General features: G+C 43.0%; 3 protein-coding genes across 6 annotated transcripts; 2 read left to right on the top strand and 1 right to left on the bottom strand.

Annotated features, from left to right (window-relative positions):
• Positions 1-4512: 4512 nt before the first annotated feature.
• On the bottom strand, positions 4513-21452 carry UTP18 (UTP18 small subunit processome component). Of its 3 annotated transcripts, none has more exons than XM_069951502.1 (15): positions 21217-21452; positions 18038-18273; positions 15701-15822; positions 15126-15221; positions 14495-14565; positions 14034-14140; positions 13291-13416; positions 11112-11286; positions 10802-10902; positions 9313-9403; positions 7298-7421; positions 6928-7102; positions 6574-6719; positions 6418-6458; positions 4513-4694 (listed from the first exon to the last, which is right to left on the bottom strand). In XM_069951502.1, exons 2-14 carry the CDS (start codon positions 18257-18259, stop codon positions 6434-6436), a joined length of 1581 nt encoding a protein of 526 aa, XP_069807603.1. In that variant the 5' UTR covers positions 18260-18273; positions 21217-21452; the 3' UTR covers positions 4513-4694; positions 6418-6433. The 3 variants fall into 3 exon arrangements, with proteins under 3 accessions (XP_069807603.1, XP_069807604.1, XP_069807602.1); XM_069951503.1 differs by lacking the exon at positions 21217-21452 and adding an exon at positions 21176-21198; XM_069951501.1 differs by lacking the exon at positions 21217-21452 and adding an exon at positions 21055-21138.
• Positions 21453-21499: 47 nt separating this feature from the next.
• MBTD1 (mbt domain containing 1) lies at positions 21500-87049 on the top strand. Of its 2 annotated transcripts, none has more exons than XM_069951498.1 (16): positions 21500-21670; positions 30567-30768; positions 36406-36539; positions 37199-37313; positions 37433-37515; positions 38651-38768; positions 39468-39602; positions 41198-41286; positions 41766-42000; positions 42162-42217; positions 47137-47241; positions 48164-48311; positions 53136-53218; positions 57396-57630; positions 58742-58819; positions 83545-87049. In XM_069951498.1, the coding sequence occupies exons 1-16, from the start codon at positions 21650-21652 to the stop codon at positions 83661-83663; spliced, it is 1956 nt and encodes a 651-aa protein (XP_069807599.1). In that variant the 5' UTR covers positions 21500-21649; the 3' UTR covers positions 83664-87049. The 2 variants fall into 2 exon arrangements, with proteins under 2 accessions (XP_069807599.1, XP_069807601.1); XM_069951500.1 differs by lacking the exon at positions 83545-87049 and adding an exon at positions 70052-70128.
• Positions 87050-114657: 27608 nt separating this feature from the next.
• Positions 114658-120167, top strand: TRAPPC5 (trafficking protein particle complex subunit 5). Its single transcript, XM_069952643.1, has 2 exons — positions 114658-114769; positions 119369-120167. The coding sequence occupies exon 2, from the start codon at positions 119372-119374 to the stop codon at positions 119936-119938; it is 567 nt and encodes a 188-aa protein (XP_069808744.1). The 5' UTR covers positions 114658-114769; positions 119369-119371; the 3' UTR covers positions 119939-120167.
• The last annotated feature ends 1729 nt before the right edge of the window (positions 120168-121896 follow it).

The following is a 121896-nucleotide window of genomic DNA, read 5'->3' as shown; positions in this document are numbered from 1 at the left end:
CGCTATGGAGATTTATGTAGAGGCGGACTGCCTCCACCTGAAAGGTGGAGTAGGTTTTCGGCGTATCTTTGCGCTGAAAAAATTATAAATCGCGCAGACTCTGAGTCCGCGCCCCCCATAACGCCCCCTCCCCGACCCCCCCGCGTAAAGTGCCGATATGTGAATATTTTATTCGCAAATCGGCCATTTGCGAATAAAATCATTTGCATATCTGCACTTTACGCCAAAAATCATCAGTACGCCGGATGATGCATCTCCCCCTTAGTGTTGGTTGATCCTTGGTTTACTTTTTGTTTGAACACTATTTTTTAATGCCCCTCATTATATGAACGTTCTATACAAATTCCATTGTACAATTTTACATTGGGTTAGTTTTAGCAGTGATAGCATTTGTACTATATTCCCTGTGGTCTAGAGTGGTTTTGTGATTGATACCCAATATCTCTGGTGGACTAAGATGAAGAAGGGAACTTCATATACTGTACACTATACATGGTGGTTAAAGGTTAAAACAAGATGCAAACTGTGAGCCAGTATGCCAGCTAAAGATGATCTACATAGCTCCTTAAATTCAAATCAAGACTTCCTTCTCATTTCTCACTAGTACCTATAATGTTCTGGCCAGCTCCCTCTTGTGTAAATACCAGTGTATCTACTGCTGTATCTCATCTCATTACTGCCCATAAGAACCCTAACTCTACCCTGTAAAACGCCTTATCTTCGACAGGATGGAGCAGGTGCGCTTGCATCCGAATTAATCAGAAATAAAGATCTTCCGGCCGGCACTGAATGATCTGTGACTAGATCCTGAAGATCCCTGGAGTGGCCATGGCTTTATGGTACTAACTGTAACGCATGAGGGGCAGTACCAAACAGAGACAGTTGATAGAATTAGTCTTAGAGAATGCATCTTCTTGTGTTCTTTAGTCTGTAGAACCCAAGGATTTGATCTTACATTCTGCCAATTGTGATGGAATTGGAGAAGCTTTCCCCTAACCAAAGGTCCATTGTGCTTTAAAGTGCTGCCCTGGAGAGAGCTCTGGTTAGAGTTTGAATGAAGAGGTACCTTCACCGTCCTGATTTGCCTTTCTCCTTAAAATCCTTTATGGAGAATCAAGGTTTATTAAAGGGTTGCAATTTTTTTTTTTCAAGACTCTTCTTAGAAAATAGAAACCTTGTCTGCCCTTTCCAAAGCTTTGTCCAGTCCTAGGCTGGGTTCACACTATGTATATTTGAGGCTGTATTTGGTCCTCATAGCAACCAAAACCAGGAGTGGATTGAAAACACAGAAAGGATCTGTTCACACAATGTTGAAATTGAGTGGATGGCCGTCATATAACGGTAAATAACTGCCATTATTTCAATATAACAGCCGTTGTTTTAAAATAACAGCAAATATTTGCCATTAAATGACGGCCATCCACTCAATTACAACATTATGTGAACAGATCCTTTCTGTGTTTTCAAACCACTCCTTGTTTTGGTTGCTATACAGCCTCAAACATACAGCCTCAAATATACGTAGTGTGAACCCAGCCCTAAAGTGAACACATACTGACACAATGGACATTAATTACAAAATAATTTATTTTCAGACAAGGTGTATTCCCCGATCAAGTTTGAGGCCACGTTCACACAACGTATGACACCAGCCATGTCACAGGAAGGCTGGTGTCAGTGAAGTTTATTAACTTCATTTCTATTGAATAGGGATGTGGACGCATCCCAATTCCTTATTGCACACAATGGCGGCTGCGGGCAGAGCTGCACTCACCATTTTGAGAACTGACAACTTTTGGCAGCCGCTATTCAATGAATAGCGGTCGCACAAAACTGACATTGTCAGATCGTCCGGGTAGCCTCTCCTGTTGCGCCGAGCGTCGGCAGCAGTTTGTTGCCATGCTGATTGGTAGCATTTCAGCATGTTGAAAGACAACGATCAGCCAACAACGTGCATGTCGGCTGATCATTGTCTTCTATTATGCTGCGTTTACATGGAGCGATAATTCGCCCGATCGTACGATTAACGATTTCGAAGTAACAATTTTTACGTGTCTAGACGGAATGATATATTGTACGGAAAATTCGTTTTGCGATCGCTTAAGCCTATCTCGCACATAGGTAAAATCGGTGAACGACTGTTTACACGTAACGATCTGCGAATTTTTTGCGAACGTCGATTTAAGAACATGTTCAAAGATCAAAATTAATGCTAGTTCGCTGCGTTTACACGTACGATTATCGGTCGAATTCGATCATTATCGTGCAAATTCGCACGATAATCGTTCCTTGTAAACGCAGCATTACACAAAGCGATTATCAGCCGTAATGGCCGATAATTGCTTCATGCAATAGGGCCTCAAGGGGGAATTTATGATCTGTGCAATCTTTTTGCACAGGTGTCAATTGATACATAGTTGTTCACTGTTGAATATGGTGGTGTACTTGGTCTTCAAATTTCCCAGATAATCTATATCTGTGGGAAATGCTATAAAAGCAAGTCATATCCATGGTATACCATACAGTTCATTCTTGACTGACTAAGAACACAAAGTGGGTTTGTGTACAAGGGCAGGTACCTGAATATATTCTCTCTCTAGCCATGAACTTCAAAGTGCCATTAATAACATAAAAGAGTATATGCCCTGTCTAGTAGATGCCAAGTAGAAAAAAAAAACTTGCAGATTATTAAATTTAACATTTTTTACACCCTGATACAACAGTGCCATCTAGTGGAGACATTTTTAAAGGCAAGAATCAATCTTTAAAACGTTTGTCGTCTTTATAGAGCAGCAAGGTAACAATATGAGGATGTCAACAAAATGTAACATTATGTGGGGAAGGTTGCATAGGCAAAAAATACTAAAGAACGTCCATTCGGGTGGCTGCTTAGTATTAGAAATGCACACAGATAAGGCATCAATTGCACAGTTATGAGTAGTGTCCCAGAGCTCATGGATCACACTCATACAATAGTCTCACTCCATGTATGTTGATGTTATTTGATTGTTTTTAGAGTAGCATCTCACAGAATAAGGCACACAACGTAAGTTCCGTACTAATCACGGCCATTGTTGCAATGGCTGTGATTTCTGCTGTACTTACGTAGTGCTGCAGGCTAAGGGAATCCTGGCTGGAGTGTATACACATAGTATACACTCCGGCCGGGATCCCTAGCAGCGTTGCAAGAAACTGACCTGTCAGTTCACAATTGGCCTTAGGCTAGGTATATTATTGCAAATTCAACTAAACTGGCCTGAGCTACAATATCAGTACACAACCCATGCAAGAATGGTACTCGTACTTACTGTCCCTTCCCTGTGCCCCTGGCAGCCTTAGGCCATGTTCACACGTTTCATGAGACCGGACAGGTCACAGAACAGCCGGTCTCAGAAAAGATGTAGTACTGTACTGTATTGTATTGTAGTACCGGCCAGATGATCTTTAGCACTGCTGAATTCTGATGCGGGCACAACCGTGCGTGCCCGCTTCAGAACTCCCCACTGCTTACGTCTGCAGCCGGTGATTGCCTCAGCAGGCTGGTCCTGTTCCATCGTGGCATCCTGGAAGAGTGGGGGAACAGAAGTCACCAGATGGGGAATTGGGGTAGTCCTGTTTATTACCCAGCAATTTATGTAAAACATTTAAATCCCAGAATATTCCTTTAGGGTAGCGTCACACGTACAGGATCCACAGCAGATTTGACTAAATAATTGAACACAGCACCAAATCTGCTGCGGATCCTGTACGTGTGAACGTACCCTTCACATGGATTTATGGTCAAGAACAAAAAAAATCTATGTGGAGAACAGGCTATATACCACAAAAAAATAGGTTGTGGGAATTTTCCTATTTAGATAATATGATCTTTTTAAGTGTTTTTGGCTTCTGTATAATGGACGTCATGACACTAGTGGTGCTCAGCCTTACAGATGGGTCTAGCCTGTACTTTCTGTAGCCATTTTATCAGCTAAGGATCAATTAATTCTGCCCCAGATTCCTGAAAGGAATCAATAAACGCTTTCCAACCTGTTGCTTTCTCGGTTCAAAGCAGCTGAATAGTGTCTTCTCTATGATCACTTTATGGTCCAAAATTAAAGATGAGTGAACCTGGAGCATGCTCGAGTCCATCCAAACCCGTACTTTCGGCATTTGATTAGCGGTGGCTGCTGAACTTGGATAAAGCCCTAAGGCTATGTGGAAATCATGGATATAGTCATTGGCTGTATCCATGTTTTCCAGACAACCTTAGAGCTTTATCAAAGTTCAGCAGCCCCCGCTAATCAAATACCTAACGTTCGAGTTCGGATCGACTTGAACCCGGTTTGCTCATCTCTATCCAAAATAAGAATCAATAACTGGAACTAAGGCCACACCTCCTTCCCGCCCATTAGGCGAGCGGGGCATACGGCAGATGTAACCCAGGGAGAAGGGGGAAATCTGCTCATTCTCCCTAGTGTACGCCTGGGCGCATTACTTATAAATGTCCTCCAAAATGTTATGCCAGTAAAGTAACAATAATAGAAATGTTTATTCTGCACAGTCCTCTGAACAGTACAGGGATACTATGATACAAAAGGAGGCCACTGGATTTTACGGAGAATGTACAAGCTCTTCTTTAAACGTTATGTAACATATTGCAGAAAAAAGAATGTCAAACTGTTAGAAGAAAGGTCTTCGGCTTTCCAACAAACCTAGTAAAAATAGAAAAGATTTAAAAAAAGATTATCAGCGAGGAAGATGTGTATGATAAAAGATGTATTGCTCTTTTTAGTATAGCAGCATATAATAAAATTCATAAGTCTGAGTTTCTCTTATGCCTATTTTTTTTTCAAGCTGACCTGCAGTACTGAGCTATAAACACTAGGGGTGGGGCGGAGATTTATTAAAACTGGTCTCACATGCGGGTTTAAAATAATCCCCTATTAGCGCATGGGCACATTGGCTTTGTGAAGAAGTGCACGCCTCTACATAAATCCCAATGCATTGGAGCTGTCGATGTGCTCTCATTGTGTACAGGTGAAAATTGTGGTAAATAAAGCACCAGTAGCTGTGCCCACCATCCCACCCCCTCTCCGCTCCCTTGGCATGAGCAATGCAGGCAGCAAAGAGATGCATATTTTTGTGCAAACCTGTAATTTTGCCATCTGCTCCTACTGCACAGCATGAAATATCCCCCATTCATGTCCCTATTGTATTACTAAGCCAATAAATGGCTAAGTAGTATCATTGAGCTAATCTGCAAAAAAGAATGTATGGCCCCTTTAGGCAATAGAGGAGCACAGGGGTTTTCCCACTAGGCTACTAGTGGGCCACACATATAAATCCATATAAAAATGAGATTGTCAACTAAAACCTTTACTTATTGTGAGAACAGGGTCCCCCTTTGCTGAGATACTGGGATAAACAGGTAAGTAATGCGTTATGCTTCTGCAGAAGTTTCATTTTATTTTTAACCTCTACCTGGAGTTCCCCATTTACTTTAATGGAACCAAGTTTGAAACCCCACCCAATCTGGAGACAAGAGAGGGGGAAAAGAGGCATGTTTTTGTAGTGATGGATAACCTCTTTAAAACCCTCTGCAGTTCAGGGGCTTGGTAAGGGTCCTATCAGACGGGCCGACCAATACAGTAAACAAGTGCGGATCTGCTAAATGGCTCAATTATCGTTTAGCAAGAGCTGCACGGACATTGTTAGTGAGGTCACTGCAGCCCTTGCCCTAACCTGTTAATACGTTACCTGTCTACACCCCCGGTCTCCTCCTGCCTTCTGCTTGCTTCCCAACACTGCAGCTTCTCCGAGCTGACAGGCCGCTTAGCCAATCACTGGCTGCAGTGTCCGGGCTACTGATTAGCTGAGCGGCCTGTCAGCTCGGAAAAGCTGCAGAGTGCGGTGTCGGGAAGCAAGCAGAAGGCAGGCAGAGACCTAGAGCGTAGACAGGTAATGTATGAACAGTTTATTCCATAATTAGCCATCGGCCGCGCATCGATATTACACTTACCGATGCGCAGTCGGCAGACGATGATTTAAGGTCTTGACCTAAAGAAACAAATCAGCCAATTCATCTGCTGATTGTTGTCTCTATTACACGGAGCGACAATCAGCCAGATTCGGACGATTATCGCTCTGTGTAATAGCGCACCAAGGGTCCTATTAGACTAAGCGATTTTTAAAGATTAATCAAACAAACGCAAACAACAGCTACCTGAAATTCTTCACCATATTACACAGATCTATAGAGGTTACTTTTAAACATTACTCCATCTGATCCCAGCAAATAAATGAACGATGTGGAATTACACTAAAAGGTTCGTGAACAATTACCGAACAAATGTGGAATTACAGCGAACGATTAACAATGATTTTAGGTTCAGATCAAAAGATGCGAACAACCATACATGAATGATTTTTCCTTACCGCTTATTCTCCTTCATTAGAAATCTGAATAGTGTTTTAACCTATAAAGAAAACCAAGAGAATGAAAGTAAAAATTTTTTGTATATAGCGTTATTACACTTCTGCACTCATTATGTTATCTACTGGCATCAGTGACAAGCCCTTACAGCTACTTACCTGTACAGTAAAGCTTCACCTCTGTTGTTTGCTATTGAAAAGAAGCCGCTATGAGGAGAGAAATCCATTGCATTGGTCAAGTGAATTCTTTTCCTCTTGCCTTGTGTTGGAAAGTTTGAAAAAACTGTAAATGAAGGAATATGAACCTGTAGAAACAATGGTAGAAGGTTATTTCGAAAAAACATACTTTAGTGGAGGATGAAGAGGCATAGCTTTGAAACAAATGTTTCCCTTTATGGTTTGTTACTGTGCACATAAGTGTGGCTGTATCGGGTTCTGCAGCTCGCCTTGTTCACTTGAATGGGCTTAGCTGCAGAAAAAAAAAGGTAAAAAATAAAAGAATGTGTCTCTTACCAACTTAACAGCATCGTCTGTGGTCTTGGAAGCGACTGCCAAAATTTGCGTACATGAATTGAATACTTGTGATGAAGCAGTTGTTACCAGGTTCATTATAGATTTAAGAGGTTTTGGAGTTGAACTCTGCAGACAGTCATCAAAATTATATACATTCACCACTCCGGAGTCTGACCTGAAATATCAATGTGCCAATCACTACAATGTTACATCAATAAAGATCAAGAAAATAAGCTGTGGTGGCCTGGGCAGTGAACGTCTTAGTCTATTATACTGTAAAGATAAAGTACCTGAAATATAGCAAATATGTTGAAAAATATTATTAATTCAAAAATAACCAGAATGAAAGGCAAGGCAACGGTACACTTACCCACATGACACATATCGACCATCTTTTGATACAGCAAGAGAAGACCCACGTAAACTTCCGTCATCAATAAATCTGTTCAGACACCTCCTGCTCTTTACATCCCAAACATACACATCACCAGCATCTAAAGGAGGTAATGCAGGTATAAAAGTGAGAAGACACCTCAACAGATAATATACAAGATATTTTAAGCAAACGTACCATCAAAGAAAGGAAATTTATGTTATTACATTACCCGGTCAGCACCTGCGTGGGGATACGAGTGGCGTGGTCTTTTCAAAACGCTGCGCGGTTACTGCGCCGTTTTGTTCTTGTGCCCCGGCCTGGCTCTATGCACTGGAGGTGGGCCTGGCGCCCCCATCGTGACGATATCCCCTCCCCTCAGTGATGTAGCCCTGATGATTCTAATGGAGGTGCGTCACCGAGGGGAGGGGATATCGTCACACTGGGGGCACCGAACCAGTCTCCAGTGCATAGAGTTGGGCTAGTGCACAACAAGGAAACAGCAAGGGAACCAGGCGGCGTTTTAAAAATTGGACCACACCAGTGCAGACCAGGTAATGTTAAGAAGAAAAAAAAAAATAGTTTTCACTATTGGCACATTTGCTTTAACCTTAATCAATACTGTTAGCTAACGGTTAAAGGGGTAGCGCGGTGTAAACAATTTTTTTTCACTAAATAAAACACATTACAAAGTTATACAACATTGTCATGTGTGTTATTTATGTGAATGGCCCCCTTCCCCATGTTTCCACCCCCCCATTGCTAGACCTGGAAGTGTAATTCTGCATACTCACAGAATTACTGTCAACCCCTTCAGTGATGGCCGCCATGTTGGGACAAATACGTCACTCTTCAGGAAGAAACAACATGGGCAAGGAGGCCATTCACATAAATAACACACATTACAGTGTTGTATAACTTTGTAACTTGTGTTATTTAGCGGAAAAAACTTTAACACCGCACTACCCCTTTAAAGTGATATTATCACCCCCTTTCCACATAAGAAATTCTCAGCACCATTCTTAAGCTTATATTGTGGACATTTCCTATCTTACCGATAAAGGATTTCTTGGTGGTCTCTCACTTCAAAAATGCATGTTATTGTTGGTGGACAGTGCTGTACAGGTGGGGCTTAACGGTCAAAGTGCCCCCATATCTCCGCCCACATCTGGTGTAGGCCCCACCGCCTGCACAGCCATTGGAATGGACCGACCTAGAGGCCTATGAGGCATATGATGATGATGTGGGCGGAGATATGGGGCACAACAAGTTTTAAGTCTGCATCCAGCTTTTCCAGGCACCTAAAGTGGAGTCCAAAGGCAGCTGGCTGTCAAACAGACAGCCGAGCATACATAGTGAAGCGCTTTGCTAACACTGTAGATTTTCTAATCTCTATTTATATCCATCATGAAGATAGATCGTGCAACATAGGTCATCAAAACTATTGTATACACATAATAGTAGGAAAATTCTTAAATTGGATATGTAGGACTTAAAATACATAGCTATTTTCTTACAAAAACTGCATCAGATGTCTCCTTTGGTTTTGTGTAGTGTTTCAAGTGCTCCATTCACTTCAAAGGCAATGAGCTGCAATACCAAACACATACTGAAGACAAAAAGCAGCTCTAACCCTTTAACACTGACTTGTTGTAAAGCTACTTCATTTATTCCATTAGATGCAGTGTAGTAACAAAAGACAGCATGACCTTTAATGTAACAACTTCCTAACTTCTCCTATGTTCAATAAGATATGTGCTATGAATGTACTGGTGGGATGCGGACATGAGGAGCTTTGGGAGGATTGGTGTACGGAGAGATAAGGTTGGGCGACTGACTGCAATAAACTAATGTCCCCCCTAACAAGTGAAGCCAAAGGGACAAAAAGTATTTTCATAAGATTTCTAGGACACATGAATTTGTGCCAATGCAGTAATCTTACTTTAATGTTCTTTTAGCACCATCCCCTAAGCAGTATTAAAATAAACTCATTTCATCCACAAACCCATTACCGGAAGTAGAGAAGATTTTACTGCAATCTGGAGAAAACACAGCTCGTACACAATCCGCATTCATCTTCATGCTTCCAATTAACTCCTTGGTCTATTGAAAAAAAATAAAAAAAATGTAAAAATAAATATAATAATAATAACAAATATATATATATATATATATATATATATATATATATATATATATATATATGATATATACACACACACAGTGGTACCTTGGCTTAAGAGTAACTCGGATTATGAGCACTTTGCAAGAAGAGCTCACAGTTTTTCAAAATTGTAACTTGGTTTAAGAGCATTGCTTTGGTTTAACAGCTCCCTGTACTCGGTGGGAAGGGAAGTGGAGGAGGTGCATGGTCTGCATAGCGGGGTCTACAGCACTGTACTCTGACCCAGGAGGTCTCCCTCACCTTCTAAATCATGTCAATCCACTTCAAGCTAAGGCTAACATCAGGGGACAGGACTGTGGAGGTAATCTCTTCATAGCTGTAACCCCATTCTCCCCAGACAGAGAGTGCTGCTATACTGTGCCCACATCTGCCCTGCTCATTCCTTCCTGCAGTCTCTGTCAGCCCTTGTGCTTCCCATCCTCTCCGTTTCTGCTATATTGTGCCTGCACTCACACTCAGCTATACACTGCTGCTATAATGTGCCTACACTCAGCCATTCCCACTACTGTATAGAAAGGTTTCTGTCACTGTCCTCCTGCACAGCTCTGCGATTCTCACTTCCTGATCCTACTCCATAGTGCTATACTGTACAGTAACTTACAATATGACATATCCAGCTTTCTAAATGCTTGTTTCAATTGTTTTACAGGTTACTCAGAATTAAAAAAAAAACACTATTTTTGGGGTGTGGAACCAATTGCCTGCATATCAGTGATTTCTTATGGGAAAACTGCTTTGGTTCAAGAGTTAGTTGGATTACAAGCACAGTCCTAGAATGAAATATGCTCATAATCCAAGGCACCACTGTATGTGTGTGTGTGTGTGTGTGTGTGTGTGTGTATTATATATATATATATATTTATAATAAAAAAAACCATGAAGTTTTCTCTCTCTCTCTCTCTCTCTATATATATATATATATATATATATATATATATATATATATATATATATATAGCTTTTACAATGCTGACTCACAACCTCTTTTATTTGACAAACATTTGTAAAAAGGCTACCACTGGGGAAAGCCAGTACTTGAAAGCCCTAGACAGTCTTGTTTTGTTAGAAAGATTCTAAATGATAAGTGGATTACAGGGCATTTGCACTACTGGCACCACATGTGTAACCTGCACAGAAAACAAAGCCAAGTGCCAGCTCCTAAAAAGTGAGAAATGGCCTTTGTAAAAGGAAGACTCATCTGAAATTAAGTTTTCCAAACCCAACAATTCCTTTAAAAAGAGATTATGAACTGCTCATAGAAATAATGCAGCCCAACACCAGAAAATAAATTTATGTTGCTTTAAATAAAAACGCACCTTCATGGAAAGCATATGTAAGTATCCAGAGGATCCATTGAGCAAGAGGAATGACCCATCTGGAGACACTTCAAATCTTTTAATACACATTTCTTCTAGCCCTGCAAGATTAATATAGAAAAAAAAAAAGCTAAAAACAAGACAATTGTCTCCCAGCATCTTGCCATGTATGTTGGTGGGGGAATAAAATGTTATGTTGGGGGAGAACAAGCCAGTTGAGGAATAAACCCTGTGGGCATACATGCATGGTGTGTGTTATAGACAGTAATGGTAATCCATAAAAAGAATTAACATGGAGTGTCGCCCCCACCTCTTATTCTGGGAATAGGAATGATGTTTCCGCTCATCATATCGTACACGTAGAATATTCTATGCCGAACTCCTGTGGCCACCACCTGTTCTCCATCAGCACTGAACTGGGCTTTATACACTGGAAACTTTTCTAGATAGATGCTCTGGATTTTTGGATTTAATTTGCCGTCAACCTAAAAGAAAGCGGAAGGAAAGATGGAATACAGGCAGATCTAAACAAGTATGAGACGTAAGATGGGACGATTATCGTTCAGATAATCGTGAAATCGTTCAGTTGAAAAGCAGTTATCGATTAGACGACGAACGAGAAATCGCTGATCGCTTAATGAGACCTGGACCTATTTTTACCATTGCTTGTTCGCAAATCGTTTGCATGGAATAAGATGTAACGACGAACGCAATAGCGACGACAAGATGATCGCAAGAATGATCATAAGTAACAATCTGTCCTTGTTATGTGACAAACACGTGACTTTCTCCAGGGTGGGGCACTCAGAACCCCATTTCTCATTCTGTCCATTTCAGGGGTTGGGACCAGAGATTTGCTGGCTTTAGGAAAAGAGAGATTGTATACACACATTGCAGGATAAAAGTGCACTAGACTTTAATTGTCTACTTATAAACCTGCTCATTATTAAGTGATAGTCGGGTAATAATGAAATTTTAATCACCCAACCCATACACCCAAGTCCCGATACTAAATGTTGGCTGAACATGCTTCTGTGTGTGTGGCGCCAATCAGAGACTACACCAACAGGTGTCGTGCATGATGGAATGTCACTACCTGATCCTTTTGTTCTCAGAGAAATAAGCCGCCGCCTGAGCTGCTTATTAATGTTTATCTGTATGGGGAGGTCGGGAAACATAACTGTAGGCCGAACTGTCAGTGACGATGTATAGCTGCCTTTACTCTTAAAATGTCTTTTATTAAATCACTATTAAAACAGAGTTACCTGTGTTCTCACCAATAGTAACCTTTACATTTAAAGGAAATTAAGGAACACTTTTGAAACTGTGTTTTCATTGCTACCCTTTAAAATATTCTACTATTTGGTGTAGACAATTCCAGGGCAAAGCTATAGGTCTTCACCATTACAGACTACAACAAAACCTGCGTGTAGTATAAACATACAGTCATGTGTTATTTCCATCTGCCCTCTGTTCATACCTATCATACTGTCCTCAAAGCAAAACCCAATCTGCTTAACGCAGTGGGTTCATTTGTTAAAGCCCCCAGCACCAGCTATTTATGCTATGGTAAGCTGTATGTAAATGCATAGGCAATCATGTAATACTATAGGGGTTTCCGAGCAGATGATCCCCCCCTTATATGTAGCTTGTATGCTCTGCCCCTATAGCTTTATGTAATTTAGGCTTTAAAGGGTTGTATTATTTAGAGTCCTCTAAGAGCTTTGCATGTAAGTCTTCTTGCTCCACACTACAATGCTATTCTATACTTCATTTATGCTGTATGCTGATCACACCCTTTGTAGTGTACGTCAGGAACTTTGGGGAAACACACAGTCCGAACCCAACCTTACACAGAAAAACAGTGTTAAAATGTTGCATTTCCACCAGCTGAGAATCTACAGATCCTACAACAGGGGGTATGACCCTAACTCTCCAACACATTTTTCGTAGACTACCTGTTATGCTGGGTTCACACTATGTTTTTGCAATGCGTTTTTGCAAAAAAAACTGATGAAAAAACGGATGCAACTGTGTGCATCCGTTTTGTTCCGTTTTTCCATTGACTTTCATTATAAAAAAAAACAGATCAAAACGGATCAGTTTTTTTAGCATACACAAAAACGTGGTCGACCTCATTTTTGTGTCCGTTAAAAAAAAGGATCCTTTTTTTTTTTACAATGGAACTTGGATCAAAATGGATACACACAATTGTATCTGTTTTTTCGCATTGCTAAAACGTAGTGTGAACCCAGCCTTAAAAGAATTGAAAGCGCTGCCTATGGGAATCAGTTGGTGGCTGTACTGATATATTCCTTCTGGCCTTATTGCATGCTTTGCCTATACTGAGATCTTAACCTATTTACGACCACAGACGTCACTGTACGTCCATTTTTGCTGTTTTTTTCCATTCACAGAAAAAGTGTTATTAAAGAACAACTTAAACTGATTGTCTAAGTTTAGAAAGGAAGTCAAAACACCAAACAAACCTGAAATAATGATATGGATCGATCAACACCTGCAGTCATGACAACCTGAGCCAAAGGGTGGAACTGAACTGTAGAGAGAGGAGCATTGGACGGCCTCTCCTGATTGGCATTCAAGCAAGGTTTTATCTACAAATCAAAGGGAAAACATTAAATCAAAGTCACATGAAATTAAAAAACCTAAATCAGGCAGGGGTGTGTGGGATCATAATAAAGAATGTATACTATGTGTCATCCATGGAAGCCATGAGGTGGAGTACCCCCACGTGTGGCTGCTTTATTACAGTGCTGTGAATATTCAAAGACTTTTTGTTCAAAATAATAAATCACATTTACTGATACTTTTATATTCTGTGTCTAATAAAACTGATTTAACATAAATCACATTTACACGCCTGGCTCCAGCGCCTCCGCTGTCTTACGGACCTAACACGCTGTTCAGCTGCTTCTCGGTCCTGAGGCGATGCAGGTGTGTGCTTTATTATTTTAAAACAAACCACCCCTGGGCATATGTAAAAAAAAGAAAATCTCTTGCCCATAGTAACCCTATAAAAAGGTACCTAAAAACTTAAAAAGGTGGTGCACGCCATGTAATCCAAGTTTTTGGCACAAATTGCACCAGACTTTTGGCGCAGGCAGTTTGAATTGCCTCCCCCAACAAATTTATGGTAGAGATGTTCTGCAGCATCTCTGCCTCAAGCATTCATGCCCTTTTTGTTGTAATACAACAGACAATGGAAGCTAACCTGTAATATTCCCTTAGGTAGATAAGTGGATTCTGTTAGCATATTTCCAGTTCTACTTAACAAGTTATCTTCACTGTCTTCTTCATCATCATCGTCGTCATCATCATCTACAAAAGTAATTTTTCATTCATGTAAAATTCAAAACTGCCTAAATGCACAATATAATTTCACTGAAATTCACCTTTTTGTACAATAGGGCTTCTTTCCTTCAATCAGGACTCTTATTTCCATCTGTCGCTCCAGCGCTGAGATATAGGAAGTTTTATGTAATGTAGGTCATAAAGCCCATGGGATGTTCCTCTGGGCTGTGGAAGCCCAGCAACATTAAGCCCCTTCTCCTATAAACAACTCCCCTAACTCCTGGGATTTATCTCCCAATTTGTGTAAAATTTGTGAAGCTTATATCTCAGCGCTGGAGAGATGGATTGCAAAAAGCTGCAAACAGGTATATATTTGCTCACCTTCTTTAGAAAGTCTTTTCTTGGGATGTCTTGAAGCCCAAGATGGAACCCCACCCATTGCTTTCTGAAATCTAGAAGAAGGTTAGATCAGTGAATCAAATTGTAATTTTTTTATTTTAAGGAGTGGTGTCACGAAGCAAAGAGATATGTACAACCTACATATATGTAAAGGACAACAATTGTGCTGTTTTTAGTAAAGAAGCTCATATTGCTTTCTTCCTAGTTTGCTCTCCGAATTCAGATCACGTGACTGGGACTGAACTTAGCATGATCGTCCCAAGAAATCGGATGCCTGGCTGACCATTACCAAGAGCAGGAGGTTATGAAACTACGTTCGGGACTAGTGAGTCTATATCTCTCAAACGATACATTTTAAGGAATGCTTGTAAATTTGGAATGTTTTATTTAACATATTGCATCACTATAGACCTAGTTTCTTCAGGACACCGTCTTAAGTTTAACATTTTAATTTAGATACAGAGACTTCAATATAATGGGAAAAGTTCACAGGAAGGAACTTATGTCCCAACACAGTGCATTCCTGTATATAGTCCAATGCTCATAATTCTCTACTAAAAGAAGACGAGTTACACCCTAGCTATAGGCTCAGAGACATGAATCTACCACTTACTCGTGCTGTAGTCTGATCTGAAGTTTTTCCTTGCTTAGAGTCTTCTCCGCCTTACTTTTCATCACATCTTTCCTATAACGATGGGTCATTTCAACGCTGCAAAAGACAAAGATTGATGGTCACAGACAAACTCATTTACATCCAAAGACCCTCAAAAATAACATATCACTGAATTGCTTATTTTGCTCATCGTGAAAGCACAATGTAATGTTAGAAGTTGTGATAAATGACTAAACTCTGAGGCAAAACTATCAACAATTTTTATCAAGGGAGGAACCTGCCCGCTACTGTGTGCTTCTCCTTGACTACTACATGGACTCTATTCATATCAGTAGGTGTCTGTATAATACATGGTCATACAGAGACAACCAAAGAGACAGATGCTTGCTATAGGCTCCCCATCCAGTAGTGTTGAACACCTAAATAGCTTTTTCTCTACTGTTTATCTCATAGTATACCACAACCAACAATGGCCATGACGAACCAAATATTAAATATATATCTAAATATGGAAAATAAATCTCTATCTATCTATATAATAAAAATCACAAACTTGTCATAATCTCATATCATACCTTTCATCAATCCCATCATCTTCATCAACCCAAACTGGTTTCTTGCTGGTGGCAGCGGTGTCCTTCTCGACGTCACCATCAGAGTCACTCTCTAAGAGATCTGCGCTGGGATCAACTCTGATCTACAACACAGAGAATACAGCACTGCTACACAAGCACAACGCTGTTATATGCAAGACTTGCCAAAATGCTCCGTAGTCATCTGTTCAAACTTCTTCCCGCCCTGGATTGTAACAATACATTGCTGTAAAGGTGCTGTTCCCACGAATGCCAACACTGTTACAGTAATGTGATAATGTAGGCATTGAAAGTGTGCCCACAAAATCAGCAGCAGATGCCAGCTTTAACAAACAGCCTTCTCTCTGCAAAGTCCAGATCTGGGCTGGACTATTAGTGGAAGCAACGTACATATAGTCAATATATTATATTAATTGGTCCTGGGACGACCACTGAATGTTGAGTCCATATCGCTATAGAAAACTGTTAATTGGTTCTAAAACCTGCATAATAAGAAAAGACTAAAGGAGAACTATCAGCAGGTTAGACGAATTTAACCTGCTGATAGCCCCCTATGGCACAGGGGGCGCCAAGGAGGAGGGTATATCGTCCCTTCCTCCTCGGCACTGTCCCTGTGATGTTAGCAGTCTACTCCTTAGCCTGGAGCATCGTTAGAAGCACTGCACCGCCCCATCACACAAGCCAGCCCACTCCTTGTAATCAATGAGCAGACGGATTGGCACTCTGGGGGCAGAGCAGAGCACCTAAGGGTGGTATTACACGGGCCGATGGGGGCCCGTTAATACCTGTAAACGAGCAGCAACCTGCTAGATCGTCGCTCTTTTACTGGACCTAATACACGGCCCGATAATCGTTAAACAAGGGCTGCAGGGACATCGTTACCGATGTCCTTGCAGCCCTTGCTTAACTATATACATTACCTATTCACGTTCCAGGGCTGCTGCTGCGGTCTTCTTCTCCACAGGTCCTGCGCGCTCTAACTTCAGTAGCCTGTCAGCTGTCACAGGCCGGGACCGCCGCGGCCTGTGATTGGCCAGATGGCCTGTCAGCTGACAGGTCACTCTGAAGCTAGAGCGCGCAGGACCCTAGGAGAAGAAGACCGCAGCAGCAGCCCTGGAACGTGGATAGGTAATGTATATCGTCAGTCGCCGGTCGCGCACCGCTATTACACGTAGCAGTGTGCAGTCGGCGCCCGACGAAAATAGGTCCAAATATAATATATCAACGATCAGCCGATGATCGTTGTCATCGGCTGATCGTTGTATTTATTACATGGAGCGATATCGTTCCGTGTAATAGTACCCTAATGGTGCTCCAGACCAAGGATTACACTGCTAACAGCTTGTGTACAGTGCCGAGGAGGAAGATAAGAAACACATCTTCCTCCTCGGTGCCCTGTGCGCAATAAGGAGCTATCAGTAGGTTACATTTGTCTAACCTGCAGAGGGTTCCCCTTTACAAATGAACAAATGATACAAATGAACAAAAATAAGCACGAAAAATGGTGTTTTCACTAATAGGAGAGGTGGTAAATGTATGATCACTGGGTGTCTGACCACAGGGACCACCATTTATTAAAAAAACAAAAAACAAAACACTGGTCTGTAAATGAAGCAGTAGTACATCTGCACGGCCACTTCTCCCATCACTGTGTATGGCACGGATGCTAAAAGCTAAACACTTTGGCTCTGACACAGTGAATGGAGAGGTGTTCACATATGTGTGCACTTGGCGTACAGCATGACATGATAGCACTTGGGGTACAGCATAATGACCCCTGACCTCACCCCCCCCCCCCCCAGTATATAGATTTCTGGTGAGGAGCAGTTTTATACTGTACAGGTGTAGATGAGATCATATTCATCTCACCTAAGCAAAACATGGCGGAGGAGAAGCTGAGGAGGCTGGAGACGTCACAGAGCTCACATAGGAGGGTCCATGACTGAATATTCAACCATCGGCAGGTGCTGAGAAGTCTGGGAATGTTAGGGCAGGAACAGAAAGGCCTGGCCATACATTGTCTGAAGCTCTAGTACGGAGCTCGGCAGCAGCTGTAGCAAGCAGCTCTGCCAGGAGGCAAAGTTACCGGCTATCGGCTGTGAAGGACAACAGCTGGGGACAGCAGCAAAGAGATTGACAGGTCCACTATGCAGCCCAGCAGTAGTTGTGGTAAGCAGCTCTGCCGACACCAGACATACTCATCATATATTACATCAGTATTCAACTTATGATAGCCTATGAAAAGCCACAGTAAGTTGAATAAATCGGATGTCAGGGACATCATATGTTGAGGGGCTACTGTATAAAGAATTAAAATACCTTGGAATCACCGAGAAGCTTCTCCACAAATTCATCCTCACCACCAAGGACCAACATTTCAATACATTTCTCTTCATCTGATACGTCACCCAGCATCTGTAAGTTTTTAGCTCTTAGCGCCTCCTCTTGTTTTTTGGTATCTTGTGGCTTTGACCAACTCTGCTTTCTCTTTGTGCGAGCTGGGACATGACCCCCAGGGCTCTTACGCTTTGTCGACGGCATTTCTCTTCTGACAGCTGCAACAAAAGAAATGAAATGTAACACTAGAGGTTCACCACAACGAATACGTGGAATCTGTCTCACTTCAAAAACAGGTTCTGCAGTAGCTAAACTGTATATTATAAAGAATAAAGTGCATCCTACTATAAATAGTAAAGATTATTGTAGATTCTGTTTTGTTATACGTCATACTAGTATGGGGACAGGCCACTCTTGTCTAATAAAGAGCCTAAAGACTCACAGATATAGGTCTGCCCTACTGAGGGGAAAAGTGCCCCGCCAGTGACTGGCAGGTGTCCATGTTTTTAATAAAGTTATATTACTTTGTAATATAGCTTCACTAAAACAAATGCATAGTTGTATTTCCATAGCCACTTATGTCGCATGGCAGCGGTAAGGGGCAACACACACCCCTCCTCTGCCAACAACGTTTGTGTCGGGAACTGCAGGTCTGTCTAAGGGTATGTTCACACTATGGAATACGCAGCGGAATTTCAAGCGGACTCCCATAGACAATGATATACTCAAACGAAATCCGCCTTCGGCCCAAAGAATTGACATGTCAATGTCGGCCTCAGCTTGAAATTCCGCCGCATATTCCATAGTGCCATAAGCCCTGCAGTTCCTGATTCCCTGCTCTGATCGAGGGAGGCTGGACAGAACTATACAGAGAAGGATCCTGTCCCCTGTATACAGTACCCAATGGGGTGGGGGAAGCTGCCTGTCGCTATAGCACAGGGTGGCAGCCTCTCCATGGTCACTTTGCTAGAACCGCAGAGTAAGTAGCAATTCAGTAGTGAGACAGCAAAAATGGAGTTGCTGTATGAAGGACCTACTTATAAAATGGAAAGTGTGTGTGAAAATCATGAATCTCCATGGTGCAACTTCATTCTAGTCAGCTCAGCAGTGAGACAGCTGGACTGTAGTTGCTATATGGAAGTTATTGGCAGTTGGTATAAGAAGATCCACCAAACAATATAGAAGTCTAAGGCTGGGTTCAAACTACGTGTTTGCGATGCGTTTATTTCATCCGTTTTTTTTTGCAAAAAAACTGATGAAAAACTGATGAAAAAACTGATGCAATGGTTAGTCAATGGAAAAATGGATCAAAATGGATGCACACAATTGCATCCCTTTTTTTATCAGTTTTTCATCCATTTTTTGCAAAAAACGCATAGCAAAAATGTAGTTTGAACCCAGCCTTGCTGCTAATCTGCCTGGACTGGAGTTGCTGTACAGAGGCCCTGCTTTTAACAACTAGAGTTGTATGGTATCTGCACAGGGTGAATATGCGGCAGACTTCTTAATGGTGCGTTTACACGCAACGATTATCGTTCGAATTTGCACGATAATGATCGAATTCAAACGATAATCGTACGTATAAACGCAGCGAACGATCAAACGACGAGCGAGAAATCGTTCATTTTGATCTTATAACATGTCCTTAACATGTCGTTCTGTGTAAACAGTCGTTCACCGATTTAACCTATGTGCGAGATGGGCTTAAGCGATCGCAAAATGATCGGGCGAGTTATCGCTCCGTGTAAACGCAGCATAAGAATGTTATATTACACACCGATCTTTGGTAAACTCCTACTGTGGTAAGATTTATTAGATCTGAGAGATGATGTCAGTTCACTAGCGTAAACAAGACAAGTGCATAGAGATGAGTGAACCTTGAGCATGCTCGAGTCCATCCAAACCCGAACTTTCGGCATTTGATTAGCGGTGGCTGCTGAACTTGGATAAAGCCCTAAGGCTATGTGGAAATCATGGATATAGTTATTGGCTGTATCCATGTTTTCCAGACAACCTTAGATCTTTATCCAAGTTCAGCAGCCACCGCTAATCAAATGCTGAACGATCGGGTTCGGATGGACTCTAATCCGAACCCGGTTCGCTCATCTCTACAAGTGCACCATCTACACCCCAGTATATACCACATAAGATGAAAGTGCTCCACTAGAAATGAGCGAACCGGGTTTGGGTTCTAGTCCATCCGAACCCGAACTTTCGGCATTTGATTAGCGGGGGCTGCTGAACTTGGATAAAGCCCTAAGGTTGTCTGGAAAACATGGATACAGCCAATGACTATATCCATGATTTCTACATAGCCTTAGGGCTTTATCCAAGTTCAGCAGCCACCGCTAATCAAATGCCGAAAGTTCGGGTTCGGATGGACTGGAGCACGCTCGAGATTCGCTCATCTCTATGCTCCACGTTTATTTCTTTGTAAATTGATCATCAGTAATAACTATTATGCCGTATTTACACGGAGCGAAAATTCGCCCAATCTAACGATTACCGATTTTGAAGTAATGTGTTTTTTATAACGATCAGCATTTAGACGGAATATCTCGTTTTGAAAAACTGTTATTGCGATCGTTTTAGCCTAAATCGGTGAAAGACTGTTTCACCAAGCGATCTGTGACTTTTTAGCGAACGACCAGCGACGATTTGAGAACATGTTGAAAGATCACAATGAACGATTTCCCGCTCGTCGCTTGATCATTCACTGTGCTTACACGAGCCGATTATCGCTCAAATGCGATCGTTATTGAGAAATTTCAACCGATAATGGTTCCGTGTAAATGCAGCATTAATGTTCCTAATGATCGGTGTTGATCAGGCTCCTGGCATCTGTACAGAGACCACTATGATGGCATTTCTCTGGGCGGATAGAGTGGCTGCATTCTGGTCCATTCAGCGCCCATAATGCAGTGTGTTCTAGCAGGTCCTCCCTACAGCTGCTGGGCACTATGCAATGGGCTGTCTCCTGCTGGATCCTACGTTCTTACAAGCTTCTTCCTGGACTGATAGGAATAGAGTTGCTATAGAATCTACCAGGAGGCCCTCCATTCTAGAGGTAACCATGGCTACACCACGTGCAGCAGACCCGCCATCCACATCAGTACATACACTGACACTTGTAGCCATCACATTCATCCGCAGTCACTTACCTCCTTAAAAGCACGTGGAGCTTCCTGTGACCTCTGAACCCCAAACCGGAACCCCTCCCCTAGCGACAAGGATGCAGCGACTCCGCCCTCCCCTGCAGCCTAAACGCTCAGCCCCGCTTCTGGCTCTGCACCCAGTCTTCAGCACTGAGGCAATGGACGCCGTAAAGCCATCGAGGCGTCAGTGCCTAGTAAGCCCCGCCCACACACTAGGTTTCTACGGAACGCACTGCCAGTCTTCCGCCGGAAGTGGGAGTGGCCGTGAAAACAACAACCTATGAGAAGCTTGCGTGCGCGCAGGCGCAGTGGAGGCGTGCTGCTGGTTTTGTTGATGTTGTGCTGGAGTTCATTGTTTTTGAGCTGAGGTTGGATCACGTTTATCTGTCTGGTTTCCGCGGCGCTGGGAACTCACACACGGGAGCTCCATGAGGGGCTGATGGAAAAGGCTAAGGAGCTGGTGAGTGGCGCGGGGCTCCGGCAGGGCAATACTCAGCCTGTGCCCCCTTTGTTGTCATTCCTGTGCTGCAGTGAGGCCTGATTGGAGCTTAGCCCCCATGCCAGCGCCTGCTGGGCAGCAATCCCTGAGCCGGTGGCAGCTGTGTGTGCAGATGGCATGCTGGGTACTGCTCCTAGACATGGTGTGCCTGGCTGTATGGCAGCCCCTGTCACTTGTGCTGCACGTGGAGCTGAAGCCCTTCTCCATGTCCCACACAGAGCTATATATATATATATATATACTGTACGCTGTGTATATCCAGAGATCATGTACATGTCAATGCATTGTATTACTGATCCTGCTGTGTTATACTCTACAGCAGGGATTGGAAACCTTCCCCCCCTCCAGCTGTTGCAAAACTACAATTCCCATCATGCCTGGGCCTGGAGTCACTGCATTGTGTATCTACATTACATTGCTTCTCCTGTTCTGGTATAGAGTTACAGCCTGCATTATACTCGAGCTGTACTCACCATTTTACTGGTGGAGTTACTCTGTACATACTTATCCTGTACTGATTCTATGTACTCCAGAGCTGCACTCACAAGGCTGCTGGCCACAGAGTTGACCTATTGCTGCATTCTTTATTGGTTTTAGTGATTTGCTTTCTGAGACGTATCATTTTCAGTAGATCCTGTACAGTTATGTGGTAATTAAGTCAATGCTGTTTCTGATACCAGTCAGTAGACTGTGAGGGTATGTGCACACTGATTAAACTGATGAAGAACATTTCCCTGCTGAAATACTTGTTGAAATCCTCACGCTGCTTTATGTCAGAGGGTTTGTCCGGCAGTCTGACAACAGTGCTGGAGCACATAAAACCATAAATGTTATTCTTACCTGTCCACACTCCCTCCGTGTCCCCCGAGCCCTGACTTCTGACACAAACTCATCTTGGGAGTGACAGCCTGCTCAGCCAATCACTGGCCACAGGACTCTCCTGTCTCCATCAGTGATTGGCTGAACAGGCTGTTACTCCTGATACAAATTTATCACAGAAACCCAGGCTCAGCAGACAGTGTGGTCAGGTAAGTATAACATGTTTTATTGTTGTATATGCACCAGAGCAATATATTAAAGGGGAACTCCAGGTAGAGGTACAAAAAAATAAACCTGCTACAGAAGCATATAGCATTACTTACCTATCTATCCCAGTTTTGAAACTACCAAAAATCCATTTGTTTTGGGGGTCTTCGTTCTGTATTGTGTGGCTGTACTTCCTGGTTGAGCAGTTGTACAGAGTACTACAGGTTCCAGAGTGCAATGCTTTCCCTCAATGCAATGCTTTCATCACAGCCCCCCACCCTGCCCATTCCCCGCTCAAAGCTGTTGCAGAACATCTAGGCTGTGTTCACACATTGCAGTTTCATTGTGTTACTGAATTATTTGCAGTACTTTATCATTTCATTGTGGTTCCACCCACACAGCACACTGTATTCTCTAGCTGTAACACCACACAGCATGCTGTATTCTCTACCTGTAACAGCACACTGTATTCTCTACCTGTAACACCACACAGCACGCTGTATTCTCTACCTGTAACACCACACAGCACGCTGTATTCTCTACCTGTAACACCACACAGCACGCTGTATTCTCTACCTGTAACACCACACAGCACGCTGTATTCTCTACCTGTAACACCACACAGCACGCTGTATTCTCTACCTGTAACACCACACAGCACGCTGTATTCTCTACCTGTAACACCACACAGCGCTGTATTCTCTAGTTGTAACACCACACAGCACGCTGTATTCTCTACCTGTAACAGCACACAGCACGCTGTATTCTCTACCTGTAACACCACACAGCACGCTGTATTCTCTACCTGTAACACCACACAGCACGCTGTATTCTCTACCTGTAACACCACACAGCACGCTGTATTCTCTACCTGTAACACCACACAGCACGCTGTATTCTCTACCTGTAACACCACACAGCACGCTGTATTCTCTACCTGTAACACCACACAGCACGCTGTATTCTCTACCTGTAACACCACACAGAACGCTGTATTCTCTACCTGTAACACCACACAGAACGCTGTATTCTCTACCTGTAACACCACACAGAACGCTGTATTCTCTACCTGTAACACCACACAGCACGCTGTATTCTCTACCTGTAACACCACACAGCACGCTGTATTCTCTACCTGTAACACCACACATCACGCTGTATTCTCTACCTGTAACACCACACAGCACACTGTATTCTCTACCTGTAACACCACACAGCACTCTGTATTCTCTACCTGTAACACCACACAGCACGCTGTATTCTCTACCTGTAACACCACACAGCACACTGTTACTACATGTAACGCTGACATTGGAATACAGTAAAGAACTTTTTGAATTCATTAAAAAATATATATATTTTCATCTCCACAAACGTATTATGATAGAACATCTTTTATCTTTGAAGTTGAGCCTCACAATAAGGACTTCATCCCATATTATCTTACATGGGATATACTGTTTATGCCTCGCTTTATGTCCAGGTGGGATTGGCAGTGCCGGCTCTGATCCTCTATGCCGTTTTTAAGATCATTTAATTGTGTTACTGCATCATTTTTGTGAAGATGCTGCAGGACTGCAATGAAACTCCAACATGTGTAAACATAACCTTGATTTCACTGCAGACTTTTGCACAATCTGTAAAGTTGTAGCAGCTGCTTTTGGCTGGTCAGAGATGGTAGATCACTCAGGGGATTGGGGGATCCAGCCAAACCTCCTGTGACATCACTTCCTGCCCCCTGTCTCCATCATCAGCCTGTGCTCAGCAAACACACACAATGTGATACAGAGGCATGGAATCTGTCTCCTAAGGTGGGAGAGCAGAAGGAGCAGGAGACAATGTGGATTGGCACAGAGGCCATTTTTCTACACTTCCTGGATGTCAATCAGCTACCAGTGTGGCAGAACTGCACAGATATAGTAATACATTATATAGACACATCTATATAACTTTTAATGTGTTTTTAATCAAATACAAGTTTTCCTTATCTGGAGTTTCCCTTTAAGAAAGACAGACCGACAGAGAACCCCTTTAAAGTTAAGCAGATTTTAGAGCAGAATATGAATCTCACTGACAGAGTGCAAATTACTCTGTGAGGGTCTGTGCACACTGAGGAAAAGGCGAGGAATAAGGTGAGGAATTTCAGCTTGAAATTCCTCATGTAAAATATGTACAGCGCAAAGTCCCATTGTGTTCAATGGGTTTTCTGCTCTGTTATTCACACTGCAGAATTTCCGAGCAGAATTTTCTGCTGTAGATCTACTAGAGGAATCCTATAGAAGTCAGTGGGGGGCTTAAATTCTGCTTGAATTCTGCCTGAAAACTTTCTGCTTCAATTCCTCGATGATTGCTCAGTGAGAATCATCTCAGTGAGAACAGATTTGCGGAAATATCCTAAAATTCAATTGTATGTTTATTTATGGTGGAATTCATGTGAAACCGCTTGATTCCATCTAAAATGACTCCATGTGCCCTCGGCCTCCGACTGTCACTCTGCGTCAGACGAGTAAAGTTATGTCTATTATAAAGTTACTCAATAACCATCTAGAAATTGTAAATTTATGTTCAAAGGTTAAAGGTATCTTGATGTTGTAGAGTGACACCAGCACATCACTTCCTTAGTCTTCAAGCTAGATCGGTTTAAATCTGTTGCATTTATTTAGTGGTTGACTCTCAATAAAAGATGAGGTTGCTTTTTAGTTCCCCAATAAAACTGCTGCCTCGAATTCACCATATGTATACTGCTTCTCTTCACTTTTATAGGATGGGATTCCAAAGAGTCATGTTTATTAAAGGGGTTGGTCACTTTATAGTAAAAATGTTCAGTGTACAGTATGTGTAAGTGTACTCACTGTATATACTGACAGCAGCTCCCCGTGTACCCCACATAGCTAAAATCAGGCTCCCCTCCTCCAGGCTTTGCTGTCCTGCTCTATGGTGAGTCTGTCCATAAGATGGCCGACATGGAGCAGTATGTGACCATGCCTCGCCCCCAAGTGTCTAACATTGAGCCTGTATATGCCTATGGTGGACACTTGGGGGGGGGGGGAGACATGGTCCCATTCTTCTCCATGTCAGCCATCTTATGGACAGACTCACCACAGAGCAGCACAGCCTGCAGAATGGGAGATTAGCTTTATGAGGTACACAGTGAGCTGCTGTCAGTATATACTTTGAGTATACTTATACTGACACTAAACAATTTTCCTATAAAGTGGCCAACCCCTTTAAGTAATATTAAACAGAGCTTCTCTTTCTTTAGTAAGGTAGGGGTAAGCATTGCTCCAGTTCATGTTAAGTAAAAGAAACAAGTTTATTTAGCAAATAGTATTGAATTTTAAGGGGGAGCTATCAGCAGGTTAGACAAATCCTGTGCAATTGTATTGTAGTCCTGTAAGATCCTTTGGAACCCTTTAAAATATAAATTCCATATGGGGTCTGCAGAGCTGTGAGTTTCAACAGATGAAGCCTTGTGTCATCACATGCGACACTCCCTCTCCCTATTTGTTGCTAATGTACAAACAGATACAATTGAAGCTCCTATATTGGTGACTGGTCTAGTGAAAAGGGTAGTCCCATCACCTAAAGTTTTGTTAGGTGATAGGGTATGCAAAAGATAGCAATCTTGCAAAATTGCTTACTTTGTAATGGAAATCTGTCACTAGGTTTATGCCTCCTTAAATGAGGGCAGCATGATTTTACTTACATCATTCTGTTCAGCCGTTCTCCTAATATGCAGGAGAATAGGATTCTTGCCACAACCACCCCCCGCCCACCAGATGCTGATTGACAGCCTATACACAACAGGGATAGATAACTGCCAATCAGCAGCTGGTGGGCGGAGTTTTCTGCTTCTCATGAGCAATGAGGACTATAGAGCTCATGCACATAATGGAGAGGACTACTTATTGTCCATGTTATTCAGGAGGAGATCTATGGATCAGCTGCACAGAACAATGTAAGTGATACATCATTCTGTTCAGCTTCCCTGTCACTAGTTTATGCCACCCTGAGCTAGCACACCATAAACCTACTGACAGTCTCTTTAAGTTTGTCTCCTTGGTGTCTCTGTAGTGTTGATAGTTGTAGACTTAGGTTAGTATACTGTTACTGCCTCTTTCCCACTGTGAGGTAAACTGATCTGCGCAGCATTACAGCGACATGTGACACCAGTAGATAGATGGCATTAGTGTAAGACAATAGCAGCTCCATGTGGAATGACCTCTTCAAAGGTCACATAGTATGCTCAGTAATGTTTCACATTGATCTCGAGGGGACAGACTCTGTCTATTGTCGTCTATGTCCTTGAGTCTTGCTGTAAAGCATGTCACTAAATGCTATTAGAAACAGCTCAGGCGAGATGGCAGTAAAATAAAATCCAGGTGTAACATCCCTTTAAAAAGGGGTTTTATCATAAAAGAAGGTTTACAACATAGGTACTGCTTTTCTCTCCCATGTGTCTAACCCTGTCCTGGTTCCCTCTCTGAACTATGACCCTGTTGTTACCATGCAATAATGCAGACACTTTTCTACAATCGCCCTTGCTTGAATGTGAAGTAAACTTAGCGGACTTAGTGGATGGTCAGTGGGCCGTAACCAAGGGCAACAGGTTATCAAAACAAAGGAGGCACATGGGGATTAGTCTATATCTTTCAAATAATTTATTTTAAGAAATGCTTCTACATTTCTAATATGTTTAATTTAAAGGGGCATTTCACTCACACAACTTTTCATATGTTGCTGCCCATGGTAAGACTAACAATTCATTCCATACTTGTTATCTATTCAGTCTCCTTCTCCTTGTTCTGAGCTGCTGCTTTCTGCTGAAGATAAACAAAATGTGTGTAAGCTTTTCTCTCTGTCTCCCCTTCTTCCATCCTCCCTTCCTGAGACAGCTGATGTAAACAAGTCCCTGGCAGGCTGTATCTGCAACTTCATAGCTTCTTTGTAATGTTGTGAGTGTTAGGTCTTATTCCCATGTTTCGTGTTTCACAAACAACACAGAGGTGGAGGACCTGTAGCGGAATTCCCCCCCCCCCTCTCACAGCAGCATCTCCAATATGATGTCGGGAGTGGGGAAACGGTATAAATATGCATGGCGCTGTAATGAAATAGCCGCACGCCTGCTTCATTACAGTTTTACCGCTCCCAGAGGGGATCCCACTACAGGCCTTCCACGTCTGTGTCATCCGGGAAACACAGAACATTGGTATAAGGACTTAGTCAAGTTGCTGATGAACCCACTATGATTAATTCTTAAAGGGCTATTCCCCCCCCAAATAATTTTTGCATTAATATGTTGCCCAACCGTAGCTTTCCATCTTTCAAATATAAATGTATTAAGGATTCTGCACAGTTTTGCTGTTATCCATCTGCATTCACCCCCTACAGATTGCAGAGAATCATCAGCTCTCAGTCCAACCCGCCACGCTCCCTGCTCCTGGCCCCCACCCTCCGAGACAGCATCACGTGTCCTCAGTCGCAGCACAGTGAAGTGACTGAGAACACTGAGTGGGTGGCTGCTGTTAGAGAGGGAGACGTGATCAGCGCAGCTGTGACTGTCTCCCTCTCGAACAGCAGCCACCCGGTCACCCCCAGCCCAGAGCTCACCCCCTGTGTCCAGAGCCTCCGGGCACCTCCAGTACTAACCCGCAGCTCACAGCCCCCCGCCCCACAACCAACCGCCCCCCCCCCATCACCCGTGGCATCCCTCACTCATTCGCGGCCCCCCCGCAAGCTCCGCCCCCCGCGATCGCCCGTGGCAAGCTCCGACCCCCCTCCCCCCGCGATCGCCCGCGGCAAGGTGCCCCCCCAACCCCCCCCCCCCGCGATCTCCCGCGGCAAGCTCCGCCCCCACGATAGCAAGCGGCAAGCTCCCGTCCCCCCCAACTCAGCTCTGCTACACTGCCCCCCCCAACTCAGCTCTGCTACACTGCCCCCCCCAACTCAACTCTGCTACACTGCCCCCCCCAACTCAGCTCTGCTACACTGCCCCCCCCAACTCAGCTCTGCTACACTGCCCCCGCCAACTCAGCTCTGCTACACTGCCCCCGCCAACTCAGCTCTGCTACACTGTCCCCGCCAACTCAGCTCTGCTACACTGTCCCCGCCAACTCAGCTCTGCTACACTGTCCCCGCCAACTCAGCTCTGCTACACTGTCCCCGCCAACTCAGCTCTGCTACACTGTCCCCGCCAACTCAGCTCTGCTACACTGTCCCCGCCAACTCAGCTCTGCTACACTGTCCCCGCCAACTCAGCTCTGCTACACTGTCCCCGCCAACTCAGCTCTGCTACACTGTCCCCGCCAACTCAGCTCTGCTACACTGTCCCCGCCAACTCAGCTCTGCTACACTGTCCCCGCCAACTCAGCTCTGCTACAGGGAAATGTAGTTTCCTATCTTGGATATAGATTGGCTTTTAGAAAAACTTGTAACTCAGGAACGGCAGCAGCTAAAAAGATGGGAGATGTCTCAAAATAGTCAGGGGGACTTGGTGAGTAAGGCCAGCTAGGTTCGGGAGCATTACATTTTTTTAGCTCTTGGCGGGAGTACCCCTTTAAGGCATTACAAATTGCTACAAAGTTTCAGCTAGGGACTTGTTTACATCAGCCGTCTCAGAAGGGAGAAGGGAGAGACGAGAGAAAAGCTCAGTCAGTTTTTTGTGCCTTCAGCAGAAAAAAAGGGAAAATTGGCCGCACATCTATGACTCTATGACAGACAAAAAAAAAAAAAACTGCAGCAGCAACCCACAGGTGCAAGGGCTTACTGTATATACTCCTCCCAGCGTACACACGGTAAACATCTGCTCTGCCTTCAGCAGAAAGCAGCAGCTCAGAACTGGGAGAAGGAGACTGAATAGATAATAACAAGTATGGAAGGAACTATTAGTCTCGCCATGGGCAGCAACATATGAAAAGTTATGTTTGAGTTTGTTTGGTTTTGAATATGCCTTTAACATATTGCATCACAGATTAGCTTGCCTTTTAATTACCTGCTGTTAATTACAGTTTGGATTTACTTGGCACCCAGTCCTACCACTCCCTTATGTGTGAAGTTTCAGTGGTTAAATTGACAACTTTGCAGCTCTGCTCCTGACTGTCTATTGTTTCTCCAGTCTGTGGCTGTGTAAGATGCTGTGCAGACTTCCAGTTTTCAGCTCTTTAGTGCGACATTCTTCACTCCTGTCTCACAATGTCTCATCCCTTCACATGGTCACTCCGTGTGATAACGTATGAGATTTGTAACAGTGTCTGCTTTTGTCTTCTGCTGCATGCTCGTCCTCCTCTTTCCCTCCCCGTAAACCTCTATTAGTAGCATAACGTGATCTCTCAGTGAAGTTGAAGGTCTTTGTCATCTGTGGTCTTTAGATTACCCTTAGTGATAAACATATTAGATTGCAGGGGGGTAGGGTGAGGGTCAACACCAAATAGAGACAGATAGTGGAGTGAATGCACAAAGTGAAGAAGTTCAGGCTTTCTCTCTCTCCTGCACATAACACATGGAAAAGCCTGCCCTCACTTCCTGTATTTGGTCCTGGTCTGTTGGTTACTAGAGACAGACTTCCCCTGTCTACTAGTGGCGGGCAGCAAAATCCGTGAAACACCTAGTGGCCAAGACTTTAGAGCTGTTTTTTTCTGGGTTAAGGAGTCAGTGTTTGATTACTGAAATAATTTACAAATATGTTAGGAATCACATAGCAATCAAATGTAGAGAAGTTGTTCAAAGCCACAGTGACCATTGTAATATGGGCAGCAAATAGCCCCTGGGTTGTCAGTCATCTAAGTGTAATGTCTTATAGGATTTCTTATTGGTTCTTGATATGTGTTTTTAGGCTGACCTTTCTTCACACTGTGTGCGGAAAAGACGGGACTCATTCGGAATGTTTGACGGGTATGATAGCTGTAGTGAGGACACCAGCAGCAGCTCCAGCTCTGACGAGAGTGAAGAGGAGGTGGCCCCATTACAGTCCAGTCTCCCCATTATAAAGAACAATGGGCAGGTGTACACTTATCCAGACGGCAAATCTGGCATGGGTAAGTAGAAGGTCCTATAATTTCTAAATAGCACAGATGTCCACAAATTTAGAAATGGTCCTTTTCATTTACCTTTCTCCAGCTGACCATAGATGTACTACTGTATTTGTCATTGAATCCCACTGTGGGATCAACCAGCAATCTATGGTTTGTGGGGAAAGTCAGACTGTCTCACTGCTTGCTCAGTAATATTGGTTGCATTTTTATCAGTCCTTTGTTTCTTAAAGGAGAAGTCCTATAAAATTGAAATAAAAAAATTGAAAGAAGGCCAGGGGGGGGGGGGGTGTGCAGGAAAATAATAAAGTAAACTCGCCCCTCCCTTTGCCTCCGTAGTGCACATAAATGCTGCAGCTAATACTGGCATGGGGATCACATCTGGTTTGGCATCCTGCATCCAGAAACCTCACCTCAAGCCAGTCGTTCTTAATGCCCAGGTTGGAAAAACGTTGTTCCTGTCATTCTAACACGTCGGAGTCTGCAGGAGGGGGGAGCAGAATGCCATGGAAAGATGAGCTTCAGATCCTACTAGTGGAAAATGCATCTGCCTTTTGTTAGTTTGCAAGTTATTTAAGGGTACGTCGAACGTGCCGTATCTGCAGCGGATTTTATGCTGCGAGTTTGCAGCGAAATCCACTGCGGATACCTTCCCATTCACTTCAATGGCTCCTGGCGTCTTGCGGTGCTCAGCCAATCAGTGTGCCACAGCGCACTGATTGGCTGAGCGCCGGGAGCACCCAAAGTAGGCCGGAGTAGGGACCCGATAAAGTATGTACCTGGGCTACGGGGTTAAGGACGCGGACTTTGACATACTCGCAGCGTGATGACAATTAGCTGTGAGTATGTCATCCCATTGAAGTGAATGGGCAGGTACCTTCAGAGGATTTTGCTGCGAACTCGCAGCGTTAAAACCGCTGCGGATGTGGTACGTGTGAACCCAGTAAGGTTGTCCAGTAAGGTAAAATATGTTGAATCATCCCCCTTTCTGGAGACTAACAATTCATACATGTGTTTACCTTTTCTGTCTCCTTCCCTCAGTTCTGAGCATGCTGCTGTCTGCTTAAGACATAGAAAACTGTATCTGAGCTGTTTAGTCCATCTCTGCTGTCAACCCCCTCCACCCTTCTAAGGTCCCTATCTGCAACTTTGTAACAACTTAGTAATGCTGGGAGAGAGAATCACCGTGAGCTCATCAACAACTTGACCTCAGAGTAACCCTCCCAGCATTACAAAGAAGCTACAAAGTTGCAGATACAGCCTACCAGAGACTCGGGGAAAAGGGAGATTTTTTTTTTTTTGTGTCTTCAGCAGAAAGCAGTAACTCAGAACATAGGGGAAGGAGACTAAATAGATAATAACAAGTATGGAATGAATTGTTAGTCTCCAGGAGGGGGATGATTCAACATATAGTTTACCTAACTGGATAACCCCTTTAAGGGAGTGGTACCACATAGTACTTTAAAAGGTCCTGACACCACAACCTAGCATGTTTTGAGCATAACAACGCTTTTTCTCAAAGGGCTCATGGTATGTGATGCACCCTTCCAAGTTGGAAGTTTACAAGATTAAGGCCTCATTCCCACATTCAGTGTTTCACGGACGTGGAAGCCCTATAGTGGAATGCCCAATGCAATGGATAAGAAAAGATAATACTGATTGTTAAAATATAGGGGGTTAGGTTCAAAATGTCCATAGTTTGATTATCTACTTTTTCTTGCATTGGTCAGTGGTCCTATAATAGTTTCCTCTTGTGATCTTTGTTTTTTTTTTTTTTTGTTGAAGATGATTTGGATTTATTTATAACATGATTTTTTTTCTGACTTTATTTATAAGGTTTTTTTGTGTATTAGACTTTTTGGATAAAACATGTGTCGTGATTTTTTTTTTATTTTTTTTTTTTGCAGAAATCAATAGTCCAGGCGATTTTAAGAAACTTTGTAATTGGGTTTATTAGCCAAAAATGCATTTTTATAATGAAAAAGCAGTTTGAAGCTCTTCCCCGTCTTCATAGTTCTCCTATGAAGAGAGCTAAATAAAAGACCAAAACAGGACAACAAAGAGTTAATCTACAACTACCTCACCCTTTATCTCCTCTGACAGTCACCACTGACCTCTCTGAGCTCTGATTACAGCGATCACCCAGCTCTGTGCCTGTAATCCTCTGTTATCAGCTTTCTGCTGTTGGCTAACTCCCTTCTCCCCCCTCCCCTCTCCCTAGAACAGACTGGGTACGTCTGATGCAAGTCACAATTTCCTGATTTTTTTGCAGTGGATGGAAAAGAGGAGGGAGGGGGGACATTGGAAAAGGCTTTTTAAATGGCACATTTTTGCAGAAATCAATAGCCAAGGCGATTTTAAGAAACTTTGTAATTGGGTTTATTAGCCAAATATGCCATTATCTGCATTTAAAAAGCCTTTTTTCAGGTCCCCCCCCTCCCTCCTCTTTTCCATCCACTGCAAAAAATCAGGAAATTGTGACTTGTTGCATCAGGCGTACCCAGTCTGGTCTATAGAGGGGGGAGAAGGTAGTTAGCCAACAGCAGAAAGCAGGTAACAGAGGATTACAGGCAGGGCTGTGGAGTCGGTAAGCCGCAGCTCCAACTCCAACTCCTGAATTTTATCAGGACCGACTCGGACTCCTGCTCCTTCATAAATAGCCAGTCAGATACCAGGAGAGTTATTTATCCCACTGGCTCAGCAGCTTCTCCCTAATGTCCTACATGATCCTGGGCTGGCTTCTGAGGGAATAAGGAAAGATATATAAAGCAGCTTCTCCTGTGTGTGCAGTGGATGCAGCCAGTCTCCAGCCTCCATGTCCTGAACAACTCAGAACTAGACTAGATGGACAGTTGCTGCTGACAGTCTTCTATGTTTCTAACTAAATATTCACCATACAAGAAACACTGCTAACAATGCCAGATACATGTGATATAGAGGTCAGCCATAGTGATATAGAGAGGGGTCACACATAGAGCTATAGAGAGGGGTCACACAGTAATATAGAAGGTCGCTGTGGGGGCACGCAATAGCACACACACACACACACACAGCCTGCTGCAGCCATAGCATATACACACAGCCTGCTGCGGCTATAGCACACACACACACACACACACACAGCCTGCTGCAGCCATAGCAGACACATAAGGCCTGCTGCAGCAATAGCACACACACAGCTTGCTGCAGCCATAGCGCGCAACACACACACACACACAGCCTGTTGTGACCATAGCACACATACACACAGCCTGCTGCAGCCATAGTGTGCACACACAGCTTGCTGCAGCTGTAGCACACACACACAGCCTGCTGTAGTCATAGCACACACACAGCCTACTGCTGCCATAGCACGCACGTGCACACACACACACACACACACACACACACACAGCTGCAGCCATAGAACACGGAAGAAAAACACAATATTCTCCCAGAGAGAAAACGCCACACTGAGGACAGAGGTTACAGCTACACTACTTATGTCTTCTTCTTCTCCTCCTCCTCCTCCTCCTCCTCCTCCTCCTCTTCTATATTACACAGGATATCTTCATATTACACTGCTGCTCATATACAGTCATCCAGCATTCAGGAAGAGAACAGCACAGATCTCCCCCCACACAATGGAATCTTCCAGCTCAGAAACAAACTGCCAAATAGTGACTGACAACTTTTCCCTGACTCCCCTTATGTAATAGGGCCAGTGTCCTATTAGATTGTTGCTCATAATATATATTCATGAGCAAAACTTGTAAAGTTCATATTAAAATTCAATTCTCTATTTTTTAAAGCTGGAGTCGGTACATTTTTTTACCGACTCCAACTCAGACTCCGACTCCAGCCAAAGCTAGCTCAGACTCCGACTTCACGACTCGGACTCCACAGCCCTGATTACAGGCACTGAGCTGGGTGAATGCTGTAATCAGAGCTTAGAGAGGTCAGTGGTGACTGTCAGAGGAGATTAAGAGTGAGGTATTAGTAGATTAACTCTTTGTTGTCCTGTTTTGGTCTTTTATTTAGCTCTCTCCATAGGAGAACAATGAAGACAGGGGGGAGAGCTTCATACTGCTTTTTCATGATAAAAATGCTTTTTTCGGCTAATAAACCTAATTACAAAGTTTCTTAAAATTGCCTGTACTATTGATTTCTGCAAAAAAAATAAAAAATAAAATAAAAATCTTGACAGTGATACTTTAATAAATCTTCCTCATTGTCCTAGGGTTCCCTGGACTCTAGTGCATTATACCGTATGCCTTTCCATTTACATATCTGGCAACAAGCACTGTGCATACAGCATAGTGAGGTATATACTGGCAGTGTTAGGACCCAACCTAGGCCCTGCCTCCTTAACATTATAGCCTGAATAAAAAATTTTATGAAGATAAAAACATAGACATAGGCAACAATTATGTGTTCTAAATGCTTTTATTGATGCCTATCCAGCGGTTCCTCCAACTCAGTATGTAGTCACTTAGTGACATGTTGACTTTAAAGGACAACTCCGGCGGGGACCCCCCCAAAAAAAACCACAGACACCATACTCGCCATCCCTCCGGTGACGATCGCCACTCCATTCGCCCACCGTCCGCCTCACCGTCACCTGCGTCCGCCGTCCAGCGATGTCTCTTACTTCCGGGGTGTCGGAAAGTGGGGGAAGGGGGCCAGACCGGGTATTTAACCACATTACAAAGTTATATAACTTTGTAATGTGTGTTAAATAAGCCAAAAATTTTTTTCGTGGGAGTTGTCCTTTAAGGCTTATTCCAGTGTCCTAAAAATTATTTTGCTGCTGGCAACTCTCCTACCCAGGTCACCTGCATCTCACATTTGTTTCTTCTGGCACCCCACCCTTCACCACTTGTCGCTACCTCTAAGATGAGGTCCTACCTGTTTCTCCTATCACTGATTGAGGTGAGACCCCGCTTCAGCCAGTGAGTGGCTGATTAGAGAGATTCTGCTATTTTTACTGCAACGTCATGACCCTGAACCCGGAAGCAGCCGCACAGCAGCGTCAGAGTGCCAGTTAGGTGAACACTTGCTTATTTTAATTTTGTTTTTTTAAATCCCCTGATCTTTGGGTTCTCCTGCCCAGACACACTCATTGGTGTATGTATATAGACTTCAGATAGTTAAAGGGAATTTTTTTTCCCCTAGTAATTGAAACACATTGCAAAGTTATATAACTTTGTAATATGCTTCAATCATCTATCTGCCCCCCCTTCCCTATCTTTTCCCCCCTCGACCACCCACCAGGAAGTGAAGTAAACTCATTCTTACCTAATTACTGCTGACCCCAGGCTGCTCTGTGGAAGCCATTTTGTGACAATGACATCATCAAGAGGGAGGCGGGTCTAAGCCCAGTTAGGCTAGCTTCCCTTTGTCAGATGACTCGGGTTGCTCAGCTCTGATTGGCTGAATAAGCTGTAAGCCAACTAATAGTTTTGCAGAGTCAGTTAGACATCATAGGAGACAAAGTGCATCATGGGAAAGCCCAAACCAGGAAGTGAAGAAAAAGACACCAACTGGAGTTTCAGATCAGGTTTTTTTTTTAAATCAGGGCCGGAGTTGTCCTTTAATACTATCCAATATATTTTATTTACTCATTTTAAATTTTGCTTAGTTTTTTTTTTTTTTTACTTTTAGCTACATGTGAAATGTGTGGAATGGTCGGGGTTCGGGATGCTTTCTACTCTAAAACAAAGAGGTTTTGCAGTGTCTCTTGCTCGCGAAGTTATTCTTCAAATTCTAAGAAGGCAAGCATCCTGGCAAGACTACAGGTACTGTCCAGCGAGTCCTTATCTTTACTATTGGATATTGAGTTGTGTGGGTTTTTTTTCAATCACATTTGTTTCTGTTTACCTTTCTGCTGTCATTGGCAACGAGAATATAGCAGCCTGTTATGTCATTCTCACCATAAGAAATGCTGACTCTGATGTGATGTGACTTTTATTTCCCAATCTGCTTTATAAGAAGACTGAAGACTGCTGTAATTTATTAGTAGCACTCTTCTCAGGCTTTACGCATGCTTTTAAAGGAACGATAAGCCTTCAATATGAGACCAGTGGGTGAGGGTCTTGGAAACACCTGTTTACCTCCCCCGATGTGTTTACACAGAGAGATTTATCTGACAGAATTTTGAAGCCAAAGCCAGCAATGGATTTGAGAAAAGGAGAATTCTCAGTCTTTCCTTTATGACCCGTTCTCTGCTTATACTCTGTTCCTGGCTTTGGCTTGAAAAATCTGTCATATAAATCTCTTTGTAAACGCACTATTAAACCAGGAAGTATACTACATGGAAATACTTGAAAGATTATACTCAATGAAATTGGCCAGCAATTTTAGAAAAAGAATTGACGTGTCCTTAGGTAGGGCATAACTATATCTGCTCTGGTAAATTTTTGTTTTATTTTAAATGGTTTTTTTTTTTCCAATTAAGGGTAAACCTCCTGCTAAAAAAGCAAAGGTTCTCCAAAAACAGCCATTAGTTGCTAAGTTGGCGGCTTATGCACAATATCAAGCTACCTTGAAGAATCAGTCATTAAGTAAAACTGGTAAGAACCATCTGCACTTATTTTACTCCACAGTCTAATACTTGTATTATTATTATTATTATTATTATTATTATTATTATTATTATTATTATTATTATTTCTATTTTTTTGTCTCATAGCCATAACAGCAGAAGGTTTTAACTGGGGCAACTACATCACTAGCAATAATTTGGTGGCTGCTCCTGTGACTTGCTTTAAACACGTAAGTATTTGCCTTTAGCATGTGTTTTTTTTATCATGGTGGGAAAGTCTTAGGGGAAAAAAAACTTTTACTTTTATTTTTACCCATAGACTAAACACATATGACTGGTCCATATTTATCTCTACAACGAGATGCTTATGAATGTTAACTGCAGCGTAAGGGATCATATTGCTATAGGGAAGGAGATATGGCCATAGCATAGCTCTCTAAGTCTAGTCATAGACTTCTGCATAAATATGTCCTCTGTGCTAAAGAAGTAAGAGAGATGACCATAGCTTGTGGACACATTAAGTGACAATCAAATCTCTGGAGCTCAAGGTATCAGGTTTAAATCTAACCTGTCCAGTCTTCCTTCTGTCTGACAGTGTGCTATATGGTAGACATCATAGGCGTTATGATATCTGCCATCAAGTCGCATTTGTGTGGAGAAGGCATGGCAGAAAGAGTGTGTGCCAGTCAATCGCGCCAACCGCAAGCTCTACTTAAATAAGAAGGTATATTCAACAGCACTCCCGATAAGATGCATAAAAATTTTGCAAGTGCAGCACAGCAAAATAAGCTACACTGACCTATTTTGCTGTGCTGCACTGCACTGAAGTTTTTTGCATCTTATCGGAAGTGCTGTTGAACATTATCTATCTATCTATCACACACTGCCACTTTATATATAATGCACAATACTGCTGATGTGCTCCAGAAGCTTATGACATACTACAATAAAAAAAAAAGAAAGAAAATAAAATATTAATGTGAAAATGCACAATAATGTGCATCTCTCCTTATACAGTTGATCAGTTAAAATATTTATTCTTTAACCCTATATGTAGGATTAGGATTTCGTTACAGATTTCTTGCAATAGAGCTCTAAGTATTTGATGTTCAGAATTAGAAAGACATGGCTATGCTTTTCCAGAATCTGCACCACACGTGCTTAATAGTTGCGGCTAGTATTGCAACTAGGCTCCATTGAGGTGCATAGATGTGTGCTGTAATATAAAACCCAATTGTTACTTCTGGACAACCCCTCCGATGTTACATATAGTTTTCTGAAGTTACTTGGATATGCTTGGTTGACTCTGTTTTGACTTTATCCATTATGTGTGAATTATTTTGAAATCATTTACTACTTTTACAGGCACCAATAGGGACGTGCTGGGGGGACATTTCTGAAGGCGTAAGAGTAGAAGTTCTCAACACTGACAACAATCTCTCTCAGAAAGTCTTTTGGATTGCTGTTGTTGTAAAATTAGCAGGTTAGTGACCTTTCCAAGCTTATTGCATAACTCATTGATGCTATTCACCATATACTTACACTGGCACCTGGTCTCTAAGGCCAGCTGCCTACATGTTATGGTGCTATGATGGGGTTGGATCAGGAGCTGAACTCGTGCCATATTCATCAGCAGACCGCTGCTATGGTAAAGATTGGAAATCACTTTGATTCCAGTTGTTCACCCCTAAGCAGTAGGGCCCTATTCCACGGGACGATTATTGTTCGCATAATCGTTAACAATAAATGATCCAAACGACCGCTATTGCAAAAGACCTGAAATCGTTCACCCATTTACATGTAACGATAATCGTTACTTATAATCGTTCTTGTGGACGTCTTGTCGTCGCTATTGCGTTATTCACTACTGCGAACGACATCTTTTTCAATGCGAACGAGCAACGATAAAAATAGGTCCAGGTCTCGTTCGGTCATTAATCGTTAACTGCTATTCAACCGAATGATTATCGTTTAGATTCGAACGATTTAACGATACTCTGAACGATAATCGTCTCGTGGAATAGGGCCCTAAGGGTAGGTACACACAAGTACAGATAGTGTGGGGCACATAACTTACCAGTTAAAGTAACCCCCTTATTTCAAGATATGGAGATGTCTTTCAGATTTATGTACGTTAACAATAGAGCTTTATTTGCATGTTTTTTTTTCTTCTTCTTTTCAGGCTACAATGCTTTGCTAAGGTATGAAGGCTTTGAAAATGATGCCAGCCTGGACTTCTGGTGTAACATCTGCAGTAGTGACGTCCATCCAGTGGGTTGGTGTGCTAGCAGTGGAAAGCCCCTTGTCCCTCCACAAAGTATGTGTGCACAATTTTGGGTTAATTCACAAATTTTTTTTTTATATAATAAATATATATATATATATTTCTCACACTTAAAGGGGTGTTCCACTCAAACATGACTTTTCATATGTTGCTGCCCATGGTGAGATTAACAATTCCTTCCATACTTTATCAATACGTTATTTATTCAGTCTCCTTCCCCAGTTCTGAGCCGCTGCTTTCTGCTGAAAACACAAAAAACTGTCAGAGCTGCTCTCCATCTCCCCCCTCCTCCCCCTCCCTTCAGAGATTGCTGATGTAAACAATTTCCTGGCAGGCTTTATCTGCAACTTTGTAGCTTCTTTGTAATGCTGAACTCCCTGTGATTATCCCTCCCAGCATTAGAGTTCCCACGAAGTTGAAGGGAATGTGTCACCTAAATTTTCTTTTACTGATTAGAATCAGATAGAAGAAAAATGTTTTTATTCTAATCTGTTTCTATTTTCTGACTGCAATTCTTTTTTTTTTATTTTACTTTTTGTATATTGTTATGGGGGCTGCCTTATTGCCTGGGCTGTTCCTAACAGCATTTATTGACATGCTTTCCAGCAAGCCTTATGGAAATAAACTGCAATAGACAGACAAGGTTAAAGGTATTGTACAAGGTTTAGAAAAACATAGCTGCTTACTTCCAAAAAAACAGCAACTCCATTGTGTCAATGGTTTGTGCCTGGTATTGTAGCTGTAGTGAATGGGTTGTGAGCCGCGATACCACACACAAGCTGTGGACAGGTGTGGTGCTGTTTTTAAAAAACTCCGGGGGCACAGGGAGAGAGGTAAGTAGCACTGGTTTTTATGGACTGTCTTGCCTCCTGGAAATTTTTCATTTTCCCCAGACTTCTCCTTTAAAGGGGTAGTGTGGCGCTTAGAAATTATTCACAGAATAACACACATTACAAAGTTATACAAGTTTGTAATGTATGTTATGTCTGTGAATCGCCCCCTTCCCTGTGCCCCCCACCCCCGCACGTGTACCGTGGAAGTGTGGTGCATTATACATACCTGTCACGTGCCGACCCCCTTCCCTGATCTTCTGTGCCACGACGTCATCTTCGGCCAGCCGGCCAAAGCTCTCCGATCGTCCCTAGTGCCGGCCGCCCTCTGCCGCGTCATCAGATGCTCAGCCGCAATTGGCTGAGCACAGTTATGCCGAAGATGACATTGTGGCACAAGATGGCGGACGGGCGTGACACGGATCAGGTAATGTATAATGCACCAACACTTCCAGGTACACGTGCGGGGGGTGGTGGGACACGGGAAGGGGCCGATTCACAGACATAACATACATTACAAAGTTGTATAACTTTGTAATGTGTGTTCTGTGAATAATTTCTTAGCGCCGCACTACCCCTTTAAAGTTTATCTTTTTTTTTTTTTCTTCTTCTACTTTGTCCCCTGAGATTCACACCTACAAGTCATTAGCTATAACAAGGCAATTTAACCTGCTGTTTTTTTTTTGTTTGTTTTTTTAGCTTATTGGCTTTTAATGTTTCGAACTATTTTTTTTGTAGGTTTTGACTGTTTTGTTGTCTGTTGTGGAAAAACCTATTATTCTGTTGCTTTCCTTACAGCCATACAACACAAATACTCTAATTGGAAAGCCTTTTTAATCAAAAGACTGACTGGTGCCAAGACACTTCCTCCAGATTTTGCGCAAAAGGTAGGCTAACATAAGGGATACCAAAAAGCAAAAAAGAAATTACGACCAACAAACTTTCAAATGACGTATATAGTATGTGCTGTGTAACACTTTGGTATTCTTGTAGTAGCGCTTCATGAAAAGGCAACCAAAATGTGACAACGAAGGAGCACAAATAGCATGCAGAAAAAGTTGATGCTTCTTCCTTCCTGATGTCACTTAACATTCACCCCCTGACCTCTGCCTTAGGCACACAGAAAAGGAGCTAAAACTATTCATGCTGTTCCCCATATTCAATATACTTACAACTCTCTTACAACCTCTGACTGCTAGAGTAGCAGGGCTAAAGTCACAATGTATTGCATAGTTTACTTGAAGTGAAAGGCGGATTTCTCTTTTAACAATGCTGTTTATTCGAAGTGCATACTGAATCTGTAACATGGTGGTGACTGTTTTTTTTTTCTGGTGGAAATTTGCAAATTGTCATGTTTTCTTGTAAGGTTTCAGATAGTATGCAGTATCCATTCAAGCCTTTAATGAAGGTAGAAGTAGTGGACAAAACACACCTTTGCCGGACGCGGGTTGCCGTCGTAGACACAGTCATTGGAGGGAGACTACGATTGGTGTATGAAGAAAGTGAAGACAAAACGGACGATTTCTGGTGTCACATGTACAGCCCTCTCATTCATCACATTGGTTGGTCTCGAAGTATAGGTCATCGCTTTAAGAGATCAGGTATGCAGGAATGCCTCCTACTGTATGTATGTGTGTATGTATATATATATATATATATATATATATATATATATATATATATATATATGTGTGTAACCATTTTACCTGTGTCCGTGTGCCTATTTTGTTTTAGACTTACAATCTACTGTTTTATTTTATAGATATATTAAAGAAACAGGAATCTCACTATGATGCCCCTGCCCATTTATTTGCAAAGGTACATTTATAAGATTCTAGAACAATTACCTGCGGCTGCTGTATGATGTGTTTCTCTTTTTATATGCTCACTAAATTGGTTCCAGGGGTGCCCAGGAGCACAACCAATGCCTTTGTTTTGTTTAAGAGAAAATTGCTTGTAGCGCTATATTGCCCAGAAGTGTACGAGTTCATTTTTAATGCACTACCTGCTACTGCCAGATTAAAATGTGAAATTATAAGCATTGGACCATGGAGACTGTGCAATAGGGCCCATTTTTGTGCCCAGATGATGGCTTAGGGTATGTTCACACTGAGTAAATGTGGTGCAATTCTGCTGTGGAACTGTTTCGTGGAATCCTGCCCGCTTCATTGTCAAACGGCACCTCTATGAGCCCTCCCATTGTGATTCCGTTTAAAAAACTGAGCCAGGTGGGATTCCGCTAGATTTGCTCAGTGTGAACATACCCTTAAAAGAGGAAGTCCCATGAGCTGTAAACGGCAGACAGGGGTGGATGAGCACTCACCCCGTGCCTCTGTTGCGCCGCTCAAGGGTCCCGTTCGTCACCGCTAGCTGTCATCTTCTTCAGGAAACTGGGTATGCCACGTACCCGGCTCCTGCAGCAGCAATGTCAGGGCCTGGCTGAGCGATTGCCCGCTCAGCCAGTCAGTAACTGGGATAGTGTCCCGCCCCAGTCACTGATTGGCTAGGTGGGTAATCACTCAGCCGGGGTCATGACGTTGCACCTAGCAGAGCAGCAGGACCCCGACTGATGTGAATGGGACCCGGGAGTGGCGCTACAGAGGCACGAGGATAAGTTCCCTTGTTTATCTTCTCACCCACCCCGCCTGTCTGCTGTTTTTGTAGTTTGTAAGACTTCTTCTATAATCCTGTGGTCTAATGACCTGAGTTAACAGCATCATAGATCACTAAGATTACAATATTTCTGGTCTATATTACACTCCATAGAACTGGATAAATAGTGCTACAAAATAGGTCTTCTCCTTCTTTCAGTGTATAATTCAAAATATTATCACACCCTTCAAACTTAAAGTGGGAAAGCCAATGTCAGGATTTTTGCAAAAAAACTACCCAGTGTACTGACATGACAAATTTCAGACCAAAGACTAACATTTCTGAAGCAGTCTTATAGTAAGATTCTTTGTTTCATTCATAACAAATTACAGAAGATCTTTCATTTCTAATATAGCTCTAGTAAAAATAAAAGCTGATTGGTTGCTATGGGCAAGAGAGTCTTACTATAAGAATGTGGTTATCCCTAATCTATACAGGCATTGTAACATGGTCAGCAGATGTGGACCCTCTGTGCCACTGAATTGGTTTGGGCCACATCAAGTAACAGAGTCTAAGTGGCCTCTAGGTCTTTATGATGAAGTTAGGTTGCAGAAGCTGGACTTCTGCACCTAGAGGGCACAAGGTCGCTCCACAAGCGTTGTCCCAGTGTGGGTAGTGGGTATCCCCAAGAATACACAATCACAAATGAAGGAACATACCTTTGCTAGGAATACAAGGATCCAACAATGCTCAAGCAAGGAGGAACAGCGGAGCAACTTTAAATAGGTGCAGATAGAACAGATCTGCGGAAGAAATACTGACCCTATAAATCTTCAGCAAGAGGCTGGACATGCACCCTAGTGGATAGAGGTGGCATTGCAGCAGTGGGAGGAAGGAAGCAGCAGAGTTTGGGAGAACTGTGGACACTAGCGGACCCAGGACCAGAAAGGAGAGTGGCAGAGGTGCAGGCAGGACAGATACTTGCGAGCAGGACCAGGATGTCACCACCGTTGGTAAGTATCAGGACAAGCATTACAGGAGTTTAGATGACCATATAATAATGGCTGAAAACAGAGAACCACAGTTAGAGAGTGTTGTATGCATCAGGAATGGTGACCTTTACACAAACCTTCACAGGCACCCAATGTACTTGCATGCCAAGTCTGTGGTCAAATTGTCAGTGATACTGTCACCCCCTTTTTGCATTCTGACTTCGCTACACAGGTGTAAATGGTAAATTTAGCATAAATTTAGGTAAATTTTCATACCTTATTTTATATCATACGTCACAGTGCTTGTTCCAGTAAAAAGTCATCTTTTATCAACTGCAGATTGTGCCGCCCACAGCATCACCGTTGGCCCTGCCCCTCCATGGCGTCATCGGCAGTACGGCCCCGATGCCCATTGGTATGGGCCGACCTAGAGGGAGTGGGGCCTGGAGCTTTAGGCCAGTCTGTTCCAATGGTCGGCGAGGGGGCGGGCCTATGTGGTTATGACATGGAGGGGAGGGACATGCTGTGGGCGGGACTAAGTAGCACTGTTGCTGTGAAGCCTCGCCCACTTAGCACAATCTACAGTTGATAAAAGGTCACTTTTTACTTGAACAAGCAGCATGAGTTTAATGTAGACAGTTTAATGAAGACAGTTGTCTAAGTATTTCATCTGTATATTCCACCCAAGTTATTTATATATGAGAACATGAAATTTCATTGGTCAGTCGAATAGAAAAATGTAAAATAAAGTTCAACAAAACATTTTCTTTGAGTGTATTTATTGTGCAAACATAATAAAATCTACACACTTAGGTGCATTTACACAGAGAGATTTATCTGACAGATTTTGGAAGCCAAAGCCAGGAACAGACTATAAACAGGGAACAGGTCATAAAGGAAAGACTGAGACTTCTCCACTTTTCAAATTCATTCCTGGCTTTGGCTACAAAAATCTGTCAGCTAGATCTCTCTGTGTAAAGGCACCCTTAGAAAGCGGTACTTTTTTTTTTTTTTTTTCTCATCATTTATGGAAAATAAAGCAGTGGGGCTTCAATCTGCTTAATCTCAATCGCTGAGATTGCAATTCTTTTGCAGTGCCATCAGAAGGCATAATCACAGATTATCTTACAGATTTATTCAGCCAAAGCCGGGAATGGATTTGAAAAGAGGAGAAATCTCAGTCTTATCTTTACGACCTGTTCTCTGTTTATAATCTGTTCCTGACTTTGGAAGAAAAAAAATCTGTCAGATAATCTGTCAGGCATCTTTTGGTGTAATAGGGCCCTTATGCACAGGCTGATTATCAGCCGAATGAGCCTTTCTGGCAATGCTCAATAATCCGTCTTTGTAAAAGGGTCTTTACAGTTAGGGTACTATTACACGGAACGATAATCGGCCCTATCCGACTCCGTTCCGTGTAATTAACACAACGATCGTTGTCATTGGCTGATCGTTGATGTAGTTTTGGACCTATAGGCGTCGACCGCGCATCGCTACGTGTAATAGCGGTGTGCGGCCGGCAGCTGACAATATGCAAAGAAGAATACATTACCCATGCATGGTCCAGGGCTCCTCTTGCGCTGTGCTTCTCACCGGGTCCCGCGTGCTGCAGCTTCAGAGCGGCCTGTCTGAGCTGACAGGCCTCTCAGCCAATCACAGGCTGGGACCGCCGCAGCCAGTGATTGGCTGGGCGGCCTGTCAGCTGAGACAGGCAGCTCTGAAGCACAGAGGAAGAGGGCCCTGCAGCCTGGACCGATAATCTATGCAGTTTAAACAAGGGCTGCAAGGACATCGGTAACTATATGTTACTTCAGCCCTTATTAAACGATTATCAGGCCGTGTCATAGGCCCAGTAAACGAGCGCTGATCGAGCAGATCGGAGCTCATTTACAGTTATTATCGGACCCCATTGGTCCGTGTAATTCTAGCCTTAGATCCTCATGTAAGTAAATGTTTCATGGACTTTTGGTTGCAAGTCGCACTCGACTTCAATGCTAGTGCAGTAGGTAGAAAGCTTCTAACTCTGCCTCTCAGTACAACCTCTGCTATTATTGGTATTTCAAAGATCTCCCCAGTAGCTACAGAACAGTACTATACAGTGGTACCTTGGTTTAAGAGCTCACAGTTTTTCAAAATTGTGACTTGGTTTAAGAGCATAGCTTTGGTTTAAGAGCTCCCTGTACTGAGTGGGAGCGCGAGGGGGGGAGGGGCATGGTCTACAGCACTGTACTCTGACCCAGGAAGTCTCCCTCTGGTACTATAGCTTTGCTCATTCTGTTAAATGGCTAAGCAGAACCCCACCAATTAAACATTGAGCGCCTATCCTTAGAAAAGGTGTCATTACATGGACATTGTTAATGATGTCTATGCAGCCCTTACTTATCTCTCCATGTTTCCCTATGTACTCCTCATCATCCTCAATCATCATCAGCTGATCATTGTATTTCAGCAAGTTTATAAATCATTGGCCGGCGATTGTGCATCGCTCTTTGTAATAAGAGATGCAGGGTCGATGGCTGATTAAAGTATATAGAAAATAAAGTTTTATACTTACCTGTCCATGCTCCCCTGTGTCCTTCTAGTGTTTCCCTGCTAACAGTAGCTGCCGCTAAGTCTTCTACATCCATCTCTGAAGTGACAGGCCACTCAGCCAATCACTGGCCGCGGCAATGTCCTTTCGTGGTCAGTGACTGGCTGAGCCACTAGTCACTTCAGGGATTGGTTTGGAAGCTTCCATTCATTGGGAAACAGGTAGGAGTACATATGGAAACATGGAGAGAAAAAGGGCTGCATAGACATCATTAACAATGTCCATGTAGCCCTTGCCGTAAAATAATCGAGCCGTATATTAGGTTCTATAATGTAGCAGATCGGCTCTCGCTTGCCTGGCGCCTTGGGTTGGCTAATCCAGTCCTAATGACACCTTTTCTAAGCATAGGCGCTCAATGTTTAATTGGTGGGGTTCTACTTAGCTGTTAAATGGCTATAGTACCAGACAGAGCCAGAAAGTACAGGCAGGTTGCTGATGGAACATTTGATGACCTGTTCTCAGCAGAAGGCATAGTTATAATGCAGTGTAATATACTGTATATGGCTAAAGTCCTTTAGCTAGTTATGTATATATTATTTCTTGTTTCTGTTTTTTTTTGTTAGGTAAAAGATGTTGACCAGAGTTCTGAATGGTTCAAGGAAGGGATGAAACTGGAAGCAATCGATCCACTAAACCTTTCAGCAATATGTGTAGCAACAATTAGAAAGGTGATTAAAGGAAATGTGTCATCAGAAAATAACCTGTTTAAAGTGTACCTCCGGTGGTGGTGTGGTGGGTGGGGGGGATCACTTGTGTGTCATTGGTACTTCCCTCTCCCCACTGCATACAGTAATACCTTATGAGACCGAATTTACTGCTGCATTTTTAAGGCGCTATTACACGGAGCGATTTATTGTTCCGTGTTATAGAGACAACAATTGGCCGATGACTACGATCATGGGATGATGGTTGGTTTAGGTTTGGACCTAAAATCGTCGGCCGCTGACTGCGCATCACTACTTGTAATAGCGATGCACACCCGATGGCTGACGATTGCCCACGCACATAAAACCTTACCTCTCCACGCTTCCGGTCTTCTCAGATGCTGCTGCCGCAGGGACCAGGAAGCTGCGGAGCACAGGAGAGAAGACTGGGAGCGGGGAGAGGTAAGGTGTCAGGTGTTTGGGCAAGGGCTGCATGGACATGACTAATGATGTCCATGCAGCCCTTCCTGCCCGAATTATGTAAAAGGTCCAGTAAATGAGCAGATTGGTGCTCGTTTACTAAAATGATTGTGCCGTAGTCACCAGCATGCGACCCAGTACCAGAGTATCATAAGGTATAGCTGTATGCAGCAGGGAGAGGAGAGGACATGCTCTGAAGCCTATTCCGGCATCATTTGTCCAAAAAAAAAAAAAAAGTAAGGGCACTTGAAATCAAGTTAAATGTTTTTAGTGTCTTCAAGCTCACCCACACACAAACCCAAATCCTAAAATCTTGCAATACGGTCCCTTTTAATTAAGTATTACTATTACTCCTATGACACTGCAAAGTTCGGGCCCATTCAAATGACCTTCTGCTGTGAGATCTATTCAATGTCTGATTTGCTGTAATTGCCATTTACTTACCTTCTGTTCTTGTTTTTGTAAGGTTTTGGCTGAGGGCTACCTAATGATTGGGATTGACGGCTCTGAAGCCGCAGATGGCTCAGACTGGTTTTGTTACCATGCGTTATCCCCCTCAATATTCCCTGTTGGTTTCTGTGAAATTAACAAGATTGAACTAACGCCACCACGAGGTAGGGCTTTCTTTTACTTTCCTAAAATTCTGCACTGTGCTATTCCTATGTTATTCCTTCTTGAAATGTTGGTGTCATTTTGTCCACATTCAGCACAAAAGCCCAGCCTTACACATTCATCTTCATTGGACATTGCTAGACTGTGTAGGTACACAACCTATGGACAAGGGTAATAATTGCACCCAGTTGTAAATCTAGCAAAAGCCAAAAAGTTGCTCCAACATTTGTTATATTAGAAATAAAGTATTCACAAAAACAGACTTTTTAGAAGGTGCAAGAAAGGGGTCCATGGAGCCTCGGTTGCGGGAAACCCATTACCAACAGGTTTCCTTCCCTGGAGGGATATCTGGCCATTCCCGTGTTTTGAGACTCGCAACCGAGGCTCCACGGACCCCATTCTTGCATATTCAAATTTTATAGGGGGCAATGTATCAATGGAGACTTTTTTTTTTTTTTTTACTCAAATGATTTTTTTATTGTTTCCATAGTAAAAACAAAGAATCACAATTCACAATGTATAATCACCCACACCCCACCCACCCATAGCACGGAGGGAAGAAAAAAAAAAAAACTTAAATAAATAAATCAATCTTTCCAACGTTTCCAGAGCTTCTGAAACCTTAAGGTTGCTTTAATAGATCTCCTTGCCATTATCTCCTCATATTTCTTCACCTTACTAACCAACCCCTTCCATTCTTCCAACCCAGGGGGTGAACAGTTCTTCCATCTTCTCGCTATCAGAACCTTAGCACATCCCATTATCCTGTTCAGTAGTGAATTATTTTCCCCGTTTTCCACCAAAACACCCAATAACAGCTCTGGTATAGAGTATGACATTTGCAGAGACAGTCCCATTTCTCTCTCAATGTGGTTCCTTATATTCTCCCAATAGGTACAAATTGTTGGACAGGCCCATATCATATGTATCATGTCGGCTCTCTCAATGTGACATTTATTACAGCTCACAGTTTGTCTACTAAAGCGAGATAGTGACTCAGGGGTTCTATAGAGCCAAAACAGAATTTTAAAGTGTATTAACCTATGTGCCGGACTGCATGATGTTACTCCTAGATTCTTAACTATTATTTCCCACACTGTGTTATGTATCACACCAAACGCCCTTTCCCATTTAGACCTTATCTTCTCTAAGTGTGACACTCTTTTTTTTCTCTAACTAACATTCTATATATTTTCGGCAAGCACTTACCCACCCCTTTCCAATTACATAATAAATCAATTAATTCATGTGATTCCACGTGTCTCCAAGCTAACCCTTGTGAGCAACATACTGCATGATTTATTTGGGCATACTAAAATCTGTGGGTATCTAACAACCTATATCTACTTTGTGCCGTTACAAATGTGATCAACTCTCCATTTTCAAATAAATCAGACACGAATTTCACCCCCCTGCTCTTCCAAAATCCTGCCAGATCCTGGCAAAAAAATTCCTTTAAATTCCAGTTCTCCCATAATGGTGTACACTCCAAAGAACCCTTAATTCCACATAATTTTTTCACAATCATCCACACTCTATCATAAAGTGTACTAAACGAAAACTTCTAGGGGACTAGGGGACCTCTCACACAATGTCCAGCTTCAAGTGCTTCATAGAAGCTTTTCCCAGAATTCCCTGTTTTAGCTAAGATGTACTCCACTATCAAGGAGGTCTTCCACTTCACCAGACCCTGGGCTCCACCAGAAATAGAATAGAGCCGAAAGTCAGGCAAGGCAAGACCCCCTTTACCAACCTCCTGCGACAGCACCTCATACTTAATCCTAACTTTTTTACGACCCCATATCAACCGATTCATCATGACCTTAAGCCTCTTGAACCATAAATCTGGTATCCAAACTGGGGCTGCATTTAGAAAGTATAAGACCTGGGGTAAGACTACCATTTTAATAACTGCTATTCTTTCTACCATCGATAAGGGCAACTTAAGCCAGGTCTCAACTTTCTTACCTATCTTATCCCACAAAGGTTTGATGTTCAAAGCAACATAATCCTTAACAGAAGGGCTAATCACCACTCCAAGGTATTCTATAGACTCCTTAACTTTCAGATCTCTATCCTCTGTCTTCCCCATCCACTATTGGGAGTAATGAAGATTTTCCCCAATTCACACTAAATCTAGAGATACTACCGAATTCCTCTACCATACCCATTACTCTGTCCAAGTTATTTCTAGGGTCATCTATAAAAAGGACATCATCCGCATATAGTAAAATCCTATCCGCCCCTCCTCTCAGACCAAAACCCTCTACATCACATGATCCCCTTATTCTTTCAGCCAAAGGCTCCATGTATAGGTCAAAGAGGAGGGGGGATAGCGGACAGCCCTGTCTGGTCCCTCTTAACTCGAAACCTTCAGTGGGGTCCCCGTTCACCCTGGCCATAGGTGACGTATATAACAGTTTTATCCACCCTATAAATTCTGCGCCCAAACCATACTGTTCCAATGACTTCCACAGGAAACCCCACTCCACCCTGTCAAACGCTTTCAGCGCATCTGACAGAATGGAGTGGGATCCCATGCCCCCCAGCTGAATGTTGGCAAAGGCTCTGGATATATTGTCAAAGATTGACCTCCCACGAATGAAACCCACCTGTTCTCGTGACACCAAATTCGGGATCACCTCGGCCAATCTCCTTGCCAAAACCTTCGCAAAAATCTTGCAATCTGTATTGAGCAAGGAGATCGGCCGATACTACTCAACCAGTAAGGGGTCCTTATTTTTTGGGGGGACAAGGACAATATTGGCCTGTCTCATAGAGTCTGGTAAGATGCCTTTACTACAGGATTCAATGGAGACTCTTGATTGAGTATTCCATTGGGTTTTTTTTTGCTAATCTCCCTGAGCTCAGTGATGATTTGTTTTTGGTTTTTTTTAAGACTTTTTAGAAGGGTTGAAGGGCAAATCCTTTTTAGGGAAAAACACATTTTGCCACTTTCCCTTTTTTTAGATTTTGATGATGGGCTGATTAGACTTGTATTTGGATGGTTAGTTCTAGTAATAGCTGAAGGCCCCAGTTCACACTTTCAGCAGTGCCAGCTATTTTACTATGTTTGTTATGCATTTCTATTTAAAGGTTTTCATCTCCTTCTTTCTTTTTTTTTTTTTTTTTTTTTTTTTTTTTACTGCCAAACAAAACATCACATAGATTAGTACAATAGGAGTCTGCAGAATATATCGGCAGACTATGTTCGTATTGCCAGATAAAGAGGACAAGGGAAAAGTACAAAGCTTAAAAAATGGAATATGGGCACTCTGCCTTGTGAGTGGTACTCAAGTTAGGAAACGGTTAACCCTGTTCAATCCCCACCCATAGTCTAAGCTTGTTTATAATAGTAATAGGGTTCTATAACATAAATTGAGCCTTTTATGTCTGTATCACATGCTGACATTCTGAAGCAGCTAAAAATCCTCACAGCCTGCTAAACCCTCTCTCCACTCCCCTGTCCACCCCCTCCCTTCTGAGACAGAGGACGTGTGATCACCATCTCCTCTGTGTGTCAGGCAAGCTGTAACATGTCTTCTGTTACTCCACATCTTTGAGTGATCACCCAAAGTAGAAGCAGAATGAAGCAGTGGTCAGTGGGTACCAGGCAGTTGGCTCTGAGGTGCAGTGCATTTTGGTAGATGTAGTGTCCCAGCCGGGGGCCATGATATAAAACGGAGATCATTTGAAAAAGTTTGAATTCGGGGCTAGGAGCAGCATAGAAAAGTGGGAAAGGTACCAAACAATTAGTGGGGGGTCAGCATATCCCTTTAACTCTTGGGTGTATAGTGTATGGGGAGGTTCTGAACCCAAAGGCAGTATTTAACTGTTATGAAAATTGATAGAAGTGGATAGAATATTTAAAGCATGTGTAATGTATAGAGTCCTGCAAGGAATAGCCGAAATTGGCCTGTTAACAAGGCAGGTGTGGCTCATGGCTGGGGATGGAATTACAGCAAGTCCAATCCAAAATGGCCAGGACTTTGCCTATATAAATTATATAATCTCTGTTTTACAAAGCCCACCTGTGCATGCCCCATTTAAGTCTGAGAAGAACTAGATAAGGTCTGGCAAAAATTTTAAGAGTAAGTTAGAATCTTGGTTGATCAGAGTGATCGGGTGATCGAAGCCTGGGCCAAGGGAATCCTACTATAGCACTATGCAAAATCTCCCCCATACTGTATGTAGCATGGTAGATGCTAGATAGGAGCAATTTGATCAAACAGGGATGTAAAATGCCTCCCGGGTACCACTGTTATGTAAGGCTTTAATAGTGGTCATCATCTCTTCCGGAGTTACATCAGCATTTAGAATGACTTTGTTCTGGGGTTTAAGAGGGAAGAGGAGGATCACATAAGATACCAGTGTCCCCAACAGGTTAAGGAGGATAAAGTAATAACCTGATAGTAATCCCTTAGAATCTGATGGGTGGACGACAAAAAGCACCAGTAGAGATGAGCAAAACTATAGCATACTAGAGTGCGATTACTTGGCATTTAAAAACTGGTAGTTGACTAAGTTGAATGCAGCTCTAGGGAGTCCTAGAAAACGTAGATACAAGCATATGGCTGTATCCGTGTTTTCCAGGACTCCCTAGGGTGCTCATCTCTAAACACCAGCTGCTTTTATGTCAGTGGAAAAACAAGCAGATTTTATTTCGTAGATTTTAAATAACCGTTTCAGAACTATTCACAAGTAGCATCATGTACACTTTACCTATAGGAACTTTTTTAAGGAAATATGTTCAGTAATCTAAATCTGCTATTGTCATATGTGATTGCAAACCCAGACAAGCTGACTAGTAGTTATTTATTTTCCAGGCTACGCAAAACTACCTTTCAAATGGTTTGACTACCTCAGGGAAACTGGCTCTATAGCTGCTCCTGTAAAGCTCTTTAACAAGGTAATGAAGAAATTACAGTGCATTCAGTGCTTTAATAAAACACCACCATAGCCTCTCCACAGGATAGGTGAGAAGTGCTGTAAGGGTAAGCGTCAGGGTAATTTTTCTGAAAACATTAAATATCAACAGTACAAGCGATTTTAAGAAACTCTGTAATAGGTTTTATGTACTAAAAGAGTTTCCTTCTGGACTGAAAAAGCAATCTCCCAGCCTCCCCCCCTCACTGCAGAAGCAGGATTTTTGTCTCCATTATGTGGCTATGGAGAGGGGAGGGGCTGTTAGGAGTGACTGAGCACGGAGGATTTCTGCACAGCACAACACCCTGCAATCTTCTCTCAGTAAGTTTGTAAATAAGCACTGATTTCTGACACCTGAATCCTGCGGGTTTAGGTGCCCAGAGAGTCTACAAACAGCTGACCTTCATGTCACCTCTTCCTGCTCCCTCATCTCCCTCAGCCCCTCCCCCCTTCATAGGCTTACAATGGAGAGAGCAGAGCCCGTCTTCACTGGCTTCTCTGTAATGAAGATGTGTTTGCTTGATAATGCACAGATAGGAAGTCGGGGGGGGGAGGCTGGGAGATTGCTTCTTGAGTACAGAAGGAGGCTTTTTTGGCTAATAAAACCTATTAAAAGAGTTTCTTAAAATCGCTTATACTACTGATTTCTGCAAAAAAAAAAAAACATGACAGTTATGCTTTAACTGCTGAGGGTCTGACTTCTGGGACCCCCACTGGTCAAGAAAACAATGCCCTCATTTACACCTTTTGGCGATGTTCACACAATGTATCTTTTGAATTAATTGTGGCTGTTGTTGCAGATTGCAACACCAGCTGTGATTAATTGATTAATTAAAAATATACATTGCATTAAAAGTCAATGGAATCACGGCCAGAGTGTATATACATTCCAAGCGGCCACAGGAAAAACTGACATGTCTGTTTTTTGCTGCCTCTATTCATTGAATAGCGGCCGGACTACACTATGACAATTCACACGATGGAAAGTGCGGCCCCGGCTGCACTTTCTATTGTGTGCTATGGTGAATTGGGATGTGGGCGGCCCAATTCAACAGAAATAAAGTTCACTGACACCGGCTGTTCTGTGACATGGCCAGTGTCATACAGTGTGTGAACCTGGCCTTTGAATGGAACAGTAGTCAAGTTTGTGTATTCCATTCTATTTTTTTCTGTATGGGAGTAATGCAGAGTGTGTGGACAACCGACATTTTATTTAAATGGGGTCACAAAACTCTGGTTCTCATGATCAGTGGGGTCTCAGTAGTCAGACCTTTGTCTGTGTCAAAAACTGCACAGAGAAGGAAAGGTTTATTACTGTATTTCACATATAACAGAGATATTGGCCTCTGCACTCCCACTCGTCTGAGCTGGACCTTTAGGATCGATGTATCCTGCCTGTCTTTTCCGACCACTTGCCACCGGAGGTGCTCTCCCAAACAGACAGTCAGTAACGATTTAAAGGTTGTGCTCACAAGGGAACAGCGGAGGCACTCAGCGGTATTGGCAAAATACTAATTTCTTTTATTCCTTCATGTGGCAAAAAACATGAGTAGCGGATGAGCAATAGGCAACAGCTGTTTCGCAAGTCACAGCGTGCTTCATCACAGCCCTAACGTCATCACGTCTCACCGTCTTTTTATAAAAAAGTGATACATACTAATTAACATATTTAAAAAGACACAACATACATACATATATTATCTGCAATTCAGAAATACTAGAAAGACATAAAAATCTAAGCACAGAGCAATATAAGGAAATGAACATATATACATCCAAACTGGAAGAGAATCACCAACATGTACCGTGAATCCCTAGGCGATCATTCAGACCTAGGGGGCCCAGCGCCTCCATCCTCAGAATTAGGTCTGTTTCCTTTCGTAGCAATTTAGTGTCACGGTTACCACCTTCCAGTGGTGTTTTCACCTGCATTAAACCCATAAAACATAAATCAGAGGCATTCCCTTCATGGACAGTACGCATGTGAGCAATTAAACAAGAACAACCTTTTCCTGTTCGTAAGGTTGGAATGTGTTCCGAGAAGCGTATATACAGTACATAGGTTTATTGTTTTGCCTAAATAATAAAAGCCGCATGTACAGATTAACGCATACACCACATATGAAGTGCGGCAAGTAATACAACTTTTTACTTCCCATGGATGACCTCCCAAATTCACGTATTGTACATCATTTAACTGTGCACAGTACTGACATTGATGGCATTTAAAATTACTTTTATTGTTTTTACCTTTCCCTAACCAAGTGATTTTTACGGACCGGAATATTTTCAAAGATAGCATTATTTACTAGATATATCGACGATATTTTGATAATATGGTCAGGGACCCCTAGTGAGTTCCAACAGTCCATGGATTTTATTAATAACAACAATTTTAATATGTCCTTTACCTCAGATTTTGGCGGCAAGAAATTACATTTTTTAGATGTTCAATTGGAAGTGCTAAATAATGAGTTACAGATCAGCAGCTTTGGTAAGCCCACATCTACAAATCTGTTGCTCAACTACGGGAGCTATCACCCCATTCACACCAAGCATGCGGTACCGTATGGCCATTTTATACGGCTACGCCGCATCAATAATACTGGTGAGTTACTTGAGTCACAAGCAGAAGCACTTACCTTACGTTTACTAGAACGAGGTTACCCTCTGGAGATAATTAATACAGCACGAACTAAAGCCCGCAGTCTCACACGTGCCACCTTATTAAGGCAGAGGCGAGATAAACAAAAAAAATGCATCTAGATTTGTTTTCACGCTCAGACACACTCCAATGGATAGTTATAAAATCAGCCATTTACAAACATTGGAATTTATTGAAGGGGGATACCACACTGACTGATAATACTGTTCAACGCCCATTGGTAGCTTTCCGAAGGTGCCGTAATTTAAGGGACGAAATAGTCAGAGGTAGGTTTAGAGATGAAAATCACTTGGTTAGGGAAATGTAAAAACAATAAAGGTAATTTTAAATGCCATCAATGTCAATACTGTGCGCAGTTGATCTGTACATGCGGCTTTTATTATTTAGGCAAAACAATAAGACCTATGTATATACGCTTCTCGGAACACATTCGATCCTTACGAACAGGAAAAGGTTGTCCTCGTTTAATTGCTCACATGTTGTTTTGTGGGTTTGATGCAGGTGATAACACCACTGGAAGGTGCTAACCGTGATACTAAATTGCTACGAAAGGAAACAGACCTAATTCTGAGGAGGGAGGCCCTGGGCCCCCTAGGTCTGAATGATCGCCTAGGGATTCACGGTACATGTTGGCGATTCTCTTCCAGTTTGGATGTATATATGTTAATTTCCTTATATTGCTCTGTGCTTTGATTTTTACGTCTTTCTAGTATTGCTGAATTGCAGATAAAATATGTATGTATGTTGTGTCTTTTTAAATATGTCAATTAGTATGTATCACTTTTGTATAAAAAGACTAAGACGTGATGACGTTAGGGCTGTGACGAAGCACGCTGTGACGTGCGAAACAGCTGTTGCCTATTGCTCATCCGCTACTCATGTTTGTTGCCACATGAAGGAATAAAAGAAATTAGTATTTTGCTAATACCGCTGAGTGCCTCCGCTGTTCCCTTGTGAGTACAACCTTATTACTGTATTTGCTACTGTTCCTCACAGGGGTAGAGGTGGCAGCAGAGACCACTGTGTCAGGGTGCATTCACACTACGGAACCCGCTCAGATAATGTCAATTCTTTGGGTGGATGGTGGAATCTGCCGGACCATAGAATGGAGCCTATGGGATGGCCAGATGTTCAAACAGGGGGGGGGGGCAAACACACAGAATCCACCGGCGCTTATCCATGCGGATTCTGTAGTGTGACCGGGCCCTTAGACTGGAAAGAAAACACCACTTCCTCCTGTTTATAAAGTTGCTGATAAGTACTGGAATGCTTGAGTTTTTTTTTTAATCAAAGTCATTTACAAATCTGTATAAGAACCTGAGAAATGAACCTGACACAGGAATTATCTCTTTGATGGGGTTGGTATAGTGAGCACGTCTTTTTTTTTTAGGATCCTACTAGACAAGAGAGCAAAGTACTAGAACCCCCGCCCCCCGGCAGACCTTGTGTTTTCATGTTTGATTGTACAACAGCAGCGTTTTATTTGTCACTCTAGGAAGTCCCCAATCACGGCTTTCGTGTTGGAATGAAGCTTGAAGCTGTAGATCTCATGGAACCCCGTTTAGTGTGTGTTGCCACAGTCACACGCATTATACACAGACTGCTACGGATCCATTTTGATGGCTGGGAAGATGAATATGATCAGTGGGTAGACTGTGAATCCACAGACCTCTATCCTGTTGGCTGGTGTGAATTAACAGGCTACCAGCTGCAACCTCCAGCACCACAAAGTAAGTTGCCAGTTTGTTAACTTAGTCAATCGTGTTCTGGTTTCTAACTTTTTTCAAGCACTTCAGTTTACAGCCACTTACTTTGAAGGGTTCTACCTAGATATCCTACCATAAAGTCGCCCATACGATGGATCTCCTACCGATTTGTTTCTAGGATATTGCATAGCATGCATTTGACTAAATGTGTGGACAGCCATGTTCTTTAATCACACTGCATCAGCTACTACCCTGTTTCCCTGAAAATTCGACATCCTCTGAAAAAAAAAAAGCCATAGTTGAGGATTTACAGGATAGCCTAAAATAAGGCATCCCCGAAAAGTAAGACCCCGCTGCCACCATGCCACTAAGGGGAGGGGGGAAGGTGGTGGGTATGTTGCTCCCCCAGTAGTATATAGAGCCCTGTGCGCTCCCCCAACATGGACTCCTCACTAACAGCTCCTTGGGACTGGACTCCCTAGCAACAACTGGCTCCAACGACTGGCTCCAACTAGACGAGACGATAGCCCCCACGCTGGAGTACCTCTTTAAAGCGACTCTGTACCCACAATCTGACCCCCCCCCCCCCCAAACCACTTGTACCTTCAGATAGCTGCTTTTAATCCAAGATCTGTCCTGGGGTCTGTTCGGCAGGTGATGCAGTTATTGTCATAAAACAACTTTTAATCTTGCAGCGCTGTGTTTAACGGCCGGGGCTTACATTTGTATATGCATTTGGCTGGCACCACCTCTCCGTCCTTCCTCCCCACCCTCCTCATCATTAGGAATGCTCCAGGCAGATTGCTTCCTATTCCCCACCTGTGTGTATAATGAACATGGGCTGTATCATTAATACACCTGTGCAAAGCTCAAACAGCAGTAAATGTTCCTGGATCATTCCTAATGATGAGGAGGGTGGGGAGGAAGGACGGAGAGGTGGTGCCAGCCTAATGCCTTTAGACACAGCGCTGCCGGATTAAAAGTTGTTTTTAGGACAATAACAGATTGTGGGTACAGAGTCGCTTCAATGTCTGATGTCTCCTTTTTCTGCTGGAGGAAATATTTCCAGATGCTAGCGTGATTGTGTAACCGTGTAACTAAACATATATATTTTTTTTTTACCTGTGCTTTATAGCAACAAAGGACAACCAGACCACTGTATCCAAACAAAAGAAGAAGTCTAAGTCTCAACAGTACAAAGGACACAAAAAAAGTAAGTCAGGTGTTTTTCTTTAATCTATTTAAAGCCAAGATTTGTCTTTTAAAAGTGGTACACTGGAGAAAGGAAATCTACGTCAACTGGTTCAGAAAGTTATGCAGCTATGCTAATTACTTATATTTAACCCTTTGATAACCAGGCCAACTTTTGTTTTTGCGCTTCCGTTTTTTTCCTCCTAGTGTTTAAAAGGCCATATCGCTTGCACTTTTTTTTCACCTACAGACCCACATGAGCCCTTATTTTTGGCAACACCAATTATACTTTGTAATTACTGACTTAATTTTTCCATAAAACATGCAGTGAAATTGAAAAATTCTGTCCATATTATTACCTGTTTTTGGACACGTAATAAACTTTGCCGAAACTAAGAACTACCTTACCTTACCTTGCCTTACCTGTAAGTAACTTACAAGTCTGTAAAACGTTCTGAAACTGGTTGATTTTAAATGCCTTTTTCCTAGGGTAGTGCGGCGCTAAGAAATTATTCACAAAATAACACACATTACAAAGTTATGAATGGCCCCCTTCCCGTGTTCCCCGACCCCCACACGAGGACCCGGAAGTGTAGTGCAGTATACATACCTGATCCGTGTGGACCAACTCCGTCTGTAATCTTGTTAAAGACGTCATCTTCGGAAGGTCGGCCGACCCGCTTCTGCCGTCCCTCATGCCGGCCCCCCTCTGCCGCGTCATCAGCTACTCAGCCGCGATTGGCTGAGCATAACTGTGCTCAGCCAATCGCGGCTGAGCACAGTTATGACTTGGCAGAGGGGGGCCGGCATGAGGGACGGCAGGAGCAGGTCGGCCGGCCTCCCGAAGATGACGTCTTTAACAAGATTACAGACTGGGTCGGTCCACACGGATCAGTTATGTATACTGCACTACACTTCGGGGTACACTGGAAGGGGGGCATTCACATACATAACATACATTGCAAAGTTGTATAACTTTGTAATGTGTGTTATTTTGTCAATAATTTCTTAGCGCCTTACTACCCCTTTAAATTTGGTCTGTTGAGATGGAAATGCAGTGCTCAGCAACTTTTCTTGCACGATTTTTTTTTTTTTTTTTTTTGGTACAATATAAGCTGTCACTCTGCTTAGGTGAAGAGTTTAGTCCCAGTAACAAGTAACTCTGTTCCGCATCTACAAGGTTAAACTGCCAAGACTTGCGCCACTTTATTATCTAAGTGATCAGGAGATTGCATGTTTTAGCCCCCATGTGAAAAAATTTCTAGATTTCTACAATACACCATTATTGCCGGAGGAATTCGAGGTTGCAGTGGCACCCTTGCATAATCATAAGGCCTTGCTTTTTTTGGAGGGATGGGCTCTTCTGCTTCCCAAAATGTTAGTGATAAGGCAGGTGACTGTGGAATCTAGTTGCCTTCCTACATTAGCGCTAGAGGCATTTAAAAGTGTGTTTGGTAGGACTTCTTTGTCCTCCTTTATAAGCTTAGGTTTATAATGTCCCTTTCTTTTCTTTACTAAACATGACAATGATATTCAAAGCCCTGGCTACCCGCCTCTCCAGGGTGATAACTTCTCTAAAGCACATGAATGAAAAAGGTTTTATCCTTGCTAGGCCTACAGTGTTGAGTATTCGCCAGTTATACCTTGATTTACAGATCTCGGGGTGTTTGCTCCCCCCTCCCCCCCCCCCCACTGGGTTCATGAGCCTTTCTGTGCAATAGCATCTTACAGTCTCAGTTGCAGCATCTATGGGGGGGACAAGTAATGCCCTTCCTAGTAGATACTTTCAATTTTTCACTGAGGCTTTGGAGGCCGAAAAGTTGCTTTCATGGCCCAAAATTACAAATTTTATTTATAGGTTGTGTTGAAAATTAAGATGTATATGGAATTAAGGGATACACACCCTTCAGTGCCATATAACTGAAAAAAATCCAGGGTGTACCAGATAGTAATAACGCCCTCAACCGTTTACTTCTAAGTCTGGATGCTGAAAAGGCATTTGATCGCCTAGGGTGGTCCTTTATGTTTGAAACGTTGGCTCGTTTCGGAATTTCTGGCCCCTTTCTCACTGCTATTAGAAGCTTGTACGAGAGACCCACGGCAGCTCTTAAGTTCCCCCATGCGGTTTCAGATGTCTTTCCTCTCTCGAACGGCACTCGCCAGGGTTGTCCATTGTCACCCTTGTTGTTTGTACTCTGTATTGAACCCCTGGCGGCTGCTGTCCGACATTGCCCAGACATTAAGGGGGTCAAGGTGAGAGGTAGGGAATTCAAAATCATGCTATTTGCGGATGATGTCCTCCTTACCTTGTCGGAGCCAGTCACCACCTTGCCTGTTCTCCATGACCTCCTTGTCACCTTTGGGAACCTGTCCGGTTATAAAGTCAATTCCACTAAGTCTGAGGCTATGCCTCTGAATCTACCTGACTCTACTATAGCTAGACTGAAATCTAATTTTAAATTCCGATGGACCTCCTCTTCCATCAAATACTTAGGTATACGCCTGACTCCCTCTTACTCCACCCTATATTCAGCAAACTTTCCCCCTCTATTCAGTGAAGTGAAGTCCCTCATGTCCAAATGGTCTTCCCACTACATATCCCTACTGGGTCGCATTGCCTCTGTCAAAATGATAATTCTCCCCAAGCTTCTTTATCATTTCGAGACTCTACCGGTTCGGGTACCCATGCACGAACTTAAGGCGGTTCAGAGTGCGATATTTAAATTTGTATGGCATTCAGGGCGCCATCGCATTCCGAAGTCTGTAATGATGAGTGGAAAATCTCAAGGTGGTCTGGCGGTGCCAAATGTACTGCACTACAATTGGGCGACTCACTTGAGACAGATTACGGCATGGTCCAAGTACTATGCTTACAAAAAATGGGTGGAAACAGAAAAAAATCTGGTTTGCCCCCTTCCACCCGAATTCCTTTATCTGGCATGTGGCTCCTCCCTCCTACTCGCATCTCTCTCTCCTGGGTCCTATGAGATTTACCCTTTCCATTTGGTCCACATGTGCCTCTAGATTCGGCCTCTATTCCCCCGCTTCTCCCCTTAATTCCTTCCTGCTTTACCCAGACTTCTCACCGGGACTGGACTCGCTTACTGTTCGGGAATGGTCTGTCCGGAAGTTATTCCAGTTTGCAGACATTGTGGATCCTTTATCCCGTACGCTGCTCCCCTTCGAGAGGCTGGTGGACAGGAATGAGCTCTCTGCTAGAGATAATTTCTTCTACCTTAAAATCTGCCACTTTATGCTGACCCGTTTAGGTTCGCTCTCTGTTTCGAAACCGACTGCTTTCGAGCAATTAGTAAGAATGGGTACATCCACTAGCGGACTGATCTCTTCCATCTATAGTATCTTGAACTCGCCTATTGGGGACGCCCCTGTCCGTCACAGGTACATGGACAAATGGGAGGCAATATTGAGTCGAAGGCTATCCCCTGAGTGTTGGCGCATTGTCTGGGACAGGGCGGCAACGTCGTCAATCTGTACGACGTATATGGAGGTGCACTATAAAGTTATGATGTTCTGGTACCATACCCCTGAGCTCCTCCACAAAATGAATGGCTCAGTTTCTCCACTTTGTTGGCGCTGCGGAGGAGCCATAGGCTCTTTGTTCCACATATACTGGGACTGTCCCCTAATCAGAGGGTACTGGTCTGAGGTCTGTGGCCTTTCTTCCAGACTTTCCTCCGAACTACTATTCCCATTGATCCCGCCTTATGCCTTTTGAATTTAACACCCAAGACGCTAGGCAAAAAGGCCTCCAAATTACTTCTTGTAATCCTAACGGCTGCTAAATCACTGATAGCTAGATCCTGGAAGCTAACCTCTCCGCCATCTCTGCCTAACCTAGTAGATGGGATGAAAGAACTGAGGTCCCTGGAACGCCTTACTGCTTCCCTGAATAATACTATGGATACCTTTGACCTAATATGGTTGCCTTGGGATGAGGTTTACCCCTTCACCTCTAGATGACTAAGTGGACCTGATCGTTCCCCCTCCTTCCCTCCCCCCACCTTTCCCTTGTCTCCCCTGTGTTTATATGATGTATATTTGTTCAGCACTCTTACGCCCTTCCGAGTGTTGCTCCACGTTAACTGTCAATGTCACAACCTGGCCTTCCTAGACGAACCTCACTGTATTGACAGGGACTTGCTATGGTATGAAGGTGTCCTTCTTTATCGTGTTACGTTTTGTGATACTCTTATTGCTTGTTTTCTTTTTCTGTATGTCTTGTTTGAAAAATTGGAAAATCCCAATAAACAAACACTTATAAAAAAAAAAAAGAAGTGAATGGTTGAGATGTTTTGACCAGTTACAAACTGATTTTGTTTTGCCGCATATTCTAATTTACAAATAGCGGGGGGTAAGGTGCTTACATTTGGAGGCAGCAGTTATTCCATTTGTGGTCCTGGTGTGCTCCTTGCCTCGCACACAGGCTTTACAAATAATGGACACCTCTGTGGTTCTTTTGGATGGAGCCTTCAGGGTGGTTTTTTCAGGTACCATATTGGGTTTTCAAAATCTGAAAAAGAATTCTGAATACAGCACTCACTCAATATGTTTCTGTTGCCAATTGACGGTGCAAGCCACAAGCTGTCAAGTCATCTAGCCCAACTTCTCCCTCCCTGAACTCGCAGCCTCACCAAACTCACTGAAACGTACCACATCAGTGAAACATAGTGCATCATGTGGAAAACCGAAAGAGCATTTAAAAGTACAACGGGTCCCACAAACAAAAAAGCCCCCTTCTAAAATATTAATGGCTGCTAAAATCTGTTCCACTGATGGGCCCTCAGCTCCCCATTCTGATGCTGCTGTTCACCTGAAGTTGTATTTACCTAACTTTTAAGATCATTTGAGGACCTGATTTTTTATTTTTATTTTTTTTCTATTTTTTCTTCTCTCCTCATGAACTGTATTTTTAGCATGCACAGACATAAATAATCGCGTTCATAAAACTGCTGTTTTAGAGAACCGGACAGCAAGATTATGCGGTCATTAACAGCTTGATTTAGTGACTGTCCTGTTAACCAATGGTTTACCACTGCAGTATATAAAAAAAGTTTTAAGGGTATGTTCACACTTACCGGAACCGCAGCTGATTTTCTGCTGCGGATCCGCAGCAGATCTGCAGCAGATTTCATTTAAATAACTGAACACAGCATCAAATCTGCTGCGGATCCTGTAGGTGTGAATGCACCCTTAACCCCATAGTGACCGCCGATACGGCTTTTTACGGCGGTCACTAAGGGTCCTTATTCTGCTGCCATCAGCTTTTTACGGCGATGGCAGAGAATAAGGCTGCGGGGCCGGGACGGCCCCCACCCCATCCCCCCAGCTAGCTGAGGGGTTGGGGCAGTGTGTGGGGTCCGTTCCGCCCCCCCCCCCCCCCCCCCCCCTTACCGACGATCGCCGCTATTAACGTTATAGCGGCGGCCGTCGGTAAAGGGGATTACCGGTGCCGCCGCTGCTTTTCATCTTCCCCCGCCGTGATTCACAGCGGGGGGAGATGGAAATAAGTGTCCCCTCAGACCCCAGATCAGCCCCCCCTAGTAGAGAATCACTAACCCCCCTTCCCGCGGCGGCCATCATTTCCAAGATGGCTGCCGCCATCCCTGCGAACAGGATGGAAAAGTTTAAATGAATGAAAGCACCATGCTCTCCGCCACCGGAGGTAGCGGAGAGCATGGGGCAGTCATCAGGGACCCCCCTGTGGGGTCCCGGTACAAGCGATCAGCGGTATATACTATATACCGCTGATCGCTTGTACCATGTGCCGCCGGCACTTTTTATCCCCTGTCACCATAAATGATTGGTGACAGGGGATAAAAAGTGATGTCCCCCCAAGTCGCCCCCCACCCCCCCCTGTCACCCCCGTCCCCCAGTCACCCCCCCCCCCCCCTTCCCCATATACTCACCTGATCCTGGAGCTCCGTCCTCCTCGACGTCCTGGCTGGTTATGAAGTGCCAATGCGCTTCACAACCAGCCAACTCTGGAAAATTTAAAGTGACAGAAACCAATTTGGTCTCTGTCACTGAACTATGATTACTGAGATAGAAAATATCACAGTAATCATAGTAATACAGTGAAAATGAATGTGTAAAGTACAAAAAGTGACAAACATACAAAAAAATAAAACACACTTTTTATTATAGTAATAATTGCAGTTTACTCCCAAATTACCCCTAACCCTACCCCAGATTACCCGTAACCACCGCACGTTGCCCGTGACCCCCTCCAGATTGCCCGTAACCACCCCAAATTACATTTAACAACCCCAGATTACCTATAGGCACTTCAGTTTAGCAGTAACAATCCCAGATTGTCTGTAACTCTTCCAGGTTGCACATAACCCCCCCCAGGTTTCCCGTAATCACGCCAGATTACATGTAACCCCCCCAGATTGCACATAACCACCGCACGTCGCCTCTGACCACCGCACGTCGCCTCTGACCACCGCACGTCGCCTCTGACCACCGCACGTCGCCTCTGACCACCGCAAATTGCCAATGACCCCCTCCAGGTTGCGGTGCCCATGCCAGATTGCCTATAAGCACTTCAGTTTATCCGTAACCACCCCACGTTGCCCGTATCCACCCCAGATTGTCTGTAAACACTGCAGGTTGCCCGTAACCACCCCACGTTGCCCGTAACCACCCCAGATTGTCTGTAAGCACAGCAGGTTGCCCGTAACCAGCCCACGTTGCCTGTAACCAGCCCACGTTGCCTCTGACCACGCCACGTCACCTCTGACCACCGCAGGTTGCCTCCAACCACCGCAGGTTGCCTCCGACCACCGCATGTTGCCTCTGACCACCCTAAATTGCCAATGACCCTCGCCAGATTACAGGTACCCACCCGAGATTACCTATAAGCACTTCAGTTTATCCGTAACCACCCCACGTTGCCCGTAACCACCCCAGATTGTCTGTAAGCACTGCAGGTTGCCCGTAACCACCCCAGGTTGCCGTAACCACAGCAGGTTGCCCGTGACCACCCCATGTTGTCCGTAACCACCCCAGATTACCTGTAACTACCTCAGGTTGCCCATAACCACCCCAGGTGGCCCGTAACCTTTACATTACCTGTAATCTCATTTTTTTTATTTTATTTTAGTAACTGCGCTATTCTAATAACCATTACTAGCTGCGGTTTTGCTCCAGCAAATTGGCGCTCCTTCCCTTCTGAGCCCTGCTGTGTGCCCATACAGTGGTTTATGCCCACATATGGGGTACCGTTTTACTCAGGAGAACCTGAGTTACAGATTTTGGGGTACGTTTTCTCTCCTGTTCCTCGTCAAATTGAGAAATTTTAAACTAAACCAACATATTATTGGAAAAATTAGAGTTTTTCATTTTTACTGTCTACTTTTGAATACTTTCCTCTAATACCTGTGGGGTAAAAATGGTCACCACACCACAAAATGAATTCTCTGAGGGGTGTACTTTCCAAAATGGAGTGACTTAGTGGGAGATTTTACTCCGCTGGCACTACAGGGGCACTGCAAACGGACCTGGCGCTCAGAAACTTCTTCAGCAAAATCTGCATTGAAAAAGCTAATTGGCGCTCCTTTCCTTCTGAGCCCTCCTGTGTGCCCATGCAGTGGTTTATGCCCACATATGAGGTACCTTTTCACTCAGGAGAACCTGCGTTACAAATTTTGGGGTACTTTTTTTCTCTTGTTCCTCATAAAATTGAGAAATTTCAAACTAAAGGAACATATTATTGGAAGAATTCGAGTTTTTCATTTTTACTGTCTTCTTTTAAATACTTTCCTGTAATACCTGTGGGGTCAAAATGCTCACCTCACACCAAGATGAATTCTTTGAGGGGTGCACTTTCCAAAATGGGGTGACTTATGGGGGGTTTTCTCTCTGCTGACACTACAGGGGCACTGCAAACGCACCTGGCACTCAGAAACTTCTTCAGCAAAATCTGCATTGGAAAAGCTAATTGGCGCTCCCTTCCTTTTATTTTAGTAACTGCGCTATTCTAATAACCATTACTAGCTGCGGTTTTGCTCCTGTAAATTGGCGCTCCTTTCCTTCTGAGCCCGGCTGTGTGCCCATACAGTGGTTTATGCCCACATATGGGGTACCGTTGTACTCAAGAGAACCTGCGTTACAAATTTTGGGGTACTTTTTTTCTCTTGTTCCTCGTGAAATTGAGAAATTTCAAACTAAACGAACATGTTATTGGAAAAATTCGAGTTTTTCATTTTTACTGTCTTCTTTTGAATACTTTCCTCTAACACCTGTGGGGTCAAAATGCTCATCCTACCCCAAGATGAATTCTTTGAGGGGTGCACTTACCTTCCTTCTGAGCCCTGCTGTGTGCCCATACAGTGGTTTACGCCCACATATGGGGTACCGTTGTACTCAAGAGAACCTGCGTTACAAACTTTGGGGTGCTTTTTCTCTCATTTTCCTTTTGAAAATGAGAAACTTTAATCTAAACGTATATATTATTGGAAAATTTTAATTTTCCATTTTTTTACTGCCTAATTGTGAATACTTTCCTCCAGCCCCTGTAGGGTTAAAATGCTCATTATACCCCTAGATTAATTCTTTAAGGTGTGTAGTTTCCAAAATGGGGTCACTTATGGGGGTTTTCAGGATACCAGACTTCTAAATCCATTTAAAAAAAGAACTGGTCCCTAAAAAAATAAGTTTTGGAAACTTTCACGAAAATGTGATAATTTGCTGATGAATTTCTAAGCCCCATAACACCCTAAAAAAGTAAAATATGTTTAACAAATTATGCCAGAATAAAGAAGACATATTGGTAATGTGACTTAGTAACTAATTTATGTGCTATGACTTTCTTTTTTTTATAAGCAGAGAATTTCAAAGTTCATAAAATGCTAATTTTTTTAATTTTTCATGATATTTTGATGTTTTTCACAAAAAAACACACAAAGTAGTGACCAAATTTTGCCACTAACATAAAGTGCCATATGTGACGAAAAAAAATCTCAGAATCGCTAGCATACGTTAAAGCATCACTGAGCTATAAGAGCATAAAGTGAGACAGGTCAGATTTTGAAAAATTAACCTGGTCATTAAGGCCCAAACTAGCTGCAGCACGAAGGGGTTAAAGGGGTTTCGGTAACTTTTCAATAAACTAGTACTGCATCGACTTTTGTAAGTGTTATGGGTTCTATATTCAGTTTCATTTTGTATTTATTTACTGTATTATCCAGTTGTCAGAGTCACATGATTACTTCGCCTGTGATGTCGCGTGTTCAACATCTTCCTTGTTCCTTTTAATTCTCCCCCCACCACCACCACCCCAAATGTAGCTTGTCCATCTGTAGAGTGTATGTATTCCAAGACTACAACTCCTTAGAGTCCTACGACAGCTAAAAGATGTAGTACTTTGAGAAAAATATTTTATTTAATAATATAAATGACAGCGAATTCAGATGGTATAAAATTCTGGGGTCCTCAGCAACCAACCATAATACGACCCTGTCTACTTGCATATGGTTTCCTGATCCTAAACAATAAAGGCGACCTGTCAATATATTTTGGGACACTAAACCATCAACATATCTTTATGCTGCAAGTTTAGGGTCTCAATGTCGCCAATATTAATTCCACCCTTTTATGTTACTCCGCTCCATTGGTGTCTAATGTTGCCGTTATACCGATAGTCAAAAAGAATGCAAATCACTTTAGTACTCATGCAGCATAAAGTAAGGTGTACTCTCCTCGGCCTTATCAGTATAAGACGCCTACGTCCAAAGCCACTGGAGAGGCATCCTCTGGTTATAAATAAATAACTAAAATTATGAATGTGAGAACTGTCAGAATCAATATTGGCCGCATGAGTGTGTGTGTGTGTGTGTGTGTGTGTGTGTGTGTGTGTGTGTGTGTGCTATTGTTCCATTTACTCAGATGACAATTGAGCCTTGTTCATGTGATTAGCGGTTGGAGCCCCTCCAATCATCTACTTATCCTCTCTCCGGTGAATAATTATGAATTTTAGGACAACCCCTGAGGTTTAGGAAGCAGACATGCACATTAGTGCTTACTCTACAAAGCAGTGCTTCTTAATCTGTGAGGGGCCACCTAGTTGTTGGTGAGGTGCAACTGGAGAGGCAGTTTTCACAAAAGTGATTATAGGCTGCAGAGTATTTTCCTCTGACTGCAGCAATCTCAGGCAACATTGACTTTATTATACCTTTTTTTATTGTTAGACAATCCAGTAGGCAAAGCCAAATTAAAGGATATTTGAGCCTAAGCTTCCACTACAAAGGTTAGACCTAGACATCCCCCTCTGTCTGCATAGTGAGGTCCATGTAGTACCAAAGTCTGTTTGGAGGGGTCCTAGTAGAAAGTCTGAGAAGCCCTGCTATAGAGCTACACTCATTATTGTCAAAAATAAGTACATTTTGTAAGGCAGCTCTATAGAATTAAAAGCAGCTTCCTGGGTCTCACAATGCGACATTTTGGGAAGTAAGATACTCAAGGAAGATCTCCTAGTCTACAAACTTGCAGCAAATTTATATATATGTGTGTAATATATTTTGGTACCTTGGTTTAAGAGTAACTTGGTTTAAGAGCATTTTGGTTTAAGAGCTCACAGATTTTCAAAATTATGACTTGGTTTAAGAGCATTGCTTTGGTTTAAGAGCTCCCTGTACTGGGTGGGAGGGGGAGTGGAGGAGGGGCATGGTCTGCACAGGGTGGTCTACAGCACTGTACTCTGACCCAGGAAGTCCCCCTCACCTTCCAAATCATAGCAGATACACTTAAGGCTGGGGCTTGCATCAGGGGACAGGACTGTGGAGGTAATCTCATCATAGCTGTAACCCCTCGCTCCCCGGACAGAGAGTGCTGTTATATTGTGCTCATTCCTTCATGCTCTCTGCAGTCTCTGTAAGTCCTTGTGTTTCCATTACTATACGGTAACTTATAATATTACATATTCAGCTGTTTCTAAATGTTTGTTTCATCTGTTTCTACATGTTATTCACAATAATAGATCATCATTTTTGGGATGTGGAACCAATTGTCTGCATTTACATGATTTCTTATGGGAAAAATACATATATATATGTGTATGTATGTATGTATGTATGTGTGTGTGTGTGTGTGTGTGTATATATATATATATATATATATATATATATATATATATATATATATATATATATATAATATGCGCTCAGACAAAGCTCACAGTAGAACTGTAGTAATTTAGGCTGATTTCTAACTGATTTTTAAATTAAATTTCCAGATGTCAGAGCTCTTCCTGGTAGCAGGTTCTAACCAGTGGCCCCCTTCAGCCTGGCTACCGTTCTGGTTATACACTGATTTTGTTTTATAGTCTTTGTGTTAAATGTTCATTTGAATATATTTTGATACTTTTTTTTTTTTTTTAATAAATAAGAAAGTTGTTGAACAGTCACAAATTTGATTCCTTGTTGTGACCAAGCCCACATGTCATCTGCACAAATACTGCAGAATTTTCTTATTGGTAGATTTTTGGTTCTTTAAAGCAAATGTAACATCAGGTACATTGCTTTGGGTTTTTTACCTTTAATAAATGAGGGATTGTAGGCCAGTGCTCCCCCCCCCAAAAAAAAAATGGCCTCCTGTGCGCAGAAACTGAGCGGCAGTTCAAAAAAAAGGACAGCGGTACCAACATCCCTGTGCCAGCGCCAATCCATTAAGGTAAAAACCCAAAGTGATGTACCTGATGGTACATTCGCCTGAGGTATTTCAGTACTTTACTGTATTAGCTGCTGGTTTTAGCTAAAAATAGTATTGCAGCATACATTACAGACCACAATGCACCCATGTCAGTGCAGATGTGAATAACTATCATAAAACCTCCTAACCGCAGCACTGTCGATTACGTTGTATACAATGGAGGAAAAATTCCATCTCCGGTGTGCAGCAGCAGGATATTGACAGCTTATCCTACCACCAGCGAAACCTGGTAGTTACACCTTAACCAGGCTTCACATATTCTATTATTGTATAATGCAATCTTAGAGCGCAATTTGAATAGGGAGAAGGGACATGTACTTCTCAAAAATGCACACTAAATATCAGAGCTGTGGAGGCGGTAAGCTGCAGCTCCGACACCTGAATTTTTATGAGGGACTGGCTCCGACTACCAAATCCAGCTCCTACAGCTCAAACTGGTGTAAAGTAGAACTGGTTCAGCAGCTTCTTCCTAATGTTCTACATGATCCTGGGGCAACTAAATTATTAAAATTCATATAAAAGCTGGAATCAGCCAGCCAAAACTAGCTCCAACTGCTAGTGGGAACACACAAATCCAATACAAATTTAAAAATAGCTAAAAGAAGAGCCCTGAACAGCCAAAGAAAATCTCTATAAAAATAATGGGTCTTTTGGCATATCCTTTGAAAATAATGTGTACCACCCCACTACAGTAAGGTGGCCTCATACATGGAATGGAACCTACACTAAACTTTGGCCTTTAACTCTGGGCATGCAGAATCCAACTTATGCTGGCCAAAATAACCCCCAGGATTGAATCTGTGGAGTGCACGACCCAATCGAGGGAGCTACTACCTCCATCTGCAACAAAGACAAAGAAAAACTTTGGTCAGCTCTCCTGCAACACCAATATGCAAAAAAGGGTCAATGGAGCCTTATTTAAGAGTCTCGAAACACAGGACTAGCCATACATCCCTCTGAGAAGGGCCGGACAAGGGGTGGCTCCTGAAGGGAAACCACCAAAACCAGCATATTAAGTGGTCCTGTAAGTCAATGTAATGACAAGGGAAAAACCAAGGCCAGGTATCCATCCACAGACAGCTGTTTCGGGGTGTTGCCCCTCATCAGTGTGGAGCAGGATTCTGGTTCCCTGGTAGCAATGCACGTAGGATTTTACTGTATTAAAGAGGATGTACCACCCGGTACATCCTCTTTAACCTGAACCCACGGATCGATCGGCGCCGGCACGGGGAAGCCAGTGCCGCGGTCCGCTTTTCAGACCGCCGCCTGTTTCCCATGCACTGCGCCGTTTGATCCAGCGGTATCGGCCTGTGCTCAAGCACTAGAGGTTGCCCGGCCCGCCCTAGTTGGAGGGAATTCCCTCCCCTGTATGACGCGGCTCCATTCATTCTAAGCGAGCCGCGTCATACAGGGGAGGGAATTCCCTCCCACTGGGGGCGGGCCGGCCGGCCTCCAGTACCGGACTGTACCGCTGGATCGAACGGCACCGTGCACAGGAACCGGACGGCGTACCAGGTGGTGCATCCTCTTTAAGCGCTTTAACCAGCAGCTGACAGTGTAATCTTTGGCTGGTTTCCCTGTGATCAGCGATCTGTTGCTCATAATACTCTTATAACGCCATTCACACTAGGCAGTGGCACATTGCTATGGCTAAAAATGCATGTGTCTCAATTTTCAGCCATAGCAACGCACAGTGTCAGACTGGGGTACCGAGGCCCACCAGGGAATTTCATTCTAGGGGCCTACCCTACATACACAATTATAACCAGTGTCAACCCTTTCACATTACTATAGTGACTTTGCACAGAACTGTGTGTGTGATCAGCAATGCTAGCTGACTGCTAGTAACTTGTCAGTCACAACTTAGGGTCCTATTACACTGAGCGATTTTTAACGATTAACGACTAATGATAAACGATCACAAACAAGATTGTTTATTGTTAAACTGTTATCGTTCACCATATTACACAGAACGATAATAGTTAGTTACGATCGTTACTATGATCGTTATTGCGACCGTTACTATGATCGTTTATTCTTTCTGATCCCAGAAGAACAATGTGCAATTAAACTGAACGATTCGTGAAAAAACGCGGAACTTGGAACGAACGTGGAATTACAGCGAACGATTATTTTAGGTTCAGATCTAAATAGATTATCAACGACATACAAGCGATTTTTCGATCGTTGCCTGCAATTACACAGAACGATTAATGTTTAAATTAGAACGATTTAACGATTTTTCGCACGATAATCGCCCCGTGTAATAGGGCCCTTGTCGGCTTGTCTCCCGGTGCCGGTATTTAGAAGAAAAATCACTTTTATCCATGCAGTGTGGTGGCCAGTCAAACCGGCGTGGCCTAGGGCACTGATGCCCGCCCTGTTGCGCCGCATTTAAAAGTTGTTTTTCTTCTAAATACTGGCACCAGTAAACTGGCCAAGCCCCGAACTGGGCATGGCACAAGGAGCTCTACAACGTGGTGCTGGGGCGGCAAAGTGCCAGTACAGAGTTGCTTTAAGTTTTTGGAAAAGTAGAAGTCCTATGAAACTAACAAATCTCAGGCAGGGGGTGCAGGGACATAATAAAGAAAATATGTTTACCAGTCCCTGTGCCGCGTAAAGCTCCCCACCCTCCACATGACTGTCTGTACGAACCAGAGACAGATGGACCCTTTGACCCCTTCTTCGGTCCAGGGCTGTATCTCACTGGTTGTGACCAGATCTTATTTTTTTGCCAATGGTATTCATACTGTAACTTTTTGTATCTTTTTGTTTAATTCTCTGGCCATTGTCAGTAGAGAACCTACTCTCCTCCTTTCTGGCATGCCTGTATGGCTTTTTTACAGAGAGGAGAGATTCTGCACCTATATTACTGAAATAGAAAATACTGATTAAAGAGGACCTGTAACTCCCCGTGCCGGGGTGACCGGCTCCCGACCCCCAGCTAAATCCCCTTATACAGACCTCATCTGGTCCAGGGACGGAGATATCCCGGACAGAAGCCGTCACGCGTGGTGTGGGGAGAGGACCGGCGTCCATAGAAAATGAATGGAGCCGGCGCGGGGGGGTGACAGGTCTCCTTTAAATTGATCAGGCTGGCACTGTGCTGGGGCATGATTTAGAAGGTTTTATGTGAGCAGGGGAAGGCTCTGTTCTAACCTGCTGCTGACGACAATCTACCAGACTAAAAACAGTGAGTAGAGTGAGTTTGCATTCTGAAAGCAGTGGTCACTGTCATTTCCAAAATTTTGGCATGTCCTTGAGACATTACAAAAGTAGAGAAAGTCCAATAGCATCAGGGATGCCAGAAATCAGCACATTGGACGCGCACAATCCACAGAGGAGGCTAATGTAACAGCAGTCCAAGAATGTTGCAGGAAATGGCTCCATAAATCTTGTTGTAGAATCTGCCTCCTGCACCAAGTAGAGAAGCTCTCAGTTGAATGCTTCTACCTGCTCATTCTAGTGATCAGTAGGAGTCTCAACAGCTGGATCAGGACCAGTCAAAAACAAGGGGCTGAATACTTCTTCTTGCATGTCTATGTAAATCACTGCGGGCAAGGCCTAATGAGAATTCTCGGTTTTTGCCACAAGAGGACATGAAAATGCTTCTCCAGCTGCCTTATAAATAAGGCTCTCACTGGCTACTTTTGGGTAGTGTACCACAAGGTAAGATAGTTGACTGCTAGACATACCTCACATGACTGCTAGACTTGGTGCACTTGAAGACATTTTTCCCAGTTAAGGGTGCGTGCACACTACGGAATTGCCGCGTATAACCCGCAGCGTATTCCGACGCTCGTCCCCGCACGCGGCGGCGCACATTTTCGCCCGTTCCATAGACACTATTCTATGCACGCGCGGATTACACATTCCGCCGAAAGAAGTGACATGTCAATTCCGTAGTGTGCACGCACCCTAAAGGGGTATTCTGGCCATTGAAAAAGTTATTATTTTTTTTTTATATATAACTGCAGTAATGTAGAATTTAAAAAAAATGCTATTTTTACCTCATCGTGCTCCCCCAGTGTTTTGGGGTCCCCAGCTGAACTCCCTTCGCCACTTTCAAGATGGATTTGTCTTAATTGATGACTGGGCGTCACTTTGGTCCATCTCACTCATTGATTGGCTGAGTGAGCTGTCACTGCAGAGTTGAGTCTGTCTCTAAAGTGGAGGTGGGATTGTACAGCAGGAAACCTTAAAACACAGTCATAAAACCCCGGGGGAGTGTGGTGCTGTAAGAATAGAATGTTAATTATTTCCTATATAACAGCTGATTATAAAATAGAGAGAGTTTTCCATAGCCAGAGTACCCCTTTAACAGACTCTAAGAAGGGGGCCCAATTATTATCTCAAATCTTCCCATACTTATCAGCTGCTGTAAATCCTGCAGGAAATGTTTTTTCAGTCTGACACAGTGCTTTCTGCTGACATCTCTGTCCGAGACAGGAACTGTCCAGAGCAGGAGAGGTTTTCTATGGGGATTTGTTGCTGCTCTAGACAGTGCTCTCTGCTGCCACCACTGTCCAAGACAGGAAATGTGTCAGACTGAAAAGAAAACAACATTTCCTGCATGACATACAGCAGCTGATAAGTATGGGAATACTTGAGATTTTAAACAGAAGTAAATTACAAATGTATGTAACTTTCTGAAACCAGTTGCTTTGAAAGAAAAAGATTTTCGCTGGATAACCCCTTTTAAGAGTTGTTGGGAGCAGTGGTTATCTGTGCACACACGACGAATAGGCTCCAAAATCTGCAGACAGACCATGAGTAGAGAGAACTGTTTGATCCGCCAACATGCGAAAATAGCTCTTACCGTTTCCACATGTCCTACTCAGAAACAAATGGCTCCTTCATTACACATGCTTGACCCTGCCAGGACCATATTCAGGCAAATAGCAAAAGGAAATTTGCTGTCACTGTCCTCATTACATGTTCTGTTATCGACAGCCTTCCCCCGGCACTTTCGTTTCCAGTGGTGTTGGAATTTAAAAACATTGCCTGCAAACAGACCAGCTGTATTGATGAATAATGGCCCTAGTCCACGGGCCATCTAAAACTTATTTTTAAAAATAGTATATATCACATATTCCAAAGGTTACAAAATGGCGTCCTGCAAACACACCGCCAATAGTATATCATATACCGGCTAAAACAACCAATGTTCTGAATCACAACAACATTTTATAGATAGATTCATATAGGAAGTATAAGAGGGCCTCCTAAAATAGAAATAAAACAGAATTCTGACCACCTCTTAAGGACGCATGACGTACCCGTACGTCATGCGCCCGTAAGAGGTGTTCAGAGCGGGGCCGCGCGGCGACCCGCTCTGAACCGCCGCGGTTTCGGGTGCCCCTTGTAGCCTGGGACCGCGGGTATTAGAGGGCACGGTCCGATCGCCGTGCCCGCTAATACAGTAATCAGATGCAGCTGTCAAACATGACAGCTGCCTCCGATTACTGGATGCAGCACTTCCCTGGTGTCTAGTGGGGGAGATCGCTCCTCCGGGACAACATCTCCTTTACTGCTGCCGGCCGGGGATCGCTCCAAGATGGCGCCGTCCTCAGCTCGGCACTCGATTGCTTTCGGCTGCAGCAGCCGAAAGCAAACGAGTGACGATCTCATTGATCTTTGCTGTATAACTATACAGCAGTGATCTCAATGAGAGATCAAAGTGTGTATACTAGAAGTCCCCCAGGTGGGCTTCTAGTATATGGGTAAAAAAAATTAAAAAACAAATAAATAAACATGTTTGCTATCGCCGCGTGCGTAATCGCCCGAACTATTAATTTATCACATTCCTGATCTCGCACGGTAAATGGCGTAAGCGCAAAAAAAATCCCAAAGTGCAAAATTGCGCATTTTTGGTCGCATCAAATCCAGAAAAAATTTTATAAAAGGCAATCAAAAAGTCGTATATGCGCAAGGTACCGATAGAAAGGTAAAAATCATGGCGCAAAAAATGACACCTCATACAGCCCCATAGACCAAAGGATAAAAGCGCTATAAGCCTGGGAACGGAGCGGTTTTAAGGAACATATATTTGTTAACAATGGTTTGAATTTTTTACCAGCCATCAGATACAAGAAAAGTTATACATGTCATATATCGTTTTAATCGTAACGACTTGAGGAACATGCATAACAAGTCAGTTCTACCATAGGGCGAATGGCGTAAAAACACATTCCCCCCAAATAAAAGAAATGCGTTTTTTTTTTTTTCAATTTCACCACACTTTTAATTTTTTCTGGTTTCGCAGTATACTTTATGCAAAAATTCAGCCTGTCATTGCAAAGTACAATTAGTGACGCAAAAAATAAGGGCTCATGTGGGTTTCTAGGTGGAAAAATGCAAGTGCTATGGCCTTTTAAACACAAGGAGGAAAAACCGAAACCGCAAAAACGAAAATTTGCCCCGTCCTTAAAGGGTTAACCAAATAGTAACCTATAATAAAATCATAGTGACTCACCCATGGCAGTGTCATGATTCTTAACCCCTACGCACGTTTCGCGTGGCTACACTTATGACTCATGAACATTGGTTGTTTTAGCTGGTATATGATATACTATTGGCAGTGTGTTTGCAGGACGCCATTTTGTAACCTTTGGAATATGTGATATATACTATTTTTAAATCTAAGGTTTTTTTTTATCTGAAAATGTATGATTTTTAGCACAAGTCTTTTTTCCTTTGTTTCTTTGGTATAAAAAAAATTAGTTGCCCCTTGTAATGAAACAAGGGAAACTGTCAGCTCAGCCATATGTACAGGATGTCATGGGATCACATGTGTTAGGCTGCGTTCACACTACTTTTTTGTAATCCGTTTTTTTTTTTCTTTGCAAAAAAAAAAAAAAAACTGATGAAAAAAATGGATGCGTTTGTGTGCATCCGTTTTTCCATTGACTTCTATTATAAAAGAAAGATCAAAAGGGATCAGGTTTTTTAACATACACAAAAACATAGTCAACCCCTTTTTTCCGTTTAAAAAGGATCCGTTTTGATTTTATTTTTTTTAAATAATGGAAGTCAATGGAAAAGCGGATGCTCACAAATGCATCAGTTTTTTCCATCCTTTTTTCATTATTATTTTTTTTTTAAACGGATTGCAAAAACATAGTGTGAACCCAGCCTTACATGTGTTTCCAACTGCCACTTGTCAGCAACAGTTTCCTAGAACTGTTTCCACCAGATTGCAACACTTTCTTGGCCTGCTTGGTCACCGTATTTATCGTCAATCAAGCATATATGGGATCAGCTGGGCAGCAACCTATGAGGGCACAGGAACTACAGGACCAGCTGATATATCCATGGGCAAATTTATCTCAGCATGCCATATGGAACATGTTAGAGGAGACCCAACAAGATACTAGAGTCTGCTTTCAGTTGTACTTTTTTCCCTCAATAAAGATCCTTTCAGTTATTTTGTAATTATGTTCATACAGTATATCAACATTGCATTCACAAATAAAACTTTCAACTTTCATTTGATTCCAACAGCTCCTTGATACCTTAGGCTATGTTCACACATCGTAAGAGACCGGCCGTTCCGTGACCCGGCCGGGTCATGGAATGGCGGGTCTCTGAAAAGATCATCCCGGCCGGTGCTGCAGTACAAGCCGGGTGATCCTTGCAGCCACAGAGTTCTGATGCGGGTGCATCCATGCGCGCCCGCATCAGAGCTCCCCACTGCACACAATGGAGCAGGCGGCCGGAGCCGCTCGCTCCACAGTGTGCACTGACAGGGTTTTTTGCGGCCGCTATTCACTCACATGTCAGTTTCCCATGGCGCCGCGAGAGATCCTGGCCGGAGTGTATACTATGTCTATACACTCCGGCCGGGATCCCATGGGGAACAATATTACATCTATTTTTGTAATAACCACGGCCGTAGTTTTACGAAAATATACGTAGTGTGAACATAGCCTTATTTTGTTTGTCAAAGAGGTGGAATCCCTTAACAGTGGTGGTTTGGCTTAAAAGGAATCTGTCAGTACCTGGGCCCTACCGAAGGTGCTGACAGTGTGCTGTAGTTGGCAGTCCCCTAGTGAGTATGGTACTTTTTGGTAATTTAAGGAATGGATTAGTATTATCTTAAATCTCCTACTGTAATGAAGAGTCAAAAAGGAGTTGTGGTGCAGCGTTTGTGCCGCACTCTAGCATGCCACAGCACTGTTTCCTGCTCCCTCTTTTTCATGAAAAATTAATGTTCGCTGGCCTCCTGCTCACTCAGCTGTCAGCCAGTGTCTCTGATTGCAGCTCAGTCCTCTGTAGGAAGTTAACAGATATTGTGGACCTCTGAGCCCAGATGTGTTGGAGTTGTGGTCTCGGGGTAAATTACCAGTCTAGAGACCACCACCAGCTCTTTCTTTTGGAAATGAAGTATAAGTCTTTATTTTTATAATAATATTTTTTCTCATTATTGTATCATAGTGCAAAGAATTCCCAATCAGGTCCAAATAAGTATTAAAATTTGTTATTTTAATACAATGATGTGAAAAATAAAAACAAAGTCATTGCATTAAAAAAAAAAAAAAAAACGTAACTAATTTGGACCTGACTGGGAATTCTTTGCACAATGGTACAATAATAAAAAAAATTATTATATTTCATTTCCATCAGGGGATTTAAACGAAAGAAAAACCTGCAGGTGGTCTGTAGACAGGTGATTTACCCCTAGACCACAGCTCCAACACAGTCTAAGAGATTCAACCATATCTGATTGCAGATCAGTCCTCTGTAGGCAGATACTGACAGCTGAGCGAGCAGAAGGCCGAGCAGCATTGATTATTCATGAAGGGGACAGAGAGGAAGGAGTAGTGAGGTGTGCCAGAGTGTTGCACAAACAACTCCTCTTTGACTCTTTATTACAGTAGGAGACCTAAGATTGTGCATAATCCACTGCACGGACATTACCAAAAGGCACCATGCTCACTAGTGGACTGCCAGCTACAGCGCACTGTCAGCACCTTAGGTAGAGCCTGGGTGCGACCAATTCCCTTTAAAGGAGAAGTCAGGCCAAAATTTATTTTTTAAATGTTATTACTTATGGAAAGTTATACAATTTTCTAATGTACATTAATTATGGGAAATGCTCATATACTGCTATTTCCCTTAATTTAGTGTATCAGGAAGTGTTAGAATTCTCTCAGAACCAGTGACGTCACGACTAATGGGGTAATTCCTATGGAGTGTCCAGCAGGGGGCGCTCTATATATAGAAGTCAATGAGTACCAGCCTCCCTCCCTGCTCGGTGCTGGGAACATATACAAAGTACTACTCCCCCATTATCTGCAGATAATGGGGGAGTAGTACCTGTGCTATCTTATCGCCGCCCGCGCCGCCGCCGCTCATAGAAGTGCCGCCCGCTCCGTCGCTCACAGAAGTGCCCCCTCCTCCTCCGCTCCCCCTCCTCCTCGAAACACTATGGCCCTGCTGACTCCCCGCTCATCATACTATCATCATACTATCCGGCCGGCCACCACTCTCTGCTCCTGCAGGCTGGCCGCGTCAGCCCTCACCCACTCTGGCCGGGAGCACGGCGCTCCCTGTGCTTCCTGGTGTCCCAGGCCGGTGTGGGTGAGGGCTGACGCGGCCGGCCTGCAGGAGCAGAGAGCGGTGGCCGGCCGGATAGTGTGAGGAGGCGGGGAGTCAGCGGGGCCATAGTGTTTCGAGGAGGAGGGGGATTGGAGGAGGAGGGGGATTGGAGGAGGAGGGGGCACTACTGTGAGCGGCGGAGCGGGCGGCACTTCTATAAGCGGTGGAGCGGGCAGTACTTCTATGAGCGGCAGCAAGATAGCACAGGTCATATCACTGGGGTGGTTAACACTATGGAGTCTATCAATTTACAGCATAAATTCATCTACAACCCCCTCTTGATGACAGAAATATACTAAATGACTTATAGCGACTCTGTACCCACAATCTGACCCCCCAAACCGCTTGTACCTTCGGATAGCTGCTTTTAATCCAAGATCTGTCCTGGGGTCCGTTCGGCAGGTGATGCAGTTATTATCCTTAAAAACAACCTGTAAACTTGCAGCTCCGTGCCCAACAGGTGTGGCCTGGATTGTGTATGCATTAGGCTGGCACACCCTCTCTGTCCCTCCTTGCTGCCCTCCTCATCATTAGGAATGCTCCAGGCAGATTGTCTCCTATTCCCCACCTGTGTCAGCCTGGCACATGGGCTGGATCGTTAAGCAATGTAATGTAATGTAATGCAAGTGCAATGTTCAGACAGGAGAAAATGTTTCAGTGGCATTCCTAATGATGGAGAGGGTAGGGAGGAGGGACAGAGGGGTGGTGCAAGGTTTGGGCACAGATACTCCCGTTGGGCATGGGGCTGCAAGTTTAAAAGTTGTTGTTTAGGACAATCACTGCATCACCTACTGAACGGACCCCAGGATAGATCTTGGATTAAAAGCAGCTATCCGAAGGTACAAGCTGTTTGGGGGGTCAGATTGTGGGTACAGAGTCGCTTTAGGTTTCCTGCACCCCAATATGTCATTAAACCTCTTGCTGCCACCAACTATACTTCAGGCAACAGGGGTCTATTGGGGATATCTCACTATATCCCAACACCAAACTAGTCTTACTATAGCACAATGGTAACGGTTTCTCCCTTCAGAAGTAGAAGTCCTATAAGACTACAATTCGCTTTTTATTCATAATACACAATAGTGCAGTGCAATAAAAACAATCATTGTCAGAGAAAAACAAAAAGATTCTGAAAATACACACACACAATGCAACAGTTATAAAAAGAAAAAGGATAAAAAGGGAATAAAAACATACTGGTGAACAAAAGTAATATCCTGTGGGGTTCAGCAGAGAACTATGGGCAGCCCCCCCAAGTGTCACTGAGAGGAGGCCGGTCACATGGTAATGAGGGGACTCCTATTTTTATAAATCCCACAGCAATCACCACTTTTCAGGACAGAAACCTCCAAGAAGTATGACAACCGTCAATCATCTGGGCGTATCTCAAGCAACCATTTGATATAAAACACAACTGCATTCCGTCCACGTGACCAGCCAATATCTAATATCACATGGTTCCTATGGGCCTATAGCCATGATTTTGACATATGTAAATAGGTGACTTTCCCCATCATAAATCCGAGTTGGATCACTCCAAATATGAACTGTGACAGGGAGAAGACACAGATTGGCCCCTTCTCCCTGGTGCCGTAGCAAGATGGAGAGGAGACGTGGCCTCCTCCCACACCTCATTTATCATGATTCACAGCGTACATCAGGATCCAAATCTACACCTGCTAAAAACAGGTGTAGATTTGGTGCGCAGGGTCGGGCGCCTGGCCGGATTAGCTGAGAGGCGTTGAAAGGGGGGGGGAGGGGTGTCTAATTTAAAACCCGTGCCAGTCTTGATAAATCCCCCCCATGATTTTTCCTTTAAATTATTTTTCTATCTCACGCAACTCATAGCCAGCCCAGGAATGTGTGTGAGGATCAGAGGCGTGAATCTGTGTCTCTAATAAAGGTGCATATCCTGGTTCCACACATCTATTTAGAGAAGATGTAGAGATCTAACACTTTGACAGAGAACAAGGATAGAGGATATGTAGGAGATTGTGGGATGAGAGGGAGGGAGTCTGACCCCGATTGGCGCACGGCTCCATTGTTTTGAATACGGCCACAGATACGGCTGTAGATAGGGTACAAATTACTTTGAGGCTGGGTTCACACTATGTATATTCGAGGCTGTATGTTTGAGGCTGTATAGCAACCAAAACCAGGAGTGGATTGAAAACACAGAAAGGCTCTGTTCACATAATGTTGAAATTGAGTGGATGGCCGCCATTTAATGGCAAATATGTGCTGTTATTTTAAAACAACGGCTGTTGTATTGAAATAATGGAAGTTATTTACTGTTATATGGCGGCCATCCACTCAATTTCAACATTGTGTGGACAGAGCCTTTCTGTGTTTTCAATCCACTCCTGGTTTTGGTTGCTATGAGGACCTGACATGAGGACCAAATACAGCCTCAAATATACATAGTGTGAACCCAGCCTTAGGGTGCGTTCACACGTACAGGATCTGCAGCAGATTTGATGCTGTGTTCAGTTATTTAGATGAAATCTGCTGCGGATCCGGTACGTGTGAACGTAGGGTACAAACCCACTTGCCGGATCTGCAGCCAGTCCCCTCGCTGCGTATTTGCAGCGAGACTTGCTGCGGATCCCGGCCCTATTCTTTCAATGGCAGACAAAATCGCAGCAGGGATGTACATCCCTGCTGCGAGTTTGTCCCCAGCCTGCCCCGTTAACCCCCCGGCCGCCGGAGCATATACTTTACCTGATCCCGTCAAGCCTCCGTCTTGCTTCAGCTGTTCGGGTGTCTTCAGCAAGCCGGAGCCGGGATCAGGTAAAGTATATGCTCGCTCCAGCCGCAGCCCCGGCCGCCTGATTACCCCGCCCGCAGGCCCGATCGCCCCCTTCCCCCGCAGCACCAATCTGCGGGTCTGCAGGGGGGCGAATGGGCGACTGGGGCTGCGGGAGGGCGATCGGGGCTGCGGGGGGGGGGGGGGGGGGTTGGTGATCAGGCGGCCGGGGCTGCAGGCGGGCGGCTGGAGCGAGCATATACTTTACCTGATCCCGGCTCCGGCTTGCTGAAGACACCGGGAACCGCCGAAGCAAGCCGGAGCCGGGATCAGGTAAAGTATATGCTCTGGCGGCCGGGGGGTTAACGGGGCAGGCTGGGGACAAACTCGCAGCAGGGATGTACATTTTGTCTGCCATTGATGATTTTGTCTGCCATTGAAAGAATAGGGTCGGGATCCGCAGTATCCGAGTATCCGGCAAGTAGGTTTGTACCCTTAGGTGGAAAACCCCTTTAATAACTTGCCTTGTCACTAGGCTGCCTGTCATATCACAACCAGATTGCAAATATTTATTTGTATAGTTTCTATAGTGACTCCTGTTTCCTGAATATTATATAGATACTGCTTGATACAACAATAACTGTGACTGCTTTATTTCTTTTTTATTTCAGTGCCAACACTGCAGCTAAAGGAGGAGTTTCTTGATGGTGAAGATTATTCATTTCTACAAGGAGCTTCAGATCAGGAAAGTAATGGATCTGGCAGCTATTACATTAAACAGGAACCTTGATGCAAACTGAATAATTCTTAATAATTTAAGAATGTTTTCATATAAAACAAAAAATACAAAAACTATTTGGAAATAGAACACAAAAGGACTCATATTGCAGGGACACTCTGTGAAGTGACAAAGAAAATATTTTGGAGAAGAAAAAAAAAAAAAGATTTTACAGTTTATTAAATAACATTAACAATTTTGTGTTGTATTTGAAGTTTTTGAAAAGAATTTTAATATTTTCAAATTTTACAAATATTGTGCATTGTGGGCACTGCAACAAACTTCTTAGTTTTTTGGTACACTTAGCAGGGCTAGCTATATTTGTTTAGAAAGGGTGATATTTTTCAGAAAAAAAAATAACAAAAAAATGACACTTGGTACACACTGGGTAGCTTTTATTTCTGTGACCAGGAAGTTTATTTTAGTTACTATATTTGTTGTTGTTGTTGTTATTATTGTCTTTAAATGTCTTAAATGTTAATGCATCTTTTTATTCAGTAAAAATCTGCCCATCTACAATCTTAAAATAATAAGCTCACATTATAAGTGGTATTGCCATCTGATAGTGATGCCAAGTGATTCAGGCATTCACTGTAAAGATGAAGGGAGTATAGCGCTGCTTTAGCACTGTGTCTCATTCACTGTTTTCCATAATATGGCAGCCAGTCAAGTAAACAGGCCTTAAAGCAGAGGCCTACACAGTTGAACTCAAAAGTTCTAAACCAGTTTATTTTTCTGTCCCAATATCTGTGAGGATCCCAGAGGTCAGACTCATATCCTGTCATCATTTGACATGGCAACCCCCTTTAAAAAAAACTTAAAGGGGCTGTTCAACATCTTCTGGTCTCCTAAACTCCTGTCGTTCCTGACTTAGAGTTCAGCGTTTGGAGCAGGACTTGACCGCTTCATCAGTTATTGGCTATGTTCACACAACGTCAAAAATAGAGAAAAGGCGTCCGATTTTAAAAATTTTAAATAAAGTCCGTTATCGCCACCATTTAACTGACCACTATGGCAATGCATTGAAGTCAATGAAAAGTCGGACGTCCAATGCACACAATGTATTGATGACGGACGTTTTTACCCCGGATGTCAAAATAAGGAACATGATCATTATTTTCGGACGTCTTTTGCAAACAGCGGACGTTTTTTATTAGTTGTTCACACAGTTTTTCTTTAGTCACCGTTCTTTCTCTGTTTTTTTTTTCTATTAAATTCAGTGGACTTTTTAATTAAGCCGCATCCAAAGTCTAATTAGTCACCCCAAACTAGAATAATGTACCAGCAGCTGTCATTGCACTAAGCGGAAGCCAGACTGCTAAATGACGTCCGTTATTTTAGACTCAAAATGACGGACGTAATTTTAAAAGGAGCTGTAAAAATGTTGTGTGAACCTAGCCATTGGCTGAGACAGGACACCGCTGCGTCAGTTATTGGCAGAGTAGGCCGGTCCTGTTCTGAGTACTCAGCGCAGAAGTAGGAAGAAGACAGGAGATCAAGAGATTTGAAGGAGCTGAACGGGAGCTGCAGGCTAGTGGGGATGACCCTGGACAAAACCCTTTAAATTTATTGCTAAGCCCCTCTTTGCATCTGTCTTTTTCTTTACAGTTCAAACATATATGTCTATGTTACATTAGATATTTCATGCTTCTCCATTGGCAAAACTAATCATCCTGAGGGGTCATATACATGGCTAAGATCTTTTATTAACATTATTTTTCTGTGTTTTTCTGTCATGATGTTGTAAGAGCCGAACTGTGGTCTTTATTTTAGTACCATGTGAGTGCCACATAGCTCTATCTATGCTTTAAAGTGAATGTCGACCTTTGAACACCTTTTTTTTTATTATTTAATTTGGTGACAAGAGCGGTGTTGTCTATGGAGGAAAGTGGGCATTTTTTTGTAGCGCTCAATAACCCCTTTAAGTAAAACTGAGACGTGTTGGTGGGGCCCAGAAATCAATGAATTAATTCGCCTGTCAGTGGGATAACCACTTTATTGATTTTTCTAAAAGTTAGAAGTGTAACAGTATGAACAAAGTCATTATACTAGGTACAGATCATTGTGCCTTACCGTGTGAGTCACTGAATACCACAGTGTAACGCTTAAAGGGAATCTGTCAGCTACAATTCATGTTCCAAACTGCTGGTAGTTAGCTGTTAGGACAAGGAGACACCTTGTACCTTTAATATAACTGTCTGTGCTTCCAGAATGTAGAAAAAGTCTATTAGTCTCTGGTACAGTCAGGGTGCCCTCACACACATTTTGTTTGGTGTTTTTCATGGAAAAGAAAAAAAAACATAAAACCGCCAATGCAGTGCATGGCTTTTTTCATGCATTTTTTACTTTTATGTGTGTTTGTGCTTCAGGTGTTTTTCCGTGATGAACTTTTTTTTCTTCTGCCATCACATGACCTAGCTACTTGACCAAAACGTGACAAAAAAGCGTCAAGAAAAAAAAAACTCCATACGCATAGCAGTGGCATTTTTTGAGACATCCAGAACAATCCCATTGAAGTCTATGGGAGAAAAAAAACACCACAATTTGCAAAAAGAAGCCATACCCTCAGCATACTGCGTTTTGACAAAACTTCCACAGAGCCTCAAAAACGCCAGAAAGGAAAAAGAAAAGGTCACACCAAAAAATTGCCATTGACTTCACGCTAACATCTGGCAGATGCCATTTTTTGCAAATTTTCCAGGATTTTAAGGCAGTGTCAAGTGTAAGACTTCTCCAAGCTCCTGAATAGCTGCGGGCTGTAATGTCTCCTCTCTTCCCTCCTCCCTGCTTGATTGACACCTGAAAGCTGAGTCCCAAGCAGGGTCCGGTATGGGAGGGGGAGCAAGGAGATGTCACAGCTTGCTGCAGATCAGGAGCTTGGAAAACCCTCCTTTGATTCTTCTTCCTATATAAGAAAAGCATTTTTCTATGTTCTGTAATCACAGACAGATAATAATAATGTTTTTATTTGTATAGCGCACACAGATTCCGCAGCACTTTACATAGTTTCGCCAATTTGAGAGGTACCATGTGTTTCCTTATGCTAAAAGCTATCCAGCAGGGTCAGCAGTTTAGAACTTGAATTGCAATTGACAGACTCCCTTTAATACTGTTCATGATTTGACGTATTAATCTTTGTGTCATTTTGTAAACCCAGTCTTAGCCGGCATATGTTATAATTGTCTAGTATGGAAAGGCTGTCAAATATGTCATCATTATGGAGGTATCTAAGCTCATATATTACAGAACTGCAGCTGTGTAGAAGGGCAAGCATCGGCCCTTAAAGTTTATCAGGAACCACTGCTTACAGTCTAGTTTGATTGGGGAATACGCAATTTTATTAAAAAGTGATTGGTTTATTAGACTGCACAGAAGCTACTGGGATGTCAGTTTCCTACTTTTAGGCCCCGTTCCCACTGAGCAAAGCTAGCGGAATTCCGCGACGGAATTGTCCGCCGCGGAATGCCGTTAGCCTCCCGCTCATAATGGGACTCTATGGGAGGCGCGCGCTCCTGCCCTGTCCGCGCTGAAGAATGAACATGTTCATTCTTCAGCGCGTATAGAGCAGCAGCGCGCGCCTCCCATAGAGTCCCATTATGAGCGGGAGGCTAACGGCATTCCGCGGCGGACAATTCCGTCGCGGAATTCCGCTAGCTTTGCTCAGTGGGAACGGGGCCTTAGTGTAGACACCAAGTATGTTACCACTTTCTGTAAAATAGTCCTTTACACATGGTAAACGTCTTCTTGGAGAGGTATTTAAAAGGGTATTCTGACTTAAACTAATATAAAGTGTACCTGTCATCATAACTTTCAAAATATAAATCAATAGTAGATGTGAAATAAGGCAAGTTTGTAACATACATTCATTATTATTTCGTCATTATAAATCATGCTGGTTGTAAAAAACAGACTAAACACAGGAATTCCATCCAGTACAGAGAGTCACGGCTCAATGTATCCACCAATCACATGACTGCCTTCTCTCTGTGAGCGCTCAGATGGCCTGGGATACACAGGACTTCCTGTTTTCTGACTCTGAGAGAAAAAAACTGTCAGAAAACAGGAAGTGCCGTGTTTTCCATGATAACAAAAAAAAATGTAAATTAAAAACTTCCTAGATATCACATTTACTTATAATTTAGATTTAGATTTTGAAAGTTATAATGACAGTGACACTGTAAACTCTGTCCTTAGGATAGGAGATAAGTGTGAGATAGTGGGCCACTTCTGTTCTGACTGGAGTGGCGAGTCAGCACGTGCCACCGCTTCATTTATCCTCTATGGTCGGATCTCACATCTCAGTTAGTTTAAATCAAAATACCCCTTTAATCATACTTTCTATATAAAATTATATAAAATTACAAATTATAGGGGAGATTTATCAAAGGGTGTAAAAATACACTGGTGTAAACTGCCCACAGCAACCAATCACAGCTCAGCTTTCTGCTCTGGTAAGAGGAGCTGTGATTGGTTGCTGTGGGCAGTTTACGCCAGTGTATATTTTATACTTTATGATAAATCTGGGCCTTTATGCTTTTCTTACTTTCTGACTTTAGAACTATGTATGAGTGTCTGTTTTGTGTATATGTCCACATATAGTCCTAATAATCTAAAAACACTTTAATGACATTTTATTTTCTGCATAGTGGAAACAATTTTTCACCAAACCAAAGTATCATATTGGAATGTGAAGGTATCTTTAAATAATGTACTAATATTTTGGTGGAACGATTCCTAGTAATATGAAAAGTAGGGATTGAAAGACAAATCAATGTCAAATTAACTTTGGCAGCTTCTACTTACATGACCAATATACAGTTCTCTGGCATCACTATATTTTGCTATGGAGACAGTATAGGATATATACTAAAGCAACCACATAGTGAACATAAGGATGAACCCAGAAATTTTGGAATTTATAAATTCAAGACTGAATTTGTTGAAAAAATTCGGAGCTTTCATTACTAAAGTAATAAGAATTAGTAATTATATGAAGACCATATGACATTGATAAACCGCTATATATCAACAGAGTAGTCTCTTACTGTATTATGTCATCTTACTGTGGCCTGACAATGTGACCTCTTTAATTTACATAAAAAACACATATAGTCCTGTTATATACCATACAATCCCAATATTATAATATAAGTTTCCCACATACCATAAAAGACTGAGGTAGAAAAAAGACCATATATCGCTCTGTAAATTTAAGCTTGAGAATAGATGCAGGGATGTTCAATTTGAAATGAGGACCCGCTCACCATCATCTGATCAATGCTGTTTCATAGCTGAACTTGTTTTAAGAGGATCTGTAGTCAACCCCAAAAAATGAGCTGTTACTATCATTATATGCCTTAGGGTTTCCTGATTGACCTTTATAAAGTTTCTTGCTGTGCCCTCCAGTTCCTGAGCTATGTGGGTTTATGTTTTGTTTGACAATTCAGTTAAGAGTCAGATGGGCGTGAACTAAATTTTAATAATGGTGGTGAATATCAGGTGATGGGTGTGATTATACAGTCAGAGTGCGTTCACACTTCGGAATCCAGGCAGATAGCCCCCATGCGCATCTCCACCAGTGCCATAGGCTCCATTCTATGGTCGGTCGGATTCCACCGTCTGCCCAAAGAATTTACATGTCAGTTCTTTGGGCGGACAGCGAAATCTGCCTGACCATAGGATGGAGTCTATGGGTCAAGCGGAGATGCAAGCGGCGGAATCCGCGGCAGGTTATCCACCCGGATTCCGTAGTGTGAACGAACCCTTAGACAGTATAATCACACTCATGACTTGATCATGACGGTTTCCCTTGCCAGCCACTTGCACATACAGTATGTGCCACTATGTTAACAGTTTCCATCTCTTCCTCATTTCTTACTGACATGGGCACAGGAAGTGTGTAGAGTGTAGGACACGTCATGTACAAATGTCACTATTGTTTTAATAAAAGGAAGATATAAAGGGCTTATCCACAAAAAAGAGGCTATTACTAGTTGTTTGGTGGGGGTACTGACACCTTTCCAGCTCACCTGTGGATCAGCTGTCTGGTGCCCGCACTACAGCCGGCAGAGATGGAAGCAGATGGCTCTTTTTCCTCTGTAGCGGTGTCACCAGGGTACTGCAGCATCGGCACCTCTTGAATTGAATAGGAGCTGAGGCTACAGTAACAAAGCACTGGTTCTACACAGGAGACAGAGCCAACGCTTACAGCCCTGTGATCACTGTAGTGCAGGCACCAAAAAGCTGATAGGGATGGGAAGTGAGTGTTGGCACCCCGCCGATCAACAATTTGTAGCTTATCCTGTGGCTTGTTTTCTCCTTTAAAATGATCAGGTGTACAGAGGGTTCATTGGTCAAGAGGCAACAGTCTACAATTGTTGTGGGTTTAAATTGCAATTGACTACCTTGGTTGTGGTTTGGTTGGAGTTTTATGTAAATCTTACAGACTTATAAATGAGAGCTTTCCAGGACAGCAAAATTCCCAATAACATTGCGCTCATTCTATACTATAAAATGGTCCAAAAAATGTACACAGGTCTGTTCACACTGTTAGTAGGACTGTTCTGTCTGGGTTCCGTTGTTTTTTTATGGTCTGAATAGTATTCTGTCTAATGTAAAAATGTACACCTGTGAACGGCCATAGAAAAAAGTATGATCCTAAAATATTACCATGAATCAGTCAAGGGGATCATAAGTTATCCTTCATGAATTGTGGAAAAATAGTAGCCATGATACAAATGTGACTACAGCTTTATTAGCTGTATGTCTGGGCACTTGTTTGCACCATTTTGTGTAGCCAAAACTTCAGTATGCCTCAAAACATTATAAATATATATATATGGGTTCCAAACTGCTGACACTGTAAGGCTGGGTTGACACTGCGTTTTCAGCATTTGTTTAACGGATCCGTTTTTTTTAACGGTCAAAAAAGTAGTGTCAACAGTACTTAATTGTGCGTAAAAAAAACGCATCCGTTTGGATCCGTTTTTTTTTTATAATTGAAGTCAATGGAAAAACGGTTCAAAAACGGATGCACTATGTTTCTCCTTGTCCTAACAACTATCTTAGGCTAGGTTCACACTGCGTTTTCAGCAACCGTTTAACGGATCCGTTTTTTGCAAAAAAACTGATTGCAAAAAACGGATCCGTTAAACGGTTGCTGAAAAGGCAGTGTGAACCTAGCCTAAGATAGTTATTAGGACAAGGAGAAACATAGTAAGTTTCATATGCCTATCTGTGGTTCCATAACATAAGAAAATGACTGTTCTACTGTGCCACATGTCAAAAATAGGGCAGTGCTTCCCATTTCCAGTCCTCAAGACCCACCAACAGGTCATGTTTGGAGGATTTCCTTAGTATTTCACAGGTGATATAATTATGCTCAGTGCATCAGGTATTATCACAGGTGTTCTTTGTTTGGAATATCCTCAAAGCGTGACTTGGGTCTTGAGGACTGGAGTTGAGAAACACTGCCATAGAGGCTTTCCCAAGTTCCTGAATTGCTGATAGCTGTAATGCCTCCTTGCTCCACCTCCCTTATCTGACCCCGTTGGGACTCCACCTCTAGCTGACTGTCAAATAAGCAGGGTCAGGAATAGGAGGGGACACAAGATTCTTCACAGCCCTCATCACTTCTGGGGCTTAGGAATGTCTCTTTGACCCAGAGAATAAAAGCATTTGTGTGCATTATGGAGGCAAGGATGGATATATGAATGGTACCATGTGTCTCCTTGACCTAATGGCTAACAGTATCAGCAGTTTGGAGTATGAATTGCAGCTGACAGATTAACTTTTTTTTGGGGGGGAGGGGTAAATTGAAAAATGTTGACGTTTACAAGCATTATTTAAATTTTCCTCATTGAACTGTTCAGCCTGCTCCGATTAGAAAACTGAAAAGCTGTTCTTCATTCTATGTAACTCTATATAGCTTTTCCTGAATGCTGTACTTCATTATCTCTGGCATCGGGTACTGCTGTTCCCAGTGCTATATAATCACTGGGAACAGCAGGGTACATAGCGTAGGTATGGCTCTGCTATTCCCTGCTGCAGGGAATAGCAGAGGCCCTCTGAATAGTATTTTCTGTATGCTATACCCAATTAAATATTAGGTTATTCCTTGATTGTTATACTTTTTCTTAAAGGGGTAGTGCGGCGCTAAGAAATTATTCACAAAATAACACACATTACAAAGTTATACAACTTTGTAATGTATTTTATTTATGTGAATGGCCCCCTTCCCCGTGTTCCCCGACCCCCGCCCGTGGACCCGGAAGTGTAGTGCATTATACATACCTGATACGCGTCGACCCCCATTCGCCATTTTCTGACAGTGATGTAATCTTCGGGAGGCCGGCCGACCCGCTCATGCCGGCCCCACTCTGCGGCGTCATAACTGTGCTTAGCCGCGATTGGCTGAGCATAACTGTGCTTAGCCAATCGCGGCTGAGCAGCTGATGACGTGTGCCGTGTCATCAGCTGCTCAGCCGCGATTGGCTGAGCATAATTGTAAAGGAGTTAAAGGAGTTAAAAACACATATACTTCACAATCCTTGGTCTGATTCTGTATCCCCACCATCACATTGTACTCTGCAGCAGCTGGGACTTAAAGCGACTCTGTACCAAACCACTAGCACCATTCGTTTGATGAGAGTAAATCTTTATCACCCGTGTCTTTTAAATTTGCCTTGGTTAGAGCAAAAAATAATCTTTTAAACTTGCAGCACTGTATCATACTAGCATGGCCTAGAGTGTCTTTGCCACAGGTCTGCGACGCCTCTCCTTTCTTCTTCCCCACCCATCGTTAGGAACCCCCCCAGGCAGGATTTCTATTGATCATTTGTGTAATAGCGACCCAGGTGCAGTGTTTAGATGAGCGATGAATAGAAATCCTGCCTGGGGGTAGAAGAAAGGAGAGGCGTCGCAGACCTGGAGCACAGACATTCGAGGCCATGCCAAGGTTGTACCCTAACCAAGGCACTGGGCACATTTGAAGACACAACCAGTAAGGATTTACTTTCATCAAATGGATGGTACTAGTTGTTTGGTGAGGTGGGTTGGTGGATACACCAGTGAGTCGCTTTGAAAGGCTAGAAAAGACTATTTAGACACAGCTCCCATTTTTCATCTCTATTTGAGTAACAGAGCTGAACCTGTATAAGAGCATGTAGATCAAAGAGTAGCTATCATTTTGACAAACTTCTAGGGTCAGGGTTAGGGTCTAGCCGCTCAAGTGCAGTGCCATTTAGTTTTTAGTCATGCTTTCCTTGTATAGAGGCATGAGTGGTATCTATCTGCTTTCCAAGGAGGGATGAGCAGGACCAATCAACACTTCTGAAAGTTATAGGAACTTAAGACAGACACTCTGTAACAGTTGTCACCCACAGGCTGCACATTTTGTCACTTAGAGACGGCCTAAGGCTATGTTCACACAACGTCTTTTTCTGGCTATTTTGCAGGCGCTTTTTAGGACACCCATCATTTTGTCCCCAAAATGCAGCCGTTTTATGCAAGTAAAGAAGAGCCCGCAAAACGCCCAAAAAAGACATTGTGTGACCATAACCAAAACTTTTTTTTAAGGTTCTGCTTGGCAGAGAAATAGAAAAAAAATTCTCCAATCACAGTGGGGGAAAATATATGAATGCTAGCGATAGTAATACGATGATTATAAAGTTGGAAAGTCTAGTGTTTCCAGTTATTTAAGCATTACTTGTATACTCCCAGTGAACCTCATTTATAAGAACAGTATTGACTACACCTATTGCTTATTAGACTTTACAGAAGTTTGCTTTTTTTTTATGCCGTATGCTATTCAATGCCTCCACAGCTAGAGAACGAGCAATAATGTATACAAAATATTCATGCACAATTTATAACTGCTTCAATATAGATAGATGTGTTATTTACTACAGAAATGTGATTTTTTTTTTTTCCTTCATAGTTCTATTTGCACTGAGATATATGGCAGCTGAAATATTGACTTAAAGGGGTCTACCTTATATTTAGGGGATAAGTGTCAGATTGTGAATAGTCTGACCACAACGACCGGCACCCCCCCCCCCCCCCCCCCCTCTTCCTTGCTATGTCAAGAATGGGTCTATAGGGCTACCAGAGATTGCCCAGTTTTTACAACTCATTGTACTACTTTTGAAGGGTAACTGTCAGTTGTTTCATTGACATGTTTTCTTATTGTACAGGAAATTGTGCCCCATATACAATGTGAAAAAGGGTAATTTATTCATAACCCCTTTGTCCTGGGAGAGAATTCAACATAGGCAGCGGCGCCCTGTAGGACAAGCAGCAACGCTGCTCACCAGAACTGAGTGTTATTGTAAGGCTGTGTTCACACAACAATTTTCAAAGGATGTTACATGATACTCAAAATAACGGCTGTTATTTTGAGTATCAAATAAGGTCCGTTATGTAACATACTTCGGAGGCCGTCATTGCAATGATGGCTGTTGGTACATTGTCTAAGGTTGTATGATGGCCATTTTCAACACCCTTTTGGGTGTCCATTGAATTTTGTTGAAAAGTCGGTGAAAGGATGGGGAAAAAGAAACTGCGTGTGAACAACTTAAAATACCGGCCATTGGTCATCAATAAATGACCTGAACTGTAATTTGACAGCTGCTATGCATTGTGTGAACTAATGGCCGTTTTTTCAATAAACGTCAATGAAAATAATTGAAAACTAAAAATAACAGCCGTTATTTGGAGTTCCAAATAACGTCCATTATTTTACTAAAAAAGATAATGTGTGAACATGGCCTAACAGACATTCAATCCAACTAGCCCAACAAGAGATAAGGACTCCTGTTTTTGGCCAAAGCCACTTGCCCAGTATAGTTCCACTCACTATTCTGGACACCATTGCATTTGGTTTCCTTTGTAGATGCTATATTAAGCAACTTTTAAAATTTTTAAACTTTAAAATTTTCGACCTAGACTGGGAAATAGAAATAAAACTAAGTGTTTCTAAGGGGCCTATGTACACAGCATCTCACAATGGGTGCACATATATAGATACATACATACATAGGGCAGCACTCATAGGCTGGAGAGAGGGAGGAACGTGCACACTGGCTGCGGGAGAGAATCACATGGGCTGTGTAGAGAAAAATCCGAGCACCCACCTTAACACACAACCTCACAATCAGCATGTATTACTAGGAAGAAACACACCCTTGATAAGAGTCCTATCCTAGAGGCTTGCTACAAACTGCACTGAAGTGGCTCTGTTAAGGAAGGAAGGAATATTTCATGCTCAAGCTTTGTGTAACATTTCTTACTCAACCACTCAAACCACTAACGTGTAAAAATCTTTTTATCTTTTCATGTGTCATCAGAACGAGACCAATTTTTTAAATCAAGTTTTTATGTTAAACATACCTAAGAATTCTTGGTGATTTTTAAAAAAAAATTTCCATAGTACTAAATAATCCTAAAATCTTGCCGTGTTCATTCTAGCCAATAGGTTTAAAGCCAAGCTGAGACTTCCTGTTCTGTCTGTGATTATAACTAGGGAGCTGCTGGAAAGTGGTCTGTACACTATTTTAGCCAAAGGTGACAACAGTAGATAGCAAAGGCAATAGCTTAGCCTCCCCCTCCCTGTTAAAAACCTTTGCAGCACAGGTCACAGAGGTTATAGAGCATGCTTAAAAAGTGTCCCATACAAACAATGGGGTCTGGAGATGTTCATTGTGCTGAAGGTTACCATAAATAGCATATCACTAAATATGCTCTAAACAGCTCAGTAAATATCACTAAACAACTCAGTCGTGATGGCACCCCCATAATAATTTATGAAAGATACAATAAACATTACAATGTGAAAATTTGAACATTCTAAAAATGATGTTCCAGTATGTGGTTCTGATGGTGAAACATTCTCTTTACTTAAAGTGTCACTGTCATTAAAAATTTTTTTGCAGAAATCAATAGTCCAGGCGATTTTAAGAAAACTTTGTAATTGGGTTTATTAGCTGAAAAATAAATTTTTATCACGAAAAAGCTGTTTGAAGCTCTCCCCCCTGTTTTCATTGTTCTCCTATGGAGAGGGGGAAATGAGACACCAAAACAGGACAACAAAGAGTTAATTTACAACTACATGACCCGGCTATCTCCTCTGACAGCACTGACCTCTTTGACCTCTGAATACAGCTGTCACCCAGCTCTGTGCCTGTAATTCTTTGTTCTCCTCTCTCGCTGCCCACTCATGTCCCTCCTCCCCCCTCCCCTCTCTATAGAACAGACAGGGTTGTGTCTGATGCAACAAGTCACAATTTCCTGATATTTTGCAGTGAATGGAAAAGAGGAGGGAGGGGGGCCTGAGAAAAGGCTTTTTTAATGCAGATAATGGCATATTTGCCTAATAAACCCAATTACAAAGTTTCTCAAAATCACCTTGACTATTGATTTCTGCAACAACAACAAAAAAATACGACATTGACTGGTAGAGAGCAGTTTCACCGAACATAATATAATTTCTTGAAAAAATTCATGTATAAGGCGTCCTCACATATCCCTTTTAGTGTCTTTATTTTAAAACATTTCCACATCCGCATAGTTTCTGGCACCTCAAGGCAAACGTTCTTCAAACGTTCTGGCATAAGATTGCTAGCATGTGGGCTCACATTCCCCTTTTTTTATTGTATTGATTTATATGTGAAATTGAAGTGTTTTGTGAAATGTAGCACCGACCAACATAGGAATACCAGGCCTGAGTTGCTATAGTTTGTGAAAATTCAGCACTGGCAAGTGCTAGGATGTAAAAGGCTTGCATTTACAGTACTTGACTGTCATTACTAGGGATGGTCCGAACCGAGTTTGGTTCGGGTTCGTACGAACCCAAACTCTCGGTAATGATTCCCGCTGTCTGCCTGCTCCTTGCAGCGGGCGGATCCAGCGGGAGGACCGCCTGGAAAACTGGGATACAGCCATAACCATAGGCTGTATCCCAGTTTTCCAGGCGGTCCTCCCGCTGTATCCACCCGCTCCAAGGAGCGGGCAGATAGCGGGAATCTGATCCGGAGCGTTCGGGTTCATACGAACCCGAACATCGGAGGGTTCGGACCATCCCTAGTCATTACTATTAGATGACAACATCATACTAATGATAGCTACATGTAAAAGCAATCTTTTGCGCCTGCTGAGATATTTTGGAAACCACTGCTGCTGCGGCATGCTGGGATGTGTAGTTTTCAGGAAAGGGCATGTTAGAGGCCTAGGCCTAATATAAACCCTGCAGCCATCTCATCCTCCCTTTTTCCCACAGGTATATGTAATTCTAATAACCAGTGAATTCTTTATTAGACAAGGCAGAGACAATCCACTGGTTTATAAAATGTATGTGTTATTAGGATAATAGATTGTGAAAATAGAAATGTATACATAGAAAGCTATAAAATATAGAAACTGATTTTCTATTTTTCTTAAAAAAATAATAATTGAAAAACAAGTTGGTAAATAAATGATATATCTGGATTATATTAACCTAATGCATTGTAAATACATAATTGTGAACAATAAAATGCAGGTTGTGGTTCAAATGGCAAAGCTGATATTTGAAATTTAATATTAAAAAAAATCTATGTCCTATTGTCCAAACTCTTTTATTCACCAGTTGTTTATTATAGTTATTATATAGGTTACAGCTCTTCTGTTCTTAAGGCAACTACTTAATTGCAAGCTAATATTGTGGTGGTGTTTTATTATAATTGTTTTTTTACATGTTTATGTGTTATTTTCTTTTCTTTTTTTTTTTTTTTGCTCTTTTTTGTGTGTCTACTAAAAATAGAAGTGAATACCAAAGTGATAAGGTAGTAAAACTAAAGAAAACCTTTATCCCCCTGCTGTGATCTGTTTGCTTGTAAACCAGTTGGCTATTTACATTGATCAACCTAAAAACTAATTTGTATTGGATTAAATCCTAAAAGTCACTTATTGGAATGCAATGTGCTTGACTTTTTAGGTTTCTGCAAGAGAGAGACTGCCAGATGTGTCTCTCTTTTACTGGTGGTATATATATTTTTTATATGGACACGGAAAGAAAGGAGCGCTGCACCTATGGCTGACACTAATTCCTCTTGGCTACATTTATAATTTGATCAAACCATATTGCCTCATGGACCACATGCAGGTCCCCTGGTTCACCGGATAAGGAGAGAAAGGAGCGCTGCACCTTACAGCTATGGCTGACACTAATGCCTCTTGGCTACATTTAAAAATCTACGCCAGCATGTTGGTATATAATTTGATCAAACCATATTGCCCCATGTACCACGTCCAGGTCCCCTGGTTCATATGAGTCCCTACACTAACTTACCACTGTGTCAGTCAGCGACCGCCAACCCCGCAAAGCGTGTACAAACAGGGAAGGGAGGCCATAGAACGGCCCTGCAACCCAAGGGCCAAGGGCCCCCTCCTATTTTTCCCATTATACCTGAAGAAGCAATGGTGACTGATAAGACCATGTTTACACTTGTTTTGCTTAGTGGCAACTTTCTCCGCCGGCGGTGCCTGCTGGGTTTTGGGGGGGGCCTTGGGGATCGGTCCTGTAACATTGGGGTTGCAGGACCATTCTATGGCCTCCCTTCCCTGTTTGTGCTCGCTTTGCGGGGTTAGCGGTCGCTGACTGACACAGTGGTGAGTTAGTGTAGGGACTCATATGAACCAGGGGACCTGGACGTGGTACATGGGGCAATATGGTTTGATCAAATTATATACCAACATCCTGGCGTTGGTTTTTAAATGTAGCCAAGAGGCATTAGTGTCAGCCATAGCTGTAAGATGCGGCACTTCTTTCTCTCCTTGTCCGTATATATATTTTTTATACCGCCAGTACCATTCTCTGGTAAGTTTTATTCCGACCCCAGGTCCGGACATGGCATGGTGAAGACTAGAGAATGGTACTGACGGCCAGTACAGATTCACTTTAGGATGGCCACACCCATTCAGTAGCTGTCAGCAAAGAGCTGTTTTCACCTCCTCATGCTTAGTTCTGCCAAGTGTGCATGAGTTTTCAGTTAGTAGAGAAAGAAAAGACATGCAAATAGCTCTCAAACCATTTAGGCAAAGTGGTGTCCCTACAAATTAGTGTTTCACTCCTTTTAGGAGGGGATATATGCCAAGCCAAACAATCTCTCCATCTTTCCATCTGGAGACAGCTGTTGCCCCTCTCCACTGGAGAGCATGGTGTTGACTGGATAGTGAGAGGCCTATTGACGTGGATATATGGGATACTAGTTTTCCATAAGAAGAGTCCATCATAAACACGTGTGGAGACTTAAAGGCCATTTCTGCTCCACTGGGAATTCTGGGAAGGAAATGCAAATAGCTCTAACACCACTTAGAACATTGACTGGGGATATATGCCACTTTGCCTAAGTGGTGTAAGAGCTATTTGCATATTCTTTCTTCCCAGAATTCCCAATAGAGCAGGAATGGTCTTTAAGTCTCCATATGTCTTTATAACAGACTCTCCTTAAGGAGAACTAATATCCCTTTGACCCAATTAGTAGAGGACACTTCTGGCAACAGGTGTTCTCCTGGAAGAACAAAAAGAATAAGGACTTAAAACTCAACATGTCTGATCTTTTTTGTCCTGACAACATATGTCAGGAGAGAGTCAGGACACCTCCATGCACATTAGGTGTTTGTTAAGGTTTTCAGCTGACTTTTCTGAAATGTGTAATGGAAGCCTTTAGCCAACAACTAGGTAAGGAATAGAGATGAGCGAACCGGTTTCGGGTTCGAGTCCATCCAAACCCGAACGTTCGGTATTTGATTAGCGGTGGCTGCTGAACTTGGATAAAGCTCTAAGGTTGTCTGGAAAACATGGATACAGCCAATGACTATATCCATGATTTCCACATAGCCTTAGAGCTTTATCCAAGTTCAGCAGCCACCGCTAATCAAATGCCGAAAGTTCGGGTTCGGATCGACTCAAGCATGCTCGAGGTTCGCTCATCTCTAGTAAAGAAAAAACACAATAGCACATAAGTCCAATTAGTTTTAAAAAGCCACTCAGACGCTTATACAATTCTGCTTGTCTGTACAGATTTTTTTTCTCCTTTTTTTAACCTTTTGTCAGAGATTAGTGTCAGTAAGGAATGGCTATTAAGAGATAGCTGTTCCATTTTTATTTGATTTTTGGACTGAAAAAAACAATTACATGCTTTAGCAAATGCTAAAGCAAATGCAAACATTCGCTGTAAAATTTTCACATGTATAGAACGGCGCCGACACGGGGAAGCCGGTGCTGCGGTTCTTTTTTTGAACCGTGGCCCGGTTCCCGCATATGGCGCTGTTCTCTCCCCGGGCATCGGCCGGGGGTGAAGCACTGGAGACGAGCCGGCCCCAGTGGAGCCTTGTCATAGAGGGGTGAGGTTTTCCTCCCACTGGGGGTGGGCCAGTCTGTCTCCAGTGCTTCACCCCCGGCCGGTGCCCAGGTAGATAACGTTCTCTCCACGTGACGAATGTACTGCTGGTACAGTCGCTTTAAGGACCTGAGTAATTTTTTACCTTGCCCCTTAAGTTGGCACATTTGGAGAGAAAGAATTATTCTAAATAGCATCTACTATTTCACACATCCCACTGTTACTTTATGAAACCTGACACCCCATGTCTATTAGGCACAGTTTAATTAGAATTGGATAAACATTGTAAATATTTGTAATATTGCCAATTTTTGCATAAACATGTAAAAGTTAGTTAAACTACCCCAATCACTAAAGGGTCTTTTACACGGGATGTTTATCATGCAAAAAATCATTAAATTGTTCTAATTAAAGTCATAATCTTCTGGTGTAAATGCAGCAACAAAAAAAGCATTAATATGTTGTTGATCGCATCTTTTGAGCTGACCTCAAAATCACTGTTAATCATTCTCAAGTCTTTCAGTGTAAACACTCATCGTTCACAGTGTATATATATGAATGCACTTCCGAATAGTGACGGAATATATACGACTGCAATTCCGATCGCTTTAATGACTTTTCCTGACGATTTATTTTCTCGTCTAAATGCCTATTGTTTAAAAGAAAATTGTTCGAAAAAAAAGATAATAAGGGATTTATCTGTACCCTAATTACACAGGATATTTATTGTTGGGAAAATTGTTATATCACTCGAATTTAAGCGATAATTGTTCCCTGTAATTGCAGGCAACGATCGAAAAATCGTATCACGTTGATCGTACATTTAGATCTGACCCTAAAATCATTGTTAGGGTGCGTTCACACCTACAGGATCTGCAGCAGATCTTCAGCAGATTTGATGCTGTGTTCAGTTATTTAAATGAAATCTGCTGCAGAAAATCAGCTGCAGATCCTGTAGGTGTGAACGCACCATTAATCGTTCATTAATCGTTCAGTGTAATTCCACACTGTTCATTCCTTTAAACAATCGTAGTAACAACTATCGTTCTGTGTAATATGGTGAACGATTTCAGGTTATTCGATAAACAATCTTGTTTGCGATAATTTATTGTTAAAAGTCGCTTCGTCTAATAGGACCCCAAAAGTAGCACATTAGTTTACCAACCTTTATATTAAGTAGAGATGAGCGAACTGGCCGAGGTTCGGTTTTGTATGAACCTGAACTATCGGCTTCTGATTCCTGCCCGCTAGGCTGTATCCCAGTTTTGCAGGCGGTCCTCAGGCTGTATCCACCCTCTTCACGGAGGGGGCAGACAGCGGGAATCAGAAGCCGATAGTTCAGGTTCATACGAACCCGAACCTCGGCCGGTGCGCTCATCCCTAATAATAAGTAACCCCTAGGGATGGTCTGAATCTTCCGAGGTTTGGGTTCGTATGAACCCGAACGCTCGGCATCAGATTCCCACTGTCTGCCCGCTCCGTGCAGCGGGTGGATACAGCGGGAGGACTGCCTGGAAAACTGGTATACAGCCTATGACTATGGCTGTATCCCAGTTTTCCAGGCGGTCCTCCCGCTGTATCCACCCTCTCCACGGAGCCATCATTAATCATTTGCAGTAATTCCACATTCATTCACGAATCGTTCACAGTAATTGCAAATCGTTCCTTCTTTCACTGGGATCAGATGAAGTAAACGATCGTAGTAACGATTGTAACTAACGACTATTGTTCTGTGTCATATGGTGAACAATTTCAGATTAACGATAAACAATCTCGTTTGCAATCGTTTATCGTTTAAAAATTGCTTTGTCTGATAGGACCCTAAGGATTAGTAGAAAATAAGTCATGCCATGTATTTGTTAATTGACTCCTATACGGTAAATATAATGTTCAAAGCTGGAGACATTCTTTAAAGCATACCTGTCATTAATAAAAAAACAAAACCTTGAATTGTCCCTGCAACATGTCAAAAGTTCTTTTTTGACAGTGCCCACTCAAGTAAGTGTTCTATTTTTTTGTGACATAATGCATCCATCCTCTTTCCTTCCAGATACTTACTGAAATACAGCTGTCCATACACAATTATGGTTTAGCCTGACAATTTAAGCAGGGGGACCCAACCATCTAATGTGCCTTTTGAGCATTTGGCAAACATTAATGTATGGACAGAATTAGGCTATGTTCGCACAATGTTATTTTGCAACCGTGACAGTGTGTGAACATAGCCCTAATCTGATTTATATACAGACACTTGTACAGATATGGGATTGCTGAAGCCACATCAGACCGACAAGGTTTCATTATGTGAGCATTTGGGGGGGGAATCAAAGATCAGCACTGATCACTGACTTTTGGGTATACTAAAAAAAAGAAGGTTCAAACTTGAAATACACTGTAACATCTGGTATAACATCTATTACCTGTAAATTAAAGCAAATGTACCGGTTCAAGTAGTGAATTTTTTTTGCCCACTACCTGGTCAGCGCCAGCACGGGGATCATTTTTCAAAATGCTGCCCAGTTACTACGATCAGCGCTAGATTCTTTATGTACACCAGCCTGCTTTATGCACTGGAGGTGGGCCCACTGCCCCCAGTGTTACAGTATCCCCTCCCCTCAATGACGCATCCAGATAGGATTCTAATGGAGGCGGGTCACTGAGGGGAGGAGATATCTTTACACTAGGGGTGCCGGGCCCACCTCCAGTGCATAGAACAGACCGGTGCACATGAAGGAACCAGTGCCGATCTCAGTAACTGGGCAGCGTTTCGAAAAATCTGCACTACCTAAACTGGCAGACTTGCTTTAGGGTAGATAATGCAATTTTCAAACTGAACATTAAAGGGTCCCTCCAACCAAAACTAAATTCCACCGCATTATTAGGTAACAAAATTTTTACTTATTCTTGAAAGGAAGAAAATGTCTAATTCTTGCTAGATATGTATAATCATTTCCCTGGTGTCTTTATGGTCACATCTGTTCACAGTGGTAATGGTAACGCCCACTCATGTATACATCTGTAGGAGGAGTAAGAGGGACAACACAATGTAGGGGAAATCTAGTTATTACTAGAGATGAGCGAATTGGGTTCGGGTTCGAGTCGATCCGAACCCGAACGATCGGCATTTGATTAGTGGTGGCTGCTGAACTTGGATAAAGCTCTAAGGTTGTCTGGAAAACATGGATACAGCCAATGACTATATCTATGTTTTCCACATAGCCTTAGGGCTTTATCCAACTTCAGCAGCCACCGCTAATCAAATGCCGAAAGTTCGGGTTCGGATCGACTCGAGCATGCTCCAGGTTCGCTCATCTCTAGTTATTACCTATAACCAACCTGTGAAGAGAGCCGACATGTCCTCTTAAAGGCAAAACTGCATTTGTTACTCAATGAGATCAAAAGTATAATGGATCAATTATTGAAACAGAATAAACACTGGTATAGGCTGTCACATCCATGAATAATATGTAGATTCCATCTCTGTAGCCAGTAGGAGCTTTTTGTTTGTCTCTATGTGTCTATCTTGGGATTATTATCTCCTTTAGTTTATAGGATGCTACCTGGAGCTCCTTCTAGTACAGCTATTGGGTATCACTATGTGCTATGGTGTAGATTTCTTTCAGCAGCTGCTTAAAAAAATACACTTGTGATATATGCAAATGGGATTCCATCTGCGTTAACAGGGGAAATTGTATTGTGATGTGTATTCTTGCGTATGCTTTATATTGTTTACAATTGTTGCCTCAAGCGTCATACTCCAATGAGCCATAGCTTACAATCTACTTTATTGAGTGATTGCAATTACTGTTACGGAACAGCCTCGGTATATGGAAATAAAATATATAACAACTTGTTAGCCAGTAGGGATTTATAACCCACTTTACCGTTGTACATATGTATAGATGGAAATGCTGTTAAACCCATGTTATGACCTATCAGCATTACATTTAGTTTGATCGATACCTTAGGGGTCATTTTCTAAGGTATGTTAATCTATGTGGGATTACTTCTATTTCAGCTGTAAGTCCAATTCAGGTACCTATGGGATGTTTCGTGTTCGGTGTTTACACCTCTTTCTTTTAGTAAATGTGTTGTTACGCGTTTTTGTATGTAGTGTTTGGAATGGCATTGTTATCAGACTGTCCAGTTCTTCCTTATCTGGTGTGGAACATAATCAGATGAGCATAACATGGATGAAATAAAATATGTGTGTGTGTATATGTGTGTGTATATATATATATATATATATATATATATATATATATATAGTGGTTTAAAAGTGTATCAAACATGGTGTAAAGTTAAACTGGCTCAGTTGCCCCTAGCAACCAATCGGATTCCACCTTTCATTTTCCAAAGAGTCTGTGAGGAATGAAAGGTGGATTCTGATTGGTTGCTAGGGGCAACTGAGCCAGTTTCACTTTACACCATGGGGGAGATTTATCAAACATGGTGTAAAGGGAAACTGGCTCAGTTGCCCCTAGCAACCAATAAGATTCCACCTTTCATTCATCACAGACTCTTTGGAAAATGAAAGGTGGAATATGATTGGTTGCTAGGGGCAACTGAGCCAGTTTCACTTTACACCATGTTTGATACATCCCCCTCTATTACACATACTGTCCATCTACTTTTGGACTACTATATAAATATATATATATATATATATATATATATATATATATATATATATATATAAATATATATATATATATATATATATATATATATATAAAATATATATATATATATATATATATATACACATATATACACACACACATTCACACACACTCACACACACACACACACACACACACAAACTGTATACATTACTTCCTTTATTTTCGTTGCCTTTTGTTATTTGTAATATAAATACCAATTTCCTATATACATAAAAACATCTATATATATATATATATATTTATATACATGGTGCTAAATTCCTGACAGCGACCCTTTAATTATTTTTTAAAAACTGTGATTAAGTCAATTATTTTATTTAATTTCATATCTAAATAAACCAGCAGTTTATTGTTACGTATGGCAAAGAAAATATACAAAAAGATGTGCTTTTTAAAGTATACAGCAAATGATAAACACGAGATGAATATCATTTTTACATTGGTATTGTATGTATTTGAAATATAAATTTATCTGTGTTGAAAACTAATGCTATTTTCTGTGCGTGGTTATTAAGAGGGATTCTAATGTACATAAATAAGTGAAATAAAGTTTAGACCTTTGTTCTAAGCATGAATGTGAAAACAAGATAATTGTAACTGTGTAATTCACTAACTTTGATTTTTTTTTTTTTTACACAAAATAAATCTGTAAATATATTTCTTCTGAATGTGTTTCATTGTTCTGATTTCCCTTTCATTTATGAAATGGTTGTCAATTATGTTCGTGCTTTGGGATTTATTGATATCAATGAGTGATGGTACTTTTACACGGAGTGATAATTCGCACGATTAACAATTTTGAATGAACGATTTTTTTTTATAACGATCAGCGTTTAGACGGAACGATACATCGTACGGAAAAATTGTTTGGCGATCGTTTTGCGATCGCTTAAGCCTATCTCACACATAGGTGAAATCGTTCAAAGACTGTTTATACTGAACGATCTGGAAATTTTTTGCGAACGATCAACGATGATTTGAGAACATGTTGAAAGATCAAAATGAACGATTTCTCGCTCGTCGCTTGATCAGTCGCTGCGTTTACACGTACGAATATCGTTCGAATTCGATCGTTATCGTGCAATTTCGAATGATAAATTGTTTCGTGTAAAAGGACCATTAGTCTGCTGCTCTTTAGAGTAAAATGCAGCTAATAGAGATGGGCCCAACTCAAGCATGTTCGAGTTCCATTGTTTGGCATTTGAATACCGGTGGCTGAAGAAGTTAGACTGCTAAGCAATGCTATAAGCTACTGCAGTATGTTTATGTTGGCTTATGGTCTTAAAGGGGTAATCTAACATCAGCTAAAAAAATTAAATCCTGAACCATTTAACAAATGAAATAAAGTGGATGTTAAGCACATGTTGCCAACTAGGGGAGTTAAAGGGGTACTCCGGGCAAAACTTATTTTTAAATATGTCATTACATTAAGAAAGTTATACAAATTTCTAATATACGCTTATTATGGGAAATGAACATATAGTGCTATTTCCCTCAATATAGTAGATCAGGGAGGCTCAAATTCTCTAAAAAATAGTGTCGTCACATCTCAAGTCGTATGTTCCAGCAGGGGGCGCGCTATATGTAGAAGAACAGAAGTCGCAAAATACTAGTGACCACAGTTCTACTGCGGTTTACAGCAGTGCTTTGTTATAATGATGCTGTGCCTTTAGCTGTTTTAGGCTGTTCGTTTTAGGTGATAAAATGGCACCTCAGCCCCATGCTCATTACTTGCAGGGATGCTGCTGCTGGGTGTTTTTCCCAGCCCCTCTCTCTCTCCTCCCGGCGTGCAAGCCAAGCAAAGAGGCAGGTTACTAAGGGCTGGTGCCAGGGTGCGTACCTCTGTTCTGATGTTATTGCGACCTCAGATCCGACGCGCCTGGTGGATCTGCTGCTGTACTTGAGGCCCCGGTCTGAGGAGAATTAGGCAGCAGGCGGGAGTGCTCACCCTGCTGCATCCCCGGTAACATCAAAGCAAAAGTACGCACTCCGACACCAGCCCTAAGGAGGAGAGAGAGAGGGGCCGGGAAGAACACCCAGCAGCAGCGTCCCTGCACGAAGACGTGCCGCGGTGGTAATGCAGCACAGGGGAAGCAGAGAGGGACGTGCAGGGACGCCGCTGCTGGGTATTCTTCCGGGCCTGGTGCTGGCCGGCTATGTCTGGACACAAACAGAGTACCCTGGGTCTCTTTACAATACAGGCCCCGGGAGGAGAGCCAGGCTCGGGCACGGCTACTGTCTCTTACCCGCCGGTGCTGACACATAATGACACTGAGCGCCGCCGCCTCTCTGCGCCCTGAGGACGGAGGGAGTCGGGAAATGGCACCTCAGCCCCATGCTCATTCCTTGCAGGGACGCCGCTGGGGCGCTCGGTGTCATTGTGTGTCAGCGCCGGCGGGTAAGAGACAGCAGAATGGGGCAAAAAATTACACTCCAACCAGTCCTGTAGGTGGAAAAATAAAAGCAATATGGCTCTTAGAAGAAAAGGAGGTGACATTGCTTCAATATGATCCGGGCATCAATGACCTTGGTCATGAAGGGATTAAGTAATAATTGTTCAAGGCAGAGATGCCCATTTTTGCTTAGTTATGGGGTCCCTCGTGAAGACTTGTGGTCTTCTTGTGGTCTCCAGCCTAATCTTTGTCTATCATTGCATAAAGGACAATATAAGGTCTCATCAGGAAGGACAGACCTCCAGCTTCCAGTGGCATGTTGCTCTGCACCATAACCTTACTGCTTGTCATTGCCTTGATTCCATGTGCACTAACACAGAATTTTTTGGTATGCCCATCCATTCATCCTAAGGCTTGACACTTTTATTCCTAGGAAGCAGAAAACACAGTTATATCTCTTCTACTAACAAATTTCAAATCACAAAGCATTGGAAATCATTCTCTATTCATAAAATTTCTGTTATAAGAGCAAAAAATTATCTTTTAATCTGTAGCAGGCAAGTCAAACTGGTGTGACTTAGAGTTCCTTTGCCCCAGATCTGCCATGCCTCTCCTTTATTTCTCCCCACCCTCCTCATTATCAGCAACACCACAGGGCAAGAATTCTATTGATCGCTCGTCTAAACTGCACCTGTCCAAGCAATAGAAGTAACCACCACTCAATGTGACAGGGGGCAAGTACTTGCAAATATCCACTGGTGTGGTTCCACACGAACAAGGTAGGTGGTACACAGTCCCAAAATGGGACTCAACCTAAGGACTTTTTGGTGAACACTGCACATGGACTGGATCGCTAAGGCACCTGTGCCGTGCTCACACAGGTGAGGAATAGGAGAAAATGTTCCAGTGGCATTTCTAATGGTGAAGAGGGCGGGGAGGAGGGACGGAAGGGTGGTGCAATCCTATTGCACACACACTCTAGGCCACGTCCATTTGACACAGGGCTACAAGATTAAAAGTTGTTTTTTTTAGGACAACAACTGCATCACCTGCCGAACGGACCCCAGGACAGATCTTGGATTAAAAGCAGCTATCCAAAAATACAAGTGGTTTTTGGAGGGGCAGATTGTGGGTTCAGAGTCACTTTAAACATCTGTCTCCACTGGCAGTTTATTCGCTCAACAAAACAAATTCCTCATTTGAGAGGTATGGGGGCAATCTCCAAAGCACAAATGACTAAGCATACTCAAGTAGACATAAATAAATTCCTTAAAAAATATATGGCTAAGCCTCCGTCCACAAAATATCAATTGAAACGCTTACTGCAAGATTCAGAACAAGGAGATGATTCAGATGGAAAGCCTTTCTGATCACTATGTTTCTGCTATAAACTCTCATAACGCATCAATCTGCAAATCTTTTCTGACAAAATTACTCAACAGGAGATGTGAAATAAAGCAAGTTTTCAATTTACTTTGTTTGGGGGAGATTTATCAAAGGGTGTACAATTTAGACTGCTGCAAACTGCCCACAGCAACCAATCACGGTTTCTCTTTCATTTTACCAGAGCAGAAAGCTGAGCTGTGATTGGTTGCTGTTGGCAGTTTGTACCAGTCTATATTTTACACCCTTTGATAAATCTCCCCCATTATTCTTTTAGGTATCATGCTGTAAAACAAAGCTATACTTACTTGTACTTAAATTTGGGTGCTCAAATGGTACGAAGGCTCTTTATGCCCTCACATAATAGTAGGACCCCCTATCTGAACCCTCATATAGTAGATAAGATCCTCTGTGCCTCCATACAGAAGATAGCCCCCCTCTGTGCTCCCATATAGTACTTAGGCCCCCTTTGAGCCTCATGTCTTAGTTAGGTCCACCTGAACCCCGCCCCCCCCCCCCTCACAGCTAGTCTTACTGGTAGGTAGTCACCCCCATAAGCAACCTGCATCCCCCAGTATCTAGTTTTCCCCATGTAGGCATGCCCCTATGGGTAATTTACCCACCTGCAGTTATTTTTATTTCACATAATTAAGACACCCCCATTAAAGGGGTAGTGCGGCGTTTAAAAATTATTCACTAAATAATACACATTGCAAAGTTATACAACTTTGTAATGTGTGTTATGTAAGTGAATGGCCCCCTTCCCCGTGTCCCCCCACCCCCGGAAGTGTGGTGCAGTATACTCACTGGATGACTGTCGACCCCGGCCGCCATCTTGGGACAATGACCTCATCTTTGGCCGGCCGAATCACTCCAGCCGTCCCCAGAGATTTATGAAAGGGTGTAAATATATACCTGGTGTAAAGTGCCCACAGCAACCAATCACAGCTCAGCTTTCAGCTCTGGTAGAATATAAGAGGAGCTGTGATTGGTTGCTGTGGGCAGTTTACACCGGGTGTATATTTACACCCTTTCATAAATCTCCCCCATTGTGTTTATTATGTATTGTGCCAGTGTAGATTTGGTATCTGACCAGTCGTTGTAAGGTTATGTTCACACAACGTCGAAAAAAAGAGAAAAGGCGGCCGCTTATTCTATTGAAAATTGACCTTAATACAATGCAATGAAATCAATGGAATGACGGACATCCAATGCACACAATATTCTCCTACAACAACCCTGCTAGCCCGCCTCAGGCTAGTATGCAATGTTTCCTAAAAAACAAAATCAAAAGTTCACAATAATTAAAATGACACAAGGTGAGGTAAAATTATGCACAAGGCGGTATGATCACTACAATATAGTCTATAACAAATGCATATCTACCATGTATGAGTGGCGCTGAACCAAAATTGTAACTGAATAGTACCAGTAATAACACCCGACCCTGGCTCTGCTGCCCAAAAAAACACTGATGATGTAAATATTGCTAAAAAGATACTACTGCACCACCCCTAATAAGGCCTGATGTAAGGTGCTGTTAGTAAGTAATAGGGAGCCATTCCAAGTGGTGTCTGAGATCTCCCACCCAACACATAGTGACCATACCTGATGTAAGCTGCGTGCTACACCGCCTCCAACGCACATTTCGCGATTTTGCTTGCTCACGGAGGTGTGCTAGTCCCATCTAATCTGCTCTATTTATGAGGATACCGGGTTTGCAGACGCCTCCCCTTGCTGGTCACGTGATCGCACGCTACCGCGCGGCGTCCTGACATCACACGTCACACCCGGAGGCGGACGTAATGACGTCTACAGTCGCGTTGCCAAAGCGCCGAGCACGCTTACAGACAAGGTTGCGGCGTCACCCAGCAGGTATCTCAGACACCACTTGGAAGCGCTCACCCAGCGGCTAGCAAAGTCAGCGTGTGATTGTAATAGCCAGATACGTATCAATTGAAATGTAAACCAGATCCCCGAACTAATATCATATATACAGACCATAAACAAAATAATATACATAAACACAATCCATATCAAGGTGCTAGTGCTGCTAAAGTGCCTGATGCAAAGTCGTGAATATATATAATTATGCATCTATAAACAATATATCTACCCTAAACAGTAATATGTCCTTATACATCTATGAGCAATATCTACCCTATAACAATATATCTACCTTATAAATTTACTGTGACCAATACATGAAATTACTACATATAACAACGCATATTGTGTAAAAACCACATAATATGTATGCGTGTAACATATATACCCAATAATAAATCAATCTACGTGTAAAATAATACATAATTATAATTACGTGTAAAACCACATGATGAGTGCTAATAAAAATCCTTATCCTACTAATTCTATGCAAGTGAACAAAGTGCCAATGTGAATATATCAAATCCTCAAAAATACAAAACCCGTGCAATGGGGAAGAAGGAACTTTTTTGCACTAACCCGATGAGAAATGTGGATCCAGTTTATAGATGACATACTCTTTATTTGGCAGGGTAATGAAATGGAGCTGCTGCGGTTCGTGGAAGATCTTAATAAGAACCAGAAAAATATCAAATTGACCATGAAATACAGCCAGGAGAGCATTGAAGTCTTGGATGTAAAGATCTTGGATGTGAAGATCTTTAAAGGTAAGGATGGCCTTATTGGTACAGATCTTTTCCGTAAAGAAACATTGGTAAACTCGTTGCTACATGCAACCTCGTTTCATCCTAAACCCACTATTAGAGGGATACTGGTGGGACAGTTCTTGAGAGCTCGGCGATTATGTTCTGATTATGTTCTGACGATGCCTCCTTTTAAAAACAGGCCAGTGATCTTACCACACATTTTGAATCCAGAGGATATGGCAAGAAGACCATAAGGAAAGGTTTTGATCGAGCCCGATGGGCGAAAAGGGAAGATCTCCTGAAACCCAAGGAGGGAGTACAAGATAAGACCCATGACCAGGTGAGATTTATAACCGCATTTAATGACAAAGCGGGAGTGATGAGGAATATATTGTTGAAATTCTGGCCGGTTCTTCAAGCGGATCCAATGATTGGAAGGTGGATCACGGATAGACCATCAGTAACCTATAAGAGAGCAAAAAATTTTAAGGATATTCTGGTACAGAGGTACAACGGTCCAAAATGTGTTCGGATCCAAGGGCCCCAGGTGGGGGTGTTACCCCTCAAACATAGAAAGAGCAGTGGAATTTTGTTCCAGTGATGGCACAAAGAAATTCAAGATTACACAACACATCACGTGTGGGACCGAAGGCGTGATATACTACGCTACATGTCCATGTAACCTTATATATGTGGGACTGACCTCACGCAAGCTGAAAATACGAGTACGGGAACACATACATGATATCCTCCGTGGAATGGAAGTAGAGGACACATCGACATTTAAAGCGATCCCTAGGCACTTTAGGACATACCACAATGGAAATGGAAATCTCCTGAGAGTGAAAGGCATTGACAGGGTCCACATTGGAAATGGTGGAGGAGACTGGAAAAAGATCTTGGCACAGTTGGTGTCGAAATGGATCATGAAGGTGGACTGTGTAAGTCCGAAGGGTTTAAATGAGATGCTAAGTTTTGCCCCTTTCTTGTGATTATGCACTTATGTTATGACCCAATAGGATAATTAGTGATAGCGTGTTCTCTGGGGTCCCTCTTTTTTCTTTTAATGGTGTTGTTTATATACTAATGTTTTTATCCTTTTGCTTTTAGAATACCCTGTTCTGCTCTGTTGTTGAGGGTATCCAGTGGAAACATCGAAGAAGCGAATAAAGGAAACCGTATACTAATTTTATCATACATCTTTCGATATACGGAGATCCCCATTTTTATAAATATATATTTTTTATAAACAGATTTCTTTATAAATATATATTTTTTTACAAATATCTTTCATTAATTTCTTACAGACTTTTAAATATATTGACATTTGAATCACTTGGTCTTTTATTATCATGTATCATAATATATTTTTGTACTTCATTGCACGGGTTTTGTATTTTTGAGGATTTGATATATTCACATTGGCACTTTGTTCACTTGCATAGAATTAGTAGGATAAGGATTTTTATTAGCACTCATCATGTGGTTTTACACGTAATTATAATTATGTATTATTTTACACGTAGATTGATTTATTATTGGGTATATATTTTACACGCATACATATTATGCGTTTTTTACACAATATGCGTTGTTATATGTAGTAATTTCATGTATTGGTCACAGTAAATTTATAAGGTAGATATATTGTTATAGGGTAGATATTGCTCATAGATGTATAAGGACATATTACTGTTTAGGGTAGATATATTGTTTATAGATGCATAATTATATATATTCACGACTTTGCATCAGGCACTTTAGCAGCACTAGCACCTTGATATGGATTGTGTTTATGTATATTATTTTGTTTATGGTCTGTATATATGATATTAGTTCGGGGATCTGGTTTACATTTCAATTGATATGTATCTGGCTACTACAATCACACGCTGACTTTGCTAGCCGCTTGGTGAGCGCTTCCAAGTGGTGTCTGAGATACCTGCTGGGTGACGCCACAACCTTGTCTGTAAGCGTGCTCGGCGCTATGGCAACGCGACCGTTGCCGTCATTACGTCCGCCTCCGGGTGTGACGTGTGATGTCAGGACGCTGCGCGGTAGCGTGCGATCATGTGACCAGCAAGAGGAGGCGTCTGCAAACCCGGTATCCTCATAAATAGAGCAGATTAGATGGGACTAGCACACCTCCGTGAGCAAGCAAATCGCGAAACGTGCGTTGGAGGCGGTGTAGCACGCAGCTTACATCAGGTATGGTCACTATGTGTTGGGTGGGAGATCTCAGACACCACTTGGAATGGCTCCCTATTGCTTACTAACAGCACCTTATATCAGGCCTTATTAGAGGTGGTGCAGTAGTATCTTTTTAGCAATATTTACATCATCAGTGTTTTTTGGGCAGCAGAGCCAGGGTCGGGTTATATTACTGGTACTATTCAGTTACAATTTTGGTTCAGCCCCACTCATACATGCTAGATATGCATTTGTTATAGACTATATTGTAGTGATCATACCGCCTTGTGCATAATTTTACCTCACCTTGTGTCATTTTAATTATTGTGAACTTTTGATTTTGTTAATAAAAATTATTTGTGGTTTCTCAGTGAATTTTGCCTCGTTTTTTAGGAAACATCCAATGCACACTGTATAAAATGACGGGCGTTGTCTGCGTGCACGCAAAATAATGATCATCTCAGATGTCTATTGCAAACAGTGGACGTTGTTTTTTAGTTGTTCACACACAGTTTTTTCTTTTTCACTGACCGCTCACCGTTTTTACCATTGGAGCCCATTCACACTATGGAATCTGCATCGAAATTCTGTGCGGAAACACACGCTGCGCCAAATTCTGCCTTCTAGCTGTTTGAATGGGAGGGCTCGGGCACCTCCACTCTCGGAATTGACAAGTCACTTCTTTCAGGGGAGAGGTTCAGAGAGCAGAGGTGCGCGACCCCTCTCAGGCCGAGCCCGTAAGGGGAGGGCCCTGGTTCCTTAGTGTGAACAGGCCCTTAAATTCAATTGCCAATAGATCCACCTAATGGTGCATTTACACAGAAAGATTTATCGGACAGATTTTTCAAGCCAAAACCCAAGCCAGGAATGGATTTGAGAAGAGGAGAAATCTCAGTCTTTCCTTTATGACCTGTTCTCTGTTTATAGTCTGTTCCTACTCTAGCCATGGTGCGGCGTTTGCCGGCGACCACCACACCGCAAAGCCAGTGCCCACAGATCTAAACACACCATAAACTAGCATGATGTACCAGCAGCTGTCATTGCACGAAATTACGGACGTTATTTTAAACGGAGAGGGGGAACAACGTTGTGTGAACATAGCCTATACCAGCATTATCTTCCTAAGCTTCATGCTGCTATTGTCCTGTGCTATAGGGGACACTATTGTACGTGGGCTATGAGATTTGTGTGTACATCCATTGTATGTTTGTGTTTAGCATACGGAAGCTTCCCTCCCTGCAGCCAATCACAGACCGCCCCTTGTTACGTCACAGCACATGACTGGTAGCGCCCTGAGAAACCATCCGTCAGTGGCCACGTGATACAGAAGGCGTGGCCGCGCTCTGCGTCAGATGACGTCTGGCTTCCTTTACGGTAGCTGCACTTCCTGTCTTGTCCGGGATCTGTTTCCTGCGTTGTTCTTGCATTAGCCCGATATATAATAAGACATATACCGAGGTAAGCGGGGACGGTAGAGGACGGCGGTGTCACTTCAATGGGCGGGAGGCTTTACGGTTCTATCTGAGAGTAGGGCTGAAGAATCTCATAGACTGGATGTGTACGATCAGTGTGAGAGTATGAGGAGTGTACTGCAGAGGAGCAGCGCTGCGTAGTCATGTGTTCCCTGTGTCTGCTACCTGCTGGGTGCTCGTATGTCATTTAACTCCGCCCTCTCAGGGTCACTGACAGCTGTTTTGCAGCAGTGGCGTCAGTGAAGCCTCAGGTCTTTTGGGTGCGCAGTCCCATGTAATTTCAGACTATAGTTTGGTGGTGCATTGTGGGGGATCTAGTCTATTGAAGTTTTGGAGGGGCTTATCAAGCATGGAATGGATGGTGACACGTCCTGGTTACTTAAAGGTCACGGCCATTCTTTGGTCAGTTCGTTATGGCTGGATGAGTTGCCAAGGCAACCAAACCATGCCTGGTAAGTTCTGTGTCCTGGCAGTATTAGAATAGGGCACATTAGGTAAATGAGACCTAGGTGGGAAGGTTGCCAAGGCAACTGCCCTGCATGAAGGCCTCTCTCCACTGCAAACATTTGGGAGCATGTGACGTGCGCCATGGCAGTGACCCTCTACAGGGGTTACCCAGTCCAGATAAAAGTTTTGGCATAAAAACTGATTAACCCCCCCCCCCCCTCATCACTGCCCCCAGGATGGTATCGGGTCCTCACACATCAATACTGCTTTCAGGCTGACACACAGGAAATGCCTGCTTAGCCAATGAGTGGGTGAGGCTGGACACTGCCAGGGCCTGTCATTGGCTGTGTGGGCATATGGTGTGAAAATGCTGATAGGACAGATGGGCTTAGAGGGGAAGTCTGGGTAAATTAAAAAAATTTATGCAGGGGGTGAGTCAATTGAGTACGTTGATATATCGCTTATGAATCAATTGAGTGCGTTGATATATCGCTTATGAATCAATTGAGTGCGTTGATATATCGCTTATGAATAAAAATTTGTCATGATACAATATGGATAATAAATCTGGGTCATATTGTGTACTATTGTCTGTAATAGTGATGCACTGAAAGATCGATACTCGGGGCAAAAAATGGATTGGTAACAGGATTCCCCAGTATTTGATACTTTATGTTAAGGTGACTGTACCACCAGGCCCAAGCTGAAGCACTGGAGGCGGGCTGACCCACCCTTAGTGGGAGGAAGCCCTAGCCCCTCTATGATAGGGTTCCATTGATTCTAATGGAGTCACGTGACGGAGGGGCTGGAGTTTCTTCCCACTAAGGGTGGGTGGGTCGGCCCGCCTCCAGTGCTTCAGCCTGGGCCTGGTGGTACAGTCACTTTAAGCTGTGCAGCTTAAAGCGACCCTGTACCCACAGCCTGCACCCCCCCCCCCCCCCCCAAACCGCTTGAACCTTCAGATAGCTGCTTTTAATCCAAGATCTGTCCTGGGGTCCATTTGGCAGGAGATGCAGTTGTTGACCTAAAAAACAACTTTTAAACTTGCAGCCCTGTGTCAAACTGCCGTGGCCTAGAGTATTCATGCCCTAGGCTTGTACCGTCACTCCTTCCCACCCTCTTCATCATTAGGAATGTCACTGGCAGGATTTTTCCGATTTCTCTGCAGTGAACACTGCACGGGTGCCTTAATGATCCAGCCCATGTGCCGTGCTCACACAGCTGATGAATACAAAAATACCTGCCTGGAATATTCCTAATGATGGAGAGGTTGTGCCGGGCTAATGCATGGACCCTCTAAGCCACGACAATTTGACACAGGGCTGCAAGTTTAAAAGTTGTTTTCTAGGACAATAACTGCATCACCTGTGGAACGGACCCCAGGACAGATCTTGGATTAAAAGCAGCTATCTGAAGGTACAATTGGTTTGGGGGAGATTGTGGGTACAGGGTCACTTTAACATAAAGTATAGTGCAAAGAACATGACAGGTGGCTAGCTGAGCACCTGCCATGTTCTCTGTGCTCCGCACACGGCAGTGCTAACTTCAATCAGTAGTAGCGGTGGATCTGCCGTCACCTCTCGGTGTAGTCCGAGTTCCGCAGCAGCTCCTGCTCCATGCTGGCCGGTCCCAGTGCCAGCCTATTGTCCAGTGAATCATCTGTGAGCAGGAGAAGAGATGTAGAGCGCAGCAAACTAGGTGAGAGAGCTCCAGCATGTTGCAGTCTATGTGTGTGCCAGATAATCTGGTTAAGGGGTTATCCAGTGCTACAAAAACATGGCCACTTTCTTTTAGAGACAACACCACTCTTGTCTCCAGTTCAGGTGCTGTTTGCAAACTGAGCAGCAAAACCCCGCTTAAGCTGGAGACTAGAGTGGAGCTGTCTCTGGAAGAAAGTGGCCATGTTTTTGTAGCACTGGATAACCCCTTTAATAACACACAGGGCCAGGGGTTAACCCCTCACTGCCCACTAACATAGGAGAACCAGCTCGGGGTATGGCTGCATGTCATTTAGCCAGGAGAGGAGACCACTGCAGAGGTTTTCTATGGGACCACCTCTCCTCTCTGTGGCCCCCAGCTGCAGGATGTGTCCAGGAATCACTGGCTGCAGATCCCGGCCCTACACTCCCAATTAGAGACAAACATGCAACAGGGATGTACATCCCTGCTGCGAGTTTTTCCGCAGCCCGTCCCGTTAACCCCCCGGCCGCTGGAGACTATACATCACCATGTCCCCGCTCCTGCTTGCTTCGGCGGTTCCCGGCACGTCCGGCCCGGCCAATCAGTGCGCTGCCCCGCCGCAGCGCACTGACTGACCGAGCGGGATGTGAAGACATCGGGAACCGCCGAAGCAAGCAGGAATGGGGACCCGGTGATGTATAGACTCCATCGGCCGGGAGGGTAACGGGGCGAGCTGTGGACAAACTCGCTGCAGGGATGTACATCCCTGCTGCGAGTTTGTCTCTCATTGAGAGTATAGGGCCGGGATCCGCAGCGAGTTTGACTGCGTAGAAACTTGCTGTGGATACTTCAAGTGTGTTTGTACCCTTACAGCTGCTGCATCTCTATGGGAGGGCTCACGCCTCTGCTCTCCGCTCAAATAATTGACATTCTCAGAGTTTCGCCATGGAATTCTGTCCCATATCTCAGCGTAAACATACCTTATAAATCTGGTCTATTATTTACTGTCCCACCATGGGGACGTCACTATATTTCATTGCATAACTGCAGGTACATTACACTGCAGTGCTTATATGTACTAGCAATGTAATATGCCTGCCTTAGGCTGAGCCAGATCAGCTACCATAGCTATGAAACAGGAGGGCTCATGGAGGCTTCTGGTTGTCATAGCAACCTTCTGAGCGATTGTACAGCCCCGTTGGTGAACAGAGGGAGAATTCTCCCTCTGTTCTGCCCGATAGATGCTGTGATAGCACTGATCACAGCACCTATAGGGTTAACTGCCAAGATCTGGGCTCGGCAGTTGCAACAGGTGCCCAACTCTCACTGACAGCCAGGTTCCCCCGTGGATTGCCCGAGTGCAGAAGCTGTCATGTACCGGCACATTTATCTGCGGGAACTGTTTTTCAAATAGGACATGCTGGTACGTAATTATGTGGGTAGGGGTTAAAGCGACTCTGTACCCACAATCTGTCCCCCCCAAACCACTTGTACCTTTAGATAGCTGCTTTTAATCCAAGATCTGTCCTGGGGTCCGTTTGGCAGGTGATGCAGTTATTGTCATAAAAACAACTTTTAATCCTGCAGCGCTGTGTCTAACGGCCGGGGCTTACATTTGTATATGCATTAGGCTGGCACCACCTCTCCGTCCTTCCTCCCCACCCTCCTCATCATTAGGAATGATCCAGAAACATTTACTGCTGTTTGAGCTGTGCACAGGTGTATTAATGCTACAGCCCTTATTCATTATACGCACAGGTGGGGAATAGGAAGCAATCTGCTTGGAGTATTCCTAATGATGAGCAGGGTGGGGAGGAAGGACGGAGAGGTTGTGCCAGCCTAATGCATATACAAATATAAGCCCCGGCCGTTAGACACAGCGCTGCAGGACTAAAAGTTGTTTTTATGACAATAACTGCATCCCCTGCCAAACGGACCCCAGGACAGATCTTGGATTAAAAGCAGCTAGCCGAAGGTACAAGGGGTTTGGGCGGGGGGCTCAGATTGTGGGTACAGAGTCGCATTACACGGTATGGCTACACGTGGTCTCCATTACTTATCTGTTTATACATTTTGCCATAGGCAGGCTGTACTAGCAGATCACAGAAAAGGGAGTTCAGTGCATTTCAGCAGCAAGATATTGGATTAAAAATACTGATTGTTTATATTATCCCAAGTGGGGCTTAAAAACTGTAGTAATTTTTTTAAAAAATTTTAACCTTTTAATGGCTGCTGATCCTTATTTTTTTTTTTTTTTTTTTTAAATCTGGCTGCCATTAAGGGTTCCTATGGCTGTCACCTTTTCATGGTCTCTTGACCTAACAGTCATCTAGCAAGTGTCAGCAGTTTAAAAACATGGATTGCATCTGACAGATCCACTTTAAATAGCACTTTTGTAATTGCTTAGATCTATGTATATTGAATGGGCACCTTTTTATCAATCTTATGTTTTTCTCAGGTCATGGATTCCCGCTTTAGCCGAGGGAAGTCTACGATTTTAGAGCGTTCACTTGCTAGGCCAAAGACCGAGGTGAGCCTTAGCGCATTTGCGCTTCTATTTTCCGAAATAGTCCAGTACTGCCAAAATCGTGTTTATTCCGTTTCTGAGCTCCAAGCTAAACTATCTGAGCTGGGCCAACAAGTTGGATGTCGTATTCTTGATCCACTGGTGATGAGAGAGAAAAATGGAAAACGTGAGACCAAAGTTATAAGCGCACTGCTCTTCATAAAGGTTGTCGCTTGGAAAGCTCTTTTTGGTAAAGAAGCGGACAAGCTAGAGCAAGCAAATGATGATGACAAAACCTACTATATTATCGAAAAGGATCCTCTTATCAACTCATACATTTCTGTTCCAAAGGAAAACAGTACTTTGAACTGTGCATCTTTTACAGCTGGCATTGTAGAGTCCCTGTTGACCTGCAGTGGATTTCCAGCCAAAGTTACAGCCCATTGGCACAAAGGAACCACTCTTATGATTAAGTTTGATGAGTCTGTAATAGCACGGGATAAAGCACTGGATGGACGCTAGCTGATAGACATCGGCCACAGTCTCTGATCTCCTTGATGTCACACTTATCATCTTACCATTGTGGAAGTAAGCATGACGGAGAAGGTCTACTCACCCTATAGTTTTCTGAGGCTTTAGGTTAAATTGAAGAACTTATCTTTACTGTTTGCGTTTTTTTTTCAGATGTAACTATTTAAGCATAGCAGAAGTCATGTTCATTAAAACAAATTAAAAAAAATGATTGCTTACACTGCTTTGTTTGTTTGTTTATTTTTTAATACAAATTTTTATTGGAACATTTCAATAAATATTTTTATATATTCTGATTGTGAAACAAAGAAAAAACACAGTATAGTGGGTATTGTTTCATGAAACAAAATGCTAGACAACCTCTTTTAGTACTGAAAGGGAACCAGTCACCTGAAAAATCGATATGACGCTGTTAATCTGTGCTAATATGTCCCCTAACTCACTTCCCACACATATATTTATAGCGGCCGCCCCTGCCCGATATACCCACAAATCATACTTTGATCTTGTCTAGCTCTGTATGCTAATTCATGTCAGGTAGTCATCTAGGCGTTTCTTTAGGCCAAGTAGTCATGGCCCTGGGGCTCTGTTTCATTGTAATCAGACCTCTATGGGCATGATTCACAGCCCTGTGTCACTGCATCATAATCCGGGGGCAGGCCTGGGACTGCGTAGCTGACATACACAGCACAATGGCACCCTATCCCCACTGTACTCTGTTTGTGTGAAATAGCTTTGGCATCTCACAGCTTCCGCTTTACATAGCGTCGGTGAATGGATTGTTTTGACCCTGCTGCAGCGACCACCACAGTCGAAAGAGGTGTTATTCCTGTGGCGGTGGCTGCAGCAGGGTTAAAATAATCAATCCAGCAACGCTCTGATTCCACCCCACCCCCGGGAAATTACAGTGTGTGGCCCCCTCCTCCTCTTCAATCAGTGTTCCCTGGACGCTCCATCTCCCACTGACAGCAGCGCCCCTGTACACCCCCTCCTCTCCTTTCACCTGTCCTTCCTGTGCCGCTAATACATGACTGTGTGGCAAAATGAGGATAGGTGAGAGGAGGGGGCCACAGACAGCGATCGGAGGGGGGGGCGAGGAGCTGCTGTCACAGAGGGAGATGGAGTGACCGGAGAGCACAGGTGGAAGGAGAGGAGGAGGCCACAAACAGTAATCACTGGATCAGTTTTTCTCAGCACATTTAAAGGCGCAGCAACGCACCTTGTTGGGGGGGGTTGTGTGTGTCTATTTTTTGCCAACGCATTTGGGATAACAACTACGCACCCTTTTGGGGGTCTATTTTTGGCAACACATTGAGGGGGGGGGGGGAAATCCACCCTGTTGGGAACACTTACAATAGAGGCCCTTAAGAAACGCAAAGTCCCATATGCACTCATCAAAGAAGGTCCTGAACCCCTGAACTGCACATGCCCCGTGCACTAGGAATGTGTGTATATATATATATATATATATATATATATATATATATATATATATATATATATGTTCCTGACTGTGAGGGATTTGATGTGTGCGGGTCTGCTGCAGTGAGAGCGGTCCCGCACACATCAGATTCCCGCGAGCTGAGGATAAAGAGCGATCTATAGCGATTGTGGCGTAAAAGGTACTTAGTGACAGGACAAGCTCCTGTCACTGAGTGATCGGGACCGCTGACGGGGTCCCAATCACTCTGATTTTAATAAAAAGCGATCAAAACTTTTCTATTACTAAGAACTAGAGCTTATGGCGCAAAACATGACACCTCAACCAGCCCTGTAGGTGGAAAAATAAAAGCGGCTCTTAGAAGGTGGAGAGGAACATTGCATTAATTTGACTCGGACATCCGTGCATCAATAGGCTCGGTCCTGAAGGGGTTAAGAAATGAACGGCCCCATATGCACCAACAAAGGAAGGTCCTAAAGAAAAGCACAGCCCTATTTGGTCAGTTACA

Source organism: Dendropsophus ebraccatus, chromosome 14 (assembly GCF_027789765.1).
Source record: "Dendropsophus ebraccatus isolate aDenEbr1 chromosome 14, aDenEbr1.pat, whole genome shotgun sequence".
NCBI classification, from domain to species: domain Eukaryota; kingdom Metazoa; phylum Chordata; class Amphibia; order Anura; family Hylidae; genus Dendropsophus; species Dendropsophus ebraccatus.
Note: the sequence above shows the minus strand (reverse complement) of the source record. Positions and strands in the feature narration are given on the sequence as shown.

Coding starts and splice junctions, on each gene's coding strand:
- MBTD1 (XM_069951498.1), top strand. CDS start 21,650: ATGGAAAAGGCTAAGGAGCTG. Junction 42,218..47,136: donor CTGCCCATTTATTTGCAAAG/GTACATTTATAA, acceptor TTTTTTTGTTAG/GTAAAAGATGTTGACCAGAG. Junction 58,820..83,544: donor GTACAAAGGACACAAAAAAA/GTAAGTCAGGTG, acceptor TTTTTATTTCAG/TGCCAACACTGCAGCTAAAG.
- TRAPPC5 (XM_069952643.1), top strand. CDS start 119,372: ATGGATTCCCGCTTTAGCCGAGGGAAGTCTACGATTTTAGAGCGTTCA.
- UTP18 (XM_069951501.1), bottom strand. CDS start 21,130: ATGGTTACCTCTAGAATGGAGGGCCTCCTGGTAGATTCTATAGCAACT. Junction 14,566..15,125: donor CAGATCAGACTACAGCACGA/GTAAGTGGTAGA, acceptor ACCTTCTTCTAG/ATTTCAGAAAGCAATGGGTG. Junction 9,404..10,801: donor TACATATGCTTTCCATGAAG/GTGCGTTTTTAT, acceptor TTTTTTCAATAG/ACCAAGGAGTTAATTGGAAG.